At 24.9% G+C, this 144,179-nt stretch overlaps 3 protein-coding genes and 30 non-coding genes across 35 annotated transcripts; 14 read left to right on the forward strand and 19 right to left on the reverse strand.

Moving 5' to 3' along the window:
• Positions 1 to 6,668: 6,668 nt before the first annotated feature.
• LOC145837119 (uncharacterized) lies at positions 6,669 to 13,547 on the reverse strand. The gene is made up of 3 exons (XM_082944888.1): positions 13,454 to 13,547; positions 9,277 to 9,408; positions 6,669 to 7,183 (listed from the first exon to the last, which is right to left on the reverse strand). The coding sequence occupies exons 1-3, from the start codon at positions 13,520 to 13,522 to the stop codon at positions 7,067 to 7,069; spliced, it is 318 nt and encodes a 105-aa protein (XP_082801014.1). The 5' UTR covers positions 13,523 to 13,547; the 3' UTR covers positions 6,669 to 7,066.
• Positions 13,548 to 27,526: 13,979 nt separating this feature from the next.
• Positions 27,527 to 27,598, forward strand: Trnap-agg (transfer RNA proline (anticodon AGG)). The gene has a single exon. It is a non-coding gene; the product is annotated as a tRNA-Pro (tRNA).
• A 1,790-nt stretch (positions 27,599 to 29,388) lies between these two features.
• Trnat-cgu (transfer RNA threonine (anticodon CGU)) lies at positions 29,389 to 29,460 on the reverse strand. Its single transcript has one exon. It is a non-coding gene; the product is annotated as a tRNA-Thr (tRNA).
• A 2,428-nt stretch (positions 29,461 to 31,888) lies between these two features.
• Positions 31,889 to 31,962, forward strand: Trnai-aau (transfer RNA isoleucine (anticodon AAU)). The gene has a single exon. It is a non-coding gene; the product is annotated as a tRNA-Ile (tRNA).
• Positions 31,963 to 31,969: 7 nt separating this feature from the next.
• Positions 31,970 to 32,041, forward strand: Trnad-guc (transfer RNA aspartic acid (anticodon GUC)). Its single transcript has one exon. It is a non-coding gene; the product is annotated as a tRNA-Asp (tRNA).
• A 672-nt stretch (positions 32,042 to 32,713) lies between these two features.
• Positions 32,714 to 32,786, forward strand: Trnar-ucu (transfer RNA arginine (anticodon UCU)). Its single transcript has one exon. It is a non-coding gene; the product is annotated as a tRNA-Arg (tRNA).
• A 5-nt stretch (positions 32,787 to 32,791) lies between these two features.
• Trnal-aag (transfer RNA leucine (anticodon AAG)) lies at positions 32,792 to 32,873 on the forward strand. Its single transcript has one exon. It is a non-coding gene; the product is annotated as a tRNA-Leu (tRNA).
• A 1,328-nt stretch (positions 32,874 to 34,201) lies between these two features.
• Positions 34,202 to 34,272, forward strand: Trnag-gcc (transfer RNA glycine (anticodon GCC)). The gene has a single exon. It is a non-coding gene; the product is annotated as a tRNA-Gly (tRNA).
• A 1,998-nt stretch (positions 34,273 to 36,270) lies between these two features.
• Trnag-gcc (transfer RNA glycine (anticodon GCC)) lies at positions 36,271 to 36,341 on the reverse strand. The gene has a single exon. It is a non-coding gene; the product is annotated as a tRNA-Gly (tRNA).
• A 762-nt stretch (positions 36,342 to 37,103) lies between these two features.
• Positions 37,104 to 37,185, reverse strand: Trnal-aag (transfer RNA leucine (anticodon AAG)). Its single transcript has one exon. It is a non-coding gene; the product is annotated as a tRNA-Leu (tRNA).
• Positions 37,186 to 37,190: 5 nt separating this feature from the next.
• On the reverse strand, positions 37,191 to 37,263 carry Trnar-ucu (transfer RNA arginine (anticodon UCU)). The gene has a single exon. It is a non-coding gene; the product is annotated as a tRNA-Arg (tRNA).
• Positions 37,264 to 37,935: 672 nt separating this feature from the next.
• Trnad-guc (transfer RNA aspartic acid (anticodon GUC)) lies at positions 37,936 to 38,007 on the reverse strand. The gene has a single exon. It is a non-coding gene; the product is annotated as a tRNA-Asp (tRNA).
• Positions 38,008 to 40,886: 2,879 nt separating this feature from the next.
• Positions 40,887 to 40,968, reverse strand: Trnal-aag (transfer RNA leucine (anticodon AAG)). The gene has a single exon. It is a non-coding gene; the product is annotated as a tRNA-Leu (tRNA).
• Positions 40,969 to 40,973: 5 nt separating this feature from the next.
• Positions 40,974 to 41,046, reverse strand: Trnar-ucu (transfer RNA arginine (anticodon UCU)). The gene has a single exon. It is a non-coding gene; the product is annotated as a tRNA-Arg (tRNA).
• Positions 41,047 to 43,473: 2,427 nt separating this feature from the next.
• LOC145836109 (uncharacterized) lies at positions 43,474 to 49,394 on the reverse strand. Of its 3 annotated transcripts, none has more exons than XM_082943916.1 (9): positions 49,216 to 49,394; positions 47,229 to 47,374; positions 46,833 to 47,036; positions 46,009 to 46,123; positions 45,589 to 45,668; positions 45,139 to 45,243; positions 44,926 to 45,061; positions 44,521 to 44,716; positions 43,474 to 43,676 (listed from the first exon to the last, which is right to left on the reverse strand). In XM_082943916.1, exons 1-9 carry the CDS (start codon positions 49,391 to 49,393, stop codon positions 43,487 to 43,489), a joined length of 1,350 nt encoding a protein of 449 aa, XP_082800042.1. In that variant the 5' UTR covers position 49,394; the 3' UTR covers positions 43,474 to 43,486. The 3 variants fall into 3 exon arrangements, with proteins under 3 accessions (XP_082800042.1, XP_082800041.1, XP_082800043.1); XM_082943915.1 differs by having other exon boundaries at positions 47,229 to 47,380; XM_082943917.1 differs by lacking the exon at positions 49,216 to 49,394 and adding an exon at positions 47,700 to 47,832 and having other exon boundaries at positions 47,229 to 47,380.
• Positions 49,395 to 54,484: 5,090 nt separating this feature from the next.
• On the reverse strand, positions 54,485 to 54,558 carry Trnai-aau (transfer RNA isoleucine (anticodon AAU)). The gene has a single exon. It is a non-coding gene; the product is annotated as a tRNA-Ile (tRNA).
• A 2,428-nt stretch (positions 54,559 to 56,986) lies between these two features.
• Positions 56,987 to 57,058, forward strand: Trnat-cgu (transfer RNA threonine (anticodon CGU)). The gene has a single exon. It is a non-coding gene; the product is annotated as a tRNA-Thr (tRNA).
• Positions 57,059 to 61,729: 4,671 nt separating this feature from the next.
• Positions 61,730 to 86,233, reverse strand: LOC145836116 (uncharacterized). The gene is made up of 7 exons (XM_082943925.1): positions 85,975 to 86,233; positions 84,184 to 84,356; positions 80,461 to 80,615; positions 79,212 to 79,318; positions 78,770 to 78,907; positions 74,195 to 74,362; positions 61,730 to 62,294 (listed from the first exon to the last, which is right to left on the reverse strand). The coding sequence occupies exons 1-7, from the start codon at positions 86,146 to 86,148 to the stop codon at positions 62,019 to 62,021; spliced, it is 1,191 nt and encodes a 396-aa protein (XP_082800051.1). The 5' UTR covers positions 86,149 to 86,233; the 3' UTR covers positions 61,730 to 62,018.
• Trnad-guc (transfer RNA aspartic acid (anticodon GUC)) lies at positions 62,577 to 62,648 on the forward strand. Its single transcript has one exon. It is a non-coding gene; the product is annotated as a tRNA-Asp (tRNA).
• Trnat-cgu (transfer RNA threonine (anticodon CGU)) lies at positions 63,426 to 63,497 on the reverse strand. Its single transcript has one exon. It is a non-coding gene; the product is annotated as a tRNA-Thr (tRNA).
• On the reverse strand, positions 64,587 to 64,658 carry Trnad-guc (transfer RNA aspartic acid (anticodon GUC)). Its single transcript has one exon. It is a non-coding gene; the product is annotated as a tRNA-Asp (tRNA).
• Trnai-aau (transfer RNA isoleucine (anticodon AAU)) lies at positions 64,666 to 64,739 on the reverse strand. Its single transcript has one exon. It is a non-coding gene; the product is annotated as a tRNA-Ile (tRNA).
• Trnai-uau (transfer RNA isoleucine (anticodon UAU)) lies at positions 65,575 to 65,664 on the reverse strand. Its single transcript is given in 2 exon segments — positions 65,575 to 65,610; positions 65,627 to 65,664. It is a non-coding gene; the product is annotated as a tRNA-Ile (tRNA).
• Positions 67,321 to 67,392, forward strand: Trnap-agg (transfer RNA proline (anticodon AGG)). The gene has a single exon. It is a non-coding gene; the product is annotated as a tRNA-Pro (tRNA).
• On the reverse strand, positions 67,599 to 67,670 carry Trnam-cau (transfer RNA methionine (anticodon CAU)). The gene has a single exon. It is a non-coding gene; the product is annotated as a tRNA-Met (tRNA).
• On the forward strand, positions 69,628 to 69,699 carry Trnam-cau (transfer RNA methionine (anticodon CAU)). The gene has a single exon. It is a non-coding gene; the product is annotated as a tRNA-Met (tRNA).
• On the reverse strand, positions 70,052 to 70,123 carry Trnap-agg (transfer RNA proline (anticodon AGG)). The gene has a single exon. It is a non-coding gene; the product is annotated as a tRNA-Pro (tRNA).
• On the forward strand, positions 71,765 to 71,836 carry Trnap-agg (transfer RNA proline (anticodon AGG)). Its single transcript has one exon. It is a non-coding gene; the product is annotated as a tRNA-Pro (tRNA).
• Trnai-uau (transfer RNA isoleucine (anticodon UAU)) lies at positions 72,951 to 73,040 on the forward strand. The gene is given in 2 exon segments: positions 72,951 to 72,988; positions 73,005 to 73,040. It is a non-coding gene; the product is annotated as a tRNA-Ile (tRNA).
• Positions 74,603 to 74,674, forward strand: Trnap-agg (transfer RNA proline (anticodon AGG)). Its single transcript has one exon. It is a non-coding gene; the product is annotated as a tRNA-Pro (tRNA).
• On the reverse strand, positions 75,234 to 75,307 carry Trnai-aau (transfer RNA isoleucine (anticodon AAU)). Its single transcript has one exon. It is a non-coding gene; the product is annotated as a tRNA-Ile (tRNA).
• Positions 81,160 to 81,231, forward strand: Trnat-cgu (transfer RNA threonine (anticodon CGU)). Its single transcript has one exon. It is a non-coding gene; the product is annotated as a tRNA-Thr (tRNA).
• On the reverse strand, positions 82,508 to 82,579 carry Trnap-agg (transfer RNA proline (anticodon AGG)). Its single transcript has one exon. It is a non-coding gene; the product is annotated as a tRNA-Pro (tRNA).
• Positions 86,234 to 144,179: the final 57,946 nt, after the last annotated feature.

Genomic DNA, 144,179 nt, shown 5'->3' on the forward strand with positions numbered 1-144,179 from the left:
ATGTTTTTGGTTGCTGCCTAAATCACAAACAGCACTGCATTGTTTCAATTTCGTTTGAAAATATCAAAAAAAATCTACACTTTTAAAAACTAAAAACACATTTCGAACTTGTTCATTCAAAACTCAATTCTTTTCAGAACTTAAATATCATTAGAGGTGGTTTGTTTCTTAACTAAGAATTTACACTTTGAGTTTCTGAAACACTTCTCACTGGTCTTTCAAATTAGCGTAAAAAACATTTATATGTGTTCAATTAAGGTTAGCTTTAATTAGTAATTTATATAAATAAAATTATTATATCTTAAAAAATGAAAAACGTTAAAACTTTTCAAGCTCTTAGGTTGGCATACAAAGCGTTTATAAAACTATAATATTTTTAAACACTTTGTTAAGCTTAAACTTTTATCAAAATTGTTTATCAATCTATTTAATAACCTATTTATTTTTTCTAATATATTTGCCTTGCAAACTTATAAATATATATATATATTAAACGCAGAAACAGCTGTCCCAAGCAAAAGTTTATTTTGTGTAACACTTTAGTAAATTTCAAATTGAACGCTGTTTAAAAAAATTATTTTAAATGTAAGAAAAATTTTGTTGCTTATTTTATTAAGAACTTATTACTATGTATTTCAGAAATTAACGAACTTGTTTAAACATGTGTGTTGCTAAAAATCAGCTTTAAAAAACGTTCTTTATGAATAAAAATAAAGTGCAAGCTAATATTTTACAATTTATTCATGTTTCGTAGCACATTAGTTTAATTAAGGGGTGAAAAATATACGTCCCTTAAGCTAGATCTAAGCAGATACATTTGGCTTACGACATTTATTTTAGTTCAAAAAAAAAAAACTTTACTTTTCACTAAAACACATTTTGCTTTTAGTTTGATAATTAGTACACACACAGTATAGTACTTTTATTAAATATTAATTTTGTTATAAACTCTGGTAGTATATAGTTTGTTTAAGTGTTATACTTTATTTTGCGGTCTGCGAAGACTTTTTCAACAAATCCAGTCCGCAAAAGAATTTTTATGTTAAACATGACATAGAAGTAGGACTTTTTTTTTCTATTACAACTTAATCTACAACTAAGATTTTCTTAAGATAAAAACTTAAATTTTGTATAAAGTTATTTTAATTAACACAGATCGCAGTTGGGATATTATAAAAGACTACAGATGTTAATTGAAAAACAATTTAAAGTTCTGCAAATTCATTTAATTGCTAACTTTAGTTTAGGAAGAATATTTTTTGAAGAAGTTTCTAAAATTTATGCTAGTGGTATGTATAGGTTTGTTTAAAATTGAATTAAATTATTTTAAATGTGAAAGATGCTTAATTACATTGAAAAAATATTAATCTACTAAAGATTTTATAAATTTAAAGTATAAATTTTATAGTGATATAAAGTTAGAACTCATATAAACCTTATATTTTCGCTGTGGGACACCACTATGTAGCAGAGGTCGGCAACCTGTGAAAATGGACCATCCTTACTGAAAAAAAGTTCCTTTAGGCAACAGCAAAAGAAAAGAAAATGCGGACTGAAGTATTTTTGAATATTATCATACTAAAATAAATATTCATATGTATAAACAAACCAAAATGATAGTACAGTTAACATGCATGCAAAAAACTAAAAAAAAGACTTTATTAGAAAAATAATCATTTACATTTTTTGCACAATTTGATTGTATCGAAAAAGATCGTCACGTACAAAAAGCTTTGCTTAATGGTCTACAGTTTTTCTCATATTTTTAGATTCATAAAGGATAAATTTTGCAGTGGTTAGGTTTAAAAGTCCTTACGTTATTTTTCTAAACTGGAAAATGATAGTTTAACTGCTTAGAACAACGTATTTTAAGATAAAATAAAAACTAGTTGTGCAAAAAATTCTGGTAATTTGTAATAAATATATTTATTCCTAACACGCTAACGAAATTCGTTCAAAATCTGCTAAAAGACAACAAATAAATAAGAGAAAATAAGAACGTATAAATAAGTAATCGCTATACGTTACGTAAACGTTTTCAGTTAAAAAAACTTTTTAACTCTGCAGAAAAGTATTTGTAGCTTTAAAAAAACATATATGTAGTTAAAGTTTACATAATTTTACTATTAACTGTTTTTGAGACGTATTCTTAAACTTTTCCTTATTTTAAACAACAGGCAGTTTTTGAAAACATAATGAATAGTTAAAAGAAATTGATATAAAAATTGAAAATACTTATTTATTTAACCTTTAATGAACTTTACACTAAAAAGAACTCTTTAAAAGTAAATAAAAAATTATTCTAATAGTAAATCTTTCTTAGAGTCTTGATACTTCAAAACTTGCATATAAAGTAACTGAGTGTATTTTTAAAAACTTTTACTTCTAAAGTTACTTATTAAAAAGAAGGATGTCCTTATCAAGTTATAAAAATTATATTTTCACTGTTGCATATGCCGAAATTAAGAGTTAAAATCAATAAGTTCAAACTAGTGATATGCTGCAATTAAAACGGCATTAAAACTCTTAGTTGAAAAAAGTAAAAATCGCATTTTTTTTGTAGAAACAAAGCGTCTTAGTTTTTAATAACAATCACAATCATTTTTTATAAGTAGTTTTTAGAGTAGTTTTTATAAGTAGTTACAATGAAACTGTGTCCTTCACTCTATAAATTCAAAGAATGCGAATAAAAAAATTACTTATTGAATTAAGTTTCTGTGAATAAGTTAATGTAAAATAGTATTTTTTTAATGTTAGAAGTTTTAGGGGCATGCATAAAACGGTATTAACTTTTTAAAATAGCGAAGTAATTGTAAAACTTTGTAATGCAGATTTTTTACTCAAAAATAAGTTTCTGACTATTAAGAAGTCTAAATATCTAATTTTTTATTCACTCAAGAAAGTTTCTTCTTTTCAAGAAATACAAGAAATATATTAGTGTAAGAACTGTTTCATTTTTCGACAGGAAGAAAACTTGTTTAAAGGAGTTGTTAAAGCCAAGAGACTTTTTCATACCGAATTGGTTCGTATTTTCTTGTAGATCGCGGCAAAAAAGAATGTTTATTTCTATTCTTTATGTTTTAAGATCACTTTTTATGTTAGTTTTAGGTTGCTCTTTTAATTAAGATTTTTTGAATAGTTTGGCACCTCACTCCAGGGCATAAAACTTATGAAACAAATAAAGTAAAAACCCATGAGTCTGAGATAAAAATTCACAATATTGGTATTGGTTCCCGCCAAATATTTGTTCTGCTTCGGCAACCACATATAGGAAAAAGAAAGATCAAACTGGTTACTAAACATTGGTTACCAAGTTACCGTGTCAGCAACCCACCCATGGAAACAAGGCACAAGCTTTATTTTTTGATAAAGCATAAAAATATCCACGGTATCAGATAACTTTATAAGTTTTAGTTGATAAATGTTGTAAGTTTACAATAAATTGATATACTTACAATAATACTTGATAAAAATCCACAGCCAATTTTAAACTTGCATTTTATTGTTTGTATAATTTTAGTTTGACCAATAACAGCTAATTGGTTGATTTGATTTCATGTAACACCAATTACGTTTCTGTATTAAATCAAATTTTCATGAACTATTTTCAAATCAACTATTTTCTAATGCTTTTTCGATATAAAAGAACTGGACATGTTTTGTATATGGTGGCTAGGTTTTACAGCCTGATTTGTTAGACATATATTTTCTTTGCTTTGTAAAATTTTTAAACAATAGTGTCTAAGCAAATGATTGTAAAATTAAAACCATGGAATAACCACTAAACTTTTTTACAATTATATTTTATATTTTTTAAATAAGTAACTTTTGTAGCAAAACTTTTTTTTTTGTTTTTCCTACCAGCAAACCGTGTGTTATCAACCCCTATTTATGAGTCTAACTATTTAAATCTAGTAGTTTATTGAAAAAAAAAAAAAAAAGTTGCTCAAACATTTTTTAGTTCAAGGACCTGGATACGCAAAAAAAAACCTCTCGACATTGCATACCCAACTTAATCAAAATTATAATGAGTTAAAAATTAAAAAAAAACTTTACAATCAAAATCGAAGCTCTAAAACGAAAAAAGTTTAAGAAGAGAAAAAAAATAAGTAAAAAATTTTTTTTTTTAATAAATAAAATTGAAGTTTTTCTTCAAAGTATATTTTAGAGTTTAGACTCTACTATCAACTTATTTCAACTTATTAAAAAATAAGCAAAAATACATAACAAATTAAAGATATAACATTAAAAGAAAAAAAGCTGCAAAATTTTAAAAAAAAGTAGAATATAGCTGTTTACAAAAGGAAAATTTTTTGTTAAAACTAGATAAAATTGTAAAATAAACATATCATTTTAATTAAAGTTATCAATTTTTACAAACTTGAATAAAATTCTAAATATAGGAGTTTAACTATACCAAAGAAATAATATAAAAAACCACATAAAATAGTAAATAATTTTTTTCTAGAAAAATAAATAATAATAAATAAGATAAAAAACACTAATAATCATAAAATAAGTCAACATATTACTAGTTTTAAATTTTATCACTGATTTCAGCTCATGATTTAAGTATTTAACTTTCTTTGTTTTCCGGCAAAAATATATTAAGAAACTTATGATTTTATTTACAGATCTAAAATGTAGACTATGAAATGAAATTGTTTACTAACACACTAACAAACTACAAACAGAAAAAATGTATATAATACAACTTTCTACAAACTAGACTTGACCAATGCTATTGAAACCAAGTTAATATACTCAAAAGATATAAATACCTACTCAGATGAAAAATTTATACTAATCTACTATTTATAAATAAATAAAAAGTTCCTGTTCACCTTGTATTGGAAATAAATTATCCATAAGTTGTTTTGTTTAAATTCATTATATTGCTTGGTAGAACAAATTTTTAGGTTGATAGTAGGAAACATACAGTCCGTTAGTTCTCTTTTTGTTTATAAAAAATATACAATAGAAATAAAAATGAGCATTTTAGCAACAGGCTACTTTAATTGTGAATTCACATTTTTCACATTAAGTGTCAAAGGATTAATTTAATTAAAATTTTGCCTCTAAAGTGACTTTCCAAAATCACACTACCAGTAACAAATGGTATAAGCTGCAATAGAACTTTCTAATAAGTATGACATTTCGACTAAAAACGTTGCCAAACGTTTATAGATAAAAAAGTAATAAAAATATTTATAATCAAAGTGCGATTTAGCAGTAAGAATTTTGAGATTTATACAAACTTTGAACTATCTGGATCCAGCCAGATCTCGTCTGTAAAAAAAACCGAAAATCTAGATCTGGTAGATAGATAGTCTTTGTTGAAAAATAAACGGTGTAATTTAAAAATTTCGTATGCTTGTAATATAGTTTCAATCTATAAACTTCTATAAACTTACTTTTAAATTTTTTTTTAATAATAACGAACTAGCTTGAGTTTAAGATACTTTTTTTCAAGCATCTTTTTTGAAATTTTTAACTTATTGTTTATTATGTATGTAAAAATATTAGACGTCCTTTTTTGGAAGAGAATTTAAAGTTATTTTAAGTTAACACAACACTTTTTGATTAAACTTTTATTATTTACAACGAATAGAAACTATAAACTTTTATAACATTATTAAATCTCGCTCAATAGAATTTTACATAAACTGTTTTTAATTTTGTCTAAAGCATATAACTTTAAAACTAAGTTTCAAATATTCAGTTACCTTAGTTTATTAATATATAAATGCTTTTTTTTAACTATTTATGATTAATAAAACTGACCACATTTGTTCCAAAAAAAAAAAAATTTAAAGTTGAAAAATAATCGGAGCAGATTCTTCTTTTACGAATATTAAGCTGTATCATACCTAAGTGTTACATACTAAAATTAAAAGTACATCTATAACAATGTACACGAGTTTTACACATTCTTTTTAAGATCAAACTGCTTAAAAAAATTAAAAAAATTATCTAGCATCTAATTTATACCTTATAGTATTCATAGCATTAGTTGATTCATATCGCAAATAAACGTTATGTATTTTTATATTAATATTTTAGTTGAAAGTACAACATAGTTGAATATTATTATAGAATTCAAAATACGTTTGTGCATTTTTATAACTACTAAACAGTAGAGCTTTTAGTTAATATACAACAATTTTTAAAAAAATTCAAATTTTTAGTAGAACTCTTTGTAGTAAAACTAAAATTAATTTTTATATACTCATTTAGAAAATTCAAATATACTAGTTTTAACTTACAAAGAATTTGATTTTTCTAGATTTACTAGATTAAAATACTTCATATACCAATTAATTAATTATTAGAATGTGCACTTATTTAAAAATTTATAATAAAAACACCATTTAGTTGGTAAAATATTTCCTCGCATTTAGTAATCTAAAATATGTATTTATCAAATTCTTCATAGAGGTTTTTTAGCTTTAATAGGTCTAAAATCTTAACTCTGCAAATTTTTATTTAATATTGCAATATAGTATAAGAGCGAAAACAAAAATACAAAAGTGCAAAAAATACTTACATTTTACATTGAAAATAATCGTACAGTTTTGTTTTTCAATAAGAATTAAACAAGTTAATAAGTTTTCTTTCTAAATACAGACTGCATATAAACTTTGAAAAATACTTCAGTAAGTCGAAAATTTTGCAATATTTAACAAATATACTTTTAATAACACCAGCTTTAAAAACACTTATTATATTTCTAACTGTTTATAATTGATTTTACAAAACATAGTGTATTGGTACAAAATAACTACTATTAATAAAGAGCATGCTTATCAAAAACAGTTAATTGATTTTTTGAAAAAATATCTTAATATATTTGCATCAACTTGATGTTATACAGTTTAAATTGCTTCAAACTTATTAAATAAAATTACTATTATCAGATTTAAAACAGTAAAAAAATATTTGAAAGTAATATAAAAAACTTACTTATAGTTTAATTGTTTAAAGCAGAAAAAATAAATAATTTAAGTATATTTTCAAAAGCAATGTAATTACTTTCATTTTGTTTTGTACGATTATTGAATTGAATTTATTTAATTTTCAATACAAAAGCAGCAATTTGTGAATGCACTACTTTTTCAATTTCTTGCTTACTTGCTTTCGGGTTTGATTTGATGAACGCGCTTATATTTCCAATACATTCAAGCTAAGTAAAACAAAATTAACAAATTAAAATAAGAAGAAAAAACAATGATTTTCTTAGTTATCATAGAAATTATTTAAAAAAATACTTTTAAGGACATTTTTTAAGGCCATAGGGGGGTCAAACATTTATTTTTATCAAAATTAACTTTGGCTTTATTATTAAAGCTTTAAGTACAAACTTTAAGCCAGTTTTTATAGAATTCAAAAATATCATTGAACTTTTTAGATATTTAATTTTTTGTAAAAATTTTCCAATATAAACGTATGGACCGCAAATTTTTCGGGGTCAATTTTCTCGGAAATTTTAGAATTCACTAAAAACCTATCTCCTCCTTCATTTTTCAAGCAACCTTCTTCAAATTTTCAGGAAACGTTCCTTATAATAAATTGAAAAACAAAATTACTTGAGAATTTTAGTAATTTAAAAAAACAAAAAATTATCACAAAAGAAAAAAAAAAGTGTTTTTAAAACATATTTTTACAAAAAATTGTTTTAATTTCAAAGTAACGTTTTTTTGTTATCATATAAAGATTAGACTGTGAAAGTTTGAAGAAGATTGCTTGAAAAATGTAGGAGGAGATAGATATTAAATGAAATAGCCTTTTTTCGCTGTTTTAGTTTTCCCATAGGGAACCTATTATGCGGCCCGACTTTGACTGGTCATATCTCAAAAAATAATTTGAATTTTTTAAAACAATAAAAAGCATCTTGAAGGTTAGAAAAAAACTCTATAAAATAAGATCAACTTGTAAAAAAACATGGTTTACCCCCACCCCCTATGGCCTTAACTTATATTGAAATTAATATAATAACAGAAACAAAAAAGGAAACAAAATAAATAAGTAAAAGTTATAAAAATTAGAAATATCCAAATTAATTTACATTTTCAAGATTTAGTTAGAGTGTTCAAAAATACGTATAAAAATCGCACATAAATGTGACATAATCGTTTAATTTAAAAAAATACTAAGGTAGTAAGTAAACATTTAAATGAATTCTTAAATCTAAGTCCGAAAGGAACCATTTTTAAACTTAATAAATTAAAGTATAAAATAATTTTACTTTGTCTATTTTAACCATTTGCTTAATTTTTTTTTCAGATTATGATAATTTCTTTTTATTTTATTTAATACATTTGTATAACGCAAGAAATTATTCAAGAAAAAATACTTAATAAAAAATAAAAAACTAAGTAAATATACATCTAATTATAGATTACACCATGCTTACATAGAACAGGGTTTACCAAAGTGGGAAATAAAGCTCATTTAGGGGCAGCTTTAGCTTTAAGGGGCCGTAAAATAGTAAATGCGTAGTTTACTAGTATAAAGGGGCCTTATTTCATAAATGGGGGCAGTTTTTTTTCGCCAAGGGGACGTTTATAGAAATGGGTTTGGGAAGCCCTGACATAGAAGCTTACTAATGGTTTACTAAACTTGTATAGTAAATGTGTTTAGTAAAATAACAATTGTAAACTCTATTATCTAAACATTTTTTTAACAAATAGTTTAAAAAGTGTTTACTACCTAAATTAAAATACTAAAAGTATAAAAGGTTTGATTAAAACAAATAAATAAAATATGACAAATAAATTAACAAGTATTCATTTTTTCATATCAAACTATTTTAACAGTGTAATTTACAATTTATAATTATTGTTATAATCTGCTTAAATAGCTCTCCAGTCTTTACATCAGAATTACTTTTATTATAACTAACCAAAACTTATGCTTGTTTTATTTTCAATTTTATCAAATTAAAATTTAGCAATATTAGAGATAAAACTAGAAATTAAACTAATTAATAAGTTCCAAGAAAAATATAAATAAACAAGTGTATATATATCCATTCATTCATAACAAAAGATAATAAAAAAATCGCTAGTTTGACCTTAATATTTTGTGTTTAGAATTAGAGCTTTTATTTGAGTTAATTGTTCACCATTTTTATTGTTGTGAATTAAACTATTTCTGATTAAAAGCAGAAAACTTTTGCTAGTTGCACTTTAGTGCCATCCTTAATTTTTTTGTAAAAAGTTTACCAACTCTTGCATTAAACGTTTGTAAAAAATAATTTAAATTAAATAAACAAACTTTTGCCTGTTGAACCTTATCACCACCTTTCAATTTCTTGTACACAGCGCTACCAACTCTCACATTAGTAAGCAGGTTGTACATGTTCTTGCTCTTTTCATCATTGTTGTTCACATAACTCTTCAGAGCAAGCTGTAAGTTTGTTTGTTTTTAGTTGTTGTTTCATTAATTACTTCAGTAAATGTTATTTAATTTATATATTCAACTTTTCATGAAGAAAAGAATAATGTTAAGTCGATTGTTGTTAATGATATTACAATGCAATCTAGTGATTTATTAATATAATATACTATAAGACCTTATACTTTTTTGGAATAATTTAAATTTTTATTCATGACTTGTCATTAAAACTACAAGATGTATATGTTTGTTGGTTTAATTTTTAAGATTTTTAAGGGTAGGGCGAAGGACTTTTTTAGTCTTCTTTTTATTTAAATAACCTTTGGAACGTTTAAAAATGAGACTTTTTTTAATTTTCAATTAAAATAATTCCAGTCTGCATCTTTTTTTTATAAATAAAAAATAAATTATAAAAGCTAAAGAGCAACTAAATAAGTTAAAAAGTTAAAATAAACTTTTAATTAAATACAGTCTTATTTCACAATAATAGTTGGCACCTTGCTTACAGGATCTATTTTACCAACTAATTTGATTGGTTGGCAATCTTTGAGGCAACAAAGCCAGCCTTGTGTTGGGTTTAAGTTTATAATGAAATTGAAATAAAGATATTAATTAAGCTTAAATTTTGAAAACATTATTATCAATCTAGCTTCAATACCTAAATATACTTGAAAGTTACAAAAATATTCTATAAAAATATAACATTAAAAAAAATTCAAAGTCATAAAAACAGTCTTAGACTTATTTGAATTATAGTCTTAGACTTACCAGCCTGATTCAGACTGATTTTTTTTTCAAGTTCAAAGTAGCATTATTTGACTGATTTTTTCAAAATCAGTTCATAAAATCCTGTTTACATATCAAACATCATACTTTAAACTTTCCTTAGTTGTAAAAAGTATTTGCTTAAAAAGATTAAAGTGTTAAAATAAGACTTAACATGTAAAAACAAGCAAGACCTTATGGCAATAAATAATTTCTATACCAATTTAATACAATTTTCTTCAAAACTTTGCTTTAAAAAAACTTAATATACATAAAATAAATAATATGGTGACCCAGAATTGAGCAGTTGGCTGTTTATCAACTTTATATTAAAATTTTTCTTATATTGGACATTGTAACTGAACTATGCTTTAAACATAAAGTACACTTTGAATGTTTGGAAAGCCTTTTTTAAGGCAGATAAACTTACACCTTTCATCTTTATTTTCAATTAATATTCTCATTAAGTAATTTTTCCTAATGTTCGAGTATTATTTAAATATTTTATTGTTTATGTAGAGAAATAAAAAAGATACAGTAGTATTTAAAACTTAAAAGATTTTATCATTCATGAGTTAAATATTTTATTAATTTATTTACTAGACATTTAAGATACTTAAAAAATTAGCAAATTAATTTAAGTAAAAACAATAATTATAAAAGTCTTAAATTAATTTGTATCACATTATACATTTCAAATCAAAAATTTTCATATTTTTAAACTTATTTGTTTTTATATTTAAAACACAATAGAAATTAATTTTATATTCTGTGCATACTAATTATTTATTCGTTTTGAATGTTTTAGTTTTTCCTTATAAATAATCTTTACTTCTTTTAAATTTCAACTAAGTTTTTTATTTACTTTTTAATTTCGTTAAATAACACAGAAAGAAAAACTTTATTTAATATTTATTTTAAAAGTTTCAATGCAATTAAAGCCAGAAATCTAGTTTATAAAAAATAAAAGAAAAAATAAGAAAACTATTTACAAACTATAATTCAGTTTTGTAAAAAACTACTTGTAAAGCATTTAACAAATATATAAGTCAGTTTTTTTTTTTTTCAATTGTCATACTTGCTTAATCAGTTTGAAATAAAATTTTGTAATTTGTAAAATCTAAACATTATGTTTTAGTGACAGTAACAAAACATTATAAAAACTGACCTAATCTAATCTACAAGTTATGTGACTCAAACTCCATTGAACATTCATATTTTATAATTTGTTGTAAAGAGATTTTTACCATCAAAAACTTTTTTACAAAAAATTAAAAACTTAATAAAGTTACAGAAAAATTCTAACAGTGTTTTTAGACAGACTTAAGAACTAAATTGAAAAGCTTTCTGTCAAAATAAAACAAAATTTTAAACTATGTTTAGAGAATACCTCATTTTTAAATTTAAAGAAAATATCATGAAAAGTCTACAGAGCCTAAGCCTGACTTACGCATGCTGTGAGACATGCTCAAGTCAAAACATAAACAGGGTTCGTGCGCAAGTTTTGTTTTCATTTAGCCTGACTGAGACCAATTTAGCCTGACATTTTTTTAAAGTAAGAAAACTCCCCTTAGAAGTCTTTTTAGGTATTGGGAGGTCTTGATTAGTACTATTGTAGTCTCTGACTTCAATCAGCTTTATCTCAAAAACATTTTGAGCTTTAAAAAATTGCAAAAAGCTTAGTTACTACTCAATAAAATAAGACTTAATTGTGAAAAAGGTGATTGAACCCCCCCCCCTTATGCCCTCAACATAACAAATTCAGTGTTAAGTTTTAACATAAATGTTATATCTAATCTATTACTAGTGTAAAAATTTAATATAAATTACTAAACACAATTGTCCAATTTAATTAAGCACTAAGTAAAAACATTATAACCAGAAGATTTATAATAAAACGACGTGCATTGTCATGTTTTATAAAAATTTAAAATGAAACACTTACATGAGTATTAAAATTCAAATAAACAGCTAAGTTGTTAAACTAAACTGTAATGTTTAAACCAGGGTTTCCCAAAGTGGGCCAAGTGGCCCCCTAGGGGGCCATGAGCAGAAAAGGGGGAAGAGGGGGGCCATGAGCAGTAAAGGAGCCCCAGAGAAGCCATGAGGCCATAACTTGAAACTTACACTAAATGTTCTTGAGTTGCAGATGAAGAGCAAAAAAAAAAAAAGGTCTTATGTGTATTTATGGCAGTTTAGAAACTTACACTAGATGTTCTTGAGTTTCAGATGAAGAGCAAAAAAAAAAAAGGTCTTATTTGTATTTTATGGCAGTTTAGAAACTTACACTAGATATTCTTGAGTTTCAGATGAAGAGCAAAATAGAAAAAAAAAAAAGGTCTTATGTGTATTTTATCGTAGTTTATGAGTAATCTATATGTTGAAGGGGGCCATTACTCATTCAAACTCAAACTCTTTAAAGGGGGCCATTAGCAAAAAAGTTTGGGAAACCCTGGTTTAAACTGTATTTTTTTTATGAATTTTCATAATCATGATGCATATAATCTACTCAAAACAAATTAATGAAAATTCTTAAATCATTTTTAGAGATTTAACAAAAGGTTGTAAGCATTTATTTTTACAAATACCAACTGATTTTGTCATTAATAACTAAATGTTTTTTTAGAAATAAATTCACATCTCAATTTGATCTTTTAAATCAAAAATTTTCAAGCATTTGAACTGAGAATAACTGAGATTTTCAAGTTTTTTCATAAAAAACTGATTTAGCCTGACGTTTTCCAACTTTTTTCAAAAAAACTGATTTAGCCTGACATGGCCTGATTTAGCCTGACGCGCACGAACCCTGCATAAAAGTGAGCCATTTAGTACAGTTAGACTCAGGTGTAACTCAACTAAAAAACTTGTGGTCTGATGGTCAAAGTGGTATGATCAAACCTTTTTCAAACTTTAAGTTATTTTACACTTTAAAAAAAGATTTTAAGACAGAATTAAGAAGTAATTTAAAGATTTTTATCATGTTTCAAAATAACACTAGTATTAAAACTATTTAATTTTACGTTTGCAAAAGTCTAACAAAGCTTAAGCCTTAACTTACATCATAGTCCTGACATAGGCTCAAGGAAACATAAAGGTTTGATAATACCAAATACCACGTCAACCATCAGATCTTTTTTTAAAACTTAAGAAAGTTATTTTATACTTTAGACAACTTTTAATAAAAGTAATGTCAACATTTATTAACTCTAAAGAACCAGGTACTTTATGCATAAACATACACAACCATCGCTAATTAGATGAAAAAATAACTGTATAATAAATCAAATAAAACCTGCTGTAACAAAACAAGATTGTTGTCAAGACCATTGTCCTCAGCAACTGATTTGAGAAGATTTGCCATTATTGAATTGATAAGACTAATTAAATAATCTAAAAAACATAAAACTTGAACATAATAATTATGTATTTTTATAAAACTGGGCTATAAAAATAAAAACCTAGGGTATAAAAAAAATGCCATTATTAACTTATGCATTGTAACAAGTTAAAAATAGTATAAATAGCTATAAATAATTTCCTTTTAAGTTACTAAAACATGTTGTGCACAAAACTTACAGTTTTTTTTAACTATGTTGTCCAATGATTACTTGTCATTTACTTACTACTTATAAATAAAAGTTTTATACAATTTTGCTATTAGAACATTTTTATTGTGAATATATGTCTAATTTTAAGTTTTCTACCATGTTTGTTATAATTAAGTATGAAAAAACTCCTTGTATTAATGTGGGTTTATATTAGTCTTAAGTATTTTAAATATATGAAGTATCTCAATTCAGTTTTTATATTCGTTTTATAAGTAAAAGCTCAGAGAAATAGAAATAAACTTTAAAATATTTAATAATATGAGAAACTACTTTTATAAACTACAAAAAACTTGTAAGCAAATTATACTTAGTCATTATTAACATATAGAAACTAAATTTGTAAGAAAATTAAAAAGAAAACAATTTTAATAGTTCTTTTTTATTTATGTAACGTCAATAACATATACTTAAGACATTTAAACATTTAGGACATTAAAAATTTTAACACAGAGTGGGTTTGGAACATTTTAGCTAGTATGTTTTTATTTCTTATACTATTTTACACTGTAATGTTTAAATTACAAAAATAATAAAATAGAATTATAAGTATGAGATATTTTAGAACTGTGTAACAGGTTGAAAAGTGAAACTGGCAGGCTCAAGGCCTTTGAGTAAAGTAGAAGAAAAACAGACCACTAGAAAAACAGACCATGCCTTCACCAAAAATCATGATACCAGCATACTTAGGTTGAAAATGGTTTTGAAGTGCTTGGTGAATTTGTTAAAAATAACTGCAGATGCTGCATGCTGTTATCCTATTTATAACAATGAAGTGATATTTTTTATGATATTTATTTACAGACAAACCACTTCTGATTGTTTCTTTGAGTAATGACAATTTATTTGAAGATATTACGACATTAAAAGACATAGTACTTTATAGAGTGTAAATACATATTGCATTATAGATAGCATAAAGCATGATAAATTTTTATCAGAGTACTTTAAATAGACTGGTGCACTTGTAACAAATTAACTTATTTCTTAAGGACATAGGAAATGCAAACAGTAGCCCACAGGCCAAATGCAGCCTACAATGTGTTTTTCAGCTAAAAACATACTTTTGATAAAATTTTAAATGAGTCTCTATGGTAAAAACTTTTTATGAGACTCTTAATTTATTAGTAAGATAAATACAAATATTAAATCTTTCGTGTTTTATTTTCACTTATTTTCCAATATCTAGTTTAAAATATTAATGGTCTAACAGTTTAAAAAATTGTTTAAAGTAACTGAGGCCTTATAAAGACTTTCTGTTTATCAAGTGTGACTCACAGGCAACTTTTTCTTTTTATAAGGCTGTCTTGCCCTGACATGTTCTAATTCAGGGTAATTCTATAGAAATTAACATGGGCTATGAATAAAGCTTCTTAAATCTTAAACTTAACTTGTTTCATAATATAAAAATATTGTATAACCTAGTTAAAAAGATTATGTTTTAACAAAGTGTATAAAAAAATTAGACTACAGGTAGATAGGTATAAAACAAAGTTCAACAATGTTGATATTCTGTCTTAAAACTATCTCAGAAAGTAAACATACAAGCTAGTTATTAAACCCAATTTATTTAATCTTGAAATACCAAAATGTTCCACTTTGTGAGTCCAATAATAATAATTTAAGAACATCTATTTTTTACAAGTTTTCTTATCACATTGTTTCAATTTATACTGTATAATTTAGCCAGCACTTGCTTTTAAAATATTTTTTTAAATTCAAATTATATTTTGACATAATAGGGCAGTACAATAGTTTTTTTATAAAAGAACCAAATGAAAAAGGAACGAAAAATTGTTTAGTTAAAAACCTACTCTGATAATAAGCAGTCTTTCTCAAACTTTTACAGTCTAAGCCAGGGTTTCCCAAACTCATTTTCTAAATCGCCCCTTTTTCAGAAATTCGAAAAATAATCGCCCCCTACGATTTTACAAAGTAGTTTTTCTCTTGAGTAGAAACTTTTGAGCCGAAAAAGTTGTGTTCGAAATGTAACTTAGTCTAGTACTTCTTATGCACGCACTTTTGGGCTGTGTTCAAAGTAATTTACAGGGCTTGAGAAAATAAGTTACATTTGTTTTCTTATAAACCCAGTTAAGTGTATTAAAATACTTAATTATTAAAAAGCCTTGTGTAATCTGTAATTAATCTTGTTTAGATATGAACTGTTTTGAAACTAATGAAACTTTTAGGGTAGTGGTGGACAACTTTTGTAGTCAGCAATTCATATATACTAAAAAATCTTTTCTAGTTTCAACTCGTTTAAAAAATGTAATTGCGGGCTGCATAATTTGAAAAATAACATATAAGAAAATTAAAAAACTCGAGCAAAATTGTAATAAAATGATTTAGTATTATTCTGATCTTGGAAATACTATTATGAACTGAAAACCAAATTGAAAGTGTATTTCAAAATATTAAGTATCAAAAAACTAAATTTTGATTCTTTTGCACAATTAGTTTCCAAGTTATTTAGCATGTCGATATTTGACTGGATTTTAACCGTACGTTACCCATCTGAATCGTAATTTAAACCTGACATTATAATAATCTCTCATATAACGAATTTCGGACATTTAGAAGTTAATACTAAGTAACTTGTTTAAGCCGCACAAAATACTAAAATTATTTTATAAATAGGCATATTCTAAAATTACTGTTCCAGAGATTAGGAAACTATAAAAAATGAACAGTTTATATTACACATAATAAAATAAATAATAAAACATAATTTATGATCTAGTTTGAGAAAGTTTGACCGACTGGTTGATTATCTCACATGAAAAGTGGTTTCATCAACAGCTTCAGTTAATGAAGTAAAGTTATTAATTTTAATGGTAAGATATATTATAAGAAAGTTACTTGTAAAGTAAAAAACTTAATTTTAAACTTTTTAAACTACATGTTTTGTAATAGAATACCATTAAATAGTATTTGACTTGAAATAACCTTTAGGAAACTAAACCTTAATTTTTACATTTTATTTTTGATCAAACGAGCGCAGACTACAATCTCACAACAAGCTGACAATGTCTAAGACGTTGGGCTGTGAATGATTTAGCTGTGTCATTTTTTCAACTTTACCCACAAACAATCGCTTCAGTACTTCGTACTTAAGCCCGCTTGTTTAAAATCACAATAGCGGTTTCCCGCGACTATTCCTGCCTGATGAGTCCTAATAAGGACGAAACCGGTCGTAGGATTGTCTCGGATGCTGTTGTTGTTGATCTTGCGGTAAAGTTCATTGTTTATTATTATATATATACTTTTTTTTTACAAAATGATAAATTTAAATATATTATATGCAATAACATTATGCATAAACATAAAATCAACTAAAACATAAAACAAACATTCATTAAAAAATAGATCTATATAAGATATTAAATGTTATGTATTTTTTGTTTTATTAATACTTAGTTAGTAATAGACTTTATTTAAGTTAAATTTTAGAAAATATAAATTTGAACTTTTTTTTTGGGTAAAAAGTGCGAACTCAAGAGGAAGTCTACCGTAATTAATATTTATTAGGCATAATGCAAATCTGTTGTAGAATAAATAACTTAATAAAATTTTATTATAAAAAGACTACTTAAATACAATACAAACCAGGTTAAATAAAAAGTATGTTGAAAGATTAAATAAAACAAAAAAATTTCATAAAATAATGTCTGCTACTGAAGTCTAATATAATGTGAAGGATGAGGTTCATGACTGCTTGCAAGTTTTTCTTATCTGATTCTTAATCAGTAATAAAAAGCCTCCTTTACAAATATCTAGATTAGATCTCTTGCTCAAGATGTTGATAACTGATCTGAAAGCTTTCTCAACAACAAAGCTAGAAGGAAAAACTATAAACAACAATCTATATTCCTCTCAAATGATTGGATACTTTTGCCTTAGTTTTTGTTGAGTCCAAAAGCTTTTATTTCGTTCTTTGGAAAAATTCACTTTTAGCTCAAGGTCAGTCACTTTTCAAAATACAATTGTATTTAATATAACTATCACCTCATGATATTTCCAATTGTTTTTTGAAAAGTCACTAAGTTAGAATAAGAAATAAAGTTATACAAGGTTGCCAATTTACCTAGAAACTTAATAATATATAACATTGTTTTTTATGAACGATTTATGATCCCAAATAACATATATGTCAGGTTATAAAATGATGAGAGGGATTCCGATCGTCTATGATATATGTAATTGTTAAATAAGAAAATGCATGAATGAAAATATGTAATTTACTTGAAAGTAGGAGTCATAAGCACTTGATTTTTGTCACTATATTTTACATAAATAAAATAAAGTTTTTCGGTTTAAATTTTATCTCAGGGTCAAATATTTAATGGCAAGCTAAAATTAGTAAAATAGGAATTTAAAAATTAAAAATTTTATGACAGCCCAAAATTTCAAAATCGCCCCCTTTTCGCCCCCTTACTAGTTATCGCCCACCCTTTCGCCCCCTTACTAATTATCGCCCCCCGACTTACTAAAATCGCCCCCAGGGGGGCGATATCGCCCACTTTGGGAAACCCTGGTCTAAGCTTTAAAGCATTTGTGTTGTAAGATTTTTTAACTTTTTATGTTATGAAACAAAGAACATATTTCCTGAATATTTTAGGTTAATCGTAATTGCTTCAAAGTGTAAATTTTTAGTAATTTTTTTAAGCTTCAAAAGTTTGAAAATGAAACATTTCTCCTCTACACAATTGTATCAATTTTTGTTTTTACTAAACTAGCTTGACTATATCTTGTAATTTAGAAAACTTTCAATGTTCTAAAAAAGAAATCTTATAGAACAGAATATGATCCATTAAACATAAGGCAATGCTTTCTTTGTAAAAAAAAACCTTCCTATGGTCTTAACTTAATTTTTGCCCTCTTTCTAATATTTTGGGTTCTCACTCAATGTGAGGCTAAGTAATGTTTTTACTTTATTGAAATAATCTACTTGACCACCACTGATATAAAATATCTGAGATATATAAATCAGATTGTTGACATTAGGCTAGACTTAGACTTATTATAAATTCTTGATCTTGCAAACTAACTTGAAATTACTAATTGTGATATGTTCTAACCAAACTTTTAATGCATATCAAGATTGTCCTGGACATGACTTTAAACTGTATCCTGGTGTATGACTCGATAACCGAAAGGTTTTTTCGTACACCAGGTCCTAGGACCAAATATTTGAGCGTTTTTTTTTTTTTTGTTCAATAAACAGTAATATATAAGAAAAATTTTAAAGGTGAATTTACAAATAAGCTATTTCAAAGGTCTGTCTACTTAAACATTTCTTTTGCAAGATAAGTATAGGAATAAAAATACTATTATAAACAAAGATTTTTGTTTAACCCCACTGTTGCTTCTTATTAATGACAGCTTCTACTAAAAATCTTCATGTGATTAATTGCTGATGTGGCCTGCTTGAAACTTCAATAAACAACTTAAATTTTCTGAACAACATTTACTATTTGTTAATTAAAAAAGACTATTATATATTGAGACATAAAGTATTGTTTTGTGTTATTAGAACTAATATTAAAATTGTTGATAGCTTTTAGTTATTAAAACTTTGTTATAGGACATGGATGTTAGTATTTTAACAAGACATATGCTAGTACATGTGATAAGAAGAAACTTCAATGTAATGCTTTGATAAAGTTTTAAAAGTTTATTTAATTAAACATATGCTTGTGCATAGTTTTAAGAATTATTTTTGTTGTGTTTGTAGGAAAAAGAAAACTTAAAACAACACAAAGTAAATTCAACAATAAAAATAACTGTGGTTTGTTTAAAATAATTTGCTTATAATATCAGGTAAAACAGCATATGCTTACTCATATTAAATAAAAAGAACTTCAAATGTAATATATGTAACTAATACTTCACTTCAAAGAAAATCTGTAAGAAAACTGAAAGAAAATCTGTAAAAAGATGTTAAGTGAAAAGAGTAATTTGAAACGAAGATATGTTTACAATACATTATCTAGAAAATTGAAATTATCAAATATACAAATGTAGCTTTTGATGGCAACCTGAGTTATCAGCAACATTTTTCTAATGAAAGCATGAGTTTGTTAAGTTTTGAACAGCATGGAAAAACTTAAGCCTTAATGGATTAAATTTTTTTTTTCAAATGTAAATTTTGACTTTTCCTGTAAACTCTACCTAATACTTTTTTTTTTTGCTCTTTGTTTCACACTCCAGAATATCTAGTTTAAGTTTTTAATTACTTAATTTAATGGACCAGACTTGCATGCTGTGAGCTAATTTCTATCTTTTATAGAAAGCATTCCATCTATAGAAAAAACACGCTAGTAATCCACAGTTTTTAATTTTTTGTGACATTTTTCTTTCTTCAGTTTTGCTTAATTTTATAAAAATTGGCTAGCTGATCATTTTCACTGGCCTACCTCTTAACTAAGGTAAGGCAGTACTCATTTTTACCTGGATTCAAGCATATTAGAGGTAAAAATAAAAAACTTTTTTTTTTGTTATGATAACACAAACAAACTTTTTTAGTACTTATTATTTTATTATTTTTGTTGTTAAATATAAATAGGATTTTTTATTTGTACTTACAGTATTTCTAAATATATTCAAAGAATTTAATACTCTCTGCTAAATATTGATTAACTTAAATTTGCAACAACTGATTGTGATTCCCACTGATAGCAGTGATCACATGATTGGATTGTTGGTGTATTTTTTTGTTGTAGCAGATACTTAGTTGGGGATTTGAGCTTCATGATTTCCCTCACTTTGTGGTTTTTAGTGTTGAGATTTTAACCTTGTTATTATTTGCCAAATGAGGTATTTTTTGACTATCATGGTTGCCACTGATCAAGCTGAGAAAAATTTCCTGATTTTTTCCTGACTTTTTACTAAAATTTTCCTGACTTTTCTAAATCAAACTCTTAAATTAAACTTATTCTAAAATAGATAATCTTAACACTTGAAACTATATAAAGCTTTCAATCTTATTCTAATACAGGTTAAAAACAATAGTTTTTTGCTGAATTCTATCATCAAACTTCCAGTACATCACTTAAACCATCTGTGTATGATTGATGTTTGTAATAAACAGCTCTATCAGCAAAAAAACTTGTTTTGCTACCTTACAACCACAGCTTGTCTGAAAAAAGACACCATTTTTTAGCATTTCCTAGCATAGATGTATCTAGATAAACAAACGACATATAAGGAACTTATACAATTAAAACCGTGAATTAATAACAATTAAAACCTTAAAACAATAACAAATTTTTACAGTTGAAACCTTAAAACAAAAAAAAAACACAATTTTTTATAATTTCCTAGCATAAATTTATATAAATAAACAAAACGACATATAATGAACTTTTACAATTAAAACCTTAAATAAATAAGGAATTTTCACAACTCAAACCTTAAAACAATAACAAACTTTTACAGTTAAAACATTAAAACAATAAAGAACTTAATCAAATACTGTTTTTTAAATATATGTACTAAAAATTATTTTCTCCATGTTTTTATTAGCACTTCAACCTCTTTATCTAATGAAGATATGGTTTTCTTCATCTAAACTGCATTCTGCTTCATTTTCTTGGCAGTTAAAATCATTTGCCTCATTTTATTTAAATTGCTCTCATCTGCTACCCCTACACTTGTTGAAGAGAATCTTTTCTCTAAATCATAAATCTAAAACATCTTGTGGGCTTCATTTCTTTTGGCACTCATTTATTTTTACTTTCATTTATAAAATATTTTCTCTTATCATTTAGTATAAAATTTTTAACAAGTAAATATACTCTTTATTTACTTAAAAAACTTAAGTTACTCTACAAAAAATACAAGTAATAAGTAAACTCAATCTTGGCATATATCTCTCTTATAAGTTATTTTATAAATTTAAACACCTTTGAAAAAATTATAAAGAGGTAAAGTATACACATTAACTAGTTACATAAAATATTAAACTAACTGCTTAGTTATAAAGAACTCAATTATTTTCTTAAACAAAAAACACTTTGATTCTAAAATTATACTAGATAAACTTTCGTGTATATATCACAGTTTCACTCTGGATGTGTCCTTGCTACAGATCATCAATACTAAAAAGCTTACAAAATCTGCTTGTTCAATATGTTAATAGAAAATTTTTGCAGTTTTGTAAAGGATATTTTACTAATTTATACCAGATGAAGGCATTAGAAATAAAATTAAATATTTTTGTAAGTTTCTAGGAAAATTGGAAATTTTTTTCTGACTTTAAAGGACTTTTAATTAATTTTTACCATTTGAAGGCTTTGGAAAACAAGGAATTTCGTAAACTTAAACTAACAAAATCTGACTTATATAAAAATTTTATCAAATTTCTGACTTTTCCTGACTTTTTTTCAAAACCCCCCATTTTTTCCTGACTTTTCCTGACTTTTGTCATTTTTTAAATTTTTCTTGACTTTTCCTGGTTTCCTGACTTTTCCTGACCGAGTGGCAACTCTGGATATAAGTGTATAGATTTTTTTGGGTAATAAGTTAATGTAGTTTTTACCCCAAAGCTTGCATAAGTCTTATTGTTATGTTTTAAAATACATAAACAACTGAAAAAAGCTACATTACTATACTATTTTAATAATTTCCACACTGAAAAAAATTGGAAATAATTAAATATATGTTGTTTAAAAGCGAATTTAAAATTTTAAGGACATGATTTAAAAATGACATATAAAAAATAATAATTTATTTCTGTTTTTTTTTTTTTGTTGATTGGAATTTGCTACACCCTGCATAATTTTTTTTTTAGGGTAAGTACCTACTTTTTAGTAAACAAACGAAACAACTACAAAAAATTAAACATCAGGGCTCAAAAAGCTAATGAAGTCCAGTTAAACTCAATTGCTAGTTTTTTTCTAAACTTTTTGTACTTGAATTTTAGGAATTTTTTATGTAAGGCCTTAAAACACTATCAAGTTTTTTATAAAAACCTTTTTATGTGAGCTCTGCAGAACCTCAGTTAGGTGAAACATTGTCAGCACAAAAATAAATTAGAAGAATAAACCACAAATAAAGTATTAGTCTAGAGGGCTTTTATTTATTATATATATTTTTTTTTTGAATATCTTTATTTTGAAAAAGCTTAATTAAGAGATCTACTTTAAGACACCTATCAAGTAATGCTTTGAACAGCTAGATACAATTAGACTTTATTTTTGGAGTTAAAGACCGTTAAGCTCCTAGTTAAAGAAAAACTAATCTTTACAAAGACTTTTATTTATCTTTGAATAGTTTGGAAAACTAAAATACAGATTTGATTAAGATGATAAAGTTCCAAACAAACTGATTAACTGAAACCTAATTATTTTTGAAACCGTTTAATGTATATTTAATTAATTTTTCTCTTCTAACTACAACTGCTGCCAATTCAGATGTTTTAATTATAATCAAACAAATTTTAATTTACGATTAAAATTTAGTTTGATTTCCTTAATATCACTCTTTTGGTCATGTAAAACTGTTTACATTTCCTTTAAACTTTTTTAAACTTTTATTTTATCACAGTGTAGCTTTGTCATACATAAATAAAAACAAGTTTGTCAAAATATCAATATAATTTGACAAGTTTAATATTGCTGTCGTTATAAATATAATATACTTACTGTTTTGTTTCGGAAATATTTCTATTTGAAATAAAAATTACCGGAATTAAAATTATATTTTGTGTTGTTATTGGAAAAACAGTGCTTCAGAAAGTTCGTATGATAAAGTTTAATTAAAAACTATGAAAGATATTAAGTTATTATTGACTGAGTAAAAATACAGTACTATATATATATATATATATATTAAAGGTTTTATACAAAGTTCTGATCGATAGTGCTCGACAAACCAAATTGGAGCTTAATATTTATTTATTTAATTATATAAAAACTATAATTCAAACAGCTGTTTCACACATTGAATTGTAAAATTTCATGTGATCTTCAGTGAGTTGTAGTTTATTATAATAGTAAACAGAAATTTCGATTTTAGAATTTTTTATGGTAATTATGACGTAGTAATGGTACAGTTTATTGTACGATTAGTTGAATTTGAAATACGCTGTAAATGTTATTCTATGCTTTTTAGGAAAGTTTAAAAAGGTTATTTTGGAAAAAATGTTTTAAGCTATTAGAAAATTTTTTTAGGCTGTTGGGAAAAATGTTATAAAATGCTATAAAATACTCGTGTTTGCCGCTTCGATTTTATTTTGTTTTGTCTTTCGCTTTTCTTGTTTAGCGAAAGACAAAACATATGCATCCATTATCAAAAATACTTTTTTAACAAAATTAAAACCAACTAAATATTAAAACAAAATAAAATCGAAGCGGCAAACACGAGTATTTTATAGCATTTTATAACATTTTTCCCAACAGCCTAAAAAATTTTTCTAATAGCTTAAAACATTTTTTCCAAAATAACCTTTTTAAACTTTCCTAAAAAGCATAGAATAACATTTACAGCGTATTTCAAATTCAACTAATCGTACAATAAACTGTACCATTACTACGTCATAATTACCATAAAAAATTCTAAAATCGAAATTTCTGTTTACTATTATAATAAACTACAACTCACTGAAGATCACATGAAATTTTACATTTCAATGTGTGAAACAGCTGTTTGAATTATAGTTTTTATATAATTAAATAAATAAATAAATAAATAAATATATATATATATATACTTGAAATATACAAACAATGAAGATTAGTACTTTTCAATGTTTTTTTTTTTTTTACTTGCATAAAAATTTATATAAAAAGTTAGCTTTTACAAAAATTGCTGTAAAAATTATTTATTCCATGATTCTTATTTGGTGCGATGCGTTTATTTTAATAACAGTTATGTAATGGTATAGCTCAGAAAATTTTTAAAATTATATTACTAATTAAACTTTATGGTCCAAAATATTTGAGAGATGTTTTTTGTCTTCGAAATATCATTTTAAAACAACATTTTGTTTATTAAAACATTTTTTCAGCTATATGTTATAAAATTAGATAACGTAGTGATTTGAAAAAAAAAATGTTTTATGTAAATCTTTTAAATGCTATTTTTGAACAAAAAAATCTCCTTAAAATCTAAATAAATGTTTTTATACTTGGCATTAGATAAAGACTAGTTACTAAAGTTTATAAGTAAGTTTATCATTTTTTTTAATTACCAACATTTTCCAAAATGAACAGAAACAAACTAGTTTTTCTAATACTTATTAGTTTTGTACATACTAGTTAAATAAACTTGTCGCATTCTTTCAGATTTGGCATATCAAAGGTCGTTTTTATTGCTTAATTTTTCTATATGTTGTTAAAACACTTTTTATTGTTGATACTTAAAATTTGTTAAAAAGACAATGACTTATGTTTACTTAAGCTATTAGAAAAAATATGTCTTTGGCTAGATTTTCAAATTGCATGAAACATTGATAAATTAAGTAGATAGTTGACTAAAACAATTTTTTTTAAAGAATTTTTTTTTTCAGATAAGGAATATTTTAAATTTTTTGATGTTAATTTTAATATATTTTATTAAGTAGTTTATTACTGTTAAACTTCTAATTGCCACAACTTACTACCATACACTTTTTGAATAAAGTGTAGTTTTAAACTTCATGATTTAAATATTTTTATGATAAAGCAATGTTTGTGGTTTATATTTGTTTAATTTTTTAAAGTTTATAAATACGGATTTGGACTAGTAATACGATAACTACTTTCAGTTAATTAACCTTGTATATTTTTCTAACTACTATCTTTACTATGAATAAACTGCTTATAGTTTTTCAATTTATTTAGCATTAAAAATAACCAATTACTGTATTTAATATTATTTATTTTCATGTAGCAAGCTTAATTTTGTAAACAAAGCTATTTGCTTGCTATAAGTTTTAAGTAGTTATAAAGTTCTTATAAGTTTCAAATCTATCAAATATTTGTAGGCAATTTTTTTTGTGAGCTCTGAAGAACCTTTGTTAGGTGAAACATTTTCAGCACAAAAATAATTAGAAGAATAAACCACAAATAAAGTATTAGTCTAGAGGGCTTTTATTTATTACTTTAAACTATATACAACTTTTATTTTACATAAACTTAGTTTAGAGATTGTCAATACTTTAACACACGTATAAAGTAGTGTTTTCAACAGCTGGATATAATTAAACTTTATTTTTAAAATTATAGACCTTTAAACCACAAATTAAAGAAAAACTTATCGTTATAAAAACTTTATACAGTTTTTATATAGGTTTAAAAACTACAAAAAAAATTGTTTATTGAACGACAAAAAACACTTAAAAAGTTTGGTCTAAGGACCTTGTGAACAAAACAAACTTTCGGTTATCGAGTCATGCACCAGAACAGTTTGACGTCCATGACTTTTATTAGGATAATAAAGTTCCAAACAAACTGATTAACTATAATTTAATTGTTTTTAAACCCTTTAGCCTTTAGTTTCTATTAAATTAACTTTTCTCTTCTAAGTACAACCCAGTCAATTCTGATTTGTTTAATTCAAAACAAATTAATTCTAATTAACGTAAGTTACGATTGAAATTTAGTTTGATTATTTAATCTTGTCTCTTTTGGTCATGTTATTTATTTACTATAAACTTTTAACAACTTTCATTTTATCACATTGTAGCTTTGTCATACATTAATAAAAGTAAGTTTGTCAAAGTATTAAATTAATTTGACAAGTTTAATATTACTGTAGTTAAAATATAATAAAGCAGATGTTTAAATAAATGTAAAGTTATGTAGTAACTTGTTTGAATAAACTGTATTGAATACAAAAAGTTGTTAATGTCATTATAATTAAATACTAGTAGGTTTATTACTAAAACCAGCAATATTAGCTTTATTTTCAGCTATTAAATATTTTTTCAGTTTAATTTATTTTTATCAATTAGATAATAAACTTAAATAAAACTTTTTTATTTAAACGAAATCACAAATTGCACACGTATAAGTACATATATTTATTTTTCTTGTTGTGTACTTTTTAATAAAAACTAACTAAAGACCTTAAAACTGTAACAAACTGGTAATAATTTTTTTTGCTGCTTCAATACAACTAAATTGTTGCAGTTAACAAACATATTTTTTAAACACTAAAAATTATGTTTGGTTTGTTTACAACCGTTTTACTGCATTTGAAGTTTTCAAAAAAATAGTTTATTGAAATCAACGAATCCTACAAATTTTCTATGAAGTATGGTATAGGCAACTTATCTGTAATTTTTTAATAAACTGTTTACTGCTTCAACTAGTTGTGAATACAGTTAAACAAAAATTGCTAAGTAAGTTTGTTGAATAAAATAAAAAACAAGATGCTCAAAAAAAACATTTATAAAGATACATTACGAAAAGATCGCTAGGTGATCGAGTCGTACACCACAACGGTTACTTATTACTCGATTGTTGATAAAATTTTAACAAATTTTTAATAACTTAAATTAAAAACAACATGAAAAAAAAAGTTTTTCTTGCTGACTCAATTAGGAGAAACGCATTAGTGCTTTAATAAGATTCTTTATATTTAAGTCAAATGCATACTTATATATTAACTTTTACAGTTGTAACCTTCTAGTAATGTACAATTTTTATTAATTTTTGATCTTAATTCATTAGCAAGCATACCAACATAAACAGTTAAACAATAATGCGTTTAAATCTTATTATTACGTCACATAGCAACTGATGTTTGTAAACCAAACATAATGCTGTCTGACAAGTGACCCGTTGGTCTAGGGGTATGATTTCCGCTTAGGGTGCGGAAGGTCCCGGGTTCAAATCCCGGACGGGCCTTTGCTTTTTTATAAAAAATTTAGATAAACGAGTATTTTTGAGTGTAAGTTTTTCGTATAAGAGTGTATTTGTTTGGATTATATTGGAATGAAAACTATTTACAAAATAGAATCTTGAGATAAATAGTAATCAAGATAATAAAGAGTTTGCTTAAAACTAAGTTGCTACTGTTAAAAAAAGTTTTAAATGTATTTCTTTAATTCTAGCAATTCCTAGATTATCACCTAAATAGTGAGAAATTAATGTTTTTTTCTAGGTTGTGTTTTGTAAAATTTTTACTTATAAAACCTTTTGTAATTCTATTCAGGAAAAGATCAAAAAACTACATGATTGTATGAATGTTAAAAGATTATTCTGTATACTAATAACTATGATGATATAAAAAGTTCTTGTTTTTGTTATTAACTAAAAACCAAGTAGCAGAATATCGCGTGGATTGTTGTTCGTATCGTGCAGTCTTATAACTAGATTCACTAAATTGATTTACTAGAACTTTATAGAAAATAAAAAAATAAACAAAAGTCAAAAAACCAACACATACGTCTATTGCTTTAAAACAAAAAAGTACGCAAAATTTATTAATATCATATTTTTTCAAATGTTGCATTCGTATAACTTTCAATGCAATAAAACGTTCATTGGCATGATAGCTGACACATGATAAATATTAAAAATAAAAAATAAAAGATTTCTCACAAAGTCCTATGAACATTTTTTATTAAAATTTATATTTGTAACTTTGGTTTATTAGAAGAAGTTGATTTCAGCTTAATTTGTGTTTAACATGTGATAAAAATACTATGCAAAACTGTTTTTCCATTAAACATAATTTTTAATATTAGCTTTTTTATTAGTAGTCCTGTTATTATAACTATATATTGTTTATTGAACGACAAAAAAAAAACCAATCTGAATACTTGGTCCAATTACCTGGTTTAAGAAGGAACCTTTCGGTTATTGAGTCTTACACCACTTGGATACAGTTTGACGTCATTTTCCAGCTATATAATATATATATACATATATATAACTGTATAAACCTATACAAAAACTAGTCCTGGACAAGAAATTAAAAGGTATCTGTGGTGTGCGACTCGATAACCAAAAGGTTCTTTGTGCACCAGGTCCTATAGCCAAATATTTTGAGCTTCTTTTTTTGTCGTTCAATAAACTATTAGTTCTTTTTTGTATTAGATAGTACTAAATGTATAAGTCGTTGGAATACAGAAACTAAAAAAGAATTGTATACTTCTAGTTATTATATGTTGTTATTTTTTGGGTTAAAGCATAATATTATACGTTCATTGACCAAAAATAAAAAAGAAAGACGATAATGCTCAAAAACTTTAGTCTTAGGACCTGATGTGAAAAAGTTCCTCTCAGTAATCGAGTCATACACCAAATAGATAAATAAAGACTATAATAAAATTTAAAAGTACTTTAAAAATTTAGACTTTAAAGAAAGAAAAGTTCATAAGATTGATAACTTAAACTAAATACTAATAAACTTATAGTTTTGAAAGTAATGAACTAAAGTTTAAAGAGAAATAGTTTAGTATTAATGTTAAACTTTACTGAAAACATCTACGCATTTATTTTTTGATTATTCAAGTTAAAGCTTTATATATAGATCAAAAAAAAAAATTAGTACATTAAAAACTAAAAACAATTAAAATGCCACCGTAAAGTAGTATTTAAATTAAAGAAAATACAGCAGTATGAAATAATTTCTAAATGTAAATAATATATTGTTTGTTAATCTGTATCTCGTGTCTTTAAAGGACAAAAAGTGCCGCCAGAGAGGTTTGAACTCCCGACCCCTGCTTTACGAGAGCAGTGCTCTGCCACTGAGCTATAGCGGCTTGCAACGATTCGATTTTATTGCGTTTATAAACCTCGCATACACAAGACTAGCTGAATAAACACATAACAAGAGCTTTACAAGTTACAAACCTCAAAAAGTCTTACAAGCTTAAACTTTGGTTATAAAAGCAACTTAACTTATAATCTTTGTTTAAAGTTGTAAACAAACTTATTATAGATGTTAGATTTTTTTAACTAATGTTCAAAAAATAAATGGCTTTTCTTACGATTAAAAGATATCCTACTATCACTAAAAAGTATTTATTTTCATCAAATGAATGCCTGTTTTAAGATTTTTATGTTTTTTCAAGTAAGTTAACTAACCGAAATATATCGCTGCAATTAAAATATTTTTCTCATTTTTTCTGTAACAAAAACTTAGCGACCGTGACAAGGGTATACCCAATGTAAATTATTTAAGAGATTGATCTAGTAAACATGTTTTTTTTTTGTTTCAAAGTGTTAGTGTATTAAGTTTTATTTTAAATTAATATTGTTTTATTTAAATTAAAAAGTTTCTGCGTAAACTACCTTCTTATGTGTTAATGAACACAATTTTTGAGGTTATTCATTAATTTCAGAATACAAAAAGTCTAAAAGTGTGTTTAATATCTTGATACAAGTAAAGCTAATTAAAAAACACTAAAAAATGATTTCAACTGTTTAATGGATACAAACTTTTATAGTTTTTAGCTACAAATTATGACAAACTCACTAATTCAAGAAGTTTTTAGAAATTTTAATTGTTCAAGTTTATATTTTCAGCTAACTTAAGTATTTTTCTACATAAACTGTTTTTTTTTCTTACACTAAACACAGCTCTGTTCATTAAAATTGAATTTATACTTTTAACTGTACAAGTTTATCTGTAGGTATTAGTATCAGGTTAGTTAGTAATAATAAGAAATTACAATTGATCTTAAAAGGTATAACTGCATCAAAATAAATTGCTATTTTTAATTTAAAGTCAGACACAGTTATTTTTGCAAAGTTGTTTTTATAAATAAAGGGTTATAAAAACACTTAAGCAAAGCTCAAACTTTATCAACTTGTACCAAACTGATAAAACATATACTTAAGAGTTTTGAATTAAGTATTTGATTATGATGATATATATTACTATCATAAACTTATCTTACATATATACAATTGTCTTTAAATATATATAAACCTGGTAATTCTAACTTTTTTATAATCAAGTTTTTAACTAGAATGATTTTTTATATATAATAGAATAATTTAAACTGGTTTTTAGATTTATTAAAAGGTTTTAAGCTTATTCAAAGCTGTAATTTTTTTCTAGTTAACAAAAATAATTTTTATTAAAATCCTAGCAGTTTTGTGTCTAAAATAAATATTAGTGAATTGTCTGACAGTGATTAAATAGGATTAACCAAAAATGGAATTTCAATTTTACCTTTTATTTGTTTATCGAGTAGAGTATGAATAAACAAAAACGTGTAAAATATTATTTTATGAATTTCTAACAAAATAAATTTGCATACTTCTAATTAACTTTAAAAGAAAAACTAGAGTTTTTAAAGTTCAAGGTTATAAACCCAGATTAATATTTCTAATAATTTCTTTCTAAAACAACGTCTCACTCTTTAAGAGATTTTCAGTTTTAATTCCATTTTTATTCAGATACAGTTTTATTTTCTAACAACATTTGTTAGATATAAAAGTAAATTCAAAACCTATGCATGTTTATAAGAACTTTTCATTCTCATTACTGATTAAAAGCACATCAAAAACTGTAATAAAAAGTTACACTTATGTTTAAAATACTTAACATTAATAATAAAATAAATGTTTACATCATTTTAATGTTTGAAAAAAATACAGTAGTTTAATAAGAAGAGTAAATCAATTGTCTGGTTTTTTAGGTTAACAAGTAATATTTAGTTTTACATTTATTTAGTCAACAAAAAGGGCAGCTTGTCTTAAGTTTGTATCTTTAATGTATTGATAAATAACTTTATTGTTAGATATAAAAACAAATCCAGACTTGTATGTGTTCAAAAGAATGTTATATTCACAATACTGACCAAAAGCTCATCAATAACTGTAATAAAAAAGTTACGTTTATGTTTCAAATATTTAATTGAATTTCGAAATGTTTGCAAATAATAGAAAAAAAAGCTAATAATCATTTTTTTACTTAAAAAAAGTAAAATCTTATTAAGTTAGTAACAAACTTAGTAAAACTTTAAGCAACTATGAAGTTAAATATTTCTGTTTATTGCCAGTAATGGGTAAGCAATTAATAAAAACTATAACTGTCAAAATCTGTAGGACATATTATTAATAATTTATAGTAAGAAATTAAAGTGATAACTTCAAAAGCTATGTCGCGCAATTTTGAGTATGACGAAACGATCAAAACTTTTAGGTTTATAAACTAAAAATTTGCGTTCTGAAGCGTGTGGCCGGTTAGCTCAGTTGGTTAGAGCGTCGTGCTAATAACGCGAATGTCGCGGGTTCGATCCCCGTACTGGCCACATTTCATCCTCGTTAGTATAGTGGTGAGTATTCCCGCCTGTCACGCGGGCGACCGGGGTTCGATTCCCCGACGGGGAGCTTTTTACTACTTTTGTTGTAAACTTTAATAACACAAGTTATTTTTTAAAGTTGCATGTAAAGTAAACTAGTGCAAGTTTTGAATAAGGATTAGTGTAATCTATGAAGTCATTTATTAAAAAGGACCGTACATAACAAAAACTAATTAAAAATAAACTTAAATTTCTTTTATTAACTATTCTAGAACAATAGTCTTTATTGTTTCTTTTCAGCGGTGTTTAAAAAAATATCATAACTTGACAATAGTGCTTTTGATGATCCGTTTGAATTGTTATTATAAATAACTCATCTGTTTTTATAAACACGTAAATGAGGTTAACTTTTATAAACTCAAAGCTTAACATGATTTCTTTAAATAAAACTTTTTTTTATATAAGCAAACATTAAACTGTTTAAAGCGCTCTCTAAAAGTCTTAAAAGCTATACCTATTTTTGTATGGAAACTAGCTGTAAGAAAATACTTAAATGTGAGTATTTTGACTATTATAGTTTTAGAGAATATTGATTACATTTAAATGTAGAAGTTGGTTAAATGCATCTCAATTAGTCTATGTTTGCTTTGGATAGGTTAGCGTTAGTATATTAAATGCTGTGCAAACTCAATATTTCAATTATTACGTCACAATCAGCAAATTTGAGTTTATAAACCGGGCAACGCTGATGTTAATAAGCGTCTCCGTAGCGCAATGGATAGCGCGCTGGACCTCTAATCCAGAGGTTCCGGGTTCGAGTCCCGGCGGAGATGTGTCGGGTAGCATGGCCGAGCGGTCTAAGGCGCTGGATTAAGGCTCCAGTCTCTTCGGAGGCGTGGGTTCGAATCCCACTGCTGCCACTCTTTTAATTACTTTTGTTCAATACGTTTGATTACTTTGGTTCAAATTAGTTTATTTTTAAGCCACCATGATTTAGTACGACTATGTTGTAATTATATTCTCGTGGTACTATTAACTTTAATTACATATAAGTAACAATAAAAGTATAACCTACCCTAAAAGTTAAAAAACAAATACTGCATTATAAAGCTGATTCGAGCTTGTTAAAATACTGAAATAACATTGGAAAACACATAAAAGAAACTAGTTGGAGGCGTGGGTTCGAATCCCACTGCTGCCACTCTTTTAATTACTTTTGTTCAATACGTTTGATTACTTTGGTTCAAATTAGTTTATTTTTAAGCCACCATGATTTAGTACGACTATGTTGTAATTATATTCTCGTGGTACTATTAACTTTAATTACATATAAGTAACAATAAAAGTATAACCTACCCTAAAAGTTAAAAAACAAATACTGCATTATAAAGCTGATTCGAGCTTGTTAAAATACTGAAATAACATTGGAAAACACATAAAAGAAACTAGTTGGAGGCGTGGGTTCGAATCCCACTGCTGCCACTCTTTTAATTACTTTTGTTCAATACGTTTGATTACTTTGGTTCAAATTAGTTTATTTTTAAGCCACCATGATTTAGTACGACTATGTTGTAATTATATTCTCGTGGTACTATTAACTTTAATTACATATAAGTAACAATAAAAGTATAACCTACCCTAAAAGTTAAAAAACAAATACTGCATTATAAAGCTGATTCGAGCTTGTTAAAATACTGAAATAACATTGGAAAACACATAAAAGAAACTAGTTGGGGCAAACGTTCTTAAAGTAAAACAAACGGTTTAAAATACAAACACAACCAAGTTAACTATTTAGTTACTTAATCAAACATAATTTTTTACAAAAAATGTTAAATCTAAATATTATAATTTGTATGTAAGTTTTACGTTTATTATAAATCAACATTTTTTACTGCCTTAAATAATATAAGCGAATATCAAAAAGTGTTAAAGATATTGGCTTATACGTTGTTTAAATAATTTTTCTAATATAATAAAAAAGTTACTACCTTTCTTTTTTTCTTATTTCTAAATGTCTAATATATTTAGCTTTTTAACAAGAATGAGTTTTAGTTTAAGAAAAAGTAATGATTTTTGATATTTAAAACTTCTGTTATAGAGTTGAAGTAAAAGTTAAATATTTGTCAAACAAATTTAGAAGTTTAATCCTTTCAGTGTAAATATCAAAACATGTTGGTTAAATTAAATGCCAAATAATTATTTTACAAGTTTATTTATAAACGCTCCAAACTGGTCTCAAATACAAGCATTGTTGGTTCAGTGGTAGAATTCTCGCCTGCCACGCGGGAGGCCCGGGTTCGATTCCCGGACAATGCATTTTTACTTGGTGGTTTATCATATTAAAACATAATCTTAGTTAGATTTTTTTCATAAAAGCATAAACCAATATAGTTTTGAAATATATTATAATATTTTACACTTTTTATACAAAAATGTACTGTAAATCTAAATATAGTACAGTACAAAAAACAATAAATACCAAAACAGTTATTTACTTTTGGTAGTGAACAAATTGTAATACTTTTTTTGTCCTAAATATCATAAAACAAAGCAACGCTTTTTTTATACAAGTACTTTCCTTTTATTTTCAAAAGGTTTTCTAGTGAAAACGGCTTTTAAATATACAATTAGTAGTGAAAAGTTTATAAAGTAAACAAAACTAATAATTCGATAACCATAAATATTTGTCTTAGATCAAAAATTTTAGGATTATAAGAAGTTTATAAACAATCTTTAATAATACAATCCGTTTTATATAAGTACAAAATAAATTTTAATTATTATAATAAATAAATAAATATTATATATAAATAAATATTATACTGTGTTAAATTTAGATAAATTAAAACAAAAAGAGCTGGAAAAAATTATATTTAAAATAAAAACATTTTTTCAAGTACTTTAATCTATATAAGTAAAAATTTCACTATAAAAATGGGTAATTACTTAGGATGATGTCGCGCCAATATCAAGCTGAAATTATATTAAATTCAAAGTTTTTAACCATAATTATAGGCTTAAAAAATATATTTTATAAATACATAAATAAAACTTATTTATCATAAACCAATAAAACTTATATATTTAATTTCTTTTATTTTTAAAATAAAGCAAATGATACAATAACTTATATATATTCTTATACCGTAAAATAAAACCAATTAACTATTATAGATCAATCATATAAATAAGGCTTAAAATATTGATTTTAAGCCTAAAGTTGTGCTTCAAAAGATATTAAACACAATATAATTTCAGCTTGATATTGGTTTGACATCATCCAAGGTAATTACCAAAAAATGTTTAGACTTTTACAACAAAGTTAAAATATCTCTAAATTATAATTGAATGTTTGTCTGATGGTGCAGGGATTCTAATAATGGTTTTGAAATCTCTTTGAGTTGAAAATTTAAAAATCAAGACTTAACTTTGTGGCCAACAGATACACAAAAATAAAACAACTTAAAAAAAAATATTAAAATACCATTAAATGATAAAAGAATAAATTTACTGATGGTTTAGTTGTCTAAAAATGATTTCAAAACTCTCTGAATTGAACTTTTCTAGGTTCAAACCCAGTTTGTTGACACATAAACAAACAATTTAAATGTTCAAGCACAAACACAACATTATTATATAACAACATAACACAAAATCTTCACACCATATCATTATATACAATAAACTAAGTAAAATAAAACTTCAATGATTATTTTGGACATTTTTTAAGTAAAATTGTACTTACTAGTTCAAAAGCAATACCAAATCAACAGTTGTTTAAACTAATTAACAATTTACAATGGTAACTAATGGCATTTTAGTAAAAAGTTTCCTAGAAGAAAAATGCTACTTTAAAACTTTTACCTATTATGACGTCCAAATTGAAATTTAATTTAAAATCTATTTCAGCTGGGCAAAAAGGAGCATTTTTTGTTAAGGAAACTTTTTTTACCTTTCAGTGTTATAAATTCAACATTCACTATTCAAAGTTTATCAAATAACCAAAACAAAGTCAATAAACAACGTTTTCAGTGATATTCTAAGAATTTTTTTCTTCTTTTTCTTAATTTTTTTTTCATGGGGTTCACAGGAAACCGGAAACCAGTCAAAACACGCCCCTGAAGCACATAAAAATAACGATTAAATATATATCTATCAAAAATATTGAAAAGTGGTTTATTATTTACAGAAGAAAGGCTTAAATATTAAGTTTTGATAGTCGTCAATGTAAGAAATATAATGAGTATTGCAGCGGATTTATGAAAAAAATCTAACTAAGATTATGTTTTAATATGATAAACCACCAAGTAAAAATGCATTGTCCGGGAATCGAACCCGGGCCTCCCGCGTGGCAGGCGAGAATTCTACCACTGAACCAACAATGCTTGTATTTGAGACCAGTTTGGAGCGTTTATAAATAAACTTGTAAAATAATTATTTGGCATTTAACCAACATGTTTTGATATTTACACTGAAAGGATTAAACTTCTAAATTTGTTTGACAAATATTTAACTTTTACTTCAACTCTATAACAGAAGTTTTAAATATCAAAAATCATTACTTTTTCTTAAACTAAAACTCATTCTTGTTAAAAAGCTAAATATATTAGACATTTAGAAATAAGAAAAAAAAGAAAGGTAGTAGCTTTTTTATTATATTAGAAAAATTATTTAAACAACGTATAAGCCAATATCTTTAACACTTTTTGATATTCGCTTATATTATTTAAGGCAGTAAAAAATGTTGATTTATAATAAACGTAAAACTTACATACAAATTATAATATTTAGATTTAACATTTTTTGTAAAAAATTATGTTTGATTAAGTAACTAAATAGTTAACTTGGTTGTGTTTGTATTTTAAACCGTTTGTTTTACTTTAAGAACGTTTGCCCCAACTAGTTTCTTTTATGTGTTTTCCAATGTTATTTCAGTATTTTAACAAGCTCGAATCAGCTTTATAATGCAGTATTTGTTTTTTAACTTTTAGGGTAGGTTATACTTTTATTGTTACTTATATGTAATTAAAGTTAATAGTACCACGAGAATATAATTACAACATAGTCGTACTAAATCATGGTGGCTTAAAAATAAACTAATTTGAACCAAAGTAATCAAACGTATTGAACAAAAGTAATTAAAAGAGTGGCAGCAGTGGGATTCGAACCCACGCCTCCGAAGAGACTGGAGCCTTAATCCAGCGCCTTAGACCGCTCGGCCATGCTACCCGACACATCTCCGCCGGGACTCGAACCCGGAACCTCTGGATTAGAGGTCCAGCGCGCTATCCATTGCGCTACGGAGACGCTTATTAACATCAGCGTTGCCCGGTTTATAAACTCAAATTTGCTGATTGTGACGTAATAATTGAAATATTGAGTTTGCACAGCATTTAATATACTAACGCTAACCTATCCAAAGCAAACATAGACTAATTGAGATGCATTTAACCAACTTCTACATTTAAATGTAATCAATATTCTCTAAAACTATAATAGTCAAAATACTCACATTTAAGTATTTTCTTACAGCTAGTTTCCATACAAAAATAGGTATAGCTTTTAAGACTTTTAGAGAGCGCTTTAAACAGTTTAATGTTTGCTTATATAAAAAAAAGTTTTATTTAAAGAAATCATGTTAAGCTTTGAGTTTATAAAAGTTAACCTCATTTACGTGTTTATAAAAACAGATGAGTTATTTATAATAACAATTCAAACGGATCATCAAAAGCACTATTGTCAAGTTATGATATTTTTTTAAACACCGCTGAAAAGAAACAATAAAGACTATTGTTCTAGAATAGTTAATAAAAGAAATTTAAGTTTATTTTTAATTAGTTTTTGTTATGTACGGTCCTTTTTAATAAATGACTTCATAGATTACACTAATCCTTATTCAAAACTTGCACTAGTTTACTTTACATGCAACTTTAAAAAATAACTTGTGTTATTAAAGTTTACAACAAAAGTAGTAAAAAGCTCCCCGTCGGGGAATCGAACCCCGGTCGCCCGCGTGACAGGCGGGAATACTCACCACTATACTAACGAGGATGAAATGTGGCCAGTACGGGGATCGAACCCGGGCCTCCCGCGTGGTAGGCGAGAATTCTACCACTGAACCAACAATGCTTGTATTTGAGACCAGTTTGGAGCGTTTATAAATAAACTTGTAAAATAATTATTTGGCATTTAACTAGTGATGTACCGGACTCACTATCCGGGTCCGGGTCCGGCCGGATATTGCCATTTTTGTCTGATATCCGGATCCGGCCGGACTCTAATTTGAAAAAAAAGTCCGGATCCGGTTCCGGCCGGATTCTAATTTGAAAAAAAAGTCCGGATCCGGGTCCGGCCGGATCCTAACAAAGATCCGGCCGGACCCGGATCTAGTTAGTAAAAAAGAGCATACTGAAAAGTATTTTTTCAAAAACAAACCCTGTGAAAATTAATAAGATTCATTTTCATCAGTTAAAATTAAACACCTACCGTGATTGGCTCATTTTGTACACGTGTCTAATTTACATTTGTTTACATTTAAACTATAAATACACATTTCATGAAATGTAACTCTTTACATATGTTGTAAAATTGAAAACTTTGGAATGAATACTTGCATTATTTATTGTTTAAAGTCGAGCTCAGAGAATATTTAGAGTTAATACGGTTGAATGTACGAGTCAATGAGAATCATATGACGAAATGTTTCAAACTAAATACTGATGCAGCAAAACATCAAAACATGACAGGCAGTTTATATGTAAGCAGTTAGTTAGTTTGGTGTGTAGCTTGAAGCAACAAAATATCTTGAACGTTTTTGTGAGTGCTTATTGTAAGTAGTGGTGTTTTGTCTTTAAAGTGAATATTTCAACAGGTGTCTAATTGTTTAAATATTTAAGCCAGGTTTATAGATTAATTGTTTATTAAAAAATTTACAGTTATTTGTTTACTTAAAGTTTTATTTAATTTTTAGTTTTTTGTTTTAAGTCTTTTGATATAGATTTAAATAGCTTCCAGTTTTTAAAGTGTTACCAAAGTAATTAATAGTTTTGTATATGCTAGTTTTTCTTGTTGTGTTTTATATAAAAGATTCATCACTCAAAACTGTCGTGTCTGATTATAGAAAGCAGTCTCAGTTAGAATTTAGTATTTGTTAGATATTAATTAAATAAGGTAGGATTTATTATGATGGGTAGTACTAATAAGTTAAGTGTACCACAATCAGTCCACAACTTTACTACCAAATTGTCAACCTTTGCTAGCTGTTCTACTGAATATTAGAATTAAGTAATTTTTCAGTTTTTAAAAACCTCATTCTGACTCAGGCTTGTTTATACTCACTCTAGCTAGTTTTATTGACTTAAACAGTGGCAACCCTGCTAGTTTGAAATTTTTTGGGAATTTTAGAAAATCTTTGACTGCCTCAGGCTAGTCTAGTTTTTTATAAAAACTCAGGCTAGTTTTCTTTTAGATTTTGAATGAGTTTGAGCTGATCCAGTTTTCAATATTTTGTAATTTTCTAGTGCATTTTGTTCATGAACTTGATTTCAGATTTTTAATTGTAAATAACATCTAAATTTGTAAACCTTGTGGCTAGCTGTTCTACTTATTATTAGATTAAAGTTCTTTTCTTCAGTTTTTAAAAACCTCATTCTGACTCAGGCTAGTTTATTCTAGTGATGTACCGGACTCACTATCCGGGTCCGGGTCCGGCCGGATATTGCCATTTTTGTCTGATATCCGGATCCGGCCGGATTCTAATTTGAAAAAAAAGTCCGGATCCGGTTCCGGCCGGATTCTAATTTGAAAAAAAAGTCCGGGTCCGGTTCCGGCCGGATTTTAATTTGAAAAAAAAGTCCGGATCCGGTTCCGGCCGGATCCTAGTTTGAAAAAAAAGTCCGGATCCGGGTCCGGCCGGACCCGAAATTGTGGGTCCGGTACATCACTACATTTAACCAACATGTTTTGATATTTACACTGAAAGGATTAAACTTCTAAATTTGTTTGACAAATATTTAACTTTTACTTCAACTCTATAACAGAAGTTTTAAATATCAAAAATCATTACTTTTTCTTAAACTAAAACTCATTCTTGTTAAAAAGCTAAATATATTAGACATTTAGAAATAAGAAAAAAAGAAAGGTAGTAACTTTTTTATTATATTAGAAAAATTATTTAAACAACGTATAAGCCAATATCTTTAACACTTTTTGATATTCGCTTATATTATTTAAGGCAGTAAAAAATGTTGATTTATAATAAACGTAAAACTTACATACAAATTATAATATTTAGATTTAACATTTTTTGTAAAAAATTATGTTTGATTAAGTAACTAAATAGTTAACTTGGTTGTGTTTGTATTTTAAACCGTTTGTTTTACTTTAAGAACGTTTGCCCCAACTAGTTTCTTTTATGTGTTTTCCAATGTTATTTCAGTATTTTAACAAGCTCGAATCAGCTTTATAATGCAGTATTTGTTTTTTAACTTTTAGGGTAGGTTATACTTTTATTGTTACTTATATGTAATTAAAGTTAATAGTACCACGAGAATATAATTACAACATAGTCGTACTAAATCATGGTGGCTTAAAAATAAACTAATTTGAACCAAAGTAATCAAACGTATTGAACAAAAGTAATTAAAAGAGTGGCAGCAGTGGGATTCGAACCCACGCCTCCAACTAGTTTCTTTTATGTGTTTTCCAATGTTATTTCAGTATTTTAACAAGCTCGAATCAGCTTTATAATGCAGTATTTGTTTTTTAACTTTTAGGGTAGGTTATACTTTTATTGTTACTTATATGTAATTAAAGTTAATAGTACCACGAGAATATAATTACAACATAGTCGTACTAAATCATGGTGGCTTAAAAATAAACTAATTTGAACCAAAGTAATCAAACGTATTGAACAAAAGTAATTAAAAGAGTGGCAGCAGTGGGATTCGAACCCACGCCTCCGAAGAGACTGGAGCCTTAATCCAGCGCCTTAGACCGCTCGGCCATGCTACCCGACACATCTCCGCCGGGACTCGAACCCGGAACCTCTGGATTAGAGGTCCAGCGCGCTATCCATTGCGCTACGGAGACGCTTATTAACATCAGCGTTGCCCGGTTTATAAACTCAAATTTGCTGATTGTGACGTAATAATTGAAATATTGAGTTTGCACAGCATTTAATATACTAACGCTAACCTATCCAAAGCAAACATAGACTAATTGAGATGCATTTAACCAACTTCTACATTTAAATGTAATCAATATTCTCTAAAACTATAATAGTCAAAATACTCACATTTAAGTATTTTCTTACAGCTAGTTTCCATACAAAAATAGGTATAGCTTTTAAGACTTTTAGAGAGCGCTTTAAACAGTTTAATGTTTGCTTATATAAAAAAAAGTTTTATTTAAAGAAATCATGTTAAGCTTTGAGTTTATAAAAGTTAACCTCATTTACGTGTTTATAAAAACAGATGAGTTATTTATAATAACAATTCAAACGGATCATCAAAAGCACTATTGTCAAGTTATGATATTTTTTTAAACACCGCTGAAAAGAAACAATAAAGACTATTGTTCTAGAATAGTTAATAAAAGAAATTTAAGTTTATCTTTAATTAGTTTTTGTTATGTACGGTCCTTTTTAATAAATGACTTCATAGATTACACTAATCCTTATTCAAAACTTGCACTAGTTTACTTTACATGCAACTTTAAAAAATAACTTGTGTTATTAAAGTTTACAACAAAAGTAGTAAAAAGCTCCCCGTCGGGGAATCGAACCCCGGTCGCCCGCGTGACAGGCGGGATTCCAGACATGGTATAATCAAGATGGCAGTTAAATACAGCTGTTTTAATTGTAAACACGCGCTTTAAAGCTCTATAGTAAATTGAGAGAAATTTGGAGAAATAAAAGAAACTAAAGTGAAAAGTGAGTGGTACGCTGGAGCGCGCTCGAGTTATTCTCTTCATTTAAGAACTTTACAAATAGACGCAAAGTTTTAGCGCAAAAGTGAGAGAGCTAGAAGAAAAAAGAAATTTATATGCCAAAATCGTACGCTTGAGTAATTCACTTAATTTTAAAACTTTAATAATGCATGTTAATTTTTTAAGTTTTAACTAACTTTCACGTCTTGTCTTATATTTCTAAAGTCAAATTTTTTTTTTGTTCCTGCAAAAATTTTATTAAAGTGAAAAACTACATAAGTGTTTAATTTACAATTTACTTACTTATTTTAACAATTTTTTTTCTTATGAAAATTTTTATCGAAAATTTATTTGTTTATATACCTTAAATTTTTATTAAATGAAAAAAAATAAGGTCAGTTTAACTGGTTTGTTAAAGATTTAAGCTTAATTTACTTTTTTAAACTAAATTAAAAATATTTTCTGCTATAAGTTTTATAACAATCTAATTATACTAAAGCTTTTGCAGTAAGAATATTCGCAGCTAAAAATGTTAACTTAGTGAAAAGATATTTTATTAGATAATAATGACTATGATATAAAGCAAAGACTGAAATTGTACATTTAAAGGAATTCATGTTAAACTACTTTAATTTGTTTCATAAAACAAAACTTTATTTAAGAGAAAAAAAATCTAAAAGGTTACTAGTATTACTTATTTCATTTATCTTTAAGTTTTAAACCATTTTCAATGTTTAATTTGTAAGTATAGTTAACTAAAAAGTAATTTATTTTTGTAAGTTGCTTATGTACTTCTAGGTTTATTCATTTAATTCAAGTTTCAAAGTTTGTGAAAAAATAAAAACTAGGATATATTGTAATTAAAAAAATTATACAAACCTTCGACACTACAAAATATTATACTAATACAAGCTATATACTCTACATACTTTTTTGATATATATATAAAGAGCTTGGATTAATTTCATATGTTTATTAATAAAAGAACAAGTGCATAACATAAGGGCAGTTTACAGCACTATGACTTAAACTAATTTGTATTGCAATAACTAGCAGTTATGGCAATTTAAAAAAAATCTATATTGGTAAATAAAGAAAATTGTTTAAAAAAAAAGCTGAATTGAAGTAAAAATGTTTTGTTTAAAAACCTAAAATTTTAAATAAAAATTTTAAAAAATACAAAAGTTAATACGGAAATTTAAAGTAACAATTTTAAGTATTAAAAAATACTTAATAAAAACTAAGAAAATGAGAAATTTTAAAGTTTGTTAGGCAAAAGAAATTTAGCATAATACTCATATGATAAAAAATTAGCGCGATTAACGGTTGGATTATTATTGAACTTATTATTGTTACTACAAAAAATGTAAAAAAGTACAAATAATCTAAGAAATTTTAGCAATTAATGTACAAAACTTTGTAAATAAACAAATTTGAAATTTTTGAATGAAATACAGTCACAACAAATTTAAACAGTAGAATGCTTTAACAGTCACTCAAGTAAAAGTGTTTTTAAAATAGTTAATTGACTTTAAATGAAAAGCATTTTTTTTTTTTGAAAAAAATTAACTGCTTTTTAACACGCAAAAATTTTGTTGAAATTTTATATTACATTGTTTGCTGCAAACATTGTCAAATTTGAAGGTTTAAATTTGCTGTACTCTTCGTTTGTCAAGATTTCATTGACATCTTGGCTTCTTGGTTTGTACAAACTAGACTTACCAACTTCTTCTATTAATGTATCTGAAAGTGGAAATTTGTCACAGCATAACTCCATTCTTTTGCAGGTTGATCTGAGAAAAATAGATTTTATTATAATTTTGGGTAATAATTGGCTTAAGAATGTAAAAAGTAATTGTAGGAATTTTTTATTACTAATGTTTGAATTGAACCTTTGAATGAAAGAGAGTAATTTATAAACCATACATTGAGTTATAATTTTGTACTTTACCAATATTATATTTATGATAAAAATATTCAACAAACAGATTAACACTATACTTTACTTTATCTAAAAAGACAACAACCTATATAATATTTAAATAATAAGCAAACGCCAAGCTTTTTAACCTTGTACAAATAGTTTTAATTAGAATAAAAAATTTAAAAACCTACCTAAACTAAAATTTGTTAAAAAAGTTCTAGTAACTTTTACTAGTGATATATATTATTGAATTTTACTGATAATATACCGATAAATTTAGCAAAAAAATGTTTCAATTCTTATTATGCATTTATTCTTCCCTTATATTTAAAATAAAAGAAAAAAAATTATATAAAACAAATCGTTGTAATACAAAATATTAATTTAATTGGATTACATTAAAAAAAACAAGTTATTAATAGGGCCTTTATGTCTCCTATAATAAAATATGTTTTTTAAAAGTAAAAATCAAAATGATAAGGTTTGTTGAATAATAACAAAACAAAATTCAAAAATTTCTTGTTTCAAGGATCCGGGTACACAAAAAGACCTCTCGGTCATCGAGTTGCATACCCAACTTTAACTAAAATTAAATAATCTAAATAATGATTAAAAACTTTACAGTTTAAATTACACATTAAAATTTCATTTCTATGAAATAAATAGTTTAAAATAAAAAGACATAAATCCAAATACATTAAATTTTTACTTACCTAATAATCATTAAGGAGTTTAACAAAATATGGCCCATATTAGTTTGTCTATTGTTTTTCGAGATATTCATCAAGGAAAAGTCTCGCTCGATTTGCGCGTTACTAAAAGGTATCGTTTGTAGTTTCATCATTAACTCCTTAAGTTCTTGGTATTCAACGCGAACACTGCTCCAAAAGTTAACGTTTGTTGATTTATCTGTTAAGAATAAACTGATAACTTTTTATGTACATAATCAATTGTAAGTGTACTCTTACAATAATAAATCATGTTTTTATTTTATCAGAACTTAGTTTTCGGTATATTTACAATGTTTACTAAATTACAAAACTTGTTTAACATTAACACTGAAAATTTTAATTTATATTTAAGTAGTAGGTTACTATTGTTATTTTTCTTTAGCTAACCGATACTTGTTTGATGACGTCCATGCAAACTTTTGTATTGAAGTGAGATAGTATCTCTGTGGTTTCCTTCAAACAATTTTTTAATTTTTGGATGTTCTAAAAACTTCTCAATATCCGGCATCCGTCTATTTAAGGCCTTTAAAAAACTATAAGTTTTAATGATATTTAAATAAGTTATTTTATTTTTTGAAGATATATTTAATACCAACTAACATCGTTTACAACTTCATACTGTGCCATAAATTCAAGATTTTGCAGCATTCTTTTTTCCAATTCAATTATAAACACTACAACAAAACTTTGAAAAATATTTTTTACCTGTATTAAAACAATTAATTATAAAAATGTTGGAATTATAGGAAAATTAGTTACAGATTAGAACCGTAGCGTGTCATTAACAGAAATTTTTTCACGTGTAATACACAACATTAAGTAAATTACTTAAGTATAGTATGAGAATTTACTGAAAAAAAAAAACGATTATGTAAAAAATAAACACAGTTATTATAATAACTTGTATTTTGACTTAAAATTTTTTCAAGTAAAGTAAAAACAATTTCAGAAATTATTCTCATTAAACAAATCCTATTTAAAAAAAATCAATTAAGTTTAGTTGTTAATAAACCCAATTGATTAAACAACGTGAATTTTAATTAGTTTAACCTCTGCCTTCTTACTAATGGATAAATTTGCATAAACTTCGTTTACTTCTACATGAAAGATAGGTTCTTCCAAAAGGTTAGCTACAAAAAAATGTAAATTTTAGTAACTACAACTTAGTTTATCTAGTAAAATAATATTTTAACAATTAATTTAATAAAAAAATAAAATATTGATAATAATTACTTATATCGTTTACTCTGTATAAAATCCAATCTAAATTTGAATCTACTAAATCTTTAACAAAATGTTAGTAATGTTTTGTTATAAGAACGTTATTGTACGTTTGTTTGCGTTACTAATTAAAAAATAATGTTTATTTACGCCAAAATGTTGTAGATATAAAATCAAACGAAACTTTATTATTAATAGCCTAAAATTAAAAATTATTCTTAGTTGCCTTGTGATCTAAATTAAGCTTACTTGAATTTGGTTGGTAAATGAGGTCTTTTAGATGCTGTATAAGTTTTGTTATTGCTAATCCAAACTTAAAAGGTTCTACTTTACTTTTTTGTAGAAGAATATTAACAGAATTTACCTGATGAATAAAAATAATTAATTATTACACTGTAAAAATTTAGTCTTGCTTTACATTTAATACTTACAGCTAAACTTGGCATGACTACAAAATAAGTAATTAAAAATAAACATTTAAAATCAAATTAGAATGATTGAAATTAGTTATGTTATAGTGCTTAGGGTGTTAATTCATTATTAAGCAGATAATAGGTCTTAGAAACTAACTTTCTTTAAAATTTTGCCCATAAATTTAAAAACAAAATTTAATCTATTGCTATTTAGCATTTTTCGAATACTTTCAGCATGTAAATCGTTTCTTCTTCTTTCTGGCTAATATACAAACAAATGTTATAGGTAAGAATAAAAATTTCGATAACAAACATCATTATAGTTAATAAACACTAATACTTATAAAACAAGGCTCATTAACAAAGAAAGTTTTGTTTAAAAAGATATATATTCTTATTAAATCTATGTTAATTAATTTGTGCTTTTAAACATTTATTATATATCTTCTGATTATATATTTGATTTAATAAAATGTTACCTTAGTAAACATATGATTACTAAGTTTCAGGGCAGATTGAAATTTAAATTTATAGATATTTGTAAAAATATAATTGTAAAAATGCTAAATAATTTAAAACAGGATTGTTTTAAGTTTTATACTAATAATTTTTCTAATTATTAAAGCGTCTTGAAGTTTATAGTAATAATTTAATACCTACTTCATTAAAAAAAGCTTTGAGTACTTCCCAATTCAATAAAATTCTTTCAATGCATGGAAAGTGTGATATCCATCTAGTTTTGCTTAAGGTTTTAAATTTTAACGGAATTTCACCCGTCATACACACACCTAAATTTTCAAAGTCACTTCTTCTTGTGTTAGATAACTTGAAGTAGTTGAACGTTTTCTTAATAAGCTCCTCAACCTTATTTAATTTAAAAGTATACACACTTTTATTCAACAACAATGGTTTTTTTTAATACAACATATTAAAATATAATAAAATATCATAAATAAATATAAAAAAACAACTTCGTAACTTGAATAAATGCAGCTTACTAAAATTCTCATTCAACAATTGAATTAATAATTTATATAAAATAGTTTTAATACTTACTTCATTAGGTATTGTAGCTTTGGTTGCATTTAAACATGCATTTTGCAAAGCATGATTTGTACAGGATATTGTTATAAGCCTGGGATTATCTTTTTTCAGAATTTGTCCTACTCCATTCTTAACTCCTGTCATGGAAGCAGCTCCGTCTGTACCTAAAAATATATTTACTAAGTTAAAAAAAAAAAAAATTTTTCTTAAATTATAAGACCAGTTTGTGCTTAAATTTATACTTTTCTTAAACAATTGAATAAAATCAAATTAAGTCTATTAATAAAGATAGATCATTGTAAGATATTAAAACTAGTGTTTAAAAGTTAGCAAGAATACACAGAGAATAGCTGAAATAAACAAAAATTAACTTACTATTAATATCTAAATTTAAAATTAAAAACACGTTAGTAGTACATATTTAATAAATACATAACTAGAATACAAAAATGAAAAAAACAGTAACAGTTCATATATACTTACATATTGAAACTACATTTTTTAACTGAACATTATACATCTTTAAGACTCTTTTGAATGCGTTAGCAATAGATAACGCTGATTTGTCTCTTCCAAGGTCTTCGAGGTGTAAAAATGTAGATACTGAAGTTTTCTTTATTTTGCTTAGATAACAAATACTAACACCTGTGATTCAAACATAAAGCTTTCTAATTCTTTTTGTTATAAGTTTAATAACTGTAAAATTTTGAATGAAAAGAACTTATAATCTGTATACTTTGGAATAAAAAAAATATAAATATTTTAAAATTATCTGTTGGTAACTACTACTCATGCTTTTTTAATTAGATATCTAAGAAAGTTAAAAAATACCAAATATAGTCGAACTTTTAAGTACATAAAATCTGTGAAATTAAAGGACTACCACTTTGTTCTAGTTAAACAACTGAAGGTAGTAGAACAAAAGTTTAAGAAAGTATAGCTTTAATTGTAATTACAACCGCTGTATATAAAAGGAAAACTGTTATAATTATTTGAACATAAACTGCTTCCGGTTAACCACTCGGTATTTTTAAAATTTTTTCCAGGTTTTCTAAATTTCTTCCACGTTTTTAAAATTACACATATTAAGGTTTGTTTAAAGTTTATAGTTAAGTTTAATGTTAAAACTGTATTAAAGAGTATAAAAACATGGAAAAGGTACACTAAAGCTGCTTTATAAATGGTTCATTAATAAAAAAAAATTGATGATGACAAAAAACTTTGAAAAATAGGGTATAATTTTCTATTCAAATCCAAATTTTATTACTATACAAGTAAAAATTATTGAAAATATCAGGTTTTTCAACGTCTTTTAAAGATTTATGTACAAAATTCCAGGTATTTTTATGCCTAAAATTTTAACTCCATGTTTTTCCTGGTTTCTAGGTGAAGTGGCAACCCTGCTCGTTAAAGCAACAAATTGCTAATTTATTCATTATTTTCTTTATTAATTAAAATTTTTGCTGTTTAATAAATATTATAGTAATTAAATCATTCTCCTTATTAGAAAAATAAAATCAACAATATTTTGACATATTTCTTAAACTATTAAATAAAAGTCAACACAAAAATCTGATATATGTTAGAAATGAAACTGACTTAGTTTACTAGAACGAGTTTACTGTATAATTATTAAAAAAAATCATAGTAATTCTAACTTTATTTTTATGTAAATTTTAATTTATTAACCTATTAAATTCTGTAAAATAAAAACTTTTTCCTTTAACTGTCATTAAACCTACTTACATCTGAGTAATCTAACAATGTCCAACTCATTGCATAACAAAATATTTTCTTTTACAGCTAACGTGTTACAAGAATTAATCTATATTAAAAAAATAAAACAAAGAACAATGTGTTTAAAGCTTATTTCATGTTTGAAATTTAAATTTAATAAGCTTTTTGTATTAAAATATTTTTATATTCAACAGAATGTATGTAAATAAATAACAAATTTAAACTTAATTAAATTAACAAAGCTTAAAAGTAATTTTCTTACCTAGAAAACTTTGTCCAGCAGTATCTGTACTCTCATCCAGATAGAAAGAACAATGCTTCACCATAAAATCAGTTATGATTAGTCTTCTGCAAATTGGTGCGAGAGTATTGCACAGAATCATTTTTGCTTTCCTCCTTTTAAGCGTTGCTGATTCGTGAGCTGTCCCAAGTGTCTTCATGACATCTATCTAGTGTTCGCCTGCTAGCAAGTTCCCGTGAAGAGCTTGTTGCAATGTTAACCGGACTTCTGTCTGGCGTACGTTTTCTTTAAGGAAATTGTTGAATTGCTGTTTAAAAGATTTTTCCATCGTAAACTGATTTATTGAGTTGTGGTTATTTGTGACTGGAGATGCGCGTTTATGTCGGTCTGAATAAGAATGAACTTTTAAGTTGCTCTTTTTTGCTTGTAGTTCTACATTGCACCACTTGCAATAAGCTTTAGTTTCACAATTTGTTGGAGCAATCCAATCTAATAAGTAAAACAGCATTACACATAGTTGACATAACAGATATAACTAATAAAACATTAAACACTATTTATATTTGTTTATAAATAAGTTGTGTATCTAATATTTATTTTATTAATAAGTGAACAATTGAGATTTCAATGACTTAACAAAAACGTTTCACAATAAACTAAACAGTTTAATAGATGTAATAGTGTTGCCTTGTATTTTCAAATTTTTTTAAAAGTATTCCAAAATTCTTACAGAATTTTAAAAGTTCACAATTTTAATCTATATTTGGTCGAAAATTAGGTTCAAAGTAAGATACTGTGTTAAATAGTATGACAACATTAAAAAGATACTTTAAACTTACAATAAATGTGTTGGTAGATAAAATATTTTTAGATGAAGAAAAAAAATATTATTTATATTATAAATTTTTGTGTCAAATCGAAAATTTAACTACTGACAATGCTTAAAATGTTAAAATTTCCAGGTTTTTTTTTATTTGAAGTTTTTCCGATTTTTTTTTCAAAAATACAAACATTCCTGGTTTTTTTTTGGGTTAATTTGACAAATTATAGGCTTCCAGGTAAAGTGGCTAGCCTGATGTAAGCATCACAGTTCAACTTGAGCTAATTAAGTATGTATTTACTTTTAAAACGTGCTTTTTAAAGTTTTGTTTCACTACAAGATCAATAAATAACAATTTTTTTTTAATTTATTTATTCTCAATTAATAAAAGCTTTAGTTAAATCTATCTTATAAATCTAAGCTTACAAATGGGATAATAAATTTGCTTATAATAAAATTGTTATTTATATCACAACTTTTATCAAAAGTTTATATATAAATTTAATCAATGCAGTGAAATAACTCTTTTTTGAAATAAAAAAACTAAGTAGATCTGTCTAGTAATTAAATCAGTCAAAGCTAATCTTCTTAGCATTTATAAAATAGTAAATAAAATTTTTTTTTTTGTATTTGAAAGCAATATACTAAAAAATTTCATAAAGAATTCTTGATATTACCACAAACCATTTGTCAGAAAAATGTTTTTAATATTCAAATAAATGTTTTTTATGACAAAAATTAAAATTTTTTTTTTGTTTAACAAACAAAAATCATGATAATTTGTAAGGTGTAAAACCAAAAAATTGTTGTAAATAAATAATTTGCCCATCTCACCGCCTTATGGCCTCTATGAACCATTTTACTTAAATAATAAAATTAGAAATTCAATTTTTGTCTATGAAGCGAACTTTGTTTTATACTAACAAATTTTGGTTTTAATTTTATAATAAAATTAACAGTTTAATTTGTGTGTTGTTATTATAAAATGTATTTTAAGTATATTTATTTAAATAAAGTAGTCAAAGGTTAGTACTAAAGTAAAAAAAATGTCATGCTAAAGTATTGTTAATTATAAAATTATTAAAACAAAATGTTAATTTTTAGGTAAAAAGTGAATTGGAATTTTTGACTTTAGATGATAAAATTTTTTGTGCATTATTGAAATAAAATTACAAAAAATACTTTAAAAACTATTTAAATTTTTTTTTTTTTTCAAAAATTACAATGCAAAAATTAATTTAATTCTATAAAAACATGAGAACTTTCCTTTATAATATTTAATAAAAAAGCTCAGTATTAAAAAAAAATTGTTGTTGAATTCAAAATTGAAATACTCAAATGTGTATTCTTAAATACTACAAATTGTTAGAGATAAAAAAACCTTTTAACTCATAAACAGATTCCCAAGATTTCTGGTACCTCATCTTTTTAGGTGGTGGAAAATCTAAAGTTGAAAAATCTTCTTGGTCTGGAATTTCATCTAAAATAATTTCAACGGTTGTTACCTACGAAAATGTAACTGCTAAAGTAATGTGTTTAGTGTGTAACTTAATAACTATTTGTAAATCCAAGAAAAAAAAAACCATTAGAGACTTACCTTAACTACTACAGAATAGCATGGTTGCCACAAGTCAAGCTGAGAAATTTTTCCTGACTTTTCCTGACTTTTTCCTGACATTTTACTAAAGTTTTCCTGACTTTTTTCAAGATTTTTCTGACTTTTTACTATAATTTTACTAAAAAAGGCATTGAAAATTAAGTAAATTTGTAAAATTTAAGGAAAATTTTGCAATTTTAGTCTGACTTTAAAGAATTTTTAATTAATTTTTCACTAATCGAAGGCTTTGAAATAAAAGGAAATAAATAAATTTGAACTGACAATATCTGAGGTTTTTATAAATTTTTTTCCTGACTTTTTCCTGAATTTTTTCAAAAACCCCCCATTTTGACCTGAATTTTCCTGACTTTTGTCATTTTTCTTAGTTTTTCCTGATTTCCTGAATTTTCCTGACTATGTGGCAACCCTGAGAATAGCCACTTGATTTTTATTTAAATTTTTTACATGATTTCAAAAAATCTTCAAAAATACACATTTTAGAGTCTAGCTTTAGTTTAAAGTTAAATTTATTGTAATAAACTGTTTGGAATAGTCTAAGGTTGCCACTCATGTTTATAAATTTTTCCTGGTTTTTCAAATCTCTACAAGGCTTTTAAAATTACATGTATTTTGGTTTATTTTTAGTTTAAAGTTATGTCTAATATAAAAAACTGTGTTAAATAATAAAAAAACATGGTATATGTACTATAAAGTTAATTAAAATGTGTATTATAACTAAAAAATTTTAATTGAAATCTTATTTATATGATATTTTTTTTGTGTCAAGTTAAAATTGTACTACTTAACATGCTGAAATTGTTAAAAACTGAATGTTTTTCTAAGTCTCTGGTTAAAAATTTCTCAAATTCCAGGTTTTTTTTGCCTTAGTTGTTAAGTATCAGGTTTCCAGGTAAAAACAGATTTCCAGGTAAAGTGGCAACCCTGATAGCATAAGCCATTGAAAAATACTTAAGTTTATTGAAATGCGTTTTATGAAAAAAAGTTTTTTTTGCTGATAAAAAAAAACTTATTTATATGATAGATTTTTGAATCAAGTTAAATTTTATTACCGAACTATGTAAACTTGTTAAGAATTTCAGGTTTTTTAGGTTTATTGTTAAAAAATGTAGGTTTTTTTTAAATTATATCTAATTTCAGCTTTGCTAAGGTTTTAATTGCCTTAATTGTAAAAGTACAGAATTTTTAATTTCTAGATAAAATAGCAACCCTATAGTTATTATCCACTCTTTAAACAATTTCCTGACTTTTTATTACAATTTTCCTGACTTTTCTAAATCAAATTACCAATTAAAACAAATAATATAATACACATTCAAACACTTGGAATTAATAAAGCCTTCAATTTTATATTTCAGTTTATCAATATTTATAAAATTAGTAGTAAATATTTTACCCTTATTTATGTAAAAAATATTAAAAAACAACTATTCTACAATAAACTATAAATAATTAAACTTAACCATGAAGTTCACCTCTTTTATAATTTATTTTAAAAATTAAACAATTTTGAAAAAATTATAATGAGGTAAATTATAAACATAAACTTATTGCCCAAAACACTAAACCTAGTGTTTAATTAGAATGAAATTATTTATTTACTTAAACAAAAAACAATTCAATTCTAACATATGCTAGATAAACAAACTTATGTGTATTATCATTGTTTTACTAAAAAATGCTACAGATTATCAAACTGCTTACAAAAACTGTTTGTTCTAGTAGGATAGTTTAAAAAAATTTTAATAGAAACATTTTGCAGTTTTATAAAGGATACTCATTTAATTTTACCAGATGAAGGCATTAAGTAATTTTGTAAAATTCTTGGAAATAATTTTAATCACACTTTGAAGAATTTAAATTAATTTTTTACCATTCAAAGACTTGTTTTTGAATATAAGGAATTCAGTGAATTTAAACTGACAAAATCTGGTATTTTTTAATATTTAGTCAAACTTCCTGACTGTTTAAAAAAAAACCTTACTATTCTTGTTATATATCTTTTTTTTCTGCTTTTCCTGAGTTTTTTGACTTTTCCTGACCTTGTTTAAACTCTGCTTAATTTACAAAACTAGTTTTAAAAACCTTGAGTTGTACACTAAAACTTTCAAGTATAATATTTTTTTTAGATAAACTACCTAATTATAATAAAAAAAGACTCAATAAATTTGTCACATTAAAAATTTTAAATAGATTTAATCTAAGCAAATAGTAGTTTCAACTTTGTACACAAAAATAATAAATTATATTCAAATTACTTTTAAGTGAAATCTATGTCTTAATAAAATAATTTATAATGAATCTTAAAAAATTATATTAATCAAACTTTATTTTTAAGTTTAAAAATTCAAATAATTTGATAAAAGTAGGATATAAGAAAAAATAATTTGTCTATTGTATCTAATTTTTGGAAAAAAAAATCAAATAATAAATTAATTTAACATCGATTAGTTACAAAGCTACAATGTTTTTAGTTTATTAACCATTTAAATAAGTGGAAGATACTTTTCTTTAATTTTTCTAACCAAACATTACCTACTACTACAAGGTTAAAAGGTAGTTATGATTAAATTAACAATAAAGTGAATAAAATTAACCTTATGAAAATAAAAAACATAAACTTACATTTAAGGCATTCATACTTATAAAAACAATATGCTTTTAAATATGTTGGTGTAATTGAATATATGAAACTTTTATGTTCTCAACTTGTAAAATACAGCTTTTGCTTTCATAAGAAATTTTAATTCTATTGCCATGCTTTTTATTTTTTATTCTACTGCGGGGATTTTGTGCTCTGCGATTTAGCATCTCTGGGCGGGAATACTCACCACTATACTAACGAGGATGAAATGTGGCCAGTACGGGGATCGAACCCGCGACATTCGCGTTATTAGCACGACGCTCTAACCAACTGAGCTAACCGGCCACACGCTTCAGAACGCAAATTTTTAGTTTATAAACCTAAAAGTTTTGATCGTTTCGTCATACTCAAAATTGCGCGACATAGCTTTTGAAGTTATCACTTTAATTTCTTACTATAAATTATTAATAATATGTCCTACAGATTTTGACAGTTATAGTTTTTATTAATTGCTTACCCATTACTGGCAATAAACAGAAATATTTAACTTCATAGTTGCTTAAAGTTTTACTAAGTTTGTTACTAACTTAATAAGATTTTACTTTTTTTAAGTAAAAAAATGATTATTAGCTTTTTTTTCTATTATTTGCAAACATTTCGAAATTCAATTAAATATTTGAAACATAAACGTAACTTTTTTATTACAGTTATTGATGAGCTTTTGGTCAGTATTGTGAATATAACATTCTTTTGAACACATACAAGTCTGGATTTGTTTTTATATCTAACAATAAAGTTATTTATCAATACATTAAAGATACAAACTTAAGACAAGCTGCCCTTTTTGTTGACTAAATAAATGTAAAACTAAATATTACTTGTTAACCTAAAAAACCAGACAATTGATTTACTCTTCTTATTAAACTACTGTATTTTTTTCAAACATTAAAATGATGTAAACATTTATTTTATTATTAATGTTAAGTATTTTAAACATAAGTGTAACTTTTTATTACAGTTTTTGATGTGCTTTTAATCAGTAATGAGAATGAAAAGTTCTTATAAACATGCATAGGTTTTGAATTTACTTTTATATCTAACAAATGTTGTTAGAAAATAAAACTGTATCTGAATAAAAATGGAATTAAAACTGAAAATCTCTTAAAGAGTGAGACGTTGTTTTAGAAAGAAATTATTAGAAATATTAATCTGGGTTTATAACCTTGAACTTTAAAAACTCTAGTTTTTCTTTTAAAGTTAATTAGAAGTATGCAAATTTATTTTGTTAGAAATTCATAAAATAATATTTTACACGTTTTTGTTTATTCATACTCTACTCGATAAACAAATAAAAGGTAAAATTGAAATTCCATTTTTGGTTAATCCTATTTAATCACTGTCAGACAATTCACTAATATTTATTTTAGACACAAAACTGCTAGGATTTTAATAAAAATTATTTTTGTTAACTAGAAAAAAATTACAGCTTTGAATAAGCTTAAAACCTTTTAATAAATCTAAAAACCAGTTTAAATTATTCTATTATATATAAAAAATCATTCTAGTTAAAAACTTGATTATAAAAAAGTTAGAATTACCAGGTTTATATATATTTAAAGACAATTGTATATATGTAAGATAAGTTTATGATAGTAATATATATCATCATAATCAAATACTTAATTCAAAACTCTTAAGTATATGTTTTATCAGTTTGGTACAAGTTGATAAAGTTTGAGCTTTGCTTAAGTGTTTTTATAACCCTTTATTTATAAAAACAACTTTGCAAAAATAACTGTGTCTGACTTTAAATTAAAAATAGCAATTTATTTTGATGCAGTTATACCTTTTAAGATCAATTGTAATTTCTTATTATTACTAACTAACCTGATACTAATACCTACAGATAAACTTGTACAGTTAAAAGTATAAATTCAATTTTAATGAACAGAGCTGTGTTTAGTGTAAGAAAAAAAAACAGTTTATGTAGAAAAATACTTAAGTTAGCTGAAAATATAAACTTGAACAATTAAAATTTCTAAAAACTTCTTGAATTAGTGAGTTTGTCATAATTTGTAGCTAAAAACTATAAAAGTTTGTATCCATTAAACAGTTGAAATCATTTTTTAGTGTTTTTTAATTAGCTTTACTTGTATCAAGATATTAAACACACTTTTAGACTTTTTGTATTCTGAAATTAATGAATAACCTCAAAAATTGTGTTCATTAACACATAAGAAGGTAGTTTACGCAGAAACTTTTTAATTTAAATAAAACAATATTAATTTAAAATAAAACTTAATACACTAACACTTTGAAACAAAAAAAAAACATGTTTACTAGATCAATCTCTTAAATAATTTACATTGGGTATACCCTTGTCACGGTCGCTAAGTTTTTGTTACAGAAAAAATGAGAAAAATATTTTAATTGCAGCGATATATTTCGGTTAGTTAACTTACTTGAAAAAACATAAAAATCTTAAAACAGGCATTCATTTGATGAAAATAAATACTTTTTAGTGATAGTAGGATATCTTTTAATCGTAAGAAAAGCCATTTATTTTTTGAACATTAGTTAAAAAAATCTAACATCTATAATAAGTTTGTTTACAACTTTAAACAAAGATTATAAGTTAAGTTGCTTTTATAACCAAAGTTTAAGCTTGTAAGACTTTTTGAGGTTTGTAACTTGTAAAGCTCTTGTTATGTGTTTATTCAGCTAGTCTTGTGTATGCGAGGTTTATAAACGCAATAAAATCGAATCGTTGCAAGCCGCTATAGCTCAGTGGCAGAGCACTGCTCTCGTAAAGCAGGGGTCGGGAGTTCAAACCTCTCTGGCGGCACTTTTTGTCCTTTAAAGACACGAGATACAGATTAACAAACAATATATTATTTACATTTAGAAATTATTTCATACTGCTGTATTTTCTTTAATTTAAATACTACTTTACGGTGGCATTTTAATTGTTTTTAGTTTTTAATGTACTAATTTTTTTTTTTGATCTATATATAAAGCTTTAACTTGAATAATCAAAAAATAAATGCGTAGATGTTTTCAGTAAAGTTTAACATTAATACTAAACTATTTCTCTTTAAACTTTAGTTCATTACTTTCAAAACTATAAGTTTATTAGTATTTAGTTTAAGTTATCAATCTTATGAACTTTTCTTTCTTTAAAGTCTAAATTTTTAAAGTACTTTTAAATTTTATTATAGTCTTTATTTATCTATTTGGTGTATGACTCGATTACTGAGAGGAACTTTTTCACATCAGGTCCTAAGACTAAAGTTTTTGAGCATTATCGTCTTTCTTTTTTATTTTTGGTCAATGAACGTATAATATTATGCTTTAACCCAAAAAATAACAACATATAATAACTAGAAGTATACAATTCTTTTTTAGTTTCTGTATTCCAACGACTTATACATTTAGTACTATCTAATACAAAAAAGAACTAATAGTTTATTGAACGACAAAAAAAATTAGCACATTTTAAACTTTTTATAACAGTAGCAACTTAGTTTTAAGCAAGCTATTTATCATCATAATTATTATTTATCTCAAGATTTTATTTCGTAAATAGTTTTTATCCAAACAGAATCCAATCAAATATACTCTCTTGTACGAAAATCTCACACTCAAAAATACTCGTTTATTTAAGATTTTTATAAAAAAAGCAAGGGCCCGTCCGGGATTTCCCGCACCCTAAGCGGAAATCATACCCCTAGACCAACGGGCAACTTGATGATCAGCATCAGATTTAGTTTAGAAACATCAGTTGCTATGTGACGTAATAATAAGATTTAAACGCGTCATTGTTAAACCGTTTATGTTGTTATGCTTGCTAATGAATTAATATCAAAAATTACTAAAAATTGTACATTACTAGAAGGTTACAACTGTAAAAGTTAATATATAAGTATGCATTTTACTTAAATATAAATAAACTAATGCGTTTCCCCTAATTGAGTTAAGTCAGCAAAATAATTTTTTTTCATGTTTATTTTAATTTAAGTTACTAAAAACTTACTGTTTGAGTTAATTTTATCAATATAATATCAATAATCGAATATAAAGCAACCATAAAGATGTACGACTCGATCACCAAGCGATCTTTTCGTACACCCAGGTACTTTGATCAATGCTTTTTTTGAGTGTTTTGTTTTTGTTCAATAAACTTACTTAGAAAATTTTGTTTAACTTACTTAGCAATTCACAACTAGTTGAAGCAGTAAACAGTTTATTAAAAAACTACAGATAAAGTGGCTTATCTATACCATACTTTATTGATTTCATGTAAGATTTGTTGATTACAATTATTTATTTTATAAAATTTAAATGCAGTGAAACGGTTGTAAAAAAGTCAAACATTATTTTTAATGTTTAAAAAATATGTTTGTTAATTGCAACAACTTAGTTGTATTGAAGCATAAAAAATAATTTATTAATAGTTTTTAACAAATTAGAGATATTAAGTTAGTTTTCCTTAAAAAGTACACAACAAGAAAATTATATGGAAGTACTAATATGTGTGCTATTTGTAATTTTGTGCGATCAATAGAATGTTTTATTTAAGTTAATAAGTTATATAAGTGATAAAAGTAAATTAAATTGAATAAAACATTTAAAAGTTAGTATTGAAACTAATATTACAAATTTTAGTGATAAAGCTATTGATATTTAATTATAATGACATAAACAACTTTTTGTATTTATTACAATTTATTCATATAAATTACATACTTTAACGTTTAGTCAAACATCTGCAAATTTTGATTACAGTTATATTAAATATGTCAAATTATTCTACTACTTTGACTAACTTACTTTTATTTATGTATGAGAAACCTACACTGTGATAAAAAAAGTTAAAAAAAAGATACTTAATATGACCAAAAGAAAAAAGTTTGAGTAAATCAAATTGTATTTTAATTGTTACTACGTTAATAAAAATTTATTTATTAGTGATTAAAAAACCTAGAAATGATTGGGGTTGTAGTTAGAAGAGAAAAGTTAGTTGAATATAGTTGAAACGGGTTTAAAAACAACTAAATTAGAAATTAGCAATTTATTAAAAACTTTATCATCCTGATAAAATCTGTATTGTAGTTTTTAAACCTAGATAAAAAAATGTATAAAAGTTTTTATAATGATTAGGGTTTAATTTATTTTTCTTAATGGTCTTCAATTCCAAAAATAAAGTTTTATTAAATCTAGCTGTTCAAAACACTACTTCAAACGTGTCTAAAAATGTTAATAGTCTCTTAGCTAAGATTTTAAAAGATAGAAAATAATATGTTATGTATCTTAAAAGAATTATAAATAAAAGCTTTTTAGATAAATACTTTCATTATTGTTTCTTCGACTAAATTATTTTGTGCTTAACAAAGTTTCTTCAGAGCTCACAAAAAAATCGCCTATAAATATTTGATAGATTTGAAACTTATAAGAACTTCATAACTACTTAAAACTTATAGCAAGTAAAGAAAAAAGCTAAGTATACAGAATTAAGTTTGCTACATTAAAAGCAATAATATAAAGTATAGCACTTATTTATAACTAATGCTAAATAGTTTGAACTCAAAAGCTATAAGTAACTGCATTATTATTTAAACAGTGAAAATATTTACAATGTTTACTAAATGAAAGTAGGTGTGGTATTATTAGTCAAGCTCCGTATTAATAAGTTTAAAAAAAAATTATAAACGACAAATTTTTTATCATAAAACTGTTTAGTTATAGAAATTTAAAACTAGTTTTTTATATAAAGTGCGTTGTAGTAAGTTGTTATTATTAGAAGTTTTACAGTAATAGTTTTTTATAAACTATTTCAAGATTAACAGCAAGCAACAAACAATTTTCCCTATCTGAAAAATAAAACGTTCTTTAACAAAAAAAAAAGTTGTTTAGTTAGTATCTAATCTATTAATGTTTTATGTAATTTAAAAAGCAAGTAAGATCCATATATATATTTTTTCTAATAATATTCTGTAAAAACAATTCGCTGTTTACTTAAGAAATTTTAAAGTGTTAACGATAAATTGTATTCAATTTTACTATGTAAAAGATAAACAGAAAAATTTAACAATAAAAAGCAACGTATTATTTGCTAACCCTAAATAAAATGCGACATTTTTTAAAACTAGTATGTACAAAAATATTATATATTAAAAAATCCCTTGTTTATTTTGTAAGTAGTTTTGGAAACTGTTGTTAATTAAGAACCACGAAAAACAATATTATAAGTTTCAGAACAATATTTAGAGATAAAAATACTCATGTTGATTTTAAGTAGAGTTTGATTGATTAAAAGTAGCATTCAAAATGTTAACACGAAAAATACAATTATTTATTATTCCTACTACTACATTGTTTATTATTTAAACAATAGTGCTTACAAATATTTTTCAATTAACAAAATGCTAGTTGGTTTAATATAGTATTTTATGACGAAAAATAATTCTGAGCTATAATTCTATATCTTTATTAGTAGTTTAATTTTTGAAGTTTCTCTGAGCTATAACTGTTATTGAATTGGACTGATTGTTTCGCATTTTCACTAACTAAGCTAGTAAATTATAAATTTAATTAACAATACAATGTTTCACTCGCTTGAAACTAGTCAAATGAGATTTTCATTTGAATTCTATTTGAACTAGATTTTATTCAACTAAAGATATCGTTTGACTAGTTTCAAGCGAGTAAAACATTGTATTGTTAATAAAATTGATCAGTCTCCTTATATTTAAGTAGAGAACTTTGATTGTCATCTTTAAAGTATAAAGTACACAACTAAGCAAGTAAATGTTTTAAATATTTTACAACATTCGTTTTATATAGTTTTACTTACTGTATACTTTTTATGCAATTAAATTTTTTGATGAAGCAAACTGGAAAATACCTGTTTGTATAGTTTTTGTTTAAATTGATACTTTACAAGTAAGTCAAGTAACAACTTAACGCCTTAAATCGTTTTTAATTAGACCCTTTTTTGATTTCGTAGTATGTGTTTTTTGAGCATTGTTTTTCACTAATAAAGGTTTGCTAATTTCGTTAAAATATGTTACCTTAATATACTAGTCTCATTTTTACTTTTATTAAAAAAAAAACTCTTCAGTTTTTGTAAATACATCTTTTTGACTGCACATTTAAAAGAAAAAAATATTGATTATATATTATTCTATTTACTATTGGTAGCAATAAACAAAGTAAAATATACTCTTGTTGTTAAAGCTTTACAAATAAAGCTCATTTGGAATTTTTATTTTTTGTCCTTTATTTTTCCAGGATTGCAATTTGAAGGTCATAGTAAAAGAAATCATAGTAAGACACAAATTATGGTTACTGTCTTTTTTACAACTAATGTTATATTGTTAATTACTAGTTTAACTTTATAACATAAAATAACAAATTTAAGAAACTTCTTTTATTAAAAGAACAAACACAACACCTTCGAATAACTAAACAATATTTACAAAAAATAGAAAAAAAAAACACTAACACAGACCTAAGTTGTTCTTAAAGTTTCAATTTTTTTGTTATCATTTAATATAAACTACATTTTTGTTAGAAAAATCTTTATACTTCTGCTTTTAAATAAAACTTTTCTGGTGTGTTTTATAAATGCAATACTTTCAAAAACTCCAACTATTTTAGAAAGTTATTAACTTTATTACATGTAAAATATAACTAAGTTTTTTTTCTGACCAACTATATTTCTCAAATTTATCGAACAGTTTTTTCTACATTAAAAAATTTGCTAATTACATTAAAAGAATAAAAATAAGTAATTGAAGATATTTTTATCCTTGTATGATGTAAAACAACAACGCGGTTACAATTCCCATTCCCATAACCGTCTTGATGGCGTCGTTATGCTTTCTAATCGGGGTATTTTCTCTTGTTTGAAATTCGTTCGGGGTATTTTCCCTGTTTTGAAACTCATTATTAGGGTTTAGGGTCTCGTGGACGATCTGCATTGTCCTCGGGGTCAAATGGGGCGGCAAATCTTCAGTTTCCTGAGGGTTCTGGTCGCAAGGTGGGGCTGTTTGCTGGTAACTCACCATGTGGGTGTGCATCTGTGGATAAAAAAAAAATTAAATTATAATTCTAATAACATTCTTGAGGAGGTTGGAGTATATAATAAAGCATGTTACAGCATTTTCAAACAAGAAATATAGCTAACTAAACAGATTGCAATTTAACTCTTGAAGTTGCATCATTACGTCATAATATGCAAGCGACCTTTTGTAAACTGCGTAAACACTCACTAGACATGTGGCCGGTTAGCTCAGTTGGTTAGAGCGTCGTGCTAATAACGCAAATGTCGCGGGTTCGATCCCCGTACTGGCCACATCTAATCCTCGTTAGTATAGTGGTGAGTATTCCCGCCTGTCACGCGGGCGACCGGGGTTCGATTCCCCGACGGGGAGATTTTTTGATAATTTTTGTTTGTTTAGTTTTTTGTAATCGCATAAAAAATAGCTAACTACTTGACAAAATTCAAGAAATTGGATAATAAATTACTAACAATTTATTGTTTTAATACTTTTAATTATGAAGTTTACCTTGATTAAATAAGGTTATTATAAAATTAACTAATCATAATGCTTATTCAAAAAACTTATGAACTGATTTCTGACATATAAATAAAAGCTTTTTACTTATTGCTGTGAAATAAAATGCTAAAACTGTACACACTCTTTTAAAGAAAAAGCGCGCATTAATAAACACTTAATCGCACTTCTATCACTCAAGTATCACGTTTTCCGCACGTGCTTCAAACCAATAGTGACGTCATATTTGGAACGGACGCGATGAAAAGATCAAAGTTTACTTATACGCGCGTGTTGAGTAAACATAAGTGCTTCGTGCGTTGATATAAATTTAACCAATTTATTTCAAGTCGTTCTAACTGGTTTATAAAGCATATAATTGTATTTTATGCTAAAGTATTTTATGAAGTGAACAAAATAATTATCAAAATTAAGTAGTTTACCATTTATGTGGTGCAAAAGCCTAAAAAATTAAACTTAGTTATGCAATAAACTTGTACTATCATAGTCATAAGAAAATAAACACCTATAAAAATAAACCAAACAAAAATTAAAATTAGCCTTTTCCATATAAATAATTGTGCCTAAACCATTACATTCATTTAAGTAAATTTAAAAACTAATAATATTATATTTTTTAAAACAACAAAAAAGTGCCGCCAGAGAGGTTTGAACTCCCGACCCCTGCTTTACGAGAGCAGTGCTCTGCCACTGAGCTATAGCGGCTCACGGCTCATAAGAATTTATCGGGTATTTAAAGTTAATTTGTGTGCGCTGTAAGATTGCACAAGATTTGTAGTGATTTGAAATTTAATGTACTGTAAGCGCTTTATAATTATTTGTTCAAAGTTATTATCTCTCCTTTATCAACTGCTAACAATCAAAATGATAGTTTAAACCATCATCATTACTTAATTAACAATTAAACTATTAATATTATTACAATTACAAAAAACTCATGTTTTTAAAGCAAGTTTGCAATTGTATAAGTTCAACAATGTTCTTAAAGCATATTTTTGTTAGCCAATAAAATTTGCACCGAAGCTTAAAATATGTATTTTCAAAGTTTTATATAAAATTAGTTAAAAACATTGATTTAGAATTTGTTAGCAAACTATTTTAACGATATCTTCGAACTCAAATTAAACTATTTAAATGGAAATATCTGAATTAAAACTTTTAAAATTGCCTAAAAGAACTTTAATACAAACTTTAAGGTTTTTTTGTGCACTTAAATTTTACTTTAAAATTAGTTTAGCTACATAAAACTTCTTTTAAATTTTAAACAGTTTTCTAATTAAAAGTTAGAAATTTATATTGTTAACTATAGTGTATACCAAATACTTAATTTCAACTTATAAAAATTTATGGCATGTATTACCAACTTATACATGAGAATTGTATTTTAATAATGATGAAATATATACTAGTATTTAGCTGAAATCTTTTTTAAACTTAAATTTTTTATCAAAATAAAATTAAAACACTGAATTCAAAAGAAGAAACACTTTTCAACTTAAATTTACTTGTAAACTAAGTTTTATGTAATAATACTTAATAAAAATATTTAAAGCAAATAACAATGATTAAATAACAATAACCACACTTTATTAATTTTATTACTAATTGGTTTCTTTGCATATGTAGTATGGTAATATAAAATTATCAGTAATATTTTCTAAAGTAGTCTAATGATAAGCATAATAATATATTTGATAGAAATTGATAAATTTTTACTTTTTGAATAACTTTTTTACGTACCAAAACTTTTAGTCTCAAAAATTTGTATCATGTATCAAAAAAACAAAAAAAAAGCTCCCCGTCGGGGAATCGAACCCCGGTCGCCCGCGTGACAGGCGGGAATACTCACCACTATACTAACGAGGATGAGATGTGGCCAGTACGGGGATCGAACCCGCGACATTCGCGTTATTAGCACGACGCTCTAACCAACTGAGCTAACCGGCCACACGTTTAGACTTGCATTTGTGCAGTTTATAAAAGCTCGCTTGCGTATTATGACGTAATTATGCAACTTCAAGAGCTAAATTGCAATCTGTTTTAATAGCATTGTAGTAGCTTTAATTATGAAACTTGATTAGTTTTTTAACACTAGAAAGTTTTTTTAATTTTTTAAACATTTAAAAACATTTGACTCGCAGTGAAAGAAAAATAGTCATTTATTTATACTTTTTTATAATGCCTTGTTATTTAGTACTAGTTATGAGTAAATAGTTAAATCAATGATTTCATTTACTTTTGTATTTAATTTGAAATAATATACATTTGGTTGCTGAAGATGATTAAATAAAATACTTAATTAAAAGTGTACTTAAACTAAAATAAATAAATTTTACAAACTAAAATGTTTTTATAATTAACACAAACTTAGCTTTTTTAAAAACTATTATCAAACTTTTTAAATATATTCACTTTAAGAATAACAACTTACACTTGGTTTATTTTAACATATGTGATTCATCTTTAAATAAAACTAATAAGCAATTGCCAAATTTATTTATCATTAATTATTTTTATTGTTCAAGTATACATGCATTTTAGCTATACATTTAAATTATTTAACTTTTTACATTGCTTATACTACATTAGCCTAAACAACTTGCAATTACACATAATATTAAAATTGCATCAGAATTTTTGTCAGCTAGTATTATATATACAATAGAATTCATTAATCATTGTTTAATTTAGTAGGTGAATTGATGTTGAACATTAAATTTTTTTTTAAATGAAACTTAAAAAGACGCTTGAAAAACTAATAAAAATTTGTTGATAAAAAAGGTGCTCCTGGTGAGGCTCGAACTCACAACCTCCGCATTTCTCCGATACTATCATATAAGTACGGCGCGCTAACCGATTGCGCCACAGGAGCTACGCGTGAAACAACATTCTTCAGTTTATAAACTTAAATATTACTTTGCTTGATTTATTTGCTTGCCTTGACTCATTGAAAATTATACTGCATATATTGAAACTAGTTTAAAACATTAGATTTGTAAAACGTATACTTTTAAATGCTCAAGGGGTAAATTATGTAAAACTTTTAAAACATTTACAAAAATAGAATATCAAATGTTAAATTAAAACTTCATGTTACTATTATTAGTTGAATGTTTTAATATTTAGAATAATTGTGTTTAATCTAGTTAATTGTGTTTATACATTTTTAGAACTCTTTTTATACTTTAGTATTTAAACTTAAGAGAATTAATTCAGTTTTTTATCATTGTAGTTTTTAAAGTAATAGTTTATTTTAGGTTTAACATCTAATTTTATGCTGTATAATTGTAAATGAGTAAAATGCTGAATTTATATGGTAACTAACATAAATAACCAATCAAAAATAAATCAAAACAGTGATTGTGTTATTAAATTAATTTATATTATTATTTAATACACAACTTAAACTTATTTACATTTAATTCAACTAGTATAGCAGAAAAAAAAAAGAAGCTTAAAAAAATACTACTTTAACTTGAAAAAAACAGTTTGAAAATAATGTTTGGTAGTTATCTTATTGTACAGTTAATATTCAAATTGGTAAAGCTTACTCAAAACTTGTTTTAAGGCTCATTATCATAAAAAATAAAAAGTTTATTACAATAAGTGGTAAAACAGAATTGACTTTTATATCTAAAATACTTGGTTAAAACAATTTTTTTAAATTTACAAATTAAGTTTATTTGATGGTTATTAATATACTAGTGAGTCAGTAAACAGTTTAAAACTGCTAAAAATTTGTTCAAGAGCAAACAATGATTAAAATTTTAAGTGTAAACAATAATAATCAAGTACGTAAATTAATGTGCTGTTCTTTTAGAACTGTTTTATATAAACCTTATAATTTTAAATTAACTGTTTATATAGTTCAGAAAACACAACTTTGAGAACTTAATGGTTAACAGTTTTAAAATTTTATGTCTAACTATGTTTTAAAAATTTAATTTTACATTAAACTTTAGGTGTATTTTTAAAGATAACTCAATTAAAAATAAAACTTTAAACATTTATTTGTAATAATACATTATCATAAAGATGTTTATAGTTCAGTAAAACTGTAAAAATACCTTTGATAATGTATTTAAAGTGTTGCAGTTTAAAAACTAATGTTTTACACATCATACACTTTTTTTATGTTAAACCACTGAATACTAAAAAAATTTTTTACTCAATAACTTAGTTAATCATTAATTAATAAGCTTGTTTAAAAAAATCCTATTGCAAAAAATTCAAATTAAACAAAATTTGTAAGTTTATAAATGTTTTAACATAACCCTGCTGTTGTTATTAATATTTATTAAAGATAATGATATACTGAGTATTGTACTAAGACTAAATTTTAGCAAATTTACAATAAAAATGTAAATTTTAGCTACATAAGTTTATTAGCATGTAATGTAAATCTATAAAAGCTTTCTTAATCATATTTAATTACTAAATCTGTACAATCAATGACGCCGTCAAATCTTATTATTACGTCACGAAGCCACTGATAATTTTAAATAAAATTTAAAGTAGTTAGACGTGTGGCCCGTTGGTCTAGGGGTATGATTTCCGCTTAGGGTGCGGGAGGTCCCGGGTTCAAATCTCGGACGGGCCCTTGTTTTTATTAAATTATTTATAAACTAAGAAGGTATGATTTCAGGTCAAAAACTTTTATGAAAAATAAATAAACAAATTTTGATATTAGTATGTTGATTAAATTAAAGAGTGTCAGCCTATTTTCATTTCTAAACAACTGCAATATGCAACTTTAAATCAATATCAAACGGATCTAATATACTAAAAATCAAGTTAAATAAAAAGTAGCAGAGGATGGTTTCGATCCATCGACCTCTGGGTTATGGGCCCAGCACGCTTCCGCTGCGCCACTCTGCTGTTTATATTATCGACTTATTAAGTATATATACTCAAAAATAGAGATATTTTTTTATTTCAACTTTTAAAGCTTATATACTCAAAATGTGAGATAATAACTTATTTTCTTTTAACTTTTACAGTTTATATTGTGGAAAAATTAGAGATTTATTTGTAATTGTCAATTTTAAAGTTTTTATTTCTAAACAGTGGAATACTAGTTTGTAAAATGGATACAGTTCTTATTTCTAATTAGTTTTTAACAGTTATAATTAAAACTGCTAAAGTTAAATTGTGTTTACTGGTATTTTTATAGTGTTAGTAATATTGTTAATAAAAATACTATTTGAAAAACTAGAAGTCATATATAAGTTTAAATGCCAATTAATGCAGTAATAAAACTTGCTTAAATTACAACTTTTACAATTAAAATTTTAATAAATATATTATTAAGTTCTTAATTACTTAAAAAAGTAAACATAAATTTAAGTAGAATGTTTATTTTAAATGTAATATGTACATAGTTTAGTTTGTTTAAAATTCACAGTTTATTGTTTATAGACTATAAATACATACTTATAAACTGTATAGCTTAAAGTGATGATAACTGTTTATTAAAGTTTTTAATAATAACTATAACTGATATTATTAACTATAATAGAATACTTGTTTTATAAAAGTTTAAGTCTTCATTTTGTTTACCGACTTTTTAAGTATAAAATATAATTTTACTAATTAATACTAAGTAGTAGAAAAAGTTATAGTTTAGCTTAAACATTTGTCTACATTTGAAAATTAAGTTTATGTTTTTTAACTGAAAGTAATACAATAGTTTAAATATCTAATTAATTTATTAAGAAAATAAACAATAAATTATATTTGGTAAAAAAATAAAAATAATTATTTTAAAACTTAATAAAATTACTTATTTATATTTTTGTACTTCATAAATTTAATTAACTAAAAAAATCAATTATTAAAAATAAACAATCAAACGGCAATTTTTAATAACTTTATTTTATATTTTTAAATTTAAAATTTTTAGTCGATTAAAAACATAATAAAATATGACTTTCTTTTTATCGTACTACCTTTTATCATTACAATAGTTATACATATTTCTTTAATTTGGGAGTTAAAAAAATATTGTTGTAACATTTTAAAAAGTATCTAAAAATAAACCTTTACAGTTTTTCAAAACATTACAAAACATTTTACATGTAATAAATTAAGTTTAATATAAGTCCTAAATACAAAATTGAAATAAAAAGTTACACAATATTTTAAGATAGAATTAGTCAATCTTTAAATATATTTATTTCACTTTAGTACTTTTCAAAAAAAAAATTAAAGAAGTGTAAAGGATACTTAATTACTTATTAATTGTACAAATTTTAAAACTACTTCTCTTGATAACTTAACTTAATTTTAAAACTTGTTTATGAACAAAATTTACTGCATTAATTGGTGTTTGAACTAGTAGCTAACTTTTAATTTTATTTTTATAAGTTAGTTATTTATAAACATTATAACTAATATTAAAAAATAGCAGTAAATAGAAAATTGACTTCAGCAGTTTGAACTACAATAATTTAAAACCTATTAGAAAAAAAGTTGTTATATATTTATTTAATTTAAAAAAACTAGTTGTAGACAAGCAAAAAACTTTTTAATAAACTGGACAAAAATACAATTCTTTTCTTAAATAAACAATCTGCTTAAATGTATGCTTAACTTTTTGATTAAATAAAATTTTATAAAATAGTAGACATTGTTATTTTATTGTTAATTTAACAATTTCTAATACTGCATTGGTTGTCATACATTTTATAAACTTACATTTTGACAATCTTAAGACTAATAAATAACATTTACAAATTATTATCTCACATTTTGAGTATATAAGCTTAAAAAGTAGAAGTAAAAAATTAATACTCACATTTTGTGTATATATACTTTACAAGTCGATAAGATAAACAGCAGAGTGGCGCAGCGGAAGCGTGCTGGGCCCATAACCCAGAGGTCGATGGATCGAAACCATCCTCTGCTACTTTTTTTAATAAAATTGGTTTTATTTAAATAGGAGTAGTTAAATATTACTTTTTAGTGTATTAGATCCGTTTGATAGTTATTCAAAGTTGTAAATTTTACATATCGTATTTGCTTAGAAGTGATAAAAAGGCTGCTACTCCTTAATTTAATCGAAATATACTGCTTTAGTTTGTTGATGAAACCATTGCTTTAATATTATTGTCACTATGATTTTACAAATGTAATTTTGAAAATTAATTGTCTTAGATCAAAACTACTGAGTGAAAAAATTTGTTTGTTTATTTCCCCATAAAACTTTTTAAACTTGAAATCATGCCTACTTTATTTGTAACAACACTCAATAAAAAGAAGGGCCCGTCCGGAATTTGAACCCGGGACCTCCCGCACCCTAAGCGGAAATCATACCCCTAGACCAACGGGCCGCTTGTTAATAAGCATTAAATTTTAAATATAAACTGCAGTTGCTATGTGACGTAATAATAAGAATTAAACACGTCATTGACTACACCAATATAAGTGGGTTGGTCTTTTTATGGGTATCCTAGTTGCAGTATCAAGTTATGGCCTCATGGCCCCCCCTCTTCCCCCCTTTGCTGCTCATGGCCCCCTGAGTATCTGTCATGGCCCCCTAGGGAGCCACTTAGCCCACTTTGGGAAACCCTGATTTAGAATCTGTTTTTATTGCTTCTACATTGTTTGCTTTAGTTAGGGAATGAAAAATTTTCCCAGCATTTTACCGACGTCATTAAAACATTTAAATTGAACAATTTTGCAAAATTTTGCAAAAACAAACTGCTGCAACTTGGACACCCATAAAAGGATACCCATAAAAAGACTAACCGATTACAAGTTGGAATGCTTGCATAACAGTAAACACCAAAAACTATTAAAAATGCGATTTCTTGTTATTAAATTCCATATTAAACAGTATTAAAGTTTTAATTGTAAAAGTATTACATATATATATATATATACATATAGAAAATTATGTGATTATATAAACGAAATCACCATACTCAGAGTCCACTTGAATGGCTTTTAAATAGTTTACTGCGAATATTCGGATTTAAAAGGGTCAGTACATACGTTTCTTAAAACAACAAAACTGTTTTTATTTCTCAGCTGTAGTTCGAAGTAAATTCAATTTTGTAGTTACATTGAAGAATAGTTACAATACTTTAATCAGTTATAAGCATTTAAGTTTAACATACATATTATATAAGTTGTAAATGCTAAATTCTGGCAACTGTGCTGCAAAGTACTTTACAACTATTTAAAACTATTTATTGCATCGAGAAGCCGTAAAACAGTAAAACAATTAAGTTAGACTTGTTTTTATCTAAAAAACATTTAAAAACTGCACTACAATGATTTTATTGAAGCATTCTGTGCTCAAGCATTCTAAAAATACCATACGTGCAAGATTAGAAAGACTAAACCATAGTTTAAACTTGTACAGCTACTTAACTAGTCACAAATACTCAACAAAATAATACAAACAAATTTATAAATATATATATATACAACTTGAAAAAAATAGCAACTATGCTTAAATTGCAAACGATTGGAAAAAGATAATAAGGCAGATAAAGTGCATTAGAACTGCATTTTTATGTTTATTATTTTTATATACGACTAACTTGCTTCAGCTGCTATATTTTTATTTTTAATGATAAAACTTGATCGATTACAATCGTTTCCTTATACCTGTAGCTTGTTTAGTAAATACTAGAGTGAAAACAAAAGATAAAACTGCAGTTCTAATATACCTCACAGCAGCTTTATTTGCGTACTTTAATTTCGTTTTAATATTACATGTAGTTTTGCTTTACTAAATCCTGTTAAGTATGTATATAAATTTTTGCGTTTAAAGTTGTAAGTATTTTTAAAGCTGTACAATATAATAAACTATAAGAGAAAAACATATTTTAAATAAATTTTAGTGTTTGTTCCAACAAAAGCATTTCAACTTATAATGCAATATCAATGACGCGTTTAATTCTTATTATTACGTCACGAAGCAACTGCTGTTTATAAACGAAACTTTATGTTACTCGCCAAGTGGCCCGTTGGTCTAGGGGTATGATTTCCGCTTAGGGTGCGGGAGGTCCCGGGTTCAAATCCCGGACGGGCCCTTGTTTTTGTATGATTTGTTATTTAACTATTTCAAAATGAGGGCATGGTCTTTTTTTTTTTTTTCAAGTTTTAGGGTTTAAAAATATAAATTTCGAAATATTGATTTGCAAAAGGTTTTTGGTCAATTTTTAGCACAAAGTTAAACATGACAACATTGAAAATATACTATAAAGCTGTTTAAACATAACTAAGATATAAACTTATTTAATTTTTAATATAGATATTTTGTACATAATCGAAATTTTGTTACTTAACATGTAAAAAAATAGTTTAATATAGGTTTTAGTGATTTTTGTTTGAAGTTCCAGGTTTTTTCTGCCTAAATTGTCAAACTCCAAGATTTTAGGCAACCATGGCAATATATTTTATTTTTAGAATATGAGTGATTTATATATTTTATAGTATACAACATTTATTAGTGTAGGTTTTTTGTAATTTTAGCTTACTTGATACTACAATTAATTTAGTTATTAGCCTTTAAGATTTATAATTTTTAAACTGAAATGTTTTACGACTTATAAACTTTGTCGAATTGGAGAATAAAACTAAATTAAAAAACGTTTTCTAAGCTTACTTTTTATAAGTAGTATTGTAGGAAATATATTAAATACCATCTGCAAATTCATATGAAAAAACATTAATTACTTATTTTACTTTTAGACAAGAAAAATACCTTTATTAAAAATATTTAACTATATCTTTCATAAAAAATCACTTAAGAAGCATTTAAAATATTAATTTAAGTATTTGAATTATATGATAAAATAAATGTTTAACTTACATTTAAAAAATAAATAACTTTGAGCACTTTAAATTAAAATATAGTTGCTATTATCAAAACAACATTGTTAATCAAAGTAATAAAAGTATTTAATTTGTGCTGAAACGTATTAGAGAATTTTTGTAATTTTTTTGAATACTTTGTATACTATAAAATTTAATTTAACATCTGTATTTTTGGAGTACAGCTATATTGATGTTGTCAAATTAATCTATCATTTTGATCAAAGTTTCTTTTATCTATGCATGTTAAAGTAAACAATGTGATATACAAGACAAATAAACCAAAGTAGCTTTTAAGTTTATAAACTGAATAACGCTACATCATACGTAGCTCCTGTGGCGCAATCGGTTAGCGCGCCGTACTTATAAGATAGTATCGGAGAAATGCGGAGGTTGTGAGTTCGAGCCTCACCAGGAGCACTTTTTTTAAATTGACGTTAGATTTTGCATATTAAATTAAGACTAATTAACTTTTCATGAATGCTTTTTTTTTGAATTGTAAGTTATTCATAGTTTTTAATCCAAGTAAAAGATGATTGCCAGCAATCAGAATGGCTTATGACGTCATAATTAGCTATCAAAACAGCGTAACTAAAAAGGATGGTACAAATTTATTTTGTTTGGAGTAATTACGGGGTACAAAATGTATTCATTTTAGTTAGAACATAAACTTAATTCTACATTCATTTTTATAAACAACTATTATCTCAACTTTAAAAATTAATAAACAATTTTAATCACTCTGTTAGCAGCATCTACTAATCAAAAAATAAAAGGTAAGTAGATAAAATACCCTGTCAAAAATGTATATGCCCTGTAATTCAAATTATTTTAATCCAACATTAAAAAAATATACATACCAATAAGTTGATCAACTCATATTGTAACTTTACCAGCATTAAAGATCATATTTATTTAAATAGCTGCTGAATTTGAAGCTAAATACCTTGATGTTCTTAAGAACTTTTGAATAATTTTAATTACACAGTTGTGAAGTTTAGGTATTTTTTTAATAGATTCATGCAAATTATATATTTTATTCGCGACCGGTTTCGGTGGCAAGATATTGTGACCTTTTCAAGCAAAAAATAAAATATTAAACTGCGTATCTTTTTAATAAAAATCAACTTGTACATATTTTTAAATATTTGCACATATATATATTAATAAAACACTAATTTTTTAATTCAATTGTTTCGCTGTTATGTTAAACAGAACAGATCTATATTTTTCTGTACAGAACAGATCTTTTCTTTATTGTAATAATATCTTAAAACAGAAGTCAAAGTGTACATGAAACTAAGCAAAAACTTTAAGGATTGTAACGTCACTAGTGTATAAATATATATATATTTATTTAAAGTGATAAATTCCTACAACTTTATTTGCAACATTTTGTTGTATAATAATATAAGGCAAGTATGTATACAAAATACCATTACAACTTTATTTTCGTGTCAAAATGCTCCTTTTTTTCATCAATTTGCCAGTTAAGCCAATATAATTAAAACGTAACCATTCTGTTTAATCTTAGACTCATTCTAAACTATGCACTAAATAATATAACTACCAACCTGGTCAATCCTCCCAACAATTCTGTCGGTGGCATTGCTCAACATTCCTTCAATCTGCATATTTGTAGGAGTCACCACAATTTCCTGGTTGCAATTTCTCAATTCTTCGATTGAACTCTTCAAATTGTCGTGGCCTTCGTCGTACTTGTCTTGCATCGAAGTTATTACCTGTGTGGTGTTATTATTAATTTCACTTTAATAAGTAATAAAATTTAAACAAATTTGTGGAAAATAAAAACTTATATAACTTGTTTTACACATGTACAACTTTTTATATGTTTTTATACAACTTTAAAGCTTATTCTATGGTCTTGCATCGAAGTTGTTACCTGAGTAGTAATGCAATCTAATTGTTACGTCATAGAGCAACTGATGTTTATTAACAAAACTTAACACCTTCAATCAGGTGGCCCGTTGGTCTAGGGGTATGATTTCCGCTTAGGGTGCGGGAGGTCCCGGGTTCAAATCCCGGACGGGCCCATTATTTTTTGGTGTCTTAATCTAGTTATTTATTTGGTTATTTGCAAATAAATGGTACAAATGTTCCAGCTTTTTAAATTTTAGAAGTTTAATGAAAAAACTCATAAATTTGTATTTTTATTATAGTTGAAGTAGAGTGTGGATGTTTAAAGTTCAAAAAAAGTTTTAGGGGTCATCAAAACTTTACAAAGTTTCTATTAGTATTTTACTTGCATTAACAATATTACTGGGATAAAAAAAAGTTAAAATATTGTGAAATACTTAATTTCTCCTAATAATTAATGATATATAAGTCATAAACTTTTGACAATCACTATATTTTTATGTTATGTTTGGTATAAATTTTTTCATATATTACAAAACTTACTTAAATTAAAATATTTAAATTATACAACTATATATTAGGCGTATAAACTTAGCTTTATACAACAATTTTTAACAAATTTAGAAGATACGAATTTAAATAGATTCATAAAAAAACTCCCCGTCGGGGAATCGAACCCCGATCGCCCGCGTGACAGGCGGGAATACTCACCACTATACTAACGAGGATGATATGTGGCCAGTACGGGGATCGAACCCGCGACATTCGCGTTATTAGCACGACGCTCTAACCAACTGAGCTAACCGGCCACACATTTACAATGTGATTGTGCAGTTTAAATATTACAACCACTGTTACGTCATAATGTAAGTAGCATTGAGAGCGTTTCAAACAGTTTTAACCACTTTAAACGAGAGTGTTTCATTGAAATTTATGTCAACATTGTGATTTAAACAAGTTGCTATAACACTTGTCACTTTTTAATACATAAAAATTGTGTACTCCAAAACTTTAATTCGTAATAAAAAAATAGAGATCAAACAACTCAATATGATTTATATAAACTTATTTAGAAAACACTGTTTTAGACTAAAGTCTTTTATATTGTTTGTTCATAATTTTATCTTTAATACAAACATATATTGTAATATATATTAGTACTTTGATTCAATAAAAATAGTTTCATAAGTGTAACTTTAAAACTGAAAAAATATTTATCTTTTAAACTTGAAATAATTTATTTTAAAATGCTTACTATTAATTTAATGCTTGTACAATTGTAATTAGCTGTTAAATACGTTTGTTTTAATTTTTACTTAAATATGTAAATCCGTCCTCGGGTCTTATATAAAAATGCGTAGCGTATGTATATCTAGTTTGTATATTTTATTAAAGTAATTTTTTTAGTAATTTTAATTAAAGTTTTAATTACTTTTTTGTTTTAATTTATTTACATAAGTTATTTTGTACTGTATGAAAATTTATTTTGTAGACGGACAGTACATTAGATGTTTAAAGTTATTTTTTTTGTATTATATTTATTTATATATTATATTTGATAGCCAAACAGGAATCTTCTAACATTTTTTAAATTATAAACATTTATAATATTTAATTAACTCTTAAACTTTGAAACTGTTTCAACTCAGGTAAGTAATCTCTATGAAACATTTTATAAAAAAAATTCAACATACAGGTAAACCAACTTAAGATTAAACTCAAAGAAGGAAATAAAAACAACTTTTCTTAAAAACCTTATTTTAATCAGCCGTAATTAATTTATAATTTGAAATTATTTTTTTATTAACATAATTTTTGATAAAAAATAATAAAAAAAGTAATTTTATTTTTATGATAACAACAGCACATTAAAAATCTTACTTTTTGTCTGATATAAAAGTACAGTTTGTATATATGAAGTTTCAAATAAAAGTACAAAGTTGAATTGAGCGCGGTAATATAATTCAGTTAATGATTAATTAAGAGCACGTGTTTTTAATTAGAAGAAAGTAACTGATTAAGCAACTACGAACAACTTTCATGTATTGCAGTAAAGAGTAGTGATAGACAACTTTCAATTATTACAACTTTCCAGTATAGCAGTAAAGAGTAGTGATAGACAACTTTTTGGTATTTCTCTTAATCAACTTGAATTGGAGCATTATTAAACACAAAAGTTAATCTTGACACTTTAGATTAAAACATTTTCTCATTGACAATATGTTTATTGAACATGTTGTTAAACGTTGCAAAAAATACAAAAACCAAGAAATAATTTATTTTTTTTAAACCTTGATTTACATTTAAGTCTCAATCAACATTTATTTCATTGTAAAATGGGTACATTTAATTTAAAAATTAATGTAACCTGCAACTACTAATCATAAAATGTTTAAACTTTAATTTAATGATAATAAGCATACTTTTGTCAAATTCGCAATATAAAATTTAGCTGTTACTGGCTTATTTTTTCATTTTATTGTTTAACATAAGGTTTGATCATACCAATTCGATCATCAGCCTATCGAAAGCTTGTGGTCTGATGATCGAATTGGTATAATCAACCATTATGTTAATCTTGAGCTTGTCTCACGGCATACAAAAGTCCAGGCTTCTGCTCTGCTGACTTTCGCCGATGTTTTTGTTGATTATATTGTTTGATCCAGGGGTTCCCAACCAGGGGTGCTCGCACCCCTTGGGGGTGCGAAATAGCTTTTAATTTTTGAATTATAAATAAGGAGATTTTCACTCTCTGATATAGTTTATAAAGTTAAAAAGTGCATTTTGTTATAAAAAGAAGTTGGCGCTCATTTTCTGAATAAATTATTTTATTAATACGTCATAGAGCAAGAGCGCTTTTCTAGAAGTAAATTCATATTACTAATTTCATTTTATAGCTGTTAGTTTAGAATTACCACTTCAGTAAAGCTTTCTTAGAGTTTTACACCTGTGAATTTTAATCATCTATTCTTTAAATATTTTAGTTTCTTAAGTGGCCATTAATTGTTTAAACCTGGTTCTAAATTGGTTCTGTTAAGTTTATTACATTTATAAAGTAATCGTTTATTAAGCTTTGTTGTGCAGAAAGTGGTGCTTAAAGATTTAACATCAGTAAATTGTAGAGTTCACAGGCAGCAATTACTGTATGTTATACCATTTAATAAAACTTGTTTTTAGCTTTAGTAAAACCAATTTTAATAGATCAGCAAAAGTATTCAATGCATCAACTTTATTTCTATTCATTCCTTTTTTGAACCTAAATAGTTTACCTTTTTCAATCTACTTTTTTTATTTATGTTGTAAGCATACAAATTTTTTTTGTATTTGCTTTTATACATATCTTTTAAATTTTAAAAATCTTAACTCAAACCTTTATTATTTTGAAAATTCCTAGCTGCTAATAGTTTTGAAAATAAAACTTAACATAAGCTTAACTTAGAACAGCTGATGTTTTCTACCTTATAAAAAATAGATAAAACTTGTTTGAGTATAGTTTGATATGTTTTATAAGTTTCCAAGTATTTTATTTTTGATAATATAGTACACTGTCATAAAAATTAAAATACAAATTATTAATTAATCAAACCAATGATTTTATAATCAAATTATTAATAAATAGTTATAGCATATAGTGTTAGGGGTGCGATATCAAATTAAGAGACTTTAGGGGTGTGGGGCATCAAAAAGGTTGGGAACCACTGGTTTAATCCAACAGAAAAAGAAGATGACAAACTTGTAAAATAAACATACTATCTTAAAAAATATCAAATATAAATTATAATTTTTTTCTAATCAGCTTAAAAAAAATCATTCAGTTCAAACTTTTGGGCAGAACTAAAACCCATAATAATATAATATAACCTAGATGCAGATAACTTTATGCTTTTGTAAGTAATATTTGGATTACATGAGTCTAGGAACTTTTTATGAGCAAAGCTCTAAATGATTTTTTATATACTTAACACTAAAAACTAAACAAGTTAATTAGAATGACTACATTATATAACTAAGTATCTATGTAAAATTTTCAAAACATTTGTAAAATTATAATACTGTACTTCGAATAATTATTTTATTTTCATTTCAAAAAAGTATTCTGAACAATACTTTAATGACGTTGTACTAAGTTAGTAAATTAAAAAATTTAAATGCTCTGCAAAAAAAAAATTTAAATTACCTCAGTAAGATAGTTAAATAATTAGTCAACTTAGGATTTTCACTTACAGAATTTCATATAACATTTTTAATATATACATACTATTTCAACTTACCTCAGTAAGGTCTTTAATATGGTTTGTCAACTTGGGAATGCTTGGGTTCTGACTTGCAGTGTTTCTAACCACATTTTCGTTGAGTTCCTGAATTGCCGCCGAAAGTTGCTCGTTTTCACGCTTCATTGACGTTGATACCTAAAATTTATTTGTCAATTGATAAAGAATAACAGTTGTGGTACAAATTGTTTAACAATTAAATATTGTTTTTTTTTGTTTCATACTATGTTGAAATAAATACTTTTTTAGTTTGAAATCAGAAAGAAAAAATGGTTAAACTGTAGAAATTTTAACACTTAAAGATGCATACAGCTAAAATACACTTGAAATCTACAACTAAAATAAATATACAAACTTTATCAACTACAATTGTCTTGAAGCTTGCATCATTGATTAACTTATTATAAACAACACATAAGTATACAACTTAATAAAAAAAAACTTTATCAACTCCAATAGTCTTAAAGCTTGCATCATTGATCGCTTCTTTAACCTCTAAAATTACTTCTTCGAAATTCTTGGAAGTCAGATAATAACTCAGTCCTGTGCCTAGTTGTAAAAACATTTAATATTAGCAGTAATTCAATTTTATTCAAAAAATAAACAAATTGTACTTAATATCCGTGCAAAAGTTAAGGTAACTTAAAATTTGTGTTCATCACACAAATTTTAATCGTTTCGACTGCTTTATATTGCGTCACAATAAGCTAATAAGATTATTAAATAAGTTAAATGTTTCTCAAAGTAACACCTCTGTGCTCAGTAAGTTAAATACAGGATATTTTACAGTATACATTTTATTTGTAGCAAGATTGCCAAAGGTTTTTTAGAAATTTCTTCCAGGTTTTCTAAAGTACCTGTTTTTGGGTCTATTTTTAGTTTAGAATAAAGTTTAAGGTAAATAATTGTCTTAAATAGTATAACGGTATGCTATCAAAATCCACCTTTTTTTTTACATTTTCTTTATTTACTTATTTACTTTATATAATTAATTAATTATTTATTTATTTTTCACTACCACTGTTACCCCTAACCCTTACCCTCGTTCGGTAAGCGGTTCTCGAATTTGACTAGGTGGATTTTGATCGGGTGGATTTTGAACGTATCCCAGTATAATAACATTGAAAAGATATTGCAATGTTACTGAAAATAAGCTATTTAGTTTGAAAAATAATAATTACAATTTTTTTTTAATCTGAATGACAGATTTTTTGTGTCAAATTGAAATTTCATTATTTTACTTGTAAATCCTTTTTAATTCCAGGGTTTCTAGGTTTTATAGTGATATTGTTCATAATTTTTCCAATTTAAGGTATTTTGAGGATTAAAGGCTTTTGGCAACCCTGTTGCAGTAAATACAATCTTAAAAATAGTTTTAACTTTAAGTCATTTTAAAAACTTCATTTTTAATACTTACAAAATACTAAAAATTACAAAATTTTAAGCTGAACTAGCTAAAAAGTATATACTAAATTCTCTAATAATCACAAAACTTTAGTTAAATATTATACTAAATTGTACAAAATTTCGAAAAACTTTTAAAATCTCTGGCTTAGCTGATAATAATTCAGAATTTCACGAATAAATACCTTCGCTTTAAAAAGGTCAATAATTAAGTTTACGAGTGAACAAGTGACCCCCAATACGCACACACAAGGTTATTAAAAATTCCCCTAACAAGCAACGCCAACCTGCCGCCAAACCGAGCATGGCCCACATGAATTTGTGTGATGCAAAACGAGAGTCTCTCGCGTCCTCTCTCAAAATGAACTCTCTCATTTTCGACGACATCTCTCGGAAGGTGGCTTCCTCGGCCACAGACGCAGATTCGAGTTGCGCTTGCACGCTGTTTCAATATAAATGTGTTTAGTGATTTATATTACTTTAATTTATAGTTCTGCTAAATATAAATGTATATACTTGTAGTCTAGTTGTATGATTACTTGTCTTAGCTAAAGAATAATGCTGAACTTACTGGGTAAAAATATTATTTAAATAATTGCAAATTAACTATTCACTGCTTTAAAATAGTTTTATGTGATGGATATAACTTTTCAACATTCTATTAGGCTAAGTATTTGAACACTGTATGATGTATCATAAGTTTTTAGTTCAAAATATATGTTAATGAACTTATTTAATATATGTATGTATGTATATATATATATATATGAAAACAAAAAAAGCATAAGCTTCTTATGAAGTTTTTCAGTTTAACTACCCATTACACGAGTACAATTATATTTATTCACAATCAAAACACAACCTTCAAGGAGAAAGTTTTTACTGTTTAGCTTACAGCGGTTTTATTACAGCGCTTATCAAGTGTTTACTCAGCTTATCTTGCACATGGGAGGTTTATAAACGCAACAAACTCGTGTCAGTCACAAGCCGCTATAGCTCAGTGGCAGAGCACTGCTCTCGTAAAGCAGGGGTCGGGAGTTCAAACCTCTCTGGCGGCACTCTTTTTGATTTTAAAAGTAAATGGATTACAATTATTTATAAGTAAAGTAGCTGTAGAAACTACTTTCAACGTTTAAATAACGGCATACTATATATTGATTTTAGTTGAGACTAGAAAAATGTTTTTAAGAATAAATTGTGTTATTAAATTTAAAGGGTTTTATGTTTGTTTTAAAGTTAATTTTATTTGTATATCTGCGAGAAAACTTGCAAAAAATGTTGTGCTTATAAAAAAAAGATCAATGGAAATCTTTAAATTTGTATAGCAATAATAATATTAATATTATTGGAAAATATTTAAATAAATTAAACAGAATTATGTTATACTTCATGCAATAGTTTTTGGTATCAAAATATCTCATTAAAATAATTAAGTTTTTAAATATTATACGCTTCATTTATTTAAAATTTTAATAAAATGTTTGTGCTATTACAGTCAAAGACGCTGATAAAAGATTAAGTTTAAAGTATTTTAACTTGTTTAATTTACTAATTATAAAAAAATATAATTTTTTAAATTATAATAATGTGTTTTATTTAATATTTTAAAATGCTTTTTATTGTAACTATATTTTATATTTACCTTTTTATTTGTGGTATAAAGCTTTTATTTTTGTTTTACAAAACTTGTTATACACTTTTAAAAAATAAATATTCAAAATCCAAGTTAAGCAAACTAGTAGTACAAAAATTTAAAAAAAATTCACAAAATATCGTTGAGCTGAAAAATTATAGCATAACAAAATTATGAAAAACAATTAATATCAAGCTTGTAATTATTATAGAGAGTCAAAAATATAGTTTAGATAAATTTCGAATAGACACGAGTTTCAAATATATTTTAGTCACATATCTACTCACTCATATTTAAAAAGCACTAAAATGTATTACTAAATACTTGGAAGACTTGTTTGGTGTAGAAGTAGCTTGGTGTCTATGCTAGACTAAAATTTTTATAGTGACAATTAAAAGAATAAATTTCAAACAAAGTGCTTAAAACGTTTTAAGCTTAAAAATAAGCGTTTTAGCTTAGTTTTAAAATTATACAAAGTTAAGAGTATGTAAAACGTTTTAGAAAAAACCTAATATTTTAATTATTTTTATTGACAATTAGGTTGAAACAAGTAAAGACATTTACTTTTAGAAAAATTAACTTAACTCATGTGTAAAACAATACATATTTTGAAGTTAATCTAAAATTTTAATCTGAAACTTAATAAAAAATTTATTATGCCCTCATTTTGAAATAGTTAAATAACCGATCATGTAAAACAAGGGCCCGTCCGGGATTTGAACCCGGGACCTCCCGCACCCTAAGCGGAAATCATACCCCTAGACCAACGGGCCACTTGTATGGCATAATTAAATTTAGTTAATAAACAGTAGTTGCTCTGTGACGTAATAGTAAGATTTGAACGTATCATTGATTGAAGCATTTCAAGTTGAAATGCTTGCATATAAACAAACACCAAAAATTATTAAAAGCGTGTTAATGTTTATAATTCAGTTATGAAATACTATATTGTACAGTAGTATAAAATTACAGAGGTATTTTTAAACTTATTACTTGGAAAAATAAGCAACTACGATTTGTTTCACTGCACTAGTTGAAGCAGTGAGTAAGTTGTGAAAATAACAAATAAAGCTGCTATAAAGTAGATTTCAACAAAAAAATTGTGTTTTTTCATTTAAAAAATTATTTATTACTTAAACAAGCTGCGACTGTAAACAATTCATATATATTTGTTTTTATTTAAACCGAACATATTAAACTGTACAACGAAGTTGTATTAAAGCATGTTGCACTTGAAAAAAAAACATTATACTATGCATTATGTTTAAACAAATTCAAATAGACTTTCAAAATTCTACAATGGTTACAATTTAGAGGTCTTCAGTAAGTTTTTATAACAGATAACACTACATAAAAATAAATACATACGTATTTATGCTAAACACATTTTATTTTTTATAAGTAAAAAACTGTTTAGTTTTACATCATACTTAAAAAATATGTTGTTATAAACAAAACATTAAAACTATACGATAAATCATCAGTTATATATTAGTATACTAAAACTATAAGCACTGCAAGCTTTCTTACTTTTTATATATTTAACTCTGTAATTATCTTATTATATGCAACAACATAATTAAATATGTTAGTATAAGCAAAACGCGCTCTCTTAAATAAAAACTGTTTAAAATTAATTATAATATGTACAAACCTTAATTCTTTATCAATTATCAACAAAATCATTATGAATATCATTATGATATCATTATGAAGATATCAAAAACATAACTATCTTTATTTTATTATATATTTTTTACTTATTTAGTTATGTTAATGTTTCGTAACATGCATAAATAAACTGTTATCAAAAATACTTTATAAAAACCAACGTTATGAATTTGGCAGCAAATATCCAGGAATTTAAAAATTGATTCTGTAACTCTATTATTACACGCAACAACTAATTAATTATTATAATGAAACAAGTATATATTTTTTGTCTTTTAAAAACTTCTTAAATAAAAGAAATCATAGTTTATAGAAAACTTATAATTTTTTTTTTCAAAACGAACGTTATTAGCTTGGCAGCAATGAAAGCTTATTTTCAAGTACACTTCAAATAAAATATAAAAATTGTACAATAAATCATAAGTTATTGTACAATGTATTTGAAAACTAAACATAAGCACTGTAAGTAATTTTTATTTCTTTAACTCTAACATTATTTTTTACATGCAAAAACAGTTTTAATATGAGAATATATACTACTAGATATTGTAAAAGTATATTTTATTACTTAAAAACCAACATTATGACTTTGTTTTCTTATTTATCTGTTATTATCCCATTACACGCAACAACCATTTGAATATGAAAGAAAATAATAACTTATGTAAACTTTATGTAGTTATATAGATTTATTTATAAAACGAACGTTATGAGTTTGGCGGCAACTGAAGCCCTCTTATTTTCCAGTTCACTGACTTCGTCATGGTTCAGTACCCTCTCATCTTTGGAATCTAATTCGGCGAGTTCCGCTCTCAAAAGTTCCAGTTTGTTTGAGAGTTTCTTCTCTGACATGCGGGCCGCTGAGTACTCTTTTTCTGCCTGTTAACATTTACATTCAAAACCAAATCATTTTGTAAAATACTCTCACTCATACTCATAGCAGATATTAAGGTTGTGTAAACACTTACTAAATAACTAGGCATCTCTTAAGACTGATTTTATGCTCATTAGAAGTGCATCTGTTGCCCAGACCTTAGAATTTCGCTTAGTAAAATTTTTTGACGTTGGGAAATCACATAAATAGAGAGCACAAAAAATAGCTTCCTAGATTTTAGCCTGCCAAAGCATATTACTTTTGAAATTTTTGCTTTATTAAAAAATAAATTGAATTTTTTTGTTATTTTTGCGTAAAATTTTTATTTTTATATTTCCTCATACTTTGTTTATAAAGATTTTTCTAAATATGGCAAGGAACATTTCCTAACCGTTTCGAGTAATTATCTCAAAAAATGTAGGAGAAAATAAGTTAAAGTGAAATAGTCTTTTTTTCCATTTTTAAATATACTGATATAAAGCAAAATTTTCAAAAGTAATTTGCTCTAGCAGGCTAAAATCTAGGAAGCTATCATTTTGTGCTGTCTATTTATGTGATTTCCTAACGTCAAAACATTTTACTGAGCAAAATTCCTAAATTTTTATTTTTGAGGGGCAACAGCTGTAGCCTAATACTCATACACCAGGTTGATATCAAACAAAGAGGGCAATATTGCTCATTTTAAATTAATTGATATTAAGGAGAGTAATGCATCAACTCTATTTTTTCTTATAAAGCAAAGGTGTAACAAACTGTTCTCAAATGGTAGTTACTGTCACAGACTATATTTTAAGAATTAAAGATAAAAAGTAAAAAAGCGTTAAAATTTTCAAAACTTATAGCAAATATATTTATGATGACTGTAAACATGTGATTTTATCTAGTCAATTCCAAATCTTTTTGTTATTCAATTTTAGCTTTATAATAATACTTAAGCAGTGTATATCATAAAAAAACATTTTCATATTAAAAGTTTAGTGCATATAATAACTAATCATTGCTTTTGGACTAAAGTCCTAATTTTATGCATTTCATATTATCTGTATAGTACACAAGTGGTCTATCTTATAAAAAAAAAAATATTTTTTTTTGATTCATATTTTGACAGCTGTATGATTTTTACGGATTAATTAGTTCAAAACTAATTTCTAATTTTAAAAACAAGTACTTGGAGTTAAGTAGGTATTCTATGAAAGATGCAAACTGAAAATGAACAAAACCATAATATACTAACAAAAATTAAGTTCTAAAACTTTTATTTTATAATAGTTTTCACAGCAGTTTCATTAAACTTTAATATCAAATAAAAAACTATTTAAATTTAAAAAACGATATGTAGAGCAGTTTTATTTTTACACACAATGGGCTTACAATTACAAAAAGCTAATATAAATAATTACAACTTAGCAATTCTACTGTCAAAGCTATTTTAAAAAATTAAACATTTAAAATTATCGAAATTTTTAATACCATATCTAAACTTAGGGCTATACAAGCCAAAACTTTAAGATTAACAGGGCCTTTAAATTCTTTACTTAAGATATAAAACTATCTAGGAGTTTTCACGTACAAGAAGTAATAAGGAGATTCATTCCAATCAAATACAATTAACTAAAAACTAACCTTAGCAGCATCCATGTATGAATTGTTTGAAGCACTTCTGACAAAACAAGTGTTTGAAGTTGTCACATTAGTTACCACAGGTGTAGATCTGTGCAAAGTCCTGAGGGATGAAGTTTTATTTGAAGATTTGACCGCTTTGTTGAGCAGATTCAGACAGGATTTGTTGATTTTCATGGTGGTTTATTTACAGAAAACAAAAATAAAGTTAACAGTGGACGCACACAGTGAAGTCGGAGTTAAATATAGTAAGTTAAAAACAAGACCTGTTGGAAAAAATAATTAACTATGGTTTTTACTAAACTTTCAAAAAAAAAAGTTTCATAAACTTTAAACAAACAAAAAATATCATACTTTATTCATGAAATAAAGAAATGCTGAGATTGTATCTCTTTCCTGTCAAAAGAATTTGTTTAGTTAAGGCCATAGGGGGGGTAGAAGCCATTTTTTGACCAAAAATAACATATAGACTTATATTATAGTAAATTTCATAATCTTTTAGATGCTTTTTTTAGATTTTAAAAATATTAAGTAACTTTTTTTTTATGACCGGTTATATAAAGGGTTGTCTTTATAAAGGGTATATAAAGGGTAACTTTAAAGCCGTTTTTCTCGAGTTTTTAAAAACGGGCTTTAAAATCTATCTTCTCCTTCATTTTTCAAGCAATCTTCTTCAAATTTTCAGGAAATGTTCCTTACATTATGAGAAAAAAACGTTATTAGTGAATTTTAATAATTTAAAAAAATAAAAATTTTATGACAAAAAAAAAAAAAAAGTGATTTTTTATCAAAAAAAAATTTTTTTTTTCAAAAAAAAAGGTATTTTTACTTGAAATTTTTTAAAGTCACAAATAACGTTTTTTTGTTATTGTATAAAGAATAGACTGTGAAAGTTTGAAGAAGATTGCTTAAAAAATGAAGGAGGAGATAGATTTTGAATGCATTAGTTTTTTTTCGCCGTTTTAGTTTTTCCTTCCCATAAGGAACCTGTTATGCGGCCCGACTTTGGCCGGTCATATCTCAAAAACTAATTCGAATTTTTAAAAACGGTAAAAAGCAACTTGAAGCTTAGTAAAAACTCTATAAAATAAGATCAACTTGTAAAAAACATGGCCTACCCCCCCCCTATGGCCTTAACTGCCTGCTATAAAGGTCTTCCATCATTCTTCAAACAACTTTCAAATTATTTGTACTATGAGCTTTCAACTTTTTTACTTGTGAAAAACTGTTTGGACCAACACCCAAGGCTGTAAACTGCCAACAGTAAAAAATCATATTATATTACTATAACCAATTATAGTATTAGCAATACAGTGATGAGTCAACACTAGAAATGTGCAATTTTTCTAGTAGCCAAATTTATTGGAAAACACAGTTAAAATAACGCTAAAAACTTTTTGGAAAAAAATTTGATGTGTACTAAAATCAAAAGCACATTTAAAGTGTTCGTTATAAAAAAAGTCAGCTTTAATTATTCTATAGTTGTTAAAAAACTAAAAGCAATTTGTGTCAAAAGTTTTGTTTGGCATCTAATCTGGCCTATACATTGAAACTCATTGACAAATTATGGTAAAAATTAACAAACAATATGTGTAAAATAAGAATCTATATTTACATGCTTATTTTATTACACAATGTTTTTATAAAAATAAAACATTTCAAAAGTACAGTGGCCAAAAAGACTGTTTTTAGTAAATTTTGCCTATTGTTCATAAAAAGCTGCCAAACCAGTTTCTAAACAAAGGAAAAAGTTAACTAACTCAAGAATTTTTTTTTATGCTTTACTTTAATTATTTTCTGAACTTTTCAATATTCAATTAAACGCCATGTTATTAAACAACTTCAAACAATGAAAACAACATGAAACTTATGGAACATTTTGGATATTATGAAAAAATTAATATATTTAAAAACTATACTGCTAATTAAAAAATTATCAAACTTCTTTGTTAAAAACACATTCATGTTTGAAGCTAGAAGGTTAAATTGGACACAATGCAACAAACAAATAATAACATTAGGGTTTCAAACTACAATCAAGTAAGTTTGAAATATTGAAGCAATTGTAATAAATAACGAATTTTAAATCATTAAACTAAAAAGTAAAGTTTCCAGTTCAAAATAATTCTTCTATTTTAATATATTTCACTTAAAAGTTGCCTAAAAATTAAGTTTAGTCAAAGAACTTAAAAAAATATTTTTAGACATCTAAATGGAAAACAATTGCTTAAAAAATAAAAAATAAAGTTATTTTGAAGCACAAGCTTTAATAAATACAGAAGTAGTTGTAATAATTAGAAAAGCAATAACATGTTAGCAAATTGTTAAATTTACTAAATTTTACAACTTAGCTTTATCAAAATTTAATGATTAACTAATAAAAACCTTAAAAGCTTAAGTATTTTTTTAATTTTTTGATATTACACTCGAAAATATTTATATAAAACCAAACAAACATTAATGTTCAATTTGTAATAGACATTTATACTAATAAAATTAATAACATGCATTATTTTACTGATTAAAGTTACACAAATGTTTTCAGATCAAAAGCCTAACATAACAATTTATTATAGTTATACGGTTTTTAATTTCAATTTTTAAATTTCAAAATAATTGAACAAGCAATGTTGTCAACCAAAAAAATTAAAATAAGTTTTAATATTTAATATAAGCTTTGAAGTAATTTTTAAACTAGACATTAGTGGATTAGAAAATATTAATTGAAACACTTTTTAGAAAACGCAAACATAATTTCACAAAGCCTAATAATAATGTATTAAATTCAACAATATTTTTTGTAATAACTTTACAACTAAACTATAATGTAAAACTTTTTTGACTACACACTTAAACAATTGAACTTATACTGAAACTTTTTAAAATCATAGTATAAATATAATCAATAATTTTGATTTAAAACCGCTTTATAAATATACAACTCAGAAAGCTCAAAGAAAAGCTAAAACAGAATTAAATCAAACTTCATTATAAAACCAAACACTTTTACAAAGTAAAAATAAATGCTACACAAGAAAGCAACAGCAGACTAGTCAAATATACAGAAGAAAGGTAGAAGAGCAGCAGACATAAAACACATCGCTCAATGATTGGTAAGCAAAAGCTTGGAATGTGCTATAAATAGAACTCAAGAATTCTTATGGTTTGCACGTGTTTAATACAGTTAATTCATAAATTAAAGTTAATTGTTAAGAAATTCATAACAATGAATTTTATTGATGTGTTTTAACTATTACAACTTAACTTTATAACATGTAATAAACAATTAATTAGTTTTCAATTGTTTATGAACTTAATAAAAATAATCTAAGTACACATTTTAGTTTACACATTGTTTAAAAATGTAATTGTAACATTTTTGTGTTTAGAATTCAATGTAAACAAAAAAGGTTTTTAAAATAAACTTTCAAGTATTACTATTTCAAAAGTGAATGAGTTTGGTTATTGAGTGAATGAGTTTGGTTTATAAAATTTTACAAAACAGAAATTAGCAATGTAAAATTCTATGACTTTTTTTCAGTTTATAAAAGCTTTAGCAGAATTCTAAGCAAAATAGACATTCACTGTTTTTGTACATAAGTTTTGATTAAAGTAATGAGTTTATAATACTTATAGTACAATATAAATATTAAAGCTAGTCTTTTTATATGCTAAAACCTTTTTTAGCAAAAAAAATATTGACATATATTATTAAACAACTGCAGTTTTTATTTTATGCATTTATAGAATTTTAATTAGTTTCAAGAGTAACAATCAAAGTTCTCAAATTGCATCCAATGTGAAAGTTACAATTGTTTTTGATTAACAAAATTATTTATAAAAAATATTTTAATCAACTAAAAATTTTAACAAGATCCTCAGTTTTAACCAATATTTGAAAATCACCCAAATAAACAATTAAGAAGGAACTAAGGTTTAGCTTAAATTTACAAGCTTTAATTAAAGGTATAACAAAAATTAATATGAACTTTTTGTTAATTTTCTTGTTGATTTCTTATTTAGTTTTATTCATAAAAGCCTTAAGCTTTTGACCAGTTTTTATTATATTTTGTTATGGGTTTAAATATAGCTTGTGCAAAATTGTTTTACAAACAAATTTGTAAATCAATAAATTTGTACTGTGTGCATTTAAGAAAATTTGTAGTACACTGCAAAACAAAATTTTCAAATTGTTATTGTAAGCATTACTCCATAAGGAGTAAGGCAGTTTTTAACACAACTAGGCTATAAGTTGAAGATTTTTGGAAGCTAAAATTTATTATTTACTCTTTTTTTATATTGTAAATAACATTTGTGATATAATTTTTTAAAGTTGTAGAGTTTGTAGGTTACTTATGGAATTAGCAAACTACTAAATTAAAAAACTCTTCAATTATTAAAGCTTTATTCTTTCCTACAGTTTTTGAATGGTACTTTTCAAACTGAGAAGTTTATTTTTATAAGATAATGAACAATAGTGTATGTTTGTTTTTTGATAAAAAAGTCAAAAAATGCCTACTTTTACTTAATTTCCAAAAAGCAAATAAGATCTTTTATATAAGTATAAAAAATATTTCCTGAAAAGTTAAGGTCTAAGCATAAACAACCCAAGAGGGGATAAATCTTTTTGTAATTTCCATGAAAATTTTTTCAGTTATATTGTATCAAAAAATTTTACAGTATCATTTTATATTATTTTAAATATTAGGGTGTAATATAGTTCTACATTTTTTTCTACAAAAGTTATCATTGGGTTTTAAATAAGGCATTAAAGCTGAACTATAGGTCAGTATTAGTAGAAAAAAAAAATTAAGATAGTTATTTTTGTTAAACATTTACATTACAAACTTAAAGACCAAAGTTTATAATTATCACTTTAAACTTCATACTTCAATAAAAATCAGTGTGGCCACTGGTCTCTTAAAATTTTCTTCCAGGCCATGTCTTTTTTTCCAAGTTTTTTGAATACAAAAGCTTTAATACAGTAAGCTCAATCTATTTCATAAAATTTATAGAGCTAAATTAACATATGTTTATTCAACTTTTTCACTATAAGCTTACTATGTTTTACTTTAACAAGGATTAGAGCTCATTACTTTTCAATAATATTTATGGTTTCAGCTCTGATGAGCCTTATTTAGATGGGACATTGTAAGTTTATTTTGAAAAATTTGAATAAACTCATGCTAATTTAGCTCTATAATTTTTATTCATAGTGACAAATATTTAGATTTTTTTTTATAAAAATTTTCTTGTTTATTTTTGTAATAAATTAAAAACAAAATTTGAACTTTTTTATTGTACAAATTTACTAGATAGAATTACTGAGTGTAATGCAATTTTAAATTACGTTATAAAATTTTTAAAACATTTATAAAAATTGACATAATAATAACAAATTATACAGTATCCTTCCTTTATTACACTAACACATGTTTCTGTGTGTTAAAACATTAACACATTTCAATGGAGCTTTAAAATCAAGGAAGAACTCTCCTCCTTTCATACCTCCGTTAAGTGTGTTAATCTGTTAACACACAGAAACATGTGTTAGTGTGATAAAGAAAGAATACTGTATAATTTGTTATTATTTTATATTCCAGTAAACTTGTTTTGCCAGGATCTTTTGTTAACAAACACTTGAATTTATATTTTTGAATAGATAAAACTTGTTATAATTAGAAGTTATTTTTTCTAATATCAATTTGATAAAGTTACATATAAAAGTTGTTCAAAACTCCAGTTTTTTGGTGAAATATTCACCTTGGATATAACTACTTTTGTTAAGAGTTTCTAATACAAATGAATGAACTACAATTTTATTTATTATCAGATTTTTCAGTAATTTAAAACTTAATAAAAACCTATTCCTTCTTCATTTTTGAGCTAGAAACCTCAAACTTTCATTCAAAATTTTTTTTAATGATAGTAAAAAATACATCATTCTCAAACTTTACACCTCACAACAATAAACATTCCTTATAGTCTAGTTCAGGACAAGACATTAAATGAAAAGTATCTGTAAAGAACAATTCTATAGATGAAAGATTCTTAAATATTTTGATTGTATTTTTTTCCTTCAATAAACTATATATTAAATAGTTTAAAAGGTTTGGAGCATCAGAATTTTTATAACTTATAAAATTAAAAATAAAATATTTTTTAATAGAGTTTAGGTTAAAATACTACTTACTACTGTAATACTTAGAACAAGATTGGTCTATAAATGTAGGACTGAATATATATATTATAGGTATATATAAAACTTGTATTTATCTTTTTTTTGTTTGCTTATTATCAAGAAGGAGTCTATTAAGCTCACCAAATCATATTTGCTTATATATTTTCTTAACGGCTTATATTTTGAAGATTATTTTAAATTTATTTAAATGGTTAAAAATGTCTGATAGCTAAAAGAAAGTTCTACAAAATATGACCAACTTGTTATTGATTATGTGGACCCCCCTAAGGCCTTTATGTATTTATCATAAAGCTAGTTTATTGTGCTTTGTCAAAAACTGATTTTGGGTTTACTTTGGAGGTTTGGTGATGGTAAGGTTGTTTGTGTGATTTTTGTTGTAGCTTTGGCAGGTGCCTAGGGATTTGAGCTTCTTAATTTCCCTTATTAATTTTTCTACTGTTTTATTGATTGTGTAGATGTTAGTAATTTTAATTAAATGACAAAAAAAAGCTCAAAATATTTGGTCCTAGGATGTTGTGCACAAAAAAAAACTTTTGGTCAACTCAAACACCACTTGAATACCTTAATACCTTTTAATGTCTTGTCCAGGACTATTAACTTTGTTATCAACCTTGTTAATGTTCTCTAACTATGTTGATTAAATTGTTTTCCTTCTTAAAAGATGGCTTTTATTTTACTTAGTATAGGATTATCATGTGGCTTGACAGTGTACAGGTCACAATGACAACTTTGAAAACTCTATGAATTGAGTTGCAAGATCAAAACCTATGGCTGACAAATATACAAAAAGAATTAAATATCAATGAGACAGGTATAATTACCTGAACCTGAAAACATTGACCAATAGAAATCAGAGTTTGATACTGATGCTATTTTAAACAAATATTTAAAATTAACTTGACAGTATATTATGATCAATTAAAAATATCAAGGTGGATCTATATAACCTTTACATGTATATTATTTAATTTTTGTAAGTAAAATAAATTGAAATTTTAGAAAAAGTTGAATTTCTACTGCATTTCAATCTAAAAATTTAGAGGCCATGGTGAGTTTATATAGAACTGTAAGAATGAGATAATACAATTGAAAGTAGAAACTACCAAAAAGAACAAAGTAAAAACTGGAAAAGTTTAGCTTGGTAGGTAAATAATACATTTGTAAAATATGGTCATATCTTTCTAGCAACAGAAAAAGCTATTTGTGGCAAATGCTGAACATATAACAACATTAGTGTTACAAATGCAAATTCTAACTATTGCAGGGAATTTCAGACAAGTAGTAGATTTGTTAATATGTACTTTAAAAGTGTGATATATTAAATAAAGGCGATTTCAAATTTAAGTATAAATAAATTGTATTTAGTTTAAAATCTAAACTAATTTAAATTTAAAACTTATTCCGAATATGAAGAACATTGCACAGTTTATACATAAGTTACTGAAATATTCATATTTTATATAAATTGTAACATAATAAAAAAGGCGGAAAAATAGCAATAAATTCTAAAATTCAAACAAGCAAAACTCATAAGAAGCTTAAAAAGTTTTTTAAGTAAAATTTTTAGACTGACAGCATTTCGCTGTCAAAAGCATAAAAATCTATAAAGAGTTTGTAAAAATAAGTTGGATTAAAAGATGTTTAATATAACAAAATTTACAAAAAAAAGTTCTTTTTAAGTAAAAGTGTGAATTGTAAGTTTTTTAAGTAAAAAAAAGTTTATCTTGACTTGATAGTACGCTACGCTTGTAACCTTTAACGTGTAAAAATATTTTAGGTGCAAAAGTTTAAAATTCAAGTTGCAATTGAAAGTTTTGAAAGGGTAGAAAAACTCAATAAAAAAATTTTCAATTTGAAGGTTTATTAAGTTAGAAAATTCTTTGAAAATGTCAATTAATTTGGTCATATTTCCATTTTTACTGTAAGTTGTCATACGATAAGAAAATATTAAGACTTGTTTTGTCATTAAAAATATAGTTTTTGTACACTCTAAAAATTATTTGTTTTCTGTAACGTAAAAAAAACTAAACAACTAAATACTTTTAAAAAACAATTGTAGTTTTAAAAAAATTGATATTTTTCTATAGTTTGGGCTAAAGCATTCTTTACACAGTTTTTAAAAATTGTGTGGAACATACACAGTTAAGTATAAATAGTATTTAGATTAAAGTAGCAGAATAGAAACACATTTCACAAACGCATGTCATAACAAACATTAACATACTAAATCTCACCGTAGTAAGTTGGTTTGTTAATTAACTATATTTTAAATGATTATTACCAATAATTTACTGGTATAATTTACATTCTTTATTTCACTTGAAATTTCTGGTATAAGTTAGAAAAAAACGAAAAGCTTTTATGGTAAAAAAGTAAACTGAAGATAAATTAGTCAGTATCTTTTTAATTTCTAAAGTCAAAATAGTCCAGTTTTAAACTATTAACTAACTACTAACTATCATTTAACTTTTGAACATTGTACAATTAGTATGTTGATTAGTACAATGAGCTTATATACAGGGATAAAAACTCTATAAATTTTCAAAATCTTCATATATAAAAAAAGGAACAATGTGAATAACATTAAATTACACTAAACTGTTCATTCTTTTATAGTAAGTTAAAATTTAAAAACCAGTTAACTTGGCAAAATTTTTTTTTTTGACTTTTTACCAAGAAGTTAGTGCAAATTATCATTAAAACTGCCTCAAACATAAGCTTAATTTAAAAAGAATATACTTATGCAAAATTATATTATAAAATTTATTATTCTTTAAAAACTTAAAGTATAACTTTAAACGATACTAAAATATTGAATTGACAAAAACTATATCTAATTTTATTATTTTAATTATTTTGTGGTAGATATATTAACTACGCATACAAAACATACTAACTTTCTTTTAATCTTAATCTACAATACCTAATGAAATAATAAGAGTTCAATTAAAATTAATAACTATTACTTCTTCACAATTTTAAGTACTTGATGTGGTTTTGTTTATAACGTAACTTAACTTTATTACTCAAGTATGTTTTAGGAATAATTTACAGCAAAAGAATAAATATTAGAAAAATAAATAAATAAAAAACCTTTTTAACACTATCAAATATGTAATTAAATATTTTTAGTAACACAGCAAATAAAGTTTTAAAATATAAATAAGCTACAAAGTATTGAAAAATAAAGTGTAAACGTATATATCAACTTTAAATACTGCTTAACATGTACTGATTACTAGCTTTAAGAATAACATAGTTAAAGCTTTCTATTAATACATTTTTTATTTTGAACGAAAAAATAAGCTAACAAACCACTACGTTTACCAAAGATTTTAGAAAATAATTTATTTAGAATAAGTTAATCTTTTTTTAATAGATAACAAAAGTGATTTAAATTAGTAACATTTCATATAGGCGCTAATACTTGTTACCTATATATTATTACTGTTAAATTAATGCGCAAATCAAAACCTAACATTTAGTTTAAATTTTACTTACTCGCGTAGGGTTATCTAAAACTTAATTTAAAACTTTCGAGTAAATTAATTTAGAAGTAGAATTTTAGATGTTAGCATTGTAATGACGTATTACTATTTTTTTTTAAATTTTCATCAATTACAAATATATAGCAGTGAAAATTTTCGGTGACAAATAAAAATACTCGTAATTCCAACTCCCTTAACCCAAGTGGTACAAAACTCGGTTGTGACGTAATAAGCATTTAAATCATTGAAAATTAGATCGAGTTTATTCTTACTCAGGTTATTTTTTTACATGTTCAGTTCGTTCTTATTACTTTCCATTTTAAAATGAGCTATGATGCTCATAAAATTCACAAACAATTTTTTTCATTTGTTTTAGAAAACTACTAACGTGTTTTTATTAAACATCTATGGTTTTATTTCAGAAATTTTTTAGAAGAGTTTTCAGTGTATTATAAACTTTTTAAAAGTTTTATTATTTTTATTAGCAATATTTTGATGGAAGTATTAGTTTGTTTAGATAGTTCGCTGAAATTAAACTCAAAATTTAGTTTCAAAAAAGCTTCATTTTAATCCTATTGAACGAAGTAGAAGAAAAGTAGAAGTATTAAGGTTTAAGGTAAAGTTGTTTAGGAATAAAGTTTAGATGCTAATAGTAAAATTATTTTGAATTACTGCTTTTGTTTTTATAAATAAGCATTTCGTAAAAGTATAAAACTTTAAATGACACGCTTTACACCGTTTTTTCATAATTTCACTCCCTTAATTTCACAATCGTCAAAACTGCACAGTGACGTAACGAACCTTAAAGTTTGTTAAAAATTTTGATTAAGTTCATTCTTGTTTAATTAATTTTTGCAACCATATGTTAATTCGATCTTCATGTTTCTTCAATTTAAAATGAGCTTTGGTGCTCATAAAATGCAAAAAAATATCAAGTTTATTTTGTAATAATTACTTTTTTTTACGTTTATTATTGGTTTTAAAAACTAATACTACTTTTACTACCCCTAATTTTATCATAATTAATTATGTTTTTAAATTTTGCAAATAAAAGTTGAAAAAATAGTGCTTGAATGATTTTTTATACTTAACTTAGTAAACAAATTTATAATATATCTATTTAATAATCAAACTAATCGTATTTATATGTATGTTTTTTAAACACAAAAACTATAGTTTAAAATAAGCTAAAAAAATTTTATTTATTACAAAATAAAAATTAACAATTCTACAAAAAATATTATACTACCGTTTTAATATAACTTTTTATATTTAACTTTGCTTTTCATCTTTAAGTTGTTTAATCAACGTAAAGACTACTTGAATTTTTTGATTGAATTAATAGTTTAAGAATAGTTGGTATAAAGATTAATTTAAATATATTAAAAAATCTCGATTATGCGTTTAATAGTTTTAAATAAATGCAACTTAGTTTAGTTAGTAAGTATGTAAAACTTTACTTAAAATAGAATTTCTATTCGAATTTTTTCAGCTCTGTAAAAAAAGGAAATAAAACGTAACAAAGATAAATAAAAGTTTTTTTTTCGAAAAAGGTTAAAGTACCTAAGGTTTTAATAAACGAGAATCTTTTTCCTCTGAAACTTAAGATTCAACTCGTTAATTTTAACAACTTGTAAGTTGGTAAAAGACGTTGTCAACTCTTAGAAATTCAAAATGTTTAAAAATGTTTTGAAGTATTATATTTTTAAAAATGTGTTTATATTTTCTGTTAATCTGTAATGTTGTAAAACCTATTTACTTAGTAATTAATATCTGCATAAACTTTAACGTGGGTTTTCGATAACTTTGTTTTAATTATAAAACCATTTTTTTTTCCACTATCAACTTTAATTTTACTGAAGAAAAATAATTCTAAACACTTATAATTAGTTAGTTCTCCTTCAACTTTGTATTTTAATAAGATAAAAATAAAATTTTTTATTTTATTTAGTTGAAACAAGTCAATTTTAAGAAGGCTAGTTTTTTGTAACATATTATTTTTAATAATTTCTAAAAATAAACATAAAAACTAACTTAAATGTTAAAAAGTTTAAACTTACATAGAACACTTTTTTCTATGTGTTTTTTAAATAATTTAGATCTAACTTTAATTCTCTTATCAAACTTATGAAACAAAGTTTGAAAGGCTAGTTTTATAAGAAATAAGTTGTGTTCACGTTGTATTTACCATGTTTTAAGTAGTAATTAAAGAGTTTTAAATATAGAAAACCACAAACAAAAAGTAGTTAAAAGTAGTTAACTTTATTTTTATAAGAAGAATTTTTTTTTTATAAAAACTTTTGTTTTATGCATAACAATATTAAATTTTATTTTAGAAACTTTTATGCTCTACAACTAAAACAAAAACTAACTTTGTAATAGAAAACAATACATTAAGTTTTTAATAATTAACAAACTTATTTTGTTGATTTAAATTGATATTGTAATCTTTTAAAATGCTTTTACTATTTTATACTAAATTAACTAAAATAAGTTCATTTTTTGAAAAAGTTAATTTTTTAGAGCAAAAGTCATCGTAATTAAAAAAAATGATTTTTAAAATAAAAACAGCAAAGTTAAAATAAGTTAGTATACTGTAGGTTATTTCAAAACTTTGTGAGGGACTTCTTTTTATTATAAGTTATTGGAAAAGTATTACAAGCAAGCTTTATTTTCGTGTTTCTTAAATATTGCTATATTTCTGACTATTTAAGTAATTCACAATTACAACAAGTAAGTTTCAAGCCAAATACTTTTTAATAAAATATTGTTTCCAATAACGTGCAAACTTTTAAATTGGAAAAAAATAAATTTTATTTTTTCTTACAAAAGTCTAAACAACCTAATTTTTCAAGCAAACTTTACTTTCGGTAACTTAACATAGTTAGTACAACGTGACACGGTTTAAATTATTTAATTTTGAAAAGTTTTATTTACTCGTGTTTCCAGTTTTAATTAAGATTTTTAAATCAGTTGTTTAATGTTTAGTTATGCTTTTGGTTTAAAGTATAACCTCAGCTGAAATTTTTTTAAATAGTACTTTAGTCAAAATTACTATTAAAAAGTTAATTACGTATGTACATAAAAGTTTAAAATTGAGTTATACAATATAACTAACTAAACAAAATTTTGATCAATATGAAGTTAAAAGTTTCACATAAAACAAGATATGAAGCTGAATAAATATAAATTGATTATAATTTTGAACAACTAAGGTAGTTTTTATTCAAATCAAAAAAAGCTTCTGAATGTTATTAGTTTTTAAACAAGCACTAAGTTTTTAATGCATTTTAAGTTAGTTTTGCTAGTTTGTAAAGCTAAACTGAAAACTTAGTATTTATTAAGCATCATTTTAATGTTTTTGGACAAAACATATCTGAAATTTAGTTAAAACGTATAGGGATATAATTTTTGTTTCTAATTTGAATATATAAGCATACAAAACAGCAAACCTCTGGATTTTCGCTTGTAAACCGTGTTCTCTCAAGTGCGTGCAAACTGTTTAGTGACGTAACGATCAGTTTTATCGTGGAAAATTTTGTTCGATTTTGTTCTTTTTCAAGTAATTTAATTAGAAATATTGGTAGTCAGATAAAAAATGAAATTATTTTAAATGAGTTGCAATACTAATTAAATTTACAATGTTTAACTTATCCACTATTACTTTTTCTGTAACTGTTATTATAACTACTTTGATAGTTTCTTTTAGGTTTTGATTAAAAAAAGTTTTCTAACTAAAGTTAATAAAAAGATCAGTGAAAATAGTCTTATGTATCTTTTTAAACCTTAAAAATCTAACTTTTTGTGTTTTTATTTTACTAATAATTTTTTCTCAAAGTACAACAACCATTGTTGAAAATATTAGTTAAACATTTCATCTTTTAGAAAACAAAGTGAAAGATTTATACAAAAAATTTTTCTAAAGTTTTTAGATCAGTTTTTGTTTGTCTAAGTTTTTTACTTTAGTTTCAAATCTGTTTCAACAACGTAAAGATTATTAAAATTAATGTTTTAAAATATTTTTTACAAGGCAAGTTTTAAATTAATCAAAAAACACTTGTAACATAATGATCTGTGATACTTTTTTTTCAAATGCAATCCGATTAGTAAACTTATTTTGAAAAAATTATAAGTTTTTTTAGAAAGATTTAAGCGTGTTACTCTTATTTTAAAAATTGAAAATTCGTTACAAGGCTATATAATTGTACTTTTACTAGCCGACTAAGAAACGAAATACTTAAAAAAAAGAGATGATAAACTTAATCAAAAATATTTTTTTTTTATTTTTCAAAAGTTATTTTTTTTTAAACTGCTGGTTGATTATTTTCTTACAGCTTGTAAGTTCGTAAAAAACCAGGTATTAATTAGACAAACATACGCATTTACTTTTTTTTTAATAATAAGTATTACGTTTTGAATTGTCATCAATATAACATTGTTTCAAGAATTTGAAATTTTCAAACTTAAATTGTCATGTAACCCTTTAAATCGCTTCATTTTCGAAAAAGTTCGAGTTTCTAAAGTTACTTGCTTAATTTATCCGTAGTGATAATTATTTAAGATTTTAAAACTAGTTGTTGTTCTGATGTAAAGTAAATTGAAGCTTTTTCTTTCGTACATGTAACTTTATTTATAGTTATTAATTTTTTTTATGTTTAATCGAATAGTTATTTTACTTTAATTTTATAAAACTGCTTATGGTTATTGAAACGTATAAATGTTTTTGTTTGCAATTTGAATTTTCGATGTTGAAACTTGAATATTTATCACCGAAATAACTTATTATTACTGTAGCTAGCTTACACACATAAACATTTCACAACAGTAAGCATTTTATTGATGCAGTTTATTGAAATTTAATCAAAATATTTCTCTAATTCTCAAAAACCTAAAAACTGCATAAGAACGTAATAAATAATTAAATTTTTGAAAATTACTACTGAGTTTGTTCTTATTAATATTACAAATACATTTAAACATACAGTTATGATTGGCACCTAAAAGTAATTTTTAAATGAGCATTAATGCTTGTAAAATATATAGTACAACTACACTAACTTTAAAACTTTTTTTTACAATCTATTAGTACTTTAAACTTTAGTCTATTTTTTTTTTGTTTTTTATCAGCTCTAGAATGTGTTCTGATAACTTCTGTTTAAATAGATAACCATTGTTTATAGCTGTTTATAGTATTTTTTTAGGAAAGTGAGTGAGTAAGCATATAACTTTTAATTTAAAAGTATAAAAACATATTTTAAATAGTATAATTTTTTTATCAACTTGAGAAACTCCATTAAAAATCTAATATACAACAATAACTTTTTTTATATCACTAAAATAATGAAATATATTAATAGTTTTTTTAATCAACCTCATAATTAACATTAGTATTTACATAGTAAAACTGTTTTGATTAAACAATTTAACTCAGTAGTTCATAAATAGTATGTTTAGTGCATAAAATTAATCTAAAACTTGCTTACTTTTAAATTGTTAATGTGTTTACCATACAAACAAGTCATGAAAATATTCTATAAAAACATTGTACGTTTTATAGTATTAAAATAACATAGTTTTTGTTTTATTTTATTTTAGCGTTTTTAATTTTTTTGTAGGCAAATGGTAATTAAGTTTTTCTAATTTTATATCATTACTTAACTCAACTAAAAAATCTCTAAAAACAATTGTAGTTTTTAAAAAAATTAATAGTTTTTTTTATGGTTTGAGCTTAAGCATTCTTTACAAAGTTTTTGTAAAATTGTGTGTAACATACACAGTTAATTATAAATCAAATTTAGATTTAAGTCGCAGAATAGAAACACGTTTTACAAACGCATGTCATAACAAACATTAACATATTTAATCTCACCGCAGTAAGTTGGTTTGTTAATTAACTATATTTTGAATGATTATTACCAATAATATACTGCGATACTTTACATTCTTTATTTAACTTGAAATTTTTGGTATAAGTAAGAAAAAAAAAACTTTTATAGTAAAAAAAGTAGACTGAAGATAAAATAGACAGTATTTTTCTGATTTCTAAAGTCTAGTTAGTCCAGTTTTAAACTATTTTTTAACTTTTGTGCATTGTAAAATTTATATGTGGATTAGTACAATGAGCTTATATACAGAGATAAAAATAATATATATTTTCAAAATCTTCAGATATAAAAAAAGGTATAATGTGAATAACATTAAATTACACAAAACTGTTAATTCTTTTATAGTAAGTTAAAGTTTAAAAACCAGTTAATCGTTTTTTTTTCGACTTTTTACCAAGAAACTAGTGCAAATTATCATAAAATCTGCTTTAAACATAACCTTAATTTAAAAAAATTATATTTACGCAAAATTATTTTATAAGAATTTATTATTCTTTTAAAAACTTTAAGTATAACTTTAAACGATACTAAAATATTTAATTAAACAAAAATTATATCTAATTGTATTGTTTTAATTATTTTGCAGTAAATATATTAACTACACATACATAACATACTAACTTTGTTTTAATATATTCTACAAAACCTAATGAAATAATAAAAGTTCAATTAAAAGTAATAACTATTACTTTTATATACTTTTAAGTACTTGATGTGGTTCTATTTAAAACGTATAGAGTAAACTTAACTTTATCAGTCAAGTATGTTTTAGGAATGATTAGCAGCAAAAGAATATATATTAAAAAAGGAAATTAAAAAAACCTCTTTTTAATTGATAGACTATCATATATGTAATTAACTATTTTCAGTAACATAGTAAATAAAGTTTTAAATTATAAGTAAATTACAAACTGTTAAAAAATTAAGTGTAAACGTAAATATCAACTTTAAATACTGCTTAATACTTACTGATTACTAGCTTTAAGAATAACAGAGTTAAAGCTTTTTAGTACTACATTTTTTGTATTGAACGAAATAATAAGCTAACAAATCTCTACGTTAACCACATAGGTTATTAAATACCAAATTTAAAATAAGTAAAACTTTTTTATTAGATAACAAAAAAAGATTTTTATAACTATTTTTTTATATAGGCGCTAACATTTGTTACCTATTTGTTTTTACTGTTAAGTTAATACACTAACCAAAACCTAACATTCAGTTTTTTTATATTTTACTGACTCGGCCAGGTTATTCTAAAACTTTATTTAAAATTTTCGAGTAAACTATTTAAAATTTATGATTTTATATATACAATAGCACTGTAATGATTTATTTGTATTGTTTCAAAATTTCATCAATTACGATTACACAAGAGCAAAAGTTTTCTGTGACACGTTTTACAAATAATAACACAATTTCGTAATTTCAACTCCCTTATTACCAAGTGCTTTAAAACTCGGTTGTGACGTAACAAGCATTTAAATTAAGGAAAATTTTGATCGAGTTTATTCTTATTCAAGCTATTTTTTATATATTCAATTCATTTTTTTTGAATTATACAAGTTAAATTTTAATTTAAAAATGAGCTATGATACACATAAAATCATAAACAATTTTTCTATCAACTTTAGCAAATTGCTAATTTACATTTATTAAATTTCTATAGTTTTCATTAATTAAGTTATTGAAAATGATTTTTGGTGTATAGCAAACTTTTAAATAAACTGACTTTTATAAGCTATGTTTTGATAAAGTTATTAGTTTGTTCAGATACTTTGCTGAAATTAAGCTCAAAATTTAGTTTATCCTATTAACCGAGGTAGAAAATAAGTAGAAGTATTAAGCTTTTCAAGAAGTGTTGGTTAAGAATATAGTTTAAACGCTAATAGTAAAGTTAAATTGAAGTTACTGGTTTTATTTTGCACAAATAAGCTTTTCGTAAAATTTTGAAAGTTCGAATAACACGCTTTCCTTGAACCGTGCTTACAATTTCACTCCCTTAATTTCAAATTCGTCTAAACTGCATAGTGACGTAACAAACAAATAAACCGTTTATAACAATGGTAAAAATTATTTCATCCAAGTAACTTATGCAACTATATGATAACTTGGTCTTCTTGTTCTCATGTTTGTTGAATTTAAAATGAGCTTCGATGCTCATTAAATCCATAAAACCACTAAATTTATTTTATATTCATTATTTGTTTTACCTTTATTATCGCTTTATCATTGGAAATGACCCCATATAAAAGATTTCCCAAAAAAATTTATACACATAAGACTTTGTTACTTGCTCTTCATCAGCAACTTCAGAACATCTAGTGTAGCTTTAAACACAACCTTATGTTCCCCTACGGCCTCTTTGCAGCTTATGGCCTCCTAAAACTCTAAAGTGCCGTCAAGAGCTTGTACATCCCACTTTGAGAAACCCTGCCTTAATTAATTGTAAGTAAAAACTATATTTCTTTTAAAAATATTTTTTTTTGTAAAAGACGAATATCAAGAGGTATAGGCTAAATGTAAATTCAAAACTATTAAAAAGCTCATAAAAAGCCTGAACCTTTTAATTAATGGCAAGAATAAACAACAAACATAAAAATGTTAAGGTTAACGTAAAGATGTTGACATGAAATTGTCAAGTAAGTTTTGATAATTAATACGTGACGTAAATATTTATTAATTCTTGGAAGTTATTGACTAGTTTGTTAAATTCAGACATATCTAATGTAAAACAAAATGTAAAGGCAATGTTCTAAATATTAATTTTAAAACTTTTAATTTGTTTTACTTAAACATACTCAAATTATTTATTAACTTCAAATTACAAATAGCTTTTTAAAATACAACAATAAACTAGCTTTTAAGTTATATTTTGTAATTCTTATTTATTCTTATGAATTTAATGTTTAATTTTATTTTTGGTTTCGTTCAGAAAAAATAAATAACATTTTAAGCTTTGAATTTTTTTTGGTAGTATTTTAGTCGAAATTAATTTTAATTTCTTTATTTAGTATATAAAGATTTAAAATGCAGTAAATTGTTTTAATTGAAAATAATATAACTAAATAAAAACAAGATCATTAAGTTATTTTATTAACTTAGTATACGAATTTTAACTTTAAATAACATATGAAGGTAATAAAACTATGAATTTATTACATTGTTATATAGATAATAAGTAATAAAACTAATTTAGGTAATACTAATTCGAATCAAAAAAATGTCTGAATGTTATCAACTTTTAAACAAGCACTAAATGTTTAATTCAATTATAAGTTTGTTTTGCTAGGTTGCTGAAACTAAATTAAAAACTTTATACATTAATTTAATTTTTTTCGGCAAAGTATATTTAAAATTTTGTTTACTTTTTAGGGATATAAATTTAGATTTTAATACGGTACTGATTGATAAATACTAATTTTAATTTTAATTAATAAGAATTTTGTAAAATTGTTAAAATTCAAATAACTCGCTTCTCTTAAACCGTGCTCAAAATTTCACTCCCTAGATTTTAAATTCGTCAAAACTTTATAGTGACGTAAGATTCAGTTGAAAATTTGGACCGAGTTTGATTTGTTCAATTTAAACTTGATCGAAAACGTTCAAATACTTGATTCTCGAAACCAGTTAATATTTTTTAAATGAGTTGCGGTACTCATTGGAATTACTTATATTTATATACTATAATATTATTAACAATTATTCACTAGTATTTTCTACCGCTACTTTTACTTTTTTTACTGTGATAACTATTTTTAATTTACGATGAAAAGAACTAAGATACAAAGTCTCCAGATTTATTTTAATATTCTCAAGAAAAAAGTTTCATGTCTTATTTTATAGCAATTAAAATTAAATTTTTTATACTTTTTGTTAATTTTTTTTTTTCTCGAAATAAAACAGTTACTGTAAAAAAAATAATTTAAATATTGTTATTTTAAGAAAATAAGGTGAAAGGTATATTGAGTTTCTTTTATTTTAGTTTTTTTATTTGTTTCAACAACGTAAAAATTACTAAAATTTATTTTTAAATTAGTGTTTTTACAACACTTTGTACAAAGTTTATTCTAAAAATTTTTTAAAAAACCACTCGCACCATAATGATCTGTAATATTTTTTACAATCGCAGACTAATTTTTAATTTTTTTATGCAAAAGTTAAAAGTTTTTACACTAAACTTTAAGCATGTTGCTATTATTTCAAAGACTAAAAATACACAAAAATTCTAAATAAAAATGCTTTAACTAAACGACTAAAATACTAAATACTTAACTAAAAGAAAAAAATAGATTTAGATACAAATAAACATGCTTGTTTGTTTCAAAAATAAATTTTAAAGAACTTGCTAATTGATTATTTTTTTATAGGTTATTAGTTCGTAAAATAGTAGGTGTAAATTAGACATACATAAGCATTTTTTTCAAATAGATAACACTTTTATAGTTGTCATCTTTGTAATATTTCAAAAATATTTAAAGAAGAAACTGTCATTTAAACCGATCATCATTTTAACAAGTTCGAGTTTTTTAAACTGTTTGCTTAATTTACCTGTAGTGCAAATTTAAATTAAGATTTTAAAGCAAGTTTCTGTGCCGATCTTGAGTAAATTGTAGTTTTATTTTTGTACATGCAACTTTATGTTCAGTAGAATAACAGTTTAATCTAGTCGATTTGTGAATTTACAAAATAACCACAGAACTGTTTATGGTTTTACTAGCTAATGAAGTGTTTTTGTTTACTATTTGGTTTTTATTGTTAAAACGTAAGTTTTTTGTACTAAAGAGTTTTACAATCAATATATTTAATCCAGAAACATAACTATTCAAAACTATTATCAAAACACTGTTTTCATGTAACAATCAGTTACTTAAATTAATTTATAAGCTATTTTAGTAAATTAAAAACTTTTTGTGACGTAAAAACTCTTATTTTTAACTTGTAATTGTTTTAAATAACTTGAATTACGAAAAATGTTATCAAATTTAAAGTTTATGAAAATGAAAATTTAGTTTTTTAAACAAAGGGGGGCTTAAATTTTTAAAGCAATTAAAAAAAAAAATCTTTGTACTAAATATAATTTACAAGTTTGTATTTTTTTTTTCTTTACTCACAAGTGATGGTAATTTTAAAAACTAATAAATTATATTTTATACTATAAAATCATTGATACTTGTTTTAAAATTAAACTTGTACCAACTTGAAGTTTACATAGGATACAAAAGTATTGAAATACGTTAAGTTTTGTAATACCTTTAAGGCTGAAATACGCCAAATAAAAGTTCACAAGTGATACAATTTCTTAAAACGAGGGAGGTAGTAAGCTAATAAAATTCTAAGTTAGTCATACAGTTAATTAAATAACTAGATTAAAATAAATTGAGCTTATTTTAAACAAATTTATGTTAAGCTAGTTATAATAATTAATTTAAACAAGAACCAATATTTTTGACAAATTTATGTATAATATTCAGTTAGTCCGTTAAACAAAACAAGAAATTCAGTATATTAACATATAACGTACTCGGGTAGATTAAAACGTTTTTTAGTCTTTAGGGTTGTTTAATTTATAAAAATAAGTTTAGATGAGAATACTGTTATAATGTAAACGTTCAAATGCATCACAACTACATTATGACGTAACAACCTAATTAGTCCTTGAATAAAATGATCGTGTTTGTTCTTATTCTAGTAAGTTTACAAATATATATATATACATAACCTTGCTTACCAAAAAGAGGTTAATTAAAGTGAGTTGGAATGCTCATAGTATATAAAAATATTATAAATTTCTCAACAATTATTTATTTACATTAATTATGTGTTCCAGATATTTAATATAATTTTTTCTAATGTTGAAAATAATAAATTAAAGTTAAAATAATCTTAATATTTACAAAAGATTATTTTGGAATTATTTTTACTAAACTTTGTAAACAATTTTTTAATGTATTTTTCAGCACTTTAAAAATGTTTTTTTTGATTCATTTATACAAATATAAAAGTGATTCATTTACTAATATCTTTATTTATTATACTTTTGTGTGAAGATGTATAAAACATCGTAACGTTTAAAAATAATGTGATACAGTTCTTGATAATTTTATTATATTATTTAAAAATAGTTTTCTTTAACATTATGTTTTCATATACTTGAAACTTTGTTCTTACAATGTAAATAATGTTATAAGTAAAACTTTAAATTTTAGTTCCTGAATGATGTATTAAAACTGCTTCAGTTTTTCATCAGTTACAAATTCATAACAGTGAATTTTTTTTTTTACACTTATAAATAAAAACACATATAATTTAAAATTTTCGAGTAAATTAATTTATAAGTATAAGTTATTAGCACTGTAATGATATATTAAAACTGCTTCAAATTATCAATTACGAATACATAACAGTGAAAAATTTATGTGCCACGCTTTACAAATAATAGCACGAGCTCGTAATTCCAACTCCCTTATTCCCAAGTGCATCAAAAATCTGTTGTGACGTAACAATCATTTGAACGGTTGAAATTTTGATCGAGTTTTATTGTTATTCAAATAATTTTTTATGTTTTCAATCCATTTTCTTCATATTATACGAGTTGTGATTTAATTTAAAATGAGCTATGATACTCATAAAATTCACAAATAATTTTTCATCAGCTTTAGAAAATTGCTAACTTACATTTATAAAATATGTATAGTTTTCCTTAGGTAAGTTATATGACAATGTTTTTGGTATATCGTAAACTTTTAAATAAACTGATTTTTAATAACAATGTTTTGATAAACTTATTAGTTTGTTTAGATTTTTTGCTGAAATTAAGCTCGAAATTTAGTTTATCCTATTGACCGAAGTAGAAGAAAAATAGAAGTATTAAGCTTTGAGGTAAAGTTGGTTAGGAATGAAGTTCAGATTCTAGTAGTGGAATTATTTTAAATTACTGCTTTTATTTTGCATAAATAAGCTTTTTGTAAAATTGTAGAACTTTAAATAACACGCTTTCCTTAAACCATGCTTAAAATTTCACTCCCTTAATTTTAAATCCGTCAAAACTGCATAGTGACGTAATAAACAAATAAAAAGTTTAAAATTATGGCAACAACTGTTTTATAAAAGTAACTTTTTCAACTATTTGTTACTTCGGTCTTAATCTCTTCAGGTTTCTTCAATTTAAAATGAGCTTCGATGCTCATATTAAGCACAAAACCACTAAATTTATATTATATTCATTACTTGTTTTACCTTTATTATCGGTTTATTACTGGCTATGACCCCCTATAAAAGATTTTTCAAAAAATTTATACACATAAGACTTTGTTTTTTGCTTTTCATCAGCAATTTCAGAACATCTAGTGTAGTTTCAAACCTTATGTTCTCTTACGGCCTCTTTTCAGCTTATGGCCTCCTAAAACTTTAAAATGGCCGTCAAGAGCTTGTACAGCCCACTTTGGGAAACCCTGCCTTAAATCATTGTAAGTAAAAGTTATTTTACTTTTAAAAAGCTTTTTTGTAAAAGACGAATATCAAGAGGTATAAGCTAAATGTAAATTCAAAACTAGTAAAAAGCTCATAAAAAGCCTGAACCTTTTAATTAATGGTAAGTAAAACAACAAACATAAAACTGTTGAGTTTTAAGTAAATATGTTAACATGAAATGGTCAAGTAAGTTTTGATATTTAATACGTGACGTAAATATTTATTAAGTCTTAAAAGTTATTCACTAGTTTATAAAATTCAGACAGATCTCATGTAAAACAAAATGTAAATACAATGTTCTAAATATTAAGTTTACAACTTTTAATTTGTTTTACTTAAACATACACAAGTTATTCTTATTAACTTCAAATTAGAAAAATTATTGCTTTTTAAATTACAACAATAAACTAGCTTTTAAGTTATATTTTGTAATTCTGCTTTATTTTTTATGAGTTTAAAGTTTAGTTATACTTTTGGTTTCGTCCTAGAAAAATAAATAACACTTTAAGTTTTGATTTTTTTTATGGTTTTATAGTCAAACTTACCTTCTTAATCTTTATCTAGTATATAAGATTTAAAATGCAGTAAATTGTTTTACTTCAAATTAATATAACTAAATAAAAACTTGATCATTATGTGATTAAAAGTAAACTTTAAACAATATATGAAGTTAATAAAACTATAAATTCATTACATTGTTATATAGATAATAAGTAGTAAAAATAATTAAGGTAATTCTAATTTAAATCAAAAAATGTCTGAATGTTATTAATTTTTAAACAAACACTAAATATCTAATGCAGTTATAAGTTTGTTTTGCTATGTTGCTAAGACTAAACTAAAAACTAAGTTTTCATAGACATCATTTTAATTTTTTTCGGCTAAGTAAATCTTAAATTTGGTAAAACGTTTAGGGATATAAATTTAGATCTTTATAGTGTAATCGTTCATAAATACTCATTTTAATTTAAATTAATAAAAATTTTGTAAAATTGTTAAATTTTGAATAACTCGTTTCTCTTAAACCGTGCTCAAAATTTCACTCCCTGAATTTCAAATCCGTCAAAACTTTATAGTGACGTAACGATCAGTTTAATCGTGGAAAAGTTTGACCGAGTTTGATTTGTTCAAGTTAGATTCAAACTTGATCGAAAAATTTAAAAACTTGATTCTCGAAACTAGAAATATTTTTTAAATCAGTTGCGTTTCTCATTGAAATTACATATTTATAAGTTACCATCATCCACTAGTGTTTTTCTACCACTACTTTTACTTTCCATACTGTGATAACTGTTTTTAATTTACGATTAAAAGAACTAGGAAACAAAGTCTCCAAAATTATTTTAATATTCCCAGGAAAAAAGTTTAATGTATTATTTTATAGCAATTTAAACCAAACTATTTATTTTCTTCAAAATAGAACAGTCACTGTGAAAAAAATAAATAAATATTGTTATTTTAAGAAAGTAAAGTGAAAAATATATTCCAAAAACTTTGTTTTGTTTTAAATTTAAGTTTTTGTTCATCTAAGTTTTTTATTTTAGCATCAAGTTTGTTTCAAAAACGTAAAAATTGCTAAAATTTATGTTTAAATTAGTGTTTTTAGAATACTTGGTACAAAGTTTATTCTAAGTTTTTTATTTTTTAAAACCACTTGCACCATAATGATATGTAATATTTTTTACAATTGCAGACTAATTAAAAATTTTAGTTTGCAAAAGTTAAAATTTTTTATTCTAAATTTAAAGCATGTTACTACTATTTATAGACTAAAAATAGGCACCAATGCTAAATAAAAATGCTTTAACGAAACGACTGAAATACTAAATGCTTAACTAAAAGAGAAAATCGATTAAGATACAAATAAAGATGCTTGTTTGTTTCAAAAATAGATTATAAAAAAAGTTTTTTCTTTTCAAAACTGCTAATTGACTATTTTTTAGAGCTTATTAGTTTGTAAAAAAGTAAGTGTAAATTTGACACTCATACGCATTTTTTTTCAAATAGATAACACTTTTATATTTGTCATCTTTGAAATATTTTTTCAACAATCTTTAAAGAAGATATTGTCATGTAAACCGATCATCTTTTTAAAAAGTTCGAGTTTGTTAAACTGTTTGCTTAATTTACCCGTAGTGCAAATTAAAATTAAGATTTTAAAGCTAGTTTCTGTGCTGATGTTGGTAAATTGTAGTTTTATTTTTGTACATGCAACTTTATGTTCAGTCAGTAGAATAACGGTTTTATTTAGTCGATTTGTTTATTTACTAAATAACAACAGAAATGTTTATGGTTTTACTAGTGTATAAAGTGTTTTTGTTTACTATTCGGTTTTTACTGTTAGAACGTAAATTTTTTGTGCTAAAATATTTTACAACTAATATTTTTAATCCAGACACACAATTATTTAAAGTTATTATCAAAACACTATTTTCATGTAACAATCAGTTACTTAGTTTAATTTATAAGCTACTTTAGTCAACTAAATTTTTTTTGTGACTTGTAATTGTTTAAAATAACATGAATTACGAAAAGTGTTTTCAAATTTAAAGTTTATTAAAATGCAAATTTAGTTTTATCAACAAAAGTTATTTAAATTATTAAATTATTAAAAAATAAAAATAAATAAAGATAAAACAATTTTCGTACTAAATATAATTTACAATTTTTTACTCACAACTGATAGTAATTTTAAAAACTATTAAATTATATTCGATACTTTAAAATCGTTAATACTGGTTTTAAAATTAAACTTGTACAAACATGATCTGTACTTAGTATACAAGTATATTCAAATACGTTAAGTTTTGTATTAACCCTCAAGGTTAAATAACAACGAACAAAAGTTTAAAAGTTTTAAAATTTTTATATCGAGTGAGGTAGCAAGCTAATAAAATTTTAAGTTAATCATAGAGTTGACTAAACAACTAGTTTACAATAAACTAAGCTTATTTTAGTGGAAATTTATATTAAGCTAGTTATAATTATTATTTCTCACAAGCACTAATATTTTTAATAAATAATATTCGCTTAGTGCGTCAAACAAAACAAGAGATTAAGTATATGAACAATTAACGTACTCGGGTAGAATAAACTAACACGTTTTTTTTTTATTTTAGGGTTGTTTAGTTTATAAGAAGAAGCTTAGATGTGAATACTGTTATGATGTAAACTCGCAACAATGAAAAAAATTGTCACACACTTTACGTTCAAAGCATCACAACTACATTATGACGTAACAATCAAATTGATCGTTTAATAAAATGATCGTGTATATTCTTATTCTAGTAAGTTCATAAATATAATAGAACCTTCCTTGCCTCAAGTTATCTTAAAGTGATTTGCAATGCTTGTTATATGTAAATATATTAAAACTTGGTTTTTTAACAACTATTTATTTACATTTATTATGTGTTCTAGAAATTTTTTATTACTTTTTTTATTGAAAGTAATAAATTAAAATCATAATAATTTTAATATATATAAACATCTGAAAAATATTATTTTGAATTTTTTTACTAAACTTCGTAAACAATTTTGTTATGCATTTTTCAACACTTAATTTTTTTTTTGAATTTATATACTAATAACTTTATTTAAAATACAACAGCTATTGTGTAAAGGTGTATAAAGCATTGTATCTTTTAAAAATAGTCTGATACAGTTATTGATAACTTTATTAATATATAAACATAGTTTTTTAACTTAGTGTTTTCATTAACTTTAAATTTTGTTCTTACAATGCAAATTATGTTATAAGTACAAATTTTGAAGCTAGCACTGTATTGATGTCTACTTACTGTATCATTTTTTCATCAATTACAAATGCGTAACAGTGAAAAAATTATTTGCCACGCTTTACAAACAAAAACACGAGCTCGTAATTCCAACTCCCTTATTTCCAAGTGCTTTAAGACTCTGTTTTGACGTCACAAGCATTTGAACGGTTGAAATTTTGATCGAGTTTCATTTTTATTCAAGTTACTTTTTTATACGTTAAGTGTATTCTACGATATTTTAACATTTTAAAATGAGCTATGATGCTCATAAAATTTACAAACAATTTTCTTTATTATACATAAATTGCTAACTTACTTTTACTAAATATCAAATGTTTTTTCTTCATTAAGTTATTAAAAGAGTTTTGGAGTATCTGAACTAATAAATAAACTGATTTTTATAAAACAATGTTTTGATGAAGTTATTAGTTTGTTCAAATACTTTGCTGAAATTAAGCTCAAAATTTAGTTTATCTTATTGACCGAAGTAGAAGAAAAATAGATAATAGGAGAATGCTAATAGGAAAATTATTTTAAGTTACTGATTTAATTTTGCTTAATTAAGCTTTTCGTAAGCTTACCGCTTTCCTTAAACCGTGATCACGATTTTACTCCCTTAATTTCAAATCCGTCTAAACTGCATAGTGACGTAACAAACAAATAAACCGTTTAAAACTATGGTAAAAATTACAACGATAAAAATTATTTTAATCTAGTAACTTTTGCAACTATATGTTAATTCGGTCTTATTGTCTTCAGGTTTCTTTAATTTAAAATGAGCTTCGATGCTCATATAAAGCACAAAACCACTAAATTTATTTTATATTCATTACTTATTTTACCTTTATTATCGGTTTATTACTGGCAATGACCCCCTATAAAAGATTTCTCAAAAAATTTATACACATAAGACTTTGTTACTTGCTCTTCATCAGCAACTTCAGAACATCTAGTGTAGTTTTAAACATTGCCTTATGTTCCCCTACGGCCTCTTTGCCGCTTATGGCCTCCTAAAACTCTAAAATGCCGTCAAAAGAGTGTACAGCCCACTTTGGGAAACCCTGCCTCAATTCATTGTAAGCAAAAACTATATTTCATTTAAAAAGTTTTTTTTTGTAAAAGACGAATATCAAGAGGTATAAGCTAAATGTAAATTTAAGACTAGTAAAAATCTCATAAAAACCTGAACCTTTTAATTAACGGTAAAGATAAACAACAAACATAAAACTGTTTAGTTTAAAGCAAAGATGTTGACATGAAATGGTCAAGTAAGTTTTAATAATCAATACGTGACATAAAAGTTCATTAATTTTTTAAACTTATTGACTAATTTGTTAAAATAGACAAATCTAATGTAAAACAAAATGTGAATGCAATGTTCTAAATATTAAGTTTACAACTTTTAATTTGTTTTACTTAAACGTACAGAAATTATTTATTAACTTCAAATTACAAAAATCATTGCTTTTCAAAATACAACAACAAACTAATTTTTAAGTTATATTATGTAATTCTTATTCATATTTATAAGTTTAATGTTTAATCATTCTTTTGGTTTCGTCCTAGAAAAATAAATAACACTTTAAGTTTTGAAATTTTTTTTATAGTTTTTTAGTCAAACTTACTTTTAAAATGTTTGTTTGTTATAAAAGGATTTAAAATGCAGTTAATTGTTTTACTTGAAAATAATAAAAATAGATAAAAACAAGATCATTAAATTATATAAAGCTTAGCTTTAAATAATATATGAAGGTAATAAAACTATAGATTGATTACATCGTTATATAAATAATAATTAGTAAAAATAACTAAGGTAGTTCTAATTCAAATCAAATACAGTTTCTGAATGTTATTAACATTTAAACTAAATTTCGAATGCAATTATAAGTTTGTTTTGCTAGGTTGTTAAAACTAAACTAAAAACTTAATTTTTATAATACATCCTTTTAATTTTTTTTTTGCAAAGTAAATTTAAAATTTGGTTTAAACTTTTAGGGATAAAAGTTTAGATTTTAATACGGTACTAATTGATAAATACTAATTTTTATATAAATTTATAAGAACTTCGTAAAATTTATATACTTTGAATAACTAACTTCTCTTAAACCGTGCTGAAATTTCACTCCCTAATTTTCAAGTCCGTCAAAACTTTATAGTGACGTAACAATCAGTGTAATCGTGGAAAAGTTTGACCGAGTTTGATTTGTTCAGGTGAGATTCAAACTTGATCGAAAAAGTTTAAAAACTTGATTCTCGAAACTAGTAAATATTTATAAATGAGTTGCGGTACTCATTGAAATTACATATTTATTAGTTACATTCATCCACTAGTAGTTTTTTTACCACTAATTTTACTTTTTATACTGTGGTAATTGTTTTTAACTAACGATGAAAAGAACTGAGATACAAAGTCTCCAAAATTATTTTAATATTCTCAGGAAAAAAGTTTCATGTATCATTTTATAGCAATTAAAATCAAACTTTTTATACTTTTTTTTACAAATATTTTTTTTCTCAAAATAAACAGTCACTGTGAAAAAAGTAATTTGAATATTGTTATTTTAAGAAAATAAAGTGAAAGATTTATTAACTTTTTCTTTCATTTTCAAATACCTTTTGTTTGTCTAATTTTTTATTTTCGTTTTTTTTATTTGTTTCAGCTACGTAAAAACTACTAAAACTTATTTTTAAACTAGTGGTTTTAGAACACTTTGTACAAAGTTTATTCAAAATTTTCTATTTTTTAAAACCACTTGCACCTTAATCATCTGTTATATTATTACAATTTCAGACTAATTAAAAATTTTAGTTTGCAAAAGTTAAAAATTTTTATACTATATTTTAAGCATGTTACTAATATTTCAAAGACTGAAAACATGCAGCAATGCTAAATAAAAATGCGCTAACTAAACGACTGAAATACTAAATACTTACTAAAAGAAAAAATCGATTTAGATAGAAATAAACATGCTTGTTTGTCTCAAAAATAAATTTTTAACGAGGTTTTTTTCTAAACTGCAATTGATTATTTATTTAGAGCTTATTAGTTTGTAAAAAATTATGTGTTAATTAGACATACACACGCTTTTTTTTCAAATAGATAACACTTTTATAGTTGTCACCTTTAAAATATTTCTTTCAAAAATCTTTAATGAAGAAATTGTAATGTAAAACGATCATCTTTTTAAAAAGTTCGAGTTTTTTAAACTGTTTCCTTAATTAACCCGTAGTGCAAGTTAAAATTAAAATTTTAAAGCTAGTTTATGTGCTGATGCTGAGTAAATTTTAGTTTTATTTTTGTACATGCAACTATTTACGTTTAGTCAGTAGAATAACGGTTTAATTTAGTCGATTTGTGAATTTATTAAGTATCAACAAAACTGTTTATGATTTTATTAGCGTATGAAGTGTTTTTGTTTACTATTCGGTTTTTACTGTTAAAAGGTAAAATATTTTTACTAAAATATTTTACAACTAATATTTTTAATCCAGAAACATAACTATTCAAAACTATTATCAAAACACCTTTTTCATGTAACAATCAGTTACTTAGTTTAATTAATAAGCTACATTAGTCAATTAAAATTTTTTGTGACGTAAAAACTCTTATTTTTAGCTTGCAATTTTTTTAAATAACTTGAATTACAAAAAGTGTTATCAAATTTAAACTTTATGAAAATGCAAATATTTTTTTTTAAAGTTTTTGTTTAGACACTACATAAAGCTAATTTAGCTGTAAATTGATTATAGTGTTAGTAAATAACATGAATTTATTAACTTTCAACTAAACTTATAATGCAATTACTAGTAGTATGTTTAGTTATTTTGCTAAAACAAAATTAAATATTTTGTTCTTGTAAAAAATATTTTCATCACTTTGAGTATAGTAGGTTAGAACTTTGGTTTAAACTTTCAAGTAAAGTTTATAAGAGATATTAATTTGGATGTTAACACAGCAATGAAACGACTCATAAGTACTGTTTTTGATTTAAATACGTTAAATAATAAAGTTTATGTATACTTTGGATGATGCGCTTATAATGCAAAAATGTCAAGTGCTTCAAAACTTTAACGTAACAAACAGTTTAATCTTGGTAAATTCAGGTCGAGTTTATTCTTCTTCAAGTAAGTTTTACAGATATAACAATAGAAATCGACTTTGTCTAAGACTTGTAAAAATTAATTTAAATGAGTTGTGATACTCATAAATGTATAAAATTATTAATTTAATTCATACACTAGAACTTTTTCTATAACTCTTGTTGCTACTACTACTTTTATAATTTTTTTTCACTTTGGATAACAAGTACTCGGAATAAATTTTAAATATATTTTCAATAAGCTCAGTAAAGATAGTTTCATGCATCTTTTTTAAGCTATTAAAATCAAAATTTTTTATTGTAATATTTTTTTTTCAAAACGCAAGAGCCACTGTGTAAAAACTTATTCAAATTTTTTATCGTAAAACAAATTAAGTGAAAGGATTATTAAGAAAATTTTTAAAAGTTTTTAAAGCAGTTTTTGTTTATCTAAGTGTTTTATTTTAGTTTTAAATTTATTTTAACAATATAAAGTTTACAAACATTAATATTTAGTTTTATGCTTTTATAAAATTTTATACAACCTCAATTTTGGATCAATTAAAAAAGCACTTGAAACATAATGATCAGTACTACTTTCTTTATAAATGCCATTTAAGTAGTAAATTTTTTTTGAAAAAAATATAAGTTTTTGTACAAAATTTTAAGCATGTTACTCTCATGTCAAAAACTAAAAATACGTAACAAAGCTAAATGAATTTACTCTTACTAAACGACTGAAAAACAAAATACTTAAATAAAAGAGAAAATAAACTTAAATATAAATAAATATTTTTCTTTGTTTCAAAAATTAATTTGAAAAATGTTTTTTTTCCGAAACTACTAATCGATTATTTTCTAAGTTCGTAGAAAAGTTTGTTAGTTCGTAGAAAAGTACGTATAAATTAGACAAACATTCATTTTCTTTTTATCAAGTAATTATTACTTTTTGAGTTGTCATCCTTAAAACAATGTTTTTAATAATTTTAATTTTCCGAATTTAAATTGTCATGTAACCTTTTCAATTGTTTAATTTTCAAAAAAGTTCGAGTTTCTTAAGTGTCTTTTTTAATTTACTCGTAGTGCATGTTTTAATAAAGATTTTAAAACTAATTGTTGTGCTGATGTTAAGTAAATCGAAGCTTTTTATTTCGTACATGTAACTTTACTTATATCTAGTTAAGTTGCCTTTGTTTCTAACCAAACAGTTATTTTACTTAAATTTGATAAAACTGTTTATGGTTGTTGAAACGTATAAAGTGTTTTTGTTGCACTTTGAATTTTTGATGTTAAAAATTAAATTTTTATCACTGAAATAACTTATTATTACTGTAGCTAAATTTCACACATTACCATTTTACAACAGTAAACATTTCATTGATGCAGTTTATTGAAACTTTATCAAAAAAAACTCTTTAATTCTCAAAAACCTAAAAACTGCATGGTGACGTAACAAGTTATTAAATTATTGAAATTATCAACTGAGTTTGTTCTTATTAATATTACAAATGCGCTTCTACGCACGGTTATAATTGTCACCTAAAAATATTTTTTTTAATGAGCAGTTATGCTTGTAATATGTATAGTACAATTACAATAACTTCAAAACTTTTATTTTTTTACAATCTTTTAGTACACTAAAATTTAAGTTTAAAAAGTTTTTCTTTATTTTCTATCAGCTCTAGAATGTGTTCTGAAATTTATGTTTAATAGATAATCATTGTTTATAGCATTGTTTTATGAAAGTAAGTAAGCAAGCATATAACTCTTATTTTAAAAGTATAAAAAACTATTTTAGATAGAACAATTGTTTTTATGAGTTTATCAACTTTAGAAATTCCATTAAAAGTCTAAAATACAACAATAATTTATTTATATATCACTAAAACAGTAAAATATATTAGTTATTTGTTAAACCAACATAATATTTAACATTAGTATTTGCATCGTAAAACTGTTTTAATTCAATTAATTTAATTAAGCAGTTCATAAATAATATGTTTAATGCATAAGAATTAGTCTATAATTTGCTTACGTTTAAATTGTTAATGAGTTTATCACACACACAAATTATGAAAATGTTCTATAAAAATTAGTTGGTATTAAGATTAATTTTAAATGTATTTAAAAATCTCGATTATGCGTTTCATAATTTTAAATAAGTGCAACCTAGTTTAGTAAGTAAGTATGTAAAACTTTACTTAAAATACAATTTCCATTCGAATTTTTTCAGCTTGGTAATAAAAGGAAAAAAACGTAACAAAGATAAATATAAGGTTTTTTTCTTCTAAAAAGGTTAAAGTACCTAAGATTTTAATAAAAGAGAATCTTTTTCCTCTGAAATTTAAAATTCAACTCATTAATTTTAACAACTTGTAAGTTGGTAAAGGATGTTGTCAACTCTTAGAAATTCAAAATGTTTAAAAATGTTTTAAAATATTATATTTTTAAAAATGTTTATACTTTCTACTGATCTGTAATGTTGTAAAACCTATTTACTTAGTAATTAATATCTTCATAAACTTTAACGTGGGTTTTCGATAACATTATTTTAATTATAAAACCAACTTTTTTTATTATCAAATTTAGTTTTACTAAAGAAAAAAAGTTCTGAACACTAAAAATTGGGTGGGTGTCACTTTTGCACGAGCGTCACTTTTGCACGAGGGGACACTTTTGCACGATCGTCACTTTTGCACGAGGGGACACTTTTGCACGGCGACTCTTTTGCACGAGCGTCACTTTAGCACGAGGTGACACTTTTGCACGGCGACACTTTTGCACGAGGGGTAACTTTTGCACGAGGAGACACTTTTGCACGGCGACACTTTTGCACGAGCGTCACTTTAGCACGAGGTGACACTTTTGCACGGCGTCACTTTTTCACTATGACATTTTTTCACGGCAGCATTGTTGCACAACGATAATTTTGCACAACGTCATATTTTTACGATGAAATTTTTGCACAGCGACATTTTTGCACAATGACTTTTTTGCATAGAACATCAATTTTGCATGCAGGCAGATTAAAAGTTTTTTAGCTAGTACCAAATCTGTGATATAAAAAAATTTCAATTCTAGACTGTTTTCATCAATAAGTTTAAAAATTTTGTTTTTTTACGTTGTTAAATTTCTAAAGGCCTTATATAAAAATAAGGCTTTATCATAATCAGATTTTATTGTAAAATTGTTTTCGTTATGCAATACTGAAAAAGCAAGTGCTATCTTAAGCTTAGATTTTTTCTAATTTATCACGCTAAATTAAAAATAATTAAATGAAATAAACATCAAGTAAAATCTGAAATACCTTTACACTCCATAAACTAACTAAATCTTTTTTGTTTAAAAGTTTAATATTGTTTATATAAAGTTTAATAAAGATTGTTTAATATTGAAATAAGTTTAGAATATTTGTTTAATAATTATATAATGCTAATTTTAACATCAATAGAATATAAGTAAAAAATAATACTTAAGATTCGTGTTTTAAAGCCTTAATAAACTAAGTTTATTTTTCTGTTTAAAAGTTAACAAAATTCAGACTATTTTTATTTAAAGTATCCAAAATTGTTTTTATTTAAAATTAGAGAATGTTTATTCATCTAGTTTATTTAAATTAAGATTATAAATATAAATTAATGTGTTGTGGTACGTTATTATATTGTTCTACGTAAAAATTCAAATAAAAATTTTACAATAAAATTTCGTTATAAAATTACCACATTTTGTTCATTCAAAACAACTTTCGTTGTTTAATAAAAATTCGTCTAACCAAAAATTAGAAGCGTGCAAAAGTGAACCTCCGTTCAAAATTGATTGATTGTTTAAAATTTTCGCAGTTCATACGTATATCCGTGAAAACATAACGCTGTGCAAAGACGACGCTTTGCAAAAATTTCGCCATGCAAATGTAACGTCGGGCAGAAGTTTTGACGTGTAAAAATGTTGCCGTGCAAAAGTGACGACCGTGCAAAAGTGACCCTCCGTGCAAAAGAGTCGCCGTGCAAAAGTGTCACCTCGTGCTAAAGTGACGCTCGTGCAAAAGAGTCGCCGTGCAAAAGTGACTCTTCGTGCAAAAGTGACGCTCGTGCAAAAGTGTCCCTTCGTGCAAAAGTGTCTTCGTGCAAAAGTGACGCTCGTGCAAAAGTGACCCGTTCCCCTAATAATTAGTTATTTCTCCTTCAAATTTGTATTTTGAAAAAAAAAAAATATTTTTTATTTTTTTGAAACAAGTCAATTTCAAGAAGGCTAGTTTTTTGTAGCATGTTTTTTCGAAGAGTGTCAAAAATATTAAAAAACTAGTTTAAATGTTAAAAAGTTTGAACTTACATAGACACTTTTTTCTATGTTTTTTTTTAATAATTTAGATCTAACTTTGATTCTCTTAATAAATTTATAAAACAAAATTTAAAAGGCTAGTTTTATTAGAAAAAAAAGTTGTGTTCCCGTTGTATTTACAATATTTTAAGAAGTAATTAATGTTCTATTTTAAAAATTGTTATGCTCTACAACTAAAACAAAAACTAACTTTCTAAAAAAAAAACAATAATTTCAGTTTTTTATAAAGAACAAACTTATTTTGTTAAGTTAAATTGATATAGTAATCTTTTAAAATGCTTTTATTGTTTTATACTAAGTTAACTAAAATAAGTCTATTTTTTTGAAAAAGTTAATTTTTTAGAGCAAAAATCATCGTACTTTTCTAAAAAAAAAGATTTTTACTATGAAAACAGCAAAGTTAAAATAAGTTAGTATACTAAAGGTTATTTCAAAACTATGTCAGGGATTTTTTTTGGAAAAGTAAGCTTTTTTTTTTGTGTTCTTAAATATTATTATATTTTTGACTTTAAATAAAAAATTTAAGTAAAAATTGTAAATGTTAATTATAAAATAAGTTTCATGCCAAATACTTTTAAATAAAACATTGTTTCTAATAACGTGTAAATTTCTAAATTGCAAAAAAAATATTTATCCTTACAAAGACCTAAAAGTAATATTTTAAGCAAACTTTACTTTGGGAAACTTAACATAATTAAGTACAACGTAACACGGTTTAAATTATTTAATTTTGAAAAGTTTTATTTACCCGTGGTTCCAGTTTTACTTAAAATTTAAAAGTTATTTGTGTTACGTATGTATCAGAGGTGTAGCGTGGTATTTTGGTCAGGGAGTGCGCAAATTTTTTTCTCAAAAAATACCCTAAATTAAAACTTTTTTGGCCGCAAATTTTTCGGGGTCAATTTTCTCGGAAATTTAAAAATATTACTAAAAATCTATCTCCTACTTCATTTTTCAAGCAATCTTCTTCAAATTTTAGAAAATGTTCCTTACATTACAAGAAAAAAATTTACTTATGAAATTAGATAATTAATATAAATAAAAATTTTATAAAAAAATTAAAAAAAAAAGTCTTTTTTTTCAAAAAAATATATTTTTACTACAAATTTTAAATTCACAAAAAATGTTTTTTTGTGTTTGTTTAAAGATTAAACTGTTAAAGTTTGAAGAAGATTGCTCGAAAAATGTATTAGGAGATAAATTTTAAACAAACTAACCTTTTTTCGCTGTTTTAGTTTTCTCTTCCCATAGGGAACCTATTATGCGGCCCGACTTTGACTGGTCATATCAAAAAAATAACTCGAATTTTTTAAAACAACAAAAAGCATCTTAAAGCTTAAAAAAAAAAATAAGATCATGTTCTAAAAAACATGGCTTACCCCCTCCCCCTATGGCCTTAAACTACAAATAAATAGTCAACTAAGTATAAAAATTAATGCCTCAAAACATTTTTCTCTGTGCAATTTCTAAATAATGTTCAATATTTATTTTATATCAGCAAAAAAGAACTGTATTAAACTCAAAATAAGTCATACTTTTAGTTTGTTGCAGCTTTCAATATACTATTTTAATCTTATATATAAAAATGTTAAATCTTCAGTATTAAAATTAAAAGTTTAAAATTTTTTAATTATTTGTAGAAGAAATCTAAAACGCTAGTTTTTTTTTTTAATTCTACATTTTTACCTATATTACAATATAAAACTGTAAAAATGAAGAAAATTTATAATATAAACAAAATTAAAAATAAAATTTCATACCACATGAACTGCAGTCTTGAGTAATAGCAATATCTGATGTTGGTCTGCTATTTTTTAATTCAAGCTTTTGAACTTCAGATAATTTTACTATCTGACATATTTTTAGACTTGCAACATTCCATACAATATCACTTTGCATATATTTTAAAATAACATACTAAAAATTAATAAAAACAAGTGTTTACTTTTTCTTTAGTATAATAAAACATATTTTACAAAAAAAACAAAAAACAATTATCTTTGAAGATATCAGGATTGCCTTGCCACTCTTTGAGTCAAAATAACTTTCCTGAGGTAGTTTTTTATGTCATGTGTTATCATAAGCATTTTAAATTAAAAAAAAATTGTTTAATTGTTTTTAAACTTATAGAAACTAGGCTTTATAACAAAGCTTTTAAAACCACTAAATCTACCCTGAGTTAAACAAAAGACAAATCTATCCTTAGTCAGCCTGAGCTTAAAAATACTTAAAACATTCTGAGTTATCCTGATTTTTACTAAGACATACTAAAGTTTTCAAAAGCTTTATAAAACTCTGAGTTATCCTGAGTGTGTGGAAAGATTTTACTAAATGTTTTTGATACAAAACAAAATGTTTAAAAGATAAATTTTTTAAGGTCAACTTTTCAATGCTTTTAAAAGTTCACAAGAATTATAAATTTTCACTTATCTTAAATTCAGTTTTTCTAAGATCTTTAGGGAATAGCATTTTTTCAATACCACAAACAGTTGGTGGAAAGAATTTTTTAAATACCATTTAAAATTTGATTTAAAACTAAGTTAATTTAAATTCAAAATTAATCTATTATGTCTTTTAGACTAAAAATTGATTGTAAAAATTTTGTTTTACAAGTTGTTATAAATCAATTCATGATGTAACTGAAGAAATTTTAAAATAACTTGCTACAAAAATTGATTAATTTTTAAACTTTATGGCTGATAGAATAACAAAGTTTGATTTGTTTCTTATCTTAATAAAAAAAGAAACTACTTTTAATAAAAATTTTAAGTTTAGTTAATTTAAACAGTACTTTTTGTATAGTAAAATTAAAACTGTAATCACAGTATAAACTGTTTGTTTATTATTTATTTTATTTTTTTTTTCTGTTTTTTGTTATTTTTCTTTTAAATAATGTTGTTAATACTTTTTTATTCTTATTATCAATTTATTTTTATTTTATTAGCAGTTGTTTATTGCTATTTTTACTACAATTTGTTTACTCTTGAATCATTATCATTATAAAATAGGTTAAGCTTTATGGTTTGTAACAAAAATGTTAGCATTTGTCCTTGTAAAAAATCCGTCATAAGGTTATACTACTGCGGTGCACTAACTAGTTGCGTACTGTTTGAGTCTAAATTCTTATGAAGTTAATGAAGTTATAAAATGTTTCCTTATGGAGTTTTTCATCAACATCGGTGCGCATTTGAAATCACGCAATGTATCAGTATACTGGGTGATTTCCCTAACTTGTCACTAATTGGTATTCGAAATTTTGTTTTACTTTTCAAATACTAGAAAAACATAGTTGAAAAAAGGCAAGTTAAGCAGAAAAAATAAACAATAAAGGATAAAAATATTGCATTTTTTTTTTACTTCTTTTTTTTTTTGGGTGCCACGCATGCGCCAGCGTCCCTCCCCACGCTACGCCCCTGGTATGTATATAAAAATTTAAAATACAGTTAATTTGTTTTATTTTAAGATAATATAACTAATTAAAAGTTTGATCAATTTAAAGTTAAAGTTAAAAACAATATATGAAGCTAAACAAACATAAGTTTATTATAATGTTGAACAAACAACAAGTCGTTAACATGATTAAGGTAATTTTTATTGAAATTAGTAAAAATTTGAATGTTAAAAAAGTACTAAATTCTTAATGCAATTATAAGTTTGCTTTGCTAGTTTGCTAAACTTAGTTTTTATATAACATCATTTTAATTATCTCGGCAAAGTAATTTTCAAATTTGGTTTAAAATTTAAGGAATATGATTATAGATCTTATTATTGTAACAGTTTATAAATACCAATGTAATTTAATTAGACTAATTAAGCATTTAAAACAGCAAAATTCTGGATATTCGCTTCTAAATCGAATTCTTATTCTTAAGTGCGTCGAAACTGTACAGTGACGTAACAACTAGTTTAATCGTGGATTGGTTCGATCAATTTTTTTCTTATTTAAGTGAGTTGAACAAATAAATTTACAAATTTCGTCCTTGACTGAAAATTCAGTTGTCTCATTAAATGTATAAGATTGTTATCTTAATTTAGCCGTTAGTACTTTTTCTAACTTTATTTTGAATACTTCTACTTTGATAACTATTTTTAACTTTGGGTTAAAAATACTAGGAAGGAAAATTATTTTAATAAAATCAGTAAAAACTGTTTTATGCATCTTTTTAAAACTCAAAAAATTAAACTTTTTGTGTTTTTATTTTACCAATAAGTTTTTGTTTATTGTGTTTTTCACTTTAGCTTCAAATTGATAAACTATCATAAAAATTAATAAAGTTTATGTTTAGATTAATGTTTTATGGAAAAATTTTTACAAAGTTTCCTTTAAACTTGATTTAAAAACACTTTTAACATAATCACTTGTAATATTTTTATATAAATGCAGACTAATTAGTTATTTTATTTTGCAAAAGTTGTAGTATTTATAAAAAAAAATTAGCAACTTATTACTACACAAAAACTAAAAATACGTAACAAAGCTAAAAAAAGTTTTTACTTAACGACTTAAAAATCAAATATTTAGAAGAAAAATAGAATGTATTTGAATAAAAATAAAGACGTTAGATCGTTTCAAAATCTAATTTTAAAACATTTTTTTCCAAAACTTTTATTGATTATTTTCTAACAGCTTGTTAGTTTGTAAAAAAGTAGTTATTTATTAAACGTACATACGCAATTTTTTTAAATAGATTTTTTTTTTTGAGTTAGTATCTAAAAAATATTCTTTCAAGAGTTTGAATTGTTCTATTTAAATTGTCATGTAACACTTAAAATAGCTTAATTTTTTTTAAAATTCGAGTTTTCTCAAGTCGCTTAATTTACCCGTAGTACTAAACAATTTTTAAATTTTAAAACTAGTTGTTGTGGTAAAGTAAAGTAAATTTAAGCTTTTTCTTTTGTGCATGCAGCTTTATTTTATTCAATGGAACAACGTTTCAATTTATTCGATTTTTTGAAATTACTAAATAATAACATAGTACTGTTTATGGTTTTTGTAGCGTATAAAGCGTTTTTGCTCACTATTCTAATTTTACTGTTAAAACGTAAATTTCTAATACTAAATGTTTTACTATTAATGTTATAATTCACACTCATAAGTAATTTATAACATTAAAAACTTAGCGATACACTTTATTACATTATTATCAATTAAACTCTATAACTTTGAAGTTTATCAAAACTGCATCGTGACGTAACTAGTGATGTACCGGACCCGGATCCGGACTTTTTTTTCAAACTAGAATCCGGCCGGAACCGGATCCGGACTTTTTTTTCAAGTTAGAATCCGGCCGGAACCGGACCCGGACTTTTTTTTCAAATTAGAGTCCGGCCGGAACCGAATCCGGACTTTTTTTTCAAATTAGAATCCGGCCGGATCCGGATATCAGACAAAAATGGCAATATCCGGCCGGACCCGGATAGTGAGTCCGGTACATAACTAGAATAAACTAGCCTGAGTCAGAATGAGGTTTTTAAAAACTGAAAAAAAAGAACTTTAATCTAATGATAAGTAGAACAGCTAGCCACAAAGTTTACAAATTTAGGTGTTGTTTACAATTAAAAATCTGAAATCAAGTTCTTGAACAAAATACACTAGAAAATTACAAAATATTGAAAACTGGATCAGCTTAAACTCATTCAAAATCTAAAAGAAAACTAGCCTGAGTTTTTATAAAAAACCAAACTAGCCTGAGGCAGTCCAAGATTTTCTAAAATTCCCAAAAGTTTTGAAACTAGCAGGGTTGCCACTGTTTAAGTCAATAAAACTAGCTAGAGTGAGTATAAACAAGCCTGAGTCAGAATGAGGTTTTTAAAAACTGAAAAATTACTTTAATTTAATAATCAGTAGAACAGCTAGGAAAGGTTGACAATTTGGTAGTAAAGTTGTGGACTGATTGTGGTACACTTAACTTATTAGTACTACCCATCATAATTAAATCCTACCTTTTATAATTAATATCTAACAAATACTAAATTCTAACTGAGACTACTTTCTATAATCAGACACGACAGTTTTGAGTGATGAATCTTTTATATAAAACACAACAAGAAATACTAGCATATACAAAATTATTAATTACTTTGGTAACACTTTAAAAACTGGAAGCTATTTAAATCTATATCAAAATACATAAAACAAAAAACTAAAAATTAAATAAAATTTTTAGTAAGCAAGAAACTGTAAAATTTTTAATAAACTATAAACCTGGCTTAAATATTTAACAATTAAACACCAGTTGAAATATTCTCTTTTAAAACAAAACACTACTTACAATAAGCATTCACAAAAACGTTCAAGATATTTTGTTGCTTCAAGCTACACACCAAACTAACTAACTGCTTACAAATAAACTGCCTGTCATATTCTGATGTTTTGTTGCATAAGTATTTAGTTTGAAACATTTCGTCATATGATTCTCATTGGCTCGTACATATTAACTCTAAATATTCTCTGAGCTCAACTTTAAACAATAAATAATGCAAGTATTCATTCAAAAGTTTTCAATTTTACAACATATGTAAAGAATTGCATTTCATGAAATGTTTATTTATAGTTTAAATGTAAACAAATGTAAATTAGTCACGTGTACAAAATGAGCCAATCACGGTAGGTGTTTAATTTTAACTGACGAAAATGACTCTTATTAATTTTCACAGGGTTTGTTTTTGAAAAAAATACTTTTCAGTATGCTCTTTTTTACTAACTAGATCCGGGTCCGGCCGGATCTCTGTTAGGATCCGGCCGGACCCGGATCCGGACTTTTTTTTCAAATTAGAATCCGGCCGGAACCGGACCCGGACTTTTTTTTCAAATTAGAATCCGGCCGGAACCGGATCCGGACTTTTTTTTCAAATTAGAGTCCGGCCGGATCCGGATATCAGACAAAAATGGCAATATCCGGCCGGACCCGGACCCGGATAGTGAGTCCGGTACATCACTAGACGTAACCAGCTGTTGATTTAAATGATGCTTGTTGGTTTTCAACTTACAAACTCTTAAGTCTTTCTTTTTCGTTTGTGAACTTTAGCCAAGTGAAATATTTCCAATTAGCAATTTGGCTGATTAAATCATAACAAAGTTTATTTACTTTTATTTATACTCATTTTGCTCTTTTTTTTTAATTGATAATGACTGATGAAAAGTCGAAACGGTGTCTAATAAATTATAGATTTGCAATGTGTATCTCTTTAAAATTGTATTTAATATAAAAATGATTTTGGTTACATAATCTATTGCAACTCTTTACATTTGTTAATTTATTTATATTCTGGTATGGTTGATTCTTTTTTAAGGCTTCTTTTATTTAGTTTGGCACTCTGAAACGTTTTTAATGACGAATCTTGTTGCAAGATATGCATAAAGAACTTTTAGACAATGGATGAATTCGGGCTGTCATTAAAAGATCCTTATCTGTTTCTTTCATTGTACTTGTAGATTATCTAATTATTTGCGGTATTTAAGACTTCAATTTATGAAGTGATTAGAACTTAAAATATTTTTTTAACTTAATCGATATCTTACTCTAAAAAGTTGTTAGTTTCAACAACTATAGTAAATTGACAATAAATGTAAGGATTTGTTTTTATGAAAACTAATAGATTAAAGTCTAGACAGATGATAATATGTAGCAACACTTGTAGGCGTTGTTTTTGTCTTTTTTTAATTGTACGTTTTAGTTTCCACATCTCTACACAACTGTATCGTGTTTAACTTCAAAGCTAAAATTTGTTTAATGATCTATTTTGGCAGAATGACTAGAAAGTACATAGTTTTTTTTTTTTAATCAGCTAATTGATGCTTTTAAATTGAAACTAAGTTCATAATTATAAGAAAAACTTGTCTATTTTTATGAACTAACATTTATATGCCATAACCAATCAATGATATTTGATTTTATATGAGAAACGAACTCTTGCTCGAAAATTTCTAATGTTTTTGTATAAATATGCAGCCAAGATTTAATAAAGATCAACATATCACCTGATTGAGTTCTTCTTCTTTTCTTAACTTCTTCTTTAACGCTTATCTTCCTGGCAAAACATTAATATCGCATTTCTATTAGTGCAAGACAAATAACAACTATTTGGATTCTCTGAACTTTATTTCTTGTTCACTTTTGTTTTTTTATATTCCGTCTACTTAAATCATTTATAACTAATATGCTAAAATAAAGGTTGATTTATAAAAATAACTTTTAAAAATGTTATGAAAAATATAAAAAAAGCTTAAAATTGTTGTATAAGATATTGCTTTGGTAAACTTCGCACATTATTGTTATTTACTAGCTAAAAAAAACTGAACAATTTAGAAATTTTTTGTATTTCTTTTATTTAGTTCTTTTATTTGTATTATTTTTTTTTTACTTGAAAATTTAAAACATTTTTCTCATCAAAACCTCTTAGTGAACACTAATATTATTTTAAAGATGAGATTTGGCAAGAACTTGATAACAGTTTCGACGACTTATCATTTAACGTCTTTTTAACTAGACAAAAATTTATTAAATAGCTTTAGATAAATTTCATTTTTTCAGCTTCGGTTTTATTTTTGAAGTATATTTCTTTAAAAGTCCGATTAATGTTTTAAACATCGGGAATTAGGTTGTAACTCTTATGATAACTAGTTTAGTAACTGTGAGTAGATAAAATATTTTATTCTATTCATTAATATAAAACATTTAATAAGCTCCTTCTGTTAATTGAAACAAATGTTCAAATAAAAGTTTAAAAGTGACTGTTGTTAGAGCCCGAATCTGATTCATTGACTCATCAAAATATTTGAAAATACATGAAATTACGTATTTAATATTATAATTAAAAAGGCGTTATATATACTCTACTAGTAAGCTAGTGTTTGTGGTTACGTCATTAAACGAGAGAATTTTAAATAAAAATGAGAGAACTTTTAATCACTTAATGACAAGTTGATAAAATAACAATGAAACACAAGTAATTGCACTTTGAATTTCTATACTAAAACACTTTACTTTTACATATATTTCTGTTCTAATTTTTTTTCAGCTTCAGTTATATTTTTAAAATATGGTTTCTTAAAGTTCTAATAAATATTTAAAATATTGGTAACTAGGTTGCCATGTAAGTCTTATAATAATTTTTTTAGTATCTTTAAGTAGATAAAATGTTTTATTATATTCAATATAAAAAACATTTAGTTAGCTACTCAAACTAGGTGAAAAAATTTTAAAATGTGAGTTTGAGAGTTGTCTGTTGTTAGAGCCGGAATCTGATTCATTGACTCTTCAAAAAAATTCAAAATAAAGATGTTATATATTTAATCTTGTAATTAAGCAGCCGTTTTATATATTCTATTAGTAAGCTTATCTTTGTGGTTACGTCATTGAACGAGAGAATATAAAATATAAATGAGAGAATTTTTAACCACTTGATGTCAGGTTGATAAATTATAATAAAACACAATTGTACTTTAAAGTATTATACTCAAGCACTTTACTTTTACATAAATTTCTGTTCTAGAAATAACAAAACTGTTTGAAAACTAAAACATGAAAAAAAACATTCACATTAAAAATGCTTATATCATAGGTTCCCAAAAAGTAATAAACTTCATTACATATATTATATCAAATTGTGTTTGTATGATTTAATTTGTGGGAATTTTAATTTTGGAATGCCACGAACTAAAAATAAAAAGTTAAATAAAAATTGAAACTTAAGTTATTAAAAGATGAAATTATTATTTGTTAAATTTCAAAAGCAACTTTTTTATATGTCTACAAGACGATACAAACTCGCTTCTTTTATTTATGCATCTCTTGTCTTTCAGTGCATATACAATGGCTGTTGCTTCTTTGAGACACAGCCTACCCTTCAGATATAGGCTTTGCGCTTTTTATAAACTACCAGGATATTTCAAATTCTATTTTTATGAACTAATATTTATATCATAACTAATAAATGTTATTTTATTTTATTTGAGAAAGAACTGTTGCTAATTTTTTTGATATATTTCGTATAAATATGCAGCCGAGAACTAACAATGATCAACATCTCACCTGATTGCGACACCTGATTTCGACACTTCATTGATCTTTTTCAAAACTTCTTCTTTAACGCTTATCTTCCTTGGAAAATATTAACATCGCATTTATGTTAATCCAAGACACATAACAATTATTTGGATTTTCTGAACAATTTTTTATTTCTTGTATACTTTTGTTTTTGTATATTCCGTCTAATTAATATACCTTCGATATTAAATTACTTGTAACTAATGTGCTAAAATAAAGGTTGAATTTTAAATTCGATCTTTAAAAATGTGATACAAAACATAAAAAAAAGCTAAAAATTGTTGTCTAAGATATTTCTTTGGTAAATTTCAAACATTATTGTTGTTTCCTAGCTTAGCTAACTAAAACGATTAAACAAATTAGAAACCTTTAGCTTTTTCAATAATTCTTTTATTTGTAATATATATTTTTTCTACTTGAAAATGTCAGAATTTTTTTCCCACCGAAATCTAGTAGTAAACAAAATAACTACTTTACATTAATATCTTTTCTTAGACTAGATATTGCAAAAACTTGATAGTTCTCACTTTTTTAATTACTTTTAATTTTGACGAGTATAAATTATCATTTACGATCTTTAAAACCCGAATGAATTTTTAAAAATATCTTTAGGTAAATTTCATTTTTTCAGCTTCAATTTTATTTTTGAAGTATGGTTCCTTAAAAGTCTAATAATTATTTGAAATAACGGGAATTAGGTTGTAACTCTTATGATAACTATTTTAGTAACTGTGAGTAGATAAAATGTTTTATTCTATACATAGTTATAAAAAAACATTTAATTAGTTTCATAAAACATGGTGAAACAAATGTTTAAATATAAGTTTAAGAGTTGTCTGTTGTTAGAGCCCGAATCTAATCCATTGACTTTTCAAAAGAATTAAAAATACATGGGGAATACACGTTTAATTTTATAATCTAGAAGCCGTTATATATATTCTTCTAATTAGCTAATGTTTGTGGTTACCTCATTGCAAAGAGAATATAAAATGAAAATGAGAGAATTTCAACCACTCAGGTTGACAAGTTATAATAAAACACAATTGTTCTTAAAAGTACTGTACTCAAGAACTTTACTTTCACATAAATTTATGTTCTAGAAAACACAAATTTGTTTGAAAACCAAAACATGAAACTTGGAATTAAACAAAGCTTACATCACAAACTTTTAGAAAACAGTAACCTTCATTAAAAATTTTATATTAACTTGCGTTATTATGTTTTAAACTGTGGGAATATTGATGTTGGACTGCCACGAGATTCTTTAAAACAAAAATTATTTACTAATGTAACAGTTCTTATACAACTCTATCAATGGGTACTTTACTCAGCAAAACAATAACAAACTAAATGTAAAAATAATTTCGAGATAAAGTTGTAGTTGGATAATCTTGCGTTAGTAAACTTCCCTACCATGTATAGTTATTTGTTTACAAAAACTACAAATTTAATATTCAAAAAATAAAAAGCACAACTTTTATTTCACTTAAAACTAAAGGTATTACTTAATAAACTCCAAAATGATATAACTACTACTTTTACACAATTTCTTGGTCTGGGTAGAGTTTAACAAGTTAAATTGTAATAAAAAATGTCTTCGGCTAGGCACGCACTTAAAGCACAGCTAAAATATGCGTATTTAAAAAGTCCTGGCCAAAAAAGAAAACCCAAGTTCTTGATTTTCAAAGATATGCTCTGTGGCTTATTTCAATGCTCGTATGGTTCATACTGTTTTTAGGCTGTTTTAATTTATTATAGTTTGACACTCTTAAACTTATTTAAACGACGGATCCTGTTGTAAAATATGTTTAAAAGAATTTTTAGACAATGAATGGATTCGAACTGTCATTAAAACATCTTTTGCATGATTGTTTCTTGCATTATACTTGTAGCTTATCTAACCATTTTTGGTATTTAAGACTTCAATTTATGAAGTGATTAGAACTTATTAATAGTTTTGTAACCAAATCGATATCTAATTCTAAAATAAAAATCAACATATCATCTGATTGCGATACTGAATTTTTTCTTAACTTTTCCGTTAACGCTTATGTTCCTGGCAAGATATTAACATTGCATTTTTATTAGTACAAGACACATAACAATTATTTGGATCTCTGAACAATCTTTTATTTCTTGTTCACTTTTGTCTTTGTATGTTACGTCTAATTAAAGTACTTCCGATATAAAATTACTTATAAATAATATGCTAAAATAAAGGTTGATTAAATTTTTTTTTTTTAATTTGGTACAAAACATCAAAAAAAGCTTAAAATTTTTGTCTAAGATATTTGCTTTGGTAAATTTCGAACATTATTATTATTTACTACCTTAGCTAACTGAAAATATTGAACAAATTGAAAATTTTTAGTTTTTCTCAATAACTCTTTTATTTGCTTTATATATTTTTTTCTACTTGACAATGTCAGAAGTTTTTACCATCGAAAGCTAGTAGTGAACAAAATAACTAACTTACACTATAATTATTTCTTAGATTAGATATGGCGAAAACTTGATAATAATTTCAACAATTTATCATTTAAGATCTTTTTATTCAGAAGAAACTTTATTAAGTAGTTTTAGGTAAATTTATTTTTTTTAGCCTCAATTTTATTTTTGAAATATGTTTCCTTAAAATTCGAATAATTATTTGAAATAACGAGAAGTAGTTTATAACTCTTATAATAAATAGTTTTGTAACTGTGTGTAGATAAAATGTTTTACTCCAATCGTCGCTAAAAACATCTAGTTAGCTTCTTAAACATTAACTAAAAATGTTTAAACAATAAGTTTGAGAGTTGTCTGTTGTTAGAGCCCGAATATGATTCATTGACTTTTCAAAATACTTGAAAATTCATGATACAATATTATTATTTACTGTGAAGAGGCCAGTATATATATATTCAACTAGTAAGCTAATATTTGTTTTACGTCATTAAACGAGAGAATTAAAAAAAAACGAGAGAGTTTTTAACGACTTAACGACAGGTTGATAAGATAATAATAAAACACAAGTAATTGCACTTTAAATTTCTAGAATAAAGCACTTTACTTTTACATATATTTCTGTTCTAAATTTTTTTTCAGCTCCAGTTATATTTTTAAAATATGTCTTCTTTTTAATAAATATTTGAAATATTAGTAACTAGGTTGCCATGTAAGTCTTATAATAATTTTTTTAGTATCTTTATGTGGATAAAATGTTTTATTATATTCATATTTAAAAATACATTTAGTTAGCTACTCAAACTAGGTGAAAGAGTTTTAAAATGTGAGTTTGAGAGTTGTCTGTTGTTAGAGCCCGAACCTGATTCACAGACTCTTCAAAAAATTCAAAATTAAGATGTTATATATTTATTTTTATAATTAAGAAGCCGTTATATATATTCTACTAGTAAGCTAATGTTTGTGGTAACGTCATTGAACGAGAGAATATAAAATGAAAATGAGAGAGTTTTTAATCACTTGATGTCAGGTCGATAAATTACAATAAAACACAATTCTACTTTAAAGTACTATACTCAAGCACTTTACTTTTACATAAATTTCTGTTCTAGAAAAAACAAAATTGTTTGAAAAGTGAAAACTAAAACATGAAACAAAACATTCAAATCAACAAAGCTTACATTATAAGTTCTCAAAAAGTAATGAGCTTCATTACATTTATTATATCAACTTGTGTTTGTATGTTTTAGTTTGTAGGAATATTAATGTTGGAATGCCACAAAGTTCTTTAATAAAAATTTTATTCAAAATTATTTATTGAAAAGTTATGTTATCACAGTTCTTACACAACTCTATCAGTAGGTACTTTACAAAGCGAAACAAACTAAACATGAAAATAAATTTGAGATAAAGTTATGGGTAATAGAACTTGCGTCAGTAAAGTTCTTTAGTTAAACTTCATATATATTTATCTGTTTACAAAACCTACATGCTTAGTAACAATTTGTTTAGCAACTTTAAGTATATAAAATGTTTTATTCCATTCATAAATACAAAACATTTAATTAGTTTCTCAAAAACTAGGTAATAAAAATGTTAACCATAAGTTTGAGAGTTGTCTGTTGTTAGAGCCCGAATCTGATTCATTGACTCTTCAAAAATTTAAAAAACAAGACATTATATATTTAATTTTATAAATAAGAAGCGTTGTATATATTGTACTAGTAAGGTAGTGTTTGTGGTTACGTCATTGAATGATAGAATATAAAATGAAAATGAGAGAATTTTCAACCATTTCATGTCAGGTTGATAAATTATAATAAAGCACAAATGTACTTTAAAGTACTTTACTAAAGCACTTTACTTTTACATATATTTATGTTCTAGAAAACACAAATTTGTTTGAAAACTTAAACATGAAACTTGAAATTAAATAAAGCTTACATCACAAACTTTCAAAAATAATAACCTCCATTACAAAAATTATATCAACTTGCGTTATTATGTTTTAAACTGTGGGAATATTGATGGTGGACTACCACGAGGTTCTTTAAAAATAAATATATGTACTAATATCACAGTTCTTATACAAATCTATCAATGGGTACTTTACTCAGGAAAACAATAACAAATTAAATGTAAAAAGAACTTCGAGATAAAGTTATATTAGGATAATGTTTCGTTGGCAAACTCCCTTACCATGTATAGTTATTTGTTTACAAAACCTCCATATTTAAATTTAAAATAATAAAAAAGCAAAACTTGTATTTCATTTAAAGCTAAAGGTATTAGTAAATAAGTTCTTAAATATTATAGTTACTACTTTTACACAATTTCTTAGTCTAGGTAGATTTTAACAATGTTATAATTTTAATAAAAAATGCCTTCGGTTAGCCACGCACTTAAAGCACAGCTAAATATTAGCAACTAGGTTGCCATGTAAGTCTTATAATAATTTGTTTAGTCTCTTTAAGTAGATAAAATGTTTTATTGTATTCATATCTAAAAAACATTTAGTTAGCTACTCAAACTAGGTGAAAAAATTTTAAAATTTGAGTTTGAGAGTTGTCTGTTGTAAGAGCCGGAATATGATTCATTGACTCTTCAAAAAAATTCAAAATTAAGATGTTATATATTTAATCTTGTAATTAAGCAGCCGTTTTATATATTCTACTAGTAAGCTAATGTTTGTGGTTACGTCATTGAACGAGAGAATACAAAATGAAAATGAGAGAGTTTTTAATCACTTGATGTCAGGTCGATAAATTACAATAAAACACAATTCTACTTTAAAGTACTATACTCAAGCACTTTACTTTTACATAATTGTCTGTTCTAGAAAACACAAAACTGTTTAAAAACTAAAACACGATAAAAAACATTCACATCAAAAATGCTTACATCATAAGATCAAAAAAAGTAATAATCTTCAATACATTTATTATATCAACTTGTGTTTGTATGATTTAATTTGTGGGAATATTAATGTTGGAATGCCACGAAGTTCATTAATAGACAGTTTATTTAAAATTATTTATTATAAAATTATATTATCATAGTTCTTATACAACTCTATCAGTAGTTACTTTACAAAGCAAAAAAAAACTAAAAACAAAAGAATTTTAAGATAATGTTATGGGTAATAGAAATGGCGTCAGTAAAGTTCTTTAGTTAAACTTCACTTCCATATATGGTTGTCTGTTTAGTAAAACTGCATATTCAGCATTCAAAATAATGTAAGTTTTAAGTAAATGCAGCATTTTCATTACACTTGAAACTAATAACATTAGTTAAAATTATCTTAAAAAACACAAATGTTGTTTTTGCACGAACTTTTGGTCAGGGTAGGATTTAACAGTAGCAGAGTATTAGTAAAATCTATTTCCGCTTAGGAACGCAATTTAAGCACAGTTAAAATATGTGTACTTATGAAGTCCTTGTCCAAAAAGAAAACACAAATTCTTTATTTCAAAAGATAAGCTCTCGTTTTATGATCTAGAATAAATAACTAGGTAAGTTCTTCACAAAAAGATGCGAGCCGGATTTTTAAAAAAGTTGGCTAGTTGTTTATTTTTAAAAGCTTAATTATAAAAAAACACTATAACTTTCAGCGATTGTAAGATTATCTTTTTGATATTTCATTTTCATTGCCTTTTTTGTTTTATATTCTAAAACTACCTTCTTATTTTTAGCACAATAAAAAAAAATCTAAAAGTATTTCAGCGTATTATAATCTACTTTTTTTTAAAGAAGTTGTAACTTATAATTCAAGTGTTCACACGTTTGTTATTTGTGTTGCTTATCTTCTTTTAAAGTTAATTTGAGTTAATATATATTTTAGTTCTTATGTTACTAAACGAGATTCATAGTACACTATTAAACACAAAATTCAGTTAATTTTCGTTTAGTTTTATTTTCTTTCATATTTCTTTTCGTTTAACTGATTGTTTTATTACTAAATATTTTAATATTTAAATGATAATAAGGCTATGTGTTATAGCTCGTAAGAAACTTTATAAACATGTGGTGTACGATTTGAAAACCGAAAGGTTCCTTTGTACACCAGGTTCTTAGACCAAACATTTTTAGCGCTTTTTTTATCGTTCAATAATCAACATTAAGATATATTTTTAGATATATGAAAACAAGTAAAAAAATAAAAAATACTATTAATTTTGCTCACAATCTAGAAGTATTTTCAAACCGTCTTCAGCAATAAAATAACAACTGAGAGAACATAATAAAATTTTATTCTAAAGTGTTAATCAAAAAAAATCAGTAAAAAATAATTGTTGGCATACTATGAGGATTTCAAAGAGTAAAATTGAACTATATTGTTTTTTTTTCATACAAAAATCTTATTTGAAGGACTGCTACACTATTATGAATGTTTTTAAATATATGTATATAAACTTAAAATTATCATGATTAATTTAAAAAAATTTCAACGCAGGTATTCAATGCAGTTAAATTTCATTTAAAATTTAAGTAAAGAAAAAGACTTTGTTAATGAGTAATAATTTCAATATTTATTAAGTAACTTTTATTTAAATAACGAATTTTATGAAATGAAAAAAATAGAAGTACTTTGAAAAAATACTTAAAGATCTGTTACAATTTATTAAATGGAAACATGATAGGAGCTTTTAGAATTGTAAAAAATTTCAAAAGTAAGTTTTTTTTTATGTGTACAGTGCAAAAAAAAAAGCAAGGTTTGTTGAAAACCATACAAGTTCTTTATATTAAAAATTGACATATTATAATTGATAAAAAAATATTTATTCAAATTTTTAAGGTTATTATACAATTTAAAAGTGTAAATCAAAGCTAAAAGTATTTAAACATTTTATCATTAAAACAAACTTAAAAGTAAGTTACTAAAAATGATAAACCGCTGTTGATGGTTGAATAAGTTCAAAGCAAGCTATTAACAGCACTTATATCAACAGCAGTTATTTATCTAAATAAGGTTACAATCAAATATTAATTACAGCTAAGCAACATTATTAAGTAAAATAAGAAACCTTCAATATAATATTTGATAAATATTAAATACAAATTATGACATACAGCAAATTTTTTTTATACCAAAACTTGAAAGTTAAATCAAACTTTTTCACCAGCTTGCCTTCTTTTTAGTTTGAATTTTGTACTGTGACTAAGGATAAAACAAAGCTTAACATTATCATGCGATTGGATGGATCATCTGTATAACTATGAGATTTTTTATTATCCTTTCGATCAAATCTTTTTGATAACTTAAGTTTAACTTTTGATGCAACATGCTCCTGATACTACAGTTAAAAGAAGACAAAATATGTATAAACTTGTTTATTGTGACAAATCTTCACAGCTGGTTAGTTTCTTGTTTAATATTCAACAAGTTTTAAATAACATAAAAAGAAGAGATCATTATAGGTTAGAAAATTAACTTAACGTTATAATTTTATGATTAAACAACTAAAAACAAAAGATAAATTAATATCATGTTAAATAAAAGAAGAAATTCATTTGTGGTCAAGGAAATTAGTGACAACAGTTCAGTTGAAAATCCAAAATAGCTACGTTACACGAAATAATAGAACACAAAACAAACATAAAATCGAGTTTGTAAGTGTAATAATCAAAAATCAATATAGCTTTTAAACGAAAAACTTTTAAGAATAAAATACTGTAAAAGATTCTTCTTTGAAAAAACAAGATCAGGTATGTAAGTTATATTTCTAACACAAACATATAAACTGTTTTTGCTTTATCTTAAAAAGAAAGTATTGGTGAAAATAATATAATAAAATGTACCAAAAATTATTTGTATTGTTCAAAATAAAATGATTCAATGGATAAAAAAGATCAAAATAACGTTTAAGGCAGTCGTAAGATTTTTAACAAACAGTTGGTTATTAATCTTAATGCTTTTGTAATGAAAATAAATTAAAATAATCTGGGTTAAATAAAAAATATTTTACTTCAAAGTACAATAGGTACAAGCCATATCAACCTAAAATAAGTTGTTATAACAGTAGAATAATTATTTTTACTTCCGCCAAGAAATAAAATTGGATAAAATGCAAAGTATGTTTTAATTCACTAAACTTTTATTTACGTTTGTGATTTTTTATTTTGGTCACCATTAGAAAAATAACTATGAAATCACCTGATTTTTTATAAACAACCTTATTTTGAAACCAAACTTTACAAAATTAAACCCTAAGATTGATGAAAACAATTAAATCTAAAGAAATATATGACAGAAAATTAGTAAAAATGCTTATATAAACAAACATATTAGTAACTCCACCAGAGTTTGTAGCCATTGAACAACTTAGTAATATGTATATTAAAGTAAATTATGTTTTGTTTGAGATTTAAACTATTTATAAACATTATGAAAAATTCACTTAAAATTATTAAAAAGCTTCGACTGCGGTGAATAAATAGTCAAGTTTTATTTTCTTGTTGAAAAATAAGTTGTTGATATGAAAGTCTAGTACAGGTATTAGTATTTAATATCAACAAATGTTATTTAACCTTTAACAGAACAGCCATAAAATGTATTTCCAGAAAACTCCAAATTATTGAATTCTCCATAATGCAAAACATAAAAAAATTATAAAACATTTTTAAAAACAAACTAAAAATTTATAACTGCCTAATATAACAATTGAAAACATTCGTCAATTATTATTTATTAATAATCAGAAGTGCTTGGTACAGAAAATTATCGTTGAAAAAAATAAATAGACTTGCACTTATTATATATTTGAAAAAATTGTCCAGTAAGAAAACTATTGTTTTATATCCTGGACAATACGTTAAACTGTATACAAGCGATCTACGACTCGATAACCGCGAGGTTTATTCGTACACCAGGTCACAGGACGAAATATTTGAGCACATTTTTTTGTCGTTCAATAAACAATTTTGATATTGAAATTAGTTTGTACTGTAGTATCTTTAAATCAACCCAAGTTTTAAAAACAGCAAGTAAGTTTACTATGTAGTTGGTAGAAAATACAGATGATCCTAGTGCAGGGTTTCCGAAACCTTTTTTGCAAATGGCCCCCCTTAAAAAAATTCAAAAAGCCATGGCCTCTTCAACAAGATTACTAATAAAATACGATAAAAAACACCAAAAACCTTTTTTTCTTTGCTCTTCATCTGCAACTCAAGAATATCAAATTAAAGTAGATTTCAAATTATTACCTCATAGCCCCCCTCTTACCACTTTGCTGCTCGTTGCCCCCTGAGTATCAGCCCCCAAGAGGACCAATTGGCCTACTTTGGAAAACCCTGTCCTAGTGTCTACTCAAAAAGAAGTTTAAAAAACTTAAAACAAAAAAGTATATTTAAAAAAAATTTTTATAGTCAAAGAAAAGTAGTATATAATCTTTTAATAAGAAAAAATTATAAAAACAAAAAAAAAGTATACAATAGATTGCGGACAGGTTACGAGTGTTAATAGTCACAAGGAATACTGAAATTACTAGAATTGTGCAAGACCGCTAGAATTATGTGTACTAGAATTTAGCAAGTTTTGAAATTAGATATCGCATTAAGCATAAAAGATTGATACTTTACAAGATAAATTCAAAACTTGATGTTAAATTGAATGTGCTTTAGCTTTAAAGAAGACAAAGATAAAAGTTTAAAAAAGCTTATAAGTTGACATATTCTTAATGATAAAGTAAATTCCTTCCAAACTTTGTTAACTGTGTGATATAGACAGGTTTAAAACGTAACACAATTAAAACTTATTTTAAGTTATAAAAGAAGATATTAGTTAGGACTCGAAACAGTACAGCAAAAATATTAACTGATTATCTAAGCAAATAAGCATTTGCTCGAATGAACAAAAAGGATTCAATGAACAATATTGCTAAATTTATCAAAATAAAAGAAAGGTTTACTTTTACAATCTTTTATTATTGAGAAAGTTTCTGTAAAAAAAAGTTAGATTGAATTTTATAACTTCACATCGATATCATCAAAACCAAAAAAAAAAGAGCTTTTCCGTTTTCCATTAGATTTTGAGAAACAAAAAAGTTTCATTAGAGTTTATAAAAACATTATAAATAAAACTATAGACAAACCACTAAAAATATTTTTCATTTGTTTAAAAAAAGTTAAATAAGACAAAGTTTACGTAAGTTTATACAAAGCTCAAATTAGAAATAAATTTTTCTCCAAAAACGATTTTGCCTTGCTCATTTAATTATCTTCAAGCAATTCTGAATATCATGCTGTGAATGAAGATTAAACAAATGAACTTTCAAAATTCTATTGAAATGAGTTGGAAACGTAGACATACAGCTATAGTTGTAAGCTCAACTTTACAAAGTATAACTTGATAACTTCATTTTATAAGAAGTAAAATATGTAATAAAAGTAAATTCGGTAAAAAGAAAGAATAATCAAAGATTATTTAAAATATTAAAGTCAGTGTTTCAACAAAAAATTAGACAAAGAATGATTTTAATACTCCAGTAAAAAGAAAAAATCAACAGATAAAAAAAAATACAAACAAAAAACCACCAGGGTTCGAAGTCAGAAACCAAAAAGATTTTTTGCTCAAAATGTTAAAGCAAAGTGTCATTATATGTGAAGTTGTTTATCTAAACAAGTTGTAAAAAGTTTACGCAGATGAGAGTCACGTATAACTTACTCTTGACAATAAATAAGGAGAACGTTACTGCTTTAATACTTTTCTATAGTTTTTTGGAAGAAGGAGCTTGCAAAAAGAGACAATATATTATTCTAAACAACAGTTTGTTATAGTTGTATTTCTACTTTTTTAAAGTCAATATTTTTTAATATCTTTGTCTTGTCAAACTGAAATTTGAGTTGAATAGTTACTTCCGTAATATGTGATATATAATAATCTTTATAGTGTTAAAACTTTATCAATAAAATAGGGTTACTGTAGATGTGATTTTCAGCAAAAAAACTATCTGACAGGATTAAAAACAAAATAAAGTTATAAAAACTAATTAGGTGGTATTTTAGAAATTCATGAAAATAAGATACTCAGCAGTAATTTACTTGGATTAATACTAAGGTTTACTGATAAATATTAATTAAGTGTACAAATTTGTTTTATATTAAGTTTTGATATCAACAATACTTTTTTGCTTCCATTAAATCATGATTTTATAAAAAAAAGTTTAAAACTTCCAATAAATATTCTGCTTGTTGGTTGTTCATTCTGAATTCAATACGTTATTAGAATGAAGATAAAAATAATTGAAAAACATTAAAAGAACTCTTTATGAAAAATATTTACAAAATTTTAAAATATTTTGCAGAAGAAATAGAAAAAAAAGGCTAAGAAATAAGTAATTAGATCTCGAAACAGCATAGCAAAAATATTTATTTATTATCTAACTAAATAAGCTGAAAAAGGATTTAATGTAAAAACGTTGCTCAACTTGTCAAAGAAAAACAAAGTTCTACTTTTACAGTAATTTATCATTGAGAAAGTTTATGCGAGTAAACAATAAATGAAATTTCATAACTTGATATCGATGTGATCGAAAAGTTAGATATAGTTCGAAAAATAACAAAGTTTTTATGATTAACATAAGTTTGAGAAACATAAAAATTTTAAGAAAGTTAATAAAAACTTGATAACAAATACTATGGACAAACTGCTGAAAAGGTTTTTCATTAAATAGCAAAAAAAGACCAAGTTTAAATTTTGATTAAGTAAACAAAAACAGTTTAAATAAGTTGATACAAATTCTTAAACTCTACATCAATAAATAAATTATTTTTTCTCAAATAACGCCTTGCTCACCTGAATTATCTTTAAGCAATTCTGAATATCATGCTGTGAATGGAGATAAAAAAAATGAACTTTCAACATTCTATTGAAGTGAGTTGGAAACGTAAGAAGACAGCTACAGTTGTAAGCTCAACTTTATAAAGTAAAACTTGATAACTACACTTTATAAGAATAAAATTTGTAATAATGGTGAGTTTGTAAAAAAGAATAAATAAGCAAAGATTAGTGAAAATATTAAAGTCAATGTTTTTAACAGTAAAGCACACAAATACTGCTTTTAATATTCCAGTAAAAGTAAAAAAATCAACAGATTAGAAAAAATTAAAATCGAAATACCACCAGGGTTTGAAGCTCGTAACCAAAAAGATTTTTTTTTATAAAAATGTTAAAGCAAATTGTCATTATATTTGAAGTTGGTATTCTAAACCAGTTGGACATATGAGATACCTACAATTTTGGAGATATTGAAGTTATGTAAATAAGGAAAAAGTTACTGTTTGAAAATTCTTCTTCAACTTTTTATAAGAACGAGCTTGCAAAAATAGATGATAGATTATTCTAAACAATTATTTGATTTCATTGTATTTCTATTTTTTAAAATTTAATTTTTTTTAATATCTTTGTCTTGTCAAACTAGAAATTTGAGTTGAATAGTTGCTTTTGTAATATGTGATATATAATATAATAGA

The sequence above is a fragment of the Thalia democratica genome, chromosome 5 (genome assembly GCF_965202585.1).
Source record: "Thalia democratica chromosome 5, ktThaDemo2.hap1.1, whole genome shotgun sequence".
Classification (NCBI taxonomy): domain Eukaryota; kingdom Metazoa; phylum Chordata; class Thaliacea; order Salpida; family Salpidae; genus Thalia; species Thalia democratica.

Coding starts and splice junctions, on each gene's coding strand:
- LOC145837119 (XM_082944888.1), bottom strand. CDS start 13,522: ATGGCAAATCTTCTCAAATCAGTTGCTGAGGACAATGGTCTTGACAAC. Junction 9,409..13,453: donor ATCTTGTTTTGTTACAGCAG/GTTTTATTTGAT, acceptor ACAAACTTACAG/CTTGCTCTGAAGAGTTATGT. Junction 7,184..9,276: donor ATAAGGTTCAACAGGCAAAA/GTTTGTTTATTT, acceptor TGTTTTACTTAG/CTTGAATGTATTGGAAATAT.
- LOC145836109 (XM_082943915.1), bottom strand. CDS start 49,393: ATGAAGACACTTGGGACAGCTCACGAATCAGCAACGCTTAAAAGGAGG. Junction 47,381..49,215: donor TGCTGGACAAAGTTTTCTAG/GTAAGAAAATTA, acceptor ATATATTTTTAG/GTACAGACGGAGCTGCTTCC. Junction 45,244..45,588: donor CCATTAGTAAGAAGGCAGAG/GTTAAACTAATT, acceptor GTTTTAATACAG/GTAAAAAATATTTTTCAAAG.
- LOC145836116 (XM_082943925.1), bottom strand. CDS start 86,148: ATGAAAATCAACAAATCCTGTCTGAATCTGCTCAACAAAGCGGTCAAA. Junction 84,357..85,974: donor CATACATGGATGCTGCTAAG/GTTAGTTTTTAG, acceptor AAATGTTAACAG/GCAGAAAAAGAGTACTCAGC. Junction 78,908..79,211: donor AGACTATTGGAGTTGATAAA/GTTTTTTTTTAT, acceptor AATAAATTTTAG/GTATCAACGTCAATGAAGCG.